Raw genomic sequence first — 117,264 nt, 5'->3', positions numbered from 1 at the left:
TTTGTGGGGCTTGGAGGTCTATAACTCTCATTTAACGCTAGAACAATCATCAGTTGAAATTATTATCACTGTTTTTTTAAACAAGGAGCGCAAATAGATGACCACTGAGGGGTAATTATAAAACAGTCGACTGAACGAGCACACAATGTAATGAATATGGAAAACGCGCATTTAAGTGACTTCATGTGGATGTTGGCCACTTTTTGCTGAGACATAGATCCTCTGAAGGACTAAAAACAAGACACTTTCTAAATCTTTGCAGGATCTTTTATTAAATATAAATGCGAAAACTGTGTAAGTCAGATACTGGCGAGCTTGTCTGTTCCGGAAATGGATTAACTAAACGAGCTTGCTCGCTTTGTTAATGTGAAGGGAGGGTGTTAGGACATGCATGGTGCGTATGCTTTATGACAAAGTATAACATTTAGGTGCTCACTGTCTGCAAAAAAAAGCGTTGAGAGTGAGCGCTTATTTAGTCTTTATATCGTCCCTTGCCTTTGATTGTCTTTATTTGACTAAATGTATTATGTTGAAACAACGAAGCAATTGTAGTCATAGCCATCTACCTATAACAAAAATATACTAAAACCGACATTTTCGTATGCCTTCCATGTTGCCTCTGTTTAGTACGAAAATCCGTGCGTCGTATTGACACTAGAGTATTTTTACCGTGAAGTACAAGTCTAGGACAGTCAAGTAGAATGGTTGATTTGCAAGGTTTGTAACTATTTAAGGCTTTTGTTGACATTTTCTGATTGAAATTAAAAGTAAATGCCATTTTATAGATAAGCTTTTGTAGGTTCAGAAGACAAAATTGTTATTTATTACATGCGAAAACGACTTTTATATTATTTTCACATAGAGACAACTTTCATGCACTTCAGCAAACTTCGAAAGCGCGTCACAGGAGGAAAAAATTTTTTTCAACAAAACAAGAATAATCAATATAGTAAATTACTATTTCATTTAACAAGAAAATCTGATATGGCTGAGAGACACATCGCGGTGACATCGCGTGAAATGAACCAGGGATTTTTCAACTCAGCTTTGTCGACTGCTCAGGTGCAGGCTAACATCAAGATGCCGCAGCCCACAAATCATGGAAATCATGCCTCAAAAGTAGATAGTCTTGTACAAGCTAAAGAAGGCCAACTTTGAACCAACCATCTTGCACCCATTCTGTGCCATTAGTTATCATGTATCTCAAGTCAGCCCCACCCGATAGTGGAGCATGACCATAGGTTTCGCGTTATGTATTCTCTTAGTTCTCTCTCAGGATTTATGACGCATTCGCATAGTAGCAAGCAGTGGAAAAGCGCGGAAATCGTCAGTACTGGGTCTTTCGGCAGCATAGCAGGACTCACTGCGTTTAGCAACTAAGTGCAAGATGGTACTCTGAAGTAGTAACCAATCAGAAATAATCAATTAACATCTTCCGTGGTATACAGAAGAGGCTACAGAAGACGCTTTCTCGGAGTAGTAAATAGCACCCCTGTGCAGCTGCAGACAGATGAGGAACAGCAGTAAAGGAAACGAGCTGGAAACAGGAACCTGTTGCAACATGCAAACAAAGAGACTTGCGCATTGTACATACACTGTAATAAATGTCTCTAAAATAGTTGATATTTTGGGGAAATTCTGTGTTCTCATACAGAAAATATCTGTTTTGCACCCTTAACAGAAACACGTTCGCAAAAAAAGCAGTAATTTTCTGTTTTTCGAGCCGCTACCTTCTCCCCCACAAACCACTAAACGGTTGGTCACGTGGGCATCGCTCGTACGAAAAAAAGATTTGGAAAACGCTTGCCAAATTTTATCAGTCGCTTCGCATATAATATGTGCCAAAATATTATTGTTCCCAATATTAGCGCACAAAATCAGAAGCAATATAGATTCCGCACTGCACACTTTTTCTGAGGGCCCGCATTCATGCATTGGTCGCATGAACGTGGTCAGCGGCAATAGGGTGACCTGCGTCTACGATGTTCACCGGCCAGGCCATTGGCACACAAGGTGAGTGGTGCGCATCCTTACCGGCATGAATGATACACTTTATGTTGTCTTTTGGAGGTCTTGTTTCGGGCTTGTACTGCTATTGAAAGGGCAGCGAACATGAATAGCTGAGGGACCTGGGAAAACTTTGATTGGATGGATAAAACTCAAAGCCAGGATAAAGAAATTGCGAATGAGAACGCCGGCCTCTCAAAATACCCGAAGGAAGTTAAGAATTGGTCGACTTGCAGCAGCCCAGTGGAAATAACAATTCGGAGATGAACGGCATTACTGTGGCTCCAGATGAAAACCTTGCCGAAACCTTAAAAACTTTTGCTGTCAACGTTGAATCGGTAATCCAGCATTCAGGCATAGAATTCATCGTGTTCCCAAAGAAGATAGTGCAAACCAAAATATTGCAGTAAAGTTTGTCTCCCTTAAAGTTACACGAAAAGGTCCTGAAGCTGCTAAAGAGCTAACAACAAACATGTTTTCCTGGCTTTAAGGATAACTCCACAATTTATTAATAAACATTTGTGTCCAGCGAACAAGGTATTGTTGGGCGAAGTGCTGATTGCAAAGAGAGAACTTAAGTCTAAATTCAGCTGGGTGTGTCTAACCAGCTAACTGTAATAACTCTTCCTTCACAAATTAATACTTTTTCATGTAAATAATGCGCTTATTCACTGTGCAAGTATGTACGTATTTTACCGGTATATGTTTTCTTTTGTATTGGACCAGCTACTAGCCACATAGGCTATTGGGCAAACTATTTTTCTACGCATTCCTTAAATTGCCTAATCAAGCAAATTTTTCATTGATTAATCAGTGGGATACGCTGTGGTCTCTGTGCATTGATAAATACACTGTGGCCAAACTGTGGTATTTGAACCGCACATACTTTGAACCAAGTGCTTACAGTCTGTGAGGAATGTTTTTGCCATGCGTAAAAAAGTGGTGATCTGCTACTATGTCGCATTGGCAGCCGCATAATCCGCCCTACGAGCTTGGTGTGCGAGGAGCTTACGTGATCAGCGCTCTCGCAGGTGGCTGCTAGGCAACGCGAGGCGGTGCAAAGCTCGGCTGAGTTTTTGGTAACTCAAACGTCGGAACGAAAGCTTAAACCGCTCCGCCGGTAAAAAGGAGCGAAGTTCAATTCCTTATTGAATCAACTTAGGTATTTCCGTGTATATGCTCCAGGTCTCCCTCCTTGTTATGCGGACCATTTACTTAAAGGCATTGTTTCATGTGACCTTTGCTGCTGTATTAAACATTCTGTAACGGTTCTCAAGTGGATATTTCTACAAGATCGAAATGAGCGCATAACTTGATTTCACTTTAAACACGGTGATTTGGCTGACCGACCGCGTGAAATTCACCTGAAATATAAACGTAGATGCAAAGAAAAAAAATATAGATGAAGTACAAAACTGGGAAATGTCGCACTTTGTTCCCTTCTTCCTGCTTGGTTCCATTCGGCCAACTGAAAATTAAATCTGGCAGATGTGGCGAGAGCAATAAATAGGATTTTAAGTAAACGGACCACATTTGCATGAAAATACTTGTAACAAAGGCACCGGTGTTATTATGGGAGGATAACGTTTATTCTCTCGGCTTCTTGTTGAGTTTAGTTTGACGCACAACGTACCATTTAATCTGAATGTCGTCACACTCTCCAGCGTTCCGACAGGTTTGACAAGCTCTAACCTAAAACGAGATAGGCACACGTTCAGGTCAGAGTCCAGCTGCAAAGCGAAAAAGGTCCTTAACCGTGTTCAACGAAGCCAAAAGACACCTGGTTCCGCCTTACTCCAGAGACGTTTATTTTCGTGGTAGAAGGCGCATGTGGCGCATCTAGGAAGCAGCAATTGTAGCTTCTTTCCTTATAGTAGTAGTTATGAAAAATACACGCACTTTATAACCACCTGGGCAGACGTGTTTATTTTAGCTTAGATAAACATGGTAATTTGCCCAAGAAGAAAAAAAAAGAACGCAGTGCAAGTGAAAAGGAAAGCATCGCAACGGATGCAGAGATATTTCAATTTGTTTTTTGCTATGTCTCATTATTATCTTTTAAATCTTCGTAGTACAGATAAGTAAGTAAGAGAAAAGAGCGCGCTATGTTATGTTTCCACTTCGAATTCTGGCCATTACCCCCTAAAGACAACAGCCGGGACGTATTGAAGTCTAGAGCTCGTCAAGAACAAAGATGGAGAGGGAGACGTTTCAAGTAAAGTCTCGAATGCAGAGATGCAGCACTAGGTTCGCAGCTAAAAGATAATTCATCTAAAACAAATAGTAAACAGTTAAAATGCAACGATGAATACACTAAAGCTTCGCGAATACAGCGCGAAAATTGCCCTTTCTCCCCTTATCACCCCATTCCCCTCCCCTTACTTCGAATCACAGAAATTTTTAGAAATTGGTTTAGAGAGAGAATAATAAGAGGCGATCGATGCTCTGTCTGTCCGCGAGTTCAGGTCGCCTGAAGATAAGTTTATCGGAAGGTTTTCGATATTTACAAGCATCGTCGGGTAAGCAGCATGTTTCTTTTCTTGCGCAAATAAAGGAGGTGCTCTTAGCACTGCGGTTCCGAAGATGTAATCATGGGTCAAATTTGTTTTATACGGTTGCTCATATACTGCACAACTACGTGAAACTAAATTGACCCTTGATTATAAGCATTAACAATACATAGCACCCTGGTGGGAAATGTGTTTAGAATATCCTCATTTAGTTGCTGCTCTGACGTTGAGAATGGATGAATATTTTTACATGCGCTAAAGATAATTACCGACAACGTGTCGTAAAAACGTTTTCATGTCTTAGTATTTACTAAAAAGTAGGAAAAGGTAGACACTAATATGTCGCCCGTCTCGTCGTTAATGTTTTAACGCTTTGCTTTATGACATTTAATCGGCAATTGCTTATTTTGACTTATGATCTGCTCTTATCCGTGACCACGTTGAAGCTTCATGAAATGGTGAATGGACTCGAGAATACGATGATTGTCTTTCTCGTGTAAGTCTTGGCTAATATATCCGGCGACGTGCTTGGAGCCACTTGGAGCCACTTGGAGCTTGGAGCAAATGGGGAGCAGAGCTGTTTCCTTTTTAATTTGGCTTTTTCTTCTGTCATTCTCATAGTCATACACCTGCGTCATGTTAGCGCCGGCCATTGTTGTCTACAAATGTAAAATGCTATGCCATAGCTCTACCGTACACACGGCTTTCTCCATGCCACCATCATGGCAGGCAGAGTCAAAAGCTTCATCGGAGCGGCTGCTCCCCTCTATCTAGAACCACTGCTGCTCTTCAACAATATGGTAAGCGCCCCAATTGACTGGTACACAGGGAGCAGAGCAAGCGTTCGGCGAACGAGCGATATGAATCTTGAGGAAAACATGCGAGAAAGTCATGTTGCTCGTTTATACGCTGATAATATACAAAGTTGAAACCATGTTACAAAAAGTTACAAAACGGCCTTGGTGTCTAGGAGTATTGACGCGATCTCAGACGTACGCATTCACGCAGAATATTTTCAATCTCTCAAGTATCATCTCGTCATTATACCATTGTGCTAAAGTGCTGGAGCTGAAACCTTAGCACAGACAGCAATCAAAGCCAGACTCACAGAACTTGAAACGTACTTGTGTATTCTTCTGACCGAGAACAGCAACTACTATCTAAAAAGAGGTTACAAGAATATGACACCAGTAAAACATCTGAATTATTTTACGGCATGGCTTAAACTTAGCTGTTCTATCGTAATCAGATAATTCAATGGCAGTTCGCGAAAGCTGTTTGAGTGACGAGATGTTTCACAAGGAGTACCTCATTGCGGACACTGTCGTGAAGCTTCAGCTGAAGCGCGGCGACTGTATTTCATTTGCGGTTCATCCACACTGGTCACTTGGTAGCACTCAAAAGCACCTTCCTATGGAAGCACATTTGTGAAAAAGAAGCGCGAAGTGTTTTCCTGATGAGACGAGGCACGCCTTTCCTTTCCGGATGTTGCGCAGGCGTTGCTGCACAGCGTACTCCTGGCGACGGTGTTTACGGTTCTCGAAACTCTCCCGCTGACCGTGGTGTCAGTGTGCCCATGGGTGTATGCCGCTCTCTGTTCAGTTTCCGGGTCAGACTACGAAGATCTCATACTCTACTGTTCTACAGTGAGTGGCCAATATTTTTGCACTCTAGGAAGAACCAATAACACAAAAGCCTAATTCGATCCAACTCTCGCATGTAAATATGAGCGTAAATACATAATTCACATTAAATCATGAGTTTCCTTTGTCAAATAATTGTGTGAAGCAACCATCCAGGGTATTGGACAAGTGAGAAGTGCAGATGGGAAGGCTCTGGCAATCTGAAGGGCTTAGTCAGATTGTCGTATCTACTTTGCCGACAAATATTGTTCAGTCAGTGATATATCGCTATTCTGAATTTCATGACTTTAGTTCACGCGCAAGAGAGCACGTGGAACAACAGAAGTGCTGGTGTCCTACGTGCTCTCTTGCACTTTACCTCAGCATATGCAGTACCAAATAGCTCAACAGTCTTCTCTCTTGCATTTTAAATTACGAATTTCTTTTTAATTCTGCGTGTTAGCAAATATAACTGCACTGGAACCTAGTTTCAAATATTAGGGCTTCCCATGTTTCTCGTATAGAACTAGTGGCGTTTTTCCACGCCGAAAAATGAGAGACATAAACAGAGATCCAATGCAGTAATTCAAATGATCTTCGACGAGTGGTGCACAATCTCCTGGCGCCAGAAGAGGAGCAGCAGGAGCATCACGGTCAGGTTGAGCAGCGTGATGAGCAGGATCGTCGGCGAGTACCGCGAGAGGGAGAAGATGTGCGAGATTTGCCTACGCCGGTTTTGTGGACGGCCCCTCGGAGATGCTCGGTCTCCTGAGTCTACGGTGAAGGAAGTAAAGCGCTTTTGTTTCATCCGGTGTTTTGTCTCTGTCGGCTATACATACAAGCCAAACTGTAATGCAGCTATGCTCTTCACTGCACACACTCATGAACAAACAAAAATTGCGACATAAGCGCGCCAATGGCCTCTAACGGCCAAACATTGTTCCTCATCATCGAAAATTAGAACCACTTGTTCACTCTAATCTGTCAATGAAGGCTGCGTTTCAACAAAACAATCAAATATGTATTTTGTAATCTAACTACTACAATAATTATTTATTCCGTGATTGCTTTGCCTGAAAAATTGATAGCTAATATACCACTCTCTAGAATGTCAAAATCACTACTGACTATTGCTATTGGCAATTGCTATTGCTAAGATTGCTGTTTTTAAATCAGAATTTTAAGACCACAAAAGACATAGCATGTATGATACGTTGGGCATTAAAGACTTAGCACAATTAACTATATAGATGACGGCTACAACAATCAGTTGAGCCGAGCGGCTGATATTTCTTTAGCTGAACAGACCAAAGGGTGTTCCGAGTTTCCATCTTCCGTGACGGCCGGGAGTGGCACTGGCTGAAAATTCTGGAGCTAGGATTAGTACGCATATACAAAAAACCAGAAATCTCCAAATGCAGAGGCAAGGAAGGGGGCTACACACTTCCGAAATTCGTGATTTTGGAAATGTTATATTTGTCACCGTCCCCAGAACCTCACAAAACAGACAGACAGACAGACAGACAGACAGACAGACAGACAGACAGACAGACAGACAGACAGACAGGCAGACAGACAGACAGACAGACAGACAGACAGACAGACAGACAGACAGACAGACAGACAGACGGACGGACGGACGGACGGACGGACGGACGGACGGACGGACGGACGGACGGACGGACAGACAGACAGAGACTACTGAAATTTCCCCCGCAATAGCTGTCAATCAAGCTTTTATGTGAAGAGTGTAACATTATGATGGAAATAAGCTTCTATAATAGAAATCACGGCAATGCACAAATCCTGGTTAGTATAATACGTGGGATGAATTACGGACAGGCATGCTCCGACAATAAAATGGCACAGAAACGAACTGTAACTTAACTAATGCAGTCAGTGCGATGAAACGATGCGATTAGCTAATTGCGATGAAACGTTTTCTAGCTTTATATTGGAAGCTGGAGAGCAACTTCCGGTTCGGATGCGAGCGAACGTCCTTTCCTGGCGCTCCGTTTCTTTTCGACAGTTATGCGCGATGTTCGCGTTTCACCTTCTTCTGCCGCACATCCTCTTCATCGGTGTCGCTTCGCTCACACGCCGAGACAAGCCTCGGAAAGGTGCATTGCTTTTTGGCCGTTTTACGGCCGCTTCTACGCGCCAGCGGGCTGCTTGCTAAGCCTAATGCATGGCCACGACTGCGTTGATGACTGAGACCGGGTCGTCGAAGCTACTTCCATCTGGCGGCCATGAACAACACCAGGGACAACAAGCTTTGATGACGCAAACCCAAGACTGGGGCCAGGAAGCAGCTACGCAACGTCCCGAAGGCGTTAAGGAAGCGTCTACCACAGAACGCTCTGCTGGGATGCATGAAGAACGCTGTGCGCATGCTACCGCTGACCAACAACATAGACGCGAACTCCAAGTACGAAAGAACAATCGGGAACCGAACGAATGCTGCCGCAGCCGCCACCATCGTGATAGAGACCGCTCTGCAAGTCTGTCACCGACGGCCAGCGCGGTATCGAAACCAACGCGGCACGACTTTTTCACGTCATCGACCTACGAAGACGTATCCGCCTCTTCCAGTGACGAAGACGACATGCAAACACAAGCACCACCGACATCCTCAAGCCTACAATCTGATGTGATAACGCCACGTCAGAGACTGCATTGCACGCATCTCAAGAACTGTTTTCTTACGCAAACTCAACTGAGAAGCTAGAGACAATTCGAGACGCCGGCGCCCTCTCCCAGGACGCGTTTGAACGTTAGGGTGACGAAGGAGCGTGGAAAGTGCACCACCGTAAGCACAACCAAGCGCGGCCCGAGAAGGAAACACTCTCAGAAACTTTCGTGCTAGGCGTGAAACCACGGGCAAACGTGGTGCTCACGACTGTCCAGTCCAGTCCCATGACGTCCAGAACTGTCCGGTCTCATGACGTCAAATCAACGTAGCAGCTACTTCAGCGTGAAAACGTCTTAACGCAGCCACGTACCATAAAGGAAGCAGTGAAGGAGATTGTTTCCAAGAACTTAGCACAAAAAACAGCGGGAGGAAACGGCTGCAACCTTAACTACGCAACAGCGCTCAAGCGAACTCACCCAAGTGGAGACAAATCGGCGAACTCTTCACCTCATACCACACCTGCGCTACCTTCGCCATCGCAGCTGGTCGATACATCGAAAGACAGTGTAGAAGCTGAGATTGCAGAACTCGCACGACAGAACGCCGATCTGCGGAGGAAACTAGAAGAGAACGAAAAAAGGCATGCAGCACTGCTCGAACGTGTCTGGGCCAAGCGACAGCAGCAGCCATGCAATCCGCAGGAGCTCACTGGAATGCAAGAAACAGCCTCTACTACCACACAGAAGACAGACCTGGCTCTGCTGGTACAACAACTTTTGCATCCTCTCCTCCAAGCGCAGGAGAAGCACTTCCAGCGGCAATATGGCTTGCTCCAACAGCTCGTCGCCTCGCGTCAATATCCACCCGGCTTCGCCTTCAGCTCTCGACAGTCACGTGCTACAGTGGAACTGCCGGGGGCTCGGCACCTGTGCGACAGAACTGAACCTCTTGTTTGACTGCGTCGGACGCCCCCTTACGCTTTTACTTCAAGATACTAATGGTACGGATCGGACACTACGACAGCTCAATGGTTATTACCAACCGTCAATAGAGCATAGAGACAGGAAACGACACCGAAACCCGCGGCACAATGGTATAGCCAGTGCAACCGACGAGTTTGTAATGCGGGGACAAGCGGCTGTCTTTGTCCGCACAGACATTCCGCAAACGCAGATTGACACTTCTCAGTACTCAACTGTCGTGCAGGTGGTGGCTGTCTGTTGCAAGATTTCAAAGCGCAGTGCGGTGCTGGTATCGGTATGTATGCGCCCTGAAGTTAGCTCCCGTACACGCGGTTCATTCACATGGATTAGCGCTTCGTGGAGACGTTGCCCAAACGACGACTTCCTGATAGGCGGCGATTTCAACGCCAAACATCCGCAGTGGGGCTATGTCTATCACACGCCCCATGGAAGGGCACTCGCAGATGCCATGCAGTCAGCTGACTTAGTGCTCGCAGATGACACAGACTACCCCACCCGCGCCGCTCTGTATAGTGGACAACGTAGCACGACCTCGGACCTGACGTTGTCCACACCAGCCTACGTGAAAGACTGGTGATGCGATCCGGACGCCTGGGGCAGTGACCACTATCGACGGTGGATTACATCGAACGTGGGACGAAGGCGTGCGGCCGGGCGCACTGCGCGCACGATCAGATGGGATGCCTACAGGAGAGCATTTGCGGAGCAACCCAAGACTGCATCCGTACGAGAGCGGGCGTCACGCCCCCTGCGAAAGGCCACTACTGAGACTGAGGTGAGAGCTGATGCTCCGGCGCCGGGCATACATATGCTAAACCTTTTGGGATGCGCGCTAGCGAGCACAGTTGACGTACTAAGCCAATGGCCGACAACATCGTGACAGTGTGCGACTTCGACGTCGCGCTGCCATCGCTAGAAGATATACCAAGCACCTGTATCGGGAACGTTGGAGCCAGCACTGCTCATCATTCAACGAAAGAACTGGGCTCCATAAGGTATGGCACACGTTCAATGCTATGACAGGTCAGCGTAAAACTCGTAGCGCTATTTCAAACGTCTTGCTCTAAACTAGCCAATCTGTCAGCCAACTCCAAGATGATGCCGCGAACACGTTTTCCCCCAACCGTCGACACCCCCGAAGGTCCACATTTACCGGAAAACGCCGGCTGTGACCGATGAGGGCATCCAGACCCCATTCTCACTCTTCGAGCTCGAACAGGCACTTTATTCCATCAACGCGCGCAACTCGCCAGACTATGACGGCGTGACGTGGGCGCCTCTGTGGAATCTGGAACAATACGGAAAAAAGCAACTTCTCGAGGAGAATAACGAAGTGTGGATCAACGGTGAAATCCCAGCAGGATGGAAGCATTGGATAGCCACACCCATACCGAAACCAAACAAACAGCCAGATGTAATGTCAGACATGCGTCCTATATCTCTCAAACTTACCACATGTAAGCTGGCGGAGCGAATGGCGCTGACACACATATCTTACTTTCTAGAAACCGATGGTCGCTTTCATCCAGCCGAGACAGGGTTTAGACCAAACCTTGGCACTGATGACAGCCTCCTACTTGTGAGTGAAGGTGTACTGCGTCAAAAGATGGTCGTGCAAAGCGACACCCGAACATCCTCGTGGCGGTGGACTTCCATAAAGCTTTTTACACGGTGACGCATGAGGCAATCATCGAGGCAGCTGAGAGGCACGGAATCACAGGCCGCCCCCTCAACTTTGTGCGTTCCTTCCTTCAAGATCGCACTTTTTCCATACTGGTAGACAGAGACGTCGGGAAGGTTTACCCAAACATAGTGGAAGTCCCACAAGGCTCCGCACTATCACCCCTCCTCTTTAATTTGACTGTGATAGGCCTGGCTGAGCGGCTGGAGACTATTACTACGACCAATTGGCGAGCAGCAGGAGACCCTGAAGGTGGCACTTGACGTTATTCACCACTACCTGCCACAATATGGCATGCGGCCATCTCCAGAGAAGAAAACCTATGTGGTGATCCGAGGTTCAACGCAGGACGAAGCAGCCCTATGCTCACTCTCGCAGGCAAAACGCTGCAGCGAGCGGGAAAATCAGTGCGCGTTCTCGGGATACCTATTAACCGCACAGGCGCAGCGGATGCGTGGCTCGCAGACCTTCGTCGGATATGGCACAACACTATGCACCTCATAAAACGAATCTGTTTCCACATGGGCGGTGCTGGTACCGACGTATGCCGAAAGCTTGTTGTTAGTGCTTTGGTGACATCCCGAGCGATATACGGAGCACGCTGTTATGACCTGCTTGCTCGGCACTGGACACAGCTAGAGGTACTCCTCAGATCGGCTCTCCGTGTTATCACAGGGCTCCCGAAACACACACGTGTCGAGGAACTACATCGCTATGCAAACTTGCCTACCTTCCGTGCAACCATCGAAGCATCGAAGGCAGGACACGAGGAACGCCTGAATCACACCAGACAAGGCAGGATTCTACTGGCCTACATGGGAAAGGATATATCAACTTTGCCACAACTGCCATCCGACATCTCACCGTGAGATGACATTGCTGTCGTCGACAGTACACCAACGCCCGAAACACGGGCGCCCGACATGCGCACCACCGGGCAGCATTCGCTGCGCGTCATACGCAGACATTGGCAGACGCACTGCCAAGCCATGAACAAGTGTACACTGACGCAGCTTTCGACCCACGCGCCAGCGAGGGAGCAGTCACCTACCGCGTAGTGCGATGTTGTGCGACACATTCTACCTTTGCAGCTACTGATGCCGATGTCCCAACGGAACTTGAACTCCGCACAGTAGTCTGGCCACTAGATAGAGTTTCTACCACCACGCAAGCAAAACACATAAATATATATACCGACTCTCAGTATGCGCTGCATGACTGCAAGTCGCGCCACACAGCATCATTGGAAGTACTCCTAGTCAAGCAGGCCCACGGGGTGACTGCAACAGTTCATTGGATCCCTGGTCACCAGCCCATCGAGGGAAATGAGAGAGCCCATGAGGCGGCACGTGCCCTTCTTTCCAACCGCGTAGTCTCCCGGGATCCTTCAGAAACCTTCACAACCAGCACAAACAGCACGACAAATGGAGCCCCGTATGACCCAGACAGAGCTCTGAGAGCAGCAGCCAACCGACGCAAGAGGGAACTCCGTGCGAGTGTGCCCTCAGAGCCAGACCCACTTGCCGCGGGTCTTCCCAGGTCGGGGCAGGTGCTGCTGCATAGGCTCCGTTCCGGCTTCGTCCTCACACCGGTTGCGCTGGAGCTGTGGCAGCAGTAGCTGCTCCGCTGGGAAAGACACCCTCCATCTCCGACTCCCAACTACCTTGCATCGCAGGAACCCGGCCCTCCCACAGCCTCCACGGACCAACAAGCACCCCAGGCGCCACACAGGTGCCCTGACTATGTCATGGCCATGCGGCCATCCGCGGCCCATATGATTTGGGAGTGCCAGCGACACGCTCAGCAGCGGTACTACCACCTGAGGGTGATGCGAATGTCGTCCTACGAGGAGTGGATTAGACCGGCAACTGGCTTGATGGATTCCGACAGGGTCATTCTGGACTCGCTCTTGGCTTTCGCCAAGAACGTGCAGCTCCTAGGACGGCTCTGAATACGCCTCCCCCCCCTTGTCTTCCTTCTCCTCATTATAGGCCTTCGAGCCATCCCTTAATAAATACATCTTGTCATCATCATCACATCGGAAGCTTGAGGTTGAGTGCACATCAAGCGGCACAGTGTTGTCACATCTATAAGCTTCGTCAAAGCACACTCCTTGTAAACCGCCCTGAGATCATGGCGCAAGCGATAGCGCTTTCACGAATGTGAGCGCTGGGACGATATTGCTGAGAGTAAACAGAAAGAGAAGTGTAGGTATAGTCTCTAGTATACCTACATGGTCTGGTTGGGGTTGGATACTTTGTTTCTTGATACACGAACCACTGATGATGAAGCGGATAAAAGACATGAGGTGAGCTCGCGTCCTCGTGTATATTTCCTCTGTCACCGTTAAGCGTTCGGCTTCACACAATATAAAAGGGCAGGGGCGATGCAAATGAAAAAAAATCAACAAAATTATACTCGCGTTTAGAAAGCCCTAACCACGAATGTGGCAAATCGCCTTGCACGGCATCATGGCCGCCAGCACTGGTTATACCACCAAAAAAGCCAACGCTTCAAAAAAAGAAAAAAACATATTTAAACGGGTACCGATCGAAATACGGCTTCAAATATAAATGAAAGTCTTGAAGGTAATCGAGGTTTAATGGTGTCGGCACAAAACACGCACTATACAATCCCGCAAAACAGAAATAGATCATGCGGCGCCCATCGCTCGCCGAGACATTTTCCACCATTTGAAAGAGAATTGAGCGTTCCTTCAAATCTCAACAGAAATGCGCGTATCTCACCTTCTGCTTCCATGAGAGGTGCCACAGACCGAGAAGAAGGGCTCGGAGCGTCCCGAAAACCGCCCCCTTCACTGTCGTGCGTGGATCCGGAATCAGCCACGCCATCTCCGACCTGGACGGCTGCAGCGTCTACACTCACACTGGCCACCGGAGCCGCCAGTTGTGCGGCAGGGGAAGAAGGCTGTTGGAGGCCCGCTTCAGTTCCGTCTCCATCGAACGGCACGACTTCGTCCAGAAGTGGAGCGCGGTCCGTGTGCATCGCCTAGGATTTGAGGCTGAGGGCCCTGCCTGGTTGGACGTCGTCGTCGAAAGTCTTTCTTGGGCTCGAATCACGCACGAGGCTTCAAAAGAGCTCCGGGAAGCACCTTTCCGGTTACTGAGGGCGTTTTACTCTCGGTGGTGCAGCCCCTTTGACTCTGGGGCACTCATTGGTTCCTACCCACGATATGGTATATCTTCATCTTCTTCCCAGCCTGACTTGCCATGGTACATACCCACGGGTGGAGATGGTTGTCGTTGTTGTTGCTGTTACTCGAGGAGCCAAACATATGTATAGCCTGATGACCTACCCTAATATAAGTTATTGCACTTTTGGGTGGTACTTTTTGGTCAACGGAAACCCATCATTTGCATCGTCTGGCGGGTTCGCCGTCTTCTTTTTCTGGTGAGAGGGTCGATATTTTATCAAAAAACCAGTCGCCAGGCGTTGGCACGAACCTTTGGAAAGTTTCTTTTCGTGTGCTCCTAAAAGTAAATATAATCATTTTGGCATTCTGCTTACTTGACGTACTTTTGTACACGTTAATATACTCAGGCGTGAATGACAAAGTCAACACTGGATCTTGAGGCAAAAAATACCTTGAAGAAAGCAAACTTGGAAATATAGCATAATTTGTAGTAAGGTCACCAATTTTCGCATGACGTAAGCCGACGCGGGGTCAGGGATTAAGTTTCGAGACGTTCAAAGGTAGTTGAGCACTCAGAACTACTCAATATTAGCAAGACCTCACGGCTAGGACACCGGTAATCATTGTGGATAAATCAAGCCTTGGCGTGTTGCGTGTTTTGCGTCCTAGCCTTGGGGTGGCGCCACCATCGAAACGATGACAGCGCACCGCCGGCAGCGGTAATCGAAACGCCTGCTAAGCTTTTATTATTTAAACTTTATTCGAAACGCATCAAAGCCGCACCCATAGAAAAAGTTTTATATCTGAAATTATAAATGTTTCGAAGCAAATTCAACTTAAACGCTGAAAATTTTTATAACGTGACTTCTCGAATGGTTAACTGCGAGACAGAGAGGGAGCCGGCATTATGGACCAGAAGACGAATAGTTGCGACAGAATTCGCCCTTGTGAAAGCTACGTGTTTCTGCTCAAACAGGAGGCACTGGCGTAAATCAACTTGCAGTTTGTGAATATTGTGAACGAAGTGGCGTGACATCTTCAGCTACAAAAGTGGAGGAACTTCAGCAACATACCAGCATGCAACGGCTTTATGTGGTCGGGTATATTTCTTCATTCAGCAGGCGGGCAGCTTGTGTTCACCAGAAATTTGTGGCGAGACCGTATGTAGTATCTTTTTGCACATAAACAACTATGCATGTTACGCACCAGTATATCTTCTGAAACGCTATTCACGCGCTCTTTATTTCGTGTAAACATCGATGATGTTACAATAAAGCTGTTTATCGGCAGCAAGTTAGCGTGATTAGCGTCATGATTTCATTCGGCCTATGCAGCATTGCCAACCTCTAAAGATAAATGTACAAGCCGATTCTGTATCCTCAACATATATATATATATATAGTGCAACAGCAGTAACAGAAGCAGACGACGCCGGAATCGGTCGTCTGCTGTGCGGTACTCCTCACAAGCGTCATTGCGCTTTCGATACACATTCAACTTTCTAGGCACCTAGAAATTATTCAGACGTCGCCTGTAATTTTGAAATTTAGATTGTAAGTGAATAACAGTGAAAACATTATCTATTATTAGTAACTAAACATTTTTCTGGTATCAGTGCAACTACCGTTAGAATCCAGGCGGCGCTATCGCCGGCTGCGAAAATCTGCGCCTTTGTCCGAATGGGAATGTTACGGGCTTGGCTAAGTATTCATTCCTACGTGAGTGGGCACGGCTCAGTCGTAAACGGACAATATTGACACGTGCAAATCTTTCTCGGGTGACGACGTTTCACCGCTTAACAAATGTTATCACGCAGCGCAGGACGCGCTTGCACGTATAGGAAGTTCATAGAATGTTATCGATGCTTCTATCCGCTGTCTGTTGTTGCCGAACTTTGTATTATCTGATTTTATCGCGTGACGCGAATACTGCAGAACTTTGTGGAAGACACGCGGTTCCCAGCGATTAGTCTGGAACATTCGACGATTGATGTATAAAAGCCGACGCGCTTGACCCTTTGATCAGATTTTCGACGACCGCCGACTGTATTCGCCGCTATCGTTGCGCTATAAGTGTAGCCTATTTTTGTGGACAAAGGTTCGCCCAATAAAAGTTAGTTTTGTCTTTCACAGTATTGATACTTTGTTCTTCAACGTCACCACTACGTGACATCTGGTGGAGGTGCTTTGCGTTCATGTACCAGACACCACCACAAAGCCGTGACCCAAGCCCACACGCGGAAGACAACACCAACATCGCCAAGAACCAGCGAGGTAGCCGCAGGCTGCAAGGAATGCCTCCGGAGCACGGACTTTTGCCTGAGACGACCAGGAAGACCGTCGCCCAGTCAACCCCAATGGCAGCCCCAGTGTCCCCCATGGTGCTGCAGCAGCCCAGGCAGCCTCCGACGTTCCGCGGTTCAACATTCGAGGATCCAAAAACCTGGCTTGATACATACGAGAGGGTCACTGCTTTTAACAGCTGGAACAGCGACGACAAACTTCGACATGTCTTTTTCGCTTTGGAAAATGTCGCCAGAACATGGCTCGAGAACCGAGCAGCCACCTTAACAACATGAGACCTGTTCTGAAGCGGCTTCCTGCAGACATTCACAAGCGTCATACGCCGAGAACGAGCCCAAGCACTACTAGAAACCCGAGTGCAGCTACCTAATGAGACCACCGCGATCTTTACAGAAGAGAAGAGCCGCCTATTCTGCCACGCCAACCCGGAAATGTCCGAGGAGAAGAAAGTCCGCCTACTGATGCGCGGTGTAAAGTAGGAACTTTTTCGCCGGAATGGTATGAAGCCCACCGAAGACTGTCGACAAGTTTGTTCGCGAGGCCACTAGCATCGAGAAGACACTGAAAATGCGGAACCGGCAATTCAACTGCCGCACGAATTCGACAAGCTACGCCGGAGTTCAGTCACTGGCCACCGACTACCTGCGCAAGACTATCCGAGCGGTCATGCGGCAGGAGCTAAAGAAGCAGTTCCCGTCATCATAGCCTCAAGTGGCTTCGACTGCCGACGCCGTACGTGAGGAGCACCAAGATCACCTCGGAGTAGCCCCTGAATCGCCGCAGCCTCAGCCGGAAGCGATGACATACGCCGCTGTAGCCCGCCGTCGCGTTCCCCCTCTGCGCCCACGGCAGGGCCCAGTGACGACACAGTTCCGTCGTCCACCCCCCCCCCCCCCCCGCCAGCACGCTAACCCGTCACCCCACGCGGCATTCCAAGGAAGACTGACGTTTGGCGCGCCCCTGACCACCGTCCGCTTTGCTATCACTGCGGAGAAGCCAGGCACATCTACCGCCGATTCCCATACCGGGAGATGGGACTCCGAGGGTTCGCCGTTAACGCGCCGCGACCACAGAATGGCAAACGGCTTCGCGATATCGCCGATTACCTCGCCGCGACTGAGTGGAGCCCTCGACGACCGTCCCGTTTGCCGACATCAGGCCGCTACCTATCGCCGCAGCACCGACCATACACTGGCACAGCCCGGGGCCGCTCTGCGAGACCATATTCGCAAAATTAAAAGCAGCGACCGATGGAGGTGCAAGTTGCTGTTCGCGGATCCTCCGCCGCCGACGAAGACGATGAAGAGACCATCTCGACGACCTAATCACGACACGCCGCCGTGCGGACGAAGTCGGGAAGCCCAGACTACGCCGATGAGAGACGACCTGACGACGCCACATGCCAGCCACAGGTCAATGCGACGCAGCCGCGATCCGACGCCAAGACCTAACTGTAACGCGAGACAAAGAACCACCGACCTCGACGTGCTTCTCGATGGTTACGTAGTTACCACCTTAGTGGACACTGAGGCCAATTACTCCGTAATGAGTCAACCCATCGCTGCTCAGTTGAAGGAAGTTAAACTGCATGGGAAGGCCCTCAAATTCGGACCGCTGGAGGAGGCCCTATTACGCCGACTGGAATCTGCACGGCAAGAATTACCGTTCATGACCGGGGTTTCCTTGCCACCTTCGTTATCCTCCAACAGTGTTCACGAGACGTCATTCTCGGCATGGACTTCCTGAACCAACGTGGCGCAGTATCGATTGTGACCTGAAGTCACAATCGATAACGCTATCGAGAGGTATACCGCCGGAGAGCTCTCGTAGTCAAAACGCATTGAGCTTGCTCGAAGATCAAGTGAGCATCCCACCGCGCTACAGCATTATTATTTCCGTCGGCACCGAAAGACCCGCTGACGTAGAAGGCGTCATCGATTGCGACCAACATCTAATGCTCGACCGTGAAATTTGTGTAGCAAAAGGGATCGCTCGACTCCACTGAGGGAAAGCGGAAGTGATGCTAGCCAACTTCACCCAAGAGTTCAAGCACATCAACAAGGGCATAGCAATTGCGTACATCGAGCAAATTGTGGAAACCAGCAATGCATTTGTCCTCTCGGATTCTACCGCATCCACCCCGATCACCATAGTCCCCGAGCCAGACTTGACGTAAATACAAGTCTTCCTATGAGTAAGCAGCAACAGATCAAAAGTCTTCTCCGACGATACAAAGACTGCTTTTCGACGTCATCGAGGATTCGAGAAACACCAGTTGCAAAGCATTGGATAATAAACGAAGAGTGCGCTCGACCACTCTGGCAGAGCCCTTACCAAGTTTCGACGCGACAACGTGAAGCTATAAGAGAACAAGTCGACGAAATGCTGCGCGACGACATCATCCAGCCATCGAAAAGCTCGTGGGCATCTCCAGTAGTCCTGGTGGAGAAAAAGAACGGAACCCTACGTTTCTGCTTCGATTATCGTCGACTTAACAAGATCACAAAGAAGGACATATACCCCCTTCCATGGATAGACGACGCATTAGATCGGCTCTGCAACGCAAAATACTTTTCGTCGATGGATCTCAAGTCTGGCTACTGGCAAAAAGAAGTCGACGAGAGAGATCGCGAAAAGACCGCCTTCATCACGCCAGACGGCCTCTACGAGTTCAAGGTTATGCTATTTGGACTGTGCTCGGCGCCTGCAACGTTTCAGTGCGTCATGGACACGGTGTTAGCAGGATTGAAGTGACATACGTGTCTTGTTTACTTGGATGACATTGTTGTCGTCGGCGGAAATTTTGACAATAACCTTAGGCGGCTTGCGACAGTATTGGAGGCCATCAAGTCGTCAGGGCTCACTGTGAAGCCGCAAAAGTGCCGCTTCGCTTACGATGAGCTTCTGTTTCTATGCCATGCCATCAGCAAATCTGGGGTACGCCCCGACCTGCAGAAGACGGCGGCCATCGTAAAGTTCCCGCAGCCAATCGACAAGAAGGCAGTGCGCAGATTCCTTGGTATGTGTGCCTACTATAGGCCTTTTGTCAAGGACTTTTCCCGCATCGCGGAGCCGCTAACACACCTAACCAAATGGGATGTCGAGTTCATGTAGCAAACGCAGCAGGCCGACGAATTTGAAGAACTCAAACGACGCATGCTGTCGCCGCCAGTCTTTGCGCACTTCGACGAGGACGCCGATACCGAAATCCGCACTGACGCCAGTAGCCTAGGCCTCGGTGCCGTCCTAGTCCAGAGAAAAGAGAGACTTGAACGTGTGATATCTTATGCTAGCCGGTTGCTGACAAAAGCGGAAGGCAATTATTTTACTACTGAAAAGGAAAGCCTGGCCATCATTTGGGCTACAGCAAAATTTCGCCCTTACCTCTATGGCAGGTCATTCAAAGTCGTCAGCGACCATCACGCGTTGTGTTGGCTAGCTAACTTGAAGGACCCTTCAGGACGGCTAGCGCGGTGGAGCCATAGACTGCAAGAATATGACGCCATGGTAATATACAAGTCCGGAAGAAAACACTCTGACGCAGACTGCCTATGACGCGCTCACATCGATGCCCTGCCGCAAGACGACGAGGACGAAGACGCCTTCCTTGCAATAATAATAAACAGCAACGAGCAGACCCGGAGCTAAAAGGCCTCGTCGAGTATTAGGAAGGGAACACCGACGTTGCCCCTAGGGCAACTAATTGCGGGTTGTTTTCATTCACGCTAGAAAACAACCTGCTCGTGAAGAAGAACTTCTCACCAGTCCGCGCCAGCTACCTTCTTGTTGTACCGTCAGCACTGCGTCCAGAAAAACTGCACGCCCTACACGACGATCCAACCGCTGGGCACCTCGGATTCTCCCGGACGCTCTCAAGGATACAAGAAAGGTATTACTGGCTGCGTCTGACCGCCGACGTCACCCGTTACGTCAAGACATGCCGAGACTGTCAGTGACGCAAGACACCACCGACAAGGCCAGCTAGATTACCATAGCCGATCGAACCTCCTCGCCGACCATTCCAACAGATTGGGATGGATTTGTTGGGGCCCTTCCAATGTAAACATCCGGGAATAAGTGGATCGTCGTGGCGACCAACTATCTCTCCCGCTTCGCTGAAACTAAAGCTCTACGAAAAGGCAGCGCTGCCAAAGTGGCGAAATTTTTTGTCGAGAACATCCTGCTGCGACATGGTGCCCCAGAAGTCCTCATCACCGACAGAGGAACGGCTTTTATAGCGGAGCTCACCAAAGCCATTCAACAATACAGCCAGACAAGCCGCAGGAGGACAACTGCCTACTATCCGCAAACGAATGGTCTCACGGAGCGCCTTCACGCCGTTCAAGTTGGTTTACGGCAGGAACCCGACGACGACTCTCGACGCCATGCTGCCGCACCTTACTGACGAAGAGGATGTTGACGTCGCTACCTATCTCCAGCGCGCCGAAGAAGCCCGAAGACGCCCGCCTACGGATCAAGAACCAGCGGCGTACCGACAGCCGACACTATAACCTCCGACAACGCTACGTCGAGTACCAGCCCGGTGACCGTGTTTGAGTTTGCCCCCCGATACGTCGACGAGGACTCAGTGACAAACTGTTGGGACGCTATTGCGGACCCTACAAGATCATCCAACGTATTGGCGCACTAGACTATGAGGTCGCGCCAGACGGCATTCCGCATTCACAGCGGCACCGCGCACGAACTGAAGTGATCCACGTGGTGCGTCTTAAGCCCTTTTACGCACGATGACGAACTTCCTTATTTTGTTGTTGCTTTTCTATGGGTGTTTGTGTTTATTACTTTCGTTTGTTTGCAGCATCGGGTCGATGCTTTTTAAGAGGGGGGTATTGACACGTGTACATCTTGCTCGGGTGACCACGTTTCTCCGCTTAACAAATGTTATCACGCAGCGCAGGACGCGCCTGCATGTATAGGAAGTTTCTTGAATGTTATCGATGCTTCTATCCGCTGTCTGTTGGTGCCGAACTTTGTGTTATCTGATTTTATCGCGTGATGCGAATAGTGCAGAAATTTGTGGAAGACACGCGTTTCCTAGCAAATAGTCTGGAACATTCGACGATTGATGTATAAGAGCCGACGCGCTTGACCCGCTGATCAAATTTTCGACGATCGCCGACTGTATTCGCCGTTATCGTTGCGTTATAAGTGTAGCCTGTTATTGCGGGCACAGGTTCGCCCAATAAAAGTTATTTTTGTCTTTCACAGTATTGCTACTGTGTTCTTAAACGTCACCACCACGTGACAACATTAACGCAAGAGGGCTAAGGAGCCCGTTTCGCAGAAAATCCGGTATTGGCGTTGGACATCGCTTCGGCGAAAAGTATTTCGAACCAAATTCCGACCCACGCATAGCCAACCCCTTCTCTACGACCAGAGTTGCTCACTCCTTGTACATCATTCTTTGAAAGTTATTCCTCGGAATTTTGAGAACGGCGCCCACAAACACATGTAAAGAAAAAAACAAGACACAGACCGCGCATGTCGTTTGTGTTAACTCTTCTAAGACTGAAATATTACAAATGCGAAACAATAACAGGAGATCGACCCACGCAAGAGGCCGCGTTTTTACCAGAAAGCTCCCCATAGTGCATAGCGTTTGCAGCCGGCGTTTCCCGGTAAACGTTGCCCTTACATAAGGTGCAGTTGCCGGGATCCATGAAAAGCAGTAAGGGGTCTTTGAACGCTATGGCGTTCTACTCTTAAAGGCGAAGCTTAAACGTCCTCCAAATTATTTGGCTTCTTACGCAGGTGCGTAATTCTTAAGGAAACTTGAAACGCAGATTTTCGGCCACTTTACCTCTTCAGTTAACTGCGGCAATTAGCGCAGACAGAAACAGTAGGAAGAAGCGTACTGATCCATACACCCTTCTTTACTGATGTCAGCTTTCGGACAAAGCAGCCGTGTAAGCTAATCTTGGATATCATGACATATGACAGGCACCGGCAGCTTTGAAATTGTTGAGGAGAAGGACTACGTTCCAAAAGAGCGTGCTTTACAAAAATGAAAGTTCACGGTCCGCTTGCGTACTACACTTGCCACACACGACTGCAAAACTTGGCTGAGATTTTGACAGTTGCGTATGCTATTCGCGAAATGTGTTTTCTCACAAAGCCCGAAAGGTGGTTTAAAGGCTTGTGTGAAGTTCTACACTTCGTCAACAATAATGTGTCGAATTGAGCAGTGTGGTATTCAGCCCTATGGCAGCAGCGTCTTTGACATGCACCGAGAGGAAACGAAGTGCTTGAAAAAAGAACGGATAGGCCAGAGTATAGACGCCGAGGCCTACACGTAATACCGATATGCCAATTACACGCACTGCGTCGGGAGTTGGTTGTGGTAACTCCAAGACCGGTAGTTAAACTAATGAACCATTCTTGGCGGCGAGCAATCAGCGCATAAAGTCACCCGAGGCTTTATGTTCTTGCAAGACAAACGCAAAACACTGCATAAGAAAGTGTACCTGGCTTAATCAGCGTTTCTGTTTTGAAAGGTGTGGAAGGATGCGTATTCGTTGTTACTTCCTCACTATTACGTAATATGCAACTCGCCAGCGACAAGAGTTACTTTAGGTCTGGGGAACCAGGCTATGCATCTGGACGTGTCGTCTAATTTCTTGTCGAAATGCTGCAAAAGGCATATTTTCTGTTATCATCAATAGTGCTATAGAGTTTGCAATGCTTATCCACTCCGTATTGTGGTTATTTTGTCGGTGAAACCATTCAACAATCATGTAACCTTTTTTTAAATCTTTTATGAGATTGATACTACTAAGCTACGGTCCAGCCTGACACTTCCCATCCCTTAGGACAAGGTTCCTCACAAGTTAGACTTGAAATACTGCAGCTTGCTTTGCATGCTCATTGTATTGCAGCAGCAACAATTATTCAGCATGCGGGACCGCACCAAGGAAAAACTAATCGAAGAGAATAGTTCATAAAATTCCGGTATGTGGAGAGAAAGAATAATGCAAAAATATCCATTCAGAAAAAAAAGCATTTATTCTGCTTATGAGTTGACCTTTTCGTGGTAGGATGCCCACCGCAAATGATTTTCTTTCTTTCTTTTTTTGTGGCAAATTCACATTCCTGCACGTGGAAGCATATTGCGCTACGGGCTAACGCATTTCATGTTCTGGCATATCTGTGAAAGAATACGCAAACAACGGAATTAATAATTTCCACGCTTTCAGATACCTTAATATGATCTTGAACGTTGTCAATTCTCGTATAGAGAATATTCGTATGCACGTCTAATTCAGTTGCGTTAAGACATATCCCTTGAGTATCAGCGCATGCCTATTTCCTCCCCCGGAATCTGCATTCGTCACTTATCTGTATCCGAACTATTGAAGTGGTTCTAGTGCAGCTTAAGATTTTAATGCATGATTTATTTTATTTGATTATGTGGGACTGTTGTGGTGCCGAGGCATTTTCCTTCGTTTCCGAAGACCTGTGCGTACAACAGGTTTTCGGACATTCAGATTTTGGTCATTTTTGTTTCACTGTAGAACACTCATATAGCAAAGACGCATACAGATCGATCTAGTGGCGTCCTCCTTTGCTTTGCTATTCAGTTCTACTTGGAGGCGCTTCTGTGCCATGTTCAGCTACCTGGTGCGTTTCGTTGTAAAATCCAAGAAATGCAGTGACCAAGCGAGTCTCGCAGAATGGGGCCAGATCACAAACTGCACACCTAGGGCGCTATAACGTAAAACTATTCCAAGCTTTTCTGTTCCGATACTGTAATCAGCCCTCCGCGATTGGTCACAAGCTTTTTGAGCCACTCCCACTTCACCTGTCTGTCACGCGACGTCACAAAAACCGCGATAGCTTCCCATCTGTTGTGTCGTGTACTGACTGATTATGCATGATTTGACAGAAAATGGAAATATGCTTATTTTTCATACGACGGCTTTTCGCCATTAGCCCCCGGCTATTGGTCGAAAGTTTTCGGGCTGCACCCACTTCACTTGCCTGTCACGCTACGTCATAAAACCGCAGAAACTCATCGCGTCAAAGTGACGTGTACGCAGTAAAGATGCATGAATTACAGAACTAAACTGGATGCTGAACAAAGATGGCTACCGCCGATTGCTCAGGCACTGGCTACTCGCACCTGCCGGAGAGTTTGGGTTTATTTGCACATAATAAAACTTTTTGCGTAGCCGTGTAACGTTTTTGAGCCCGTTCGGCCCGTTTACGAGCTCGCTGTGCCAACACTTCTTTGCTGAGGATTCGTTTCAGTGGCATTCCTAACCATCCGTTGCACGCTGCCGCGATTTTCGACCAGCCATCAAACTAGGAGAGCACAATTCAAGCAACGCTGCGGCTCACCGCCCTATGCTTACACAAATTTTACGTTGAGAGCTTGGAATAAAAACATGTTGGAATAGTTTTATGTTATAGGGCCCCTAGGGCCTCCTTTAACTTTTTCTGTCGCCCTCACCAGCCACAGCGTTTGCAGTAATATAAGCTGGTTCGCGAATCAAATAGCTGCAAATTTTCTTCAGTATCGCAGAACAACATTTTCCATCCTGAATTGCTTAGTCCAAAAAAAAAGGTCTACCTCTCAGCATTCTTCCGATAGTGTCACCCATGATTTAGCGAAATGGGTGGATGGTCACTACAGTCTGACAGAGTGGGCAAATGGATTGACACAGACAGATGGCATTCAAAGAACAGCTAAAATGAGAGCTGAAATTTTAATGACACGAACGGTCAAGATGCAGCCTGGAGGAGTATCATTATTTTTTCTGCTATTTCATAATGGAGCAAAGTGGAAGTGCACAAGCATAAAGGACGAACGAATGAATGATGATGAAATAATACTCTGAGCTTCAAATATTGGCGGTCGAATGCTGAACTTACGCAACATTTCCGACGAGCCCACTTGCAAAAAAAATATTCGGAAACACTACGCATGCATTTTGTGCGTCGAGAAGTGTGTATACAGAGAAAACAATGTGTATGGAGATTTTCTGCTGTAATCAAACTTTACCACAGATGAACATCACGAGCACTGCGAGAAGGTACAAGACAGGTTCAACTTCTCTAACCGGGGTAACGGTGATCTATTTTGCATTTCAGGCATGCAGTTTACCAAAGTCCAGAACAATTTATATTTAGTGACGTTGCTAACAAATCATGATAAAAAATTAGGAGTGAGGACAGTTACAGAAAAAATATACTCTGATAATAAGCTGGTGGGGTACGCGTGCCGAACTTATGTGGTAAGAAAATAATGCAGAAAAATTTACATATATAGTAACATAAATTAGGTCAGGGAGCAGCAACGTTTATAAAGAAAAAAACCTAATATGTGGTTGGTAGATGTTTACTACGTGTATTTACGCTATTTTTACGCTTAAAAAGAACCGACGAAGAACGCTCGAATGGTGTGAATGTCATTTTAGAATTTTTTAGCCTTTTTTGAGACTGCTATAAAAAAGAAAACCTTGTAAATAGCCCTCATCTATTATTATCTTATAGAGTTCATAGAAGGCGTGATAATGGCGAAATGAGTTCTCGTGCAAGTGTTGGATGGACAAAGATCCCTCTCCTTAAAACCAAACTGAAACAAAAATAAAAATGTCATCGCTATGAACTGAGAAACGAATTGTAATAATGGACTTCTCGTGATCGTGTTCTAGGCAGTGAATTTTCCAGTACGGTACATGAATTAGCCAGTGCGATACGAGAGCAACACACTAGAGTATACCAAAAATAAACTTTTTTCTTGGCCTTAGCGATCCAACTACTCAACAGTCTGGTCGTTCACTTCCCCTAAGGACGTCTGGGAACTTTTCACCTTCATGGGCTCAGATTCAGAGCAGTGCGTTCCATCCATTGCAAATGACGTGAGGTTCGCCATTTTCTCCTTATGTTTGGCGTACTCTACCAAGCAGCGGAATACGCACTGTTCGAGGTCGGAATCCAGCTGCAACAAAAAAAAAGAAAAGAAAATGAATGTTTTACCACCCCTACGTAACACAGCCTCGCATACATTTTGCTGGGTAATAAGAGTATAAGGTGAAATGGGTAGGACTTATGTTGGTGCGCACTAGAGTGCCTGTGTTTTGTTATAGTGACACAGGAACAGAATAAGTAACAGCGAAAGCGCAGTAGCCGAGGAAGATAGAACTTACGCTGCAATGTTGCAATTAGAGAGTTTTGAGGCGTAGAGTGAAGCCGGCTAACGTCGTGTAGGGGAAACACATAACTGAGACAGCGCTTCGCCTTTTAGTGAACTTGAATAGGCATATGGTGATGGCCACAGCGTAAAATGAATGCGTGAGTTTACCAGTTTCTATTGTACTGTGACTGTTTCTACATGTGTGGGAGAAATAGACACTGTGGGGAAGCGCGTGCGTACACCTGCGCCGTGATCGGACTAAAAGCGGAGACTAAAAGCATGGGGCGCTGAATGCGCACCATGCCCCCTCGATCTGCAGTCGCATCCACGCCGCTTGGCGCACACCTCAATCGCACTACACCGGGGAAGACCACCCCGCGAGCGCGTTTTCACGAGACGAGCGCGAAAGAGAGGAGGTATCAGCCTTTCTGCGAGCAGGACGGCTCTCTGTCCAGCTCATTTTGCAGGAACATGGGAACAAAGGTGAGCCGCTTGAAAGAGGGATGTCCTCTACGAAAGGACATCCCTCTTTCAAATGCCTTGCCGCTTTTATAGCCATATGTACTGTTTGAGTATAGATGTCTGTTTTTATTTTTTCCCTTATTCGTTCGGTCTTTCCGTAGTCGCCATTTCTTGTGCTACGGATTGGCGGCGCGTTACTGAGTGGCTAAGCGTGGCTTGAAACGTAGGTCGCCATCACCCTTACCCTCACCCACAGTGTATCCCATAGATTCGGAAATCTCTTAGCATTTTTTCAGAAAAGTTGGCATGCTATTTGACTAATAGCCCGAAATCTACTTTCTTATTTAGGCACCAATTTTATTATGTTTATTCTATTGGGAATCGCACGAACCGACACAATCTTAGTAGTCAAGTCTCACAGGAAGAAAATGATAACTGTAGTCATTGACTGCTGAGCTAGTTGGAGTGGAATAACGGAGAAGATGTAGCTCTGACAGGCGGCATACAAAAAAAGAAGAAACGAAGGCACATGCTTGCCTCGATGTGTATTTTGCGTAGTGCCCCGTGTTTCAGGCCCTGTTTTTCAGGCCATGTTTCAAACTTTGTATATATACATATGTGTGTATATGTGTGTATATACCACATTTATTGCGATAGAAATTATACGGACACTCCGGGCGCATTCTGCCATCTGCGTCGCCGTTGCTGTGAGGTTCCGTATAAATTCCAAGGGCGATAAAACCGTCGCCGCGCGCCGTACGCTGCATGTGTGAGTGAAAGCATAGGAGGGTGAGCCGGCGAATGCGGTTTAATCTCGCGAGCTAGGAAAGCGACAAGGATGCGTACCCGCTCCCGTCTCCGCGCTAGGCAGGGCAGTAGGGCAAGGGGCTGAGGCGAGGAAGGAGGGGCGTTCTTCTCCGGAGGCTGCTAGGTAGGGTTCCTCGATGTCGACCTCGCCCGCTGCTCCTTACAGACAACCGCGGCGTCTACGATGACGTTGGCCACGCGAATGGCGGACGTCGTAGTAGATGATTTTGCCAGAGGCCGTAGGGACGTGTTGCCGGTGCTCGTGTGCCTTGAAAGCAATGTGCGACGTGGCCAAAGTGCGTGCCCACGTGGCCCTAATCTCCAAAGCTATCTGCGATGTCTACAGAGTGCGCGTAATGCCGGTAGCTTCGTATGCGCTGTGCTTTCGACTTTACGTTTGCGTTGAAGTGAGAGGTGCATGAAGGCCGATTCCCTCACTGCTGCTACGATTCCTCCATCCAAAATATTGACAGACAGTTTCCGCTGTCATTGAGAAAGTTGTGGTCATGTTTACCTGTGCGCGCGTGATACTGCCCTGGTTAATTTAGTTAAAACACGTTGGCGGGCTAGTTCGTTTGAATCCATGATATAATGTGTAAGCGCGACTGAACAAGGACGTAGAAAGAAGCAGACACACAAAGACAGCGCTGTCTCTGTGTGTCTGTTTCTTCCTACGTCTTTGTTCAGTCGCGCGTGCACATTCTATCATTGTTAATTTACTTAGTAAGCGAATGTTTACAAGTTTATTCAGCCGCAATAGCTACTAACCTTGCTTCGTACAAGTATCCACTAATTTGCTATTGCAATCGGTGCTTCGCCTTTCGGGCGAAACTGCAAATTTTTATTTATCCAAGTTGAGAAAGGGATTTGAAGTGAAAATAGGCTATTTCAGAAAACGTTTGCCGCAAAAAGTACGTCAATGCGTTCAGAAGAAGCGGAGTTATTAACAGTCAAACAAGGCATCCGCTGTGCTCCCGTTCCTGCTTCAATGCCTTGTACTGCGAAGGCTACGGCCCAGTTGGGCGTATCCACAACGCTCTGCCTTCTAAATTTCACCTTCGACGCCACGACTTCCCCCTTCGGTGCGTATGACGAACTAAACTTATAAGCCAAGCGTGGTTGTCCTCAGCGAGACGCTGTGCGCTGCGCCAGTGGACTCCTGGCGGACCGCGTGGCGGCCGCTGTATGTACGCCATGTAGTCGACCGCAGCTTGCTGTCAGCTATCGACCAATAGCAGCCGTCTAAGGGAAGGACGAAACAAAGCGTCCGATGACAAGATAACGCGTCCAAAAGACAGTGAGGGTAGGACCTGCAGTTGAAAACAGATTGTTTGAAAGGAAGGTGACTTCGCGATCCGCTTGCGAGCTTCACGCACAGGGTACGACTTCAACACTTGGCTGAGATGTTCATCGCAGCGTATGCTACCCGCGGACTATGCTATTTCACCAAGACCGAGGAGTGGTTCAGGGCACCTTTAAAACTATATTAGGAAACTGAATTCCCGCACTTCTTCGGACTGCCGTCGATTTTAGCCGGGGCTCATCTTGTTGACGAGAGCATACAGGATGACCAACGCAATAAATTAGCGTAAACGGTACATCGTTTCGTAATAGTTGAATATTCACAAATGCGCTTAAACAATCGAAAAAGAGATGTAAGGCCCGTCAAAGCACAGCCTGTGGGGATTGAGCAATTCGCCGGCGCGATTTCACGGGCGTATTCATCTGTTATGCCTTGCCTACGCCTCACTATTTTCCCACACGAAACCGGTTGTCAGCGTTGGCGCGCCACTCGCGATGGTTTGCGGTGAGGGCGGGGCGCTGACGTCACGGCGCGGCTGCGTTCGGCTGTCGACGGCGGAGCGGATGGACTATTTCTTTCCTCCGGAACATGGCTGGGTGTGTACACGCTTCCTCTCGTTTGTGATTAGGACCTGAGCATCCGCAGGGTGCATTTGCCCGTGCGGGGAGCACGTACTTTGTGTTGGTCATTTCCGGACGCTAAGCCGAAGAACGGGTGGCTAGTGCTCGCGGGAGGTCGTACCCCGCCGAGCCACGCTTATCGTAGGCCCAAGCTGAAGGAGATCGGCCAAGCTCTCGCCATTTCGCGCATTGGTTACCGCGAGAGGAAGTAGCATAGCCGCCGCGACGTCTCCTAGCGGCGTGTCCTAACTTGAGCCTGTGCTCTCGCAGGGATGTGTTGTGAGAGCGCAGTCCCGCGCTTGGTGCGGGACCCCTTTGGTTACCGCGCCGCCATGGCGCCTGGCGTTTGTGCAGCCTTGGGTGTCGCCGGAGACAAAAATATGCAGATCCCACGCACTGTGGGAATCTATGTAAGCGAAGCTTTGTCTTCTGTTTCCCTTCATTGACGTTATTTGGCGGTGATATATTGACGGCATACGACAGTCGTGACATGATATGAAATGTTACCTAGCCTGACCCGCTTATGTTGGTTGTTCCTGCTCCGTTTGACGTTTTATGCGAGCCGTCGTTTCCTCGGCACTGCATCCGCCCTCCCCCCCCTCTCTCTCTGTCTATTTCCTAGCTAACATTCACCCCACCTCCTCCCTCTACTGTCGCTGCTGTTGCGGGTGAGCACGGAGACAAGTACGGCGGCTCCTGCACTGCGGTTGGGGTTAGGGAGGGGGGGGGGGAGGTCGCGGCTAGTTAAGGTGTCCAGAGGGCATTGTGAATATACGACGCGGCGTAAATTTTGACACGAGCTTCTTGGGTCGTATTTCCCTTGTGCCACACTCCTGTCATGTACGAACGCGATAGGGTTAAAGGCCCCGCGTCGCAGAAAATTCGTTGTCGACACCGCGGGCGTCGTTTGGCGAATAATTATTCTGAACCATAACGGCATAGGACGTCCATGTGGCGCTTACCTTGTCTTACTTTCTTTACAATGTAATTCCTTTGATTTCTCAGAGTGTCAGCTAATAAACAAGCGCCATGAAAGAAAACGCCGACAGCGCATGCATCTTATGTGTTTGTGACGTGCCCGCGTCTCAACCACGTCCCGACATGGCCGGCGTTAGAGGCGTGCAGGACCACATCAGCAGCAGCAGCAGCAGCAGCAGCGGAAAGTCAAAGAAAGAGGCAAAGAAAGCTTCGCTTAAACAAATGGTTTCCGTGTACTCAAGGCAATACTGTGTTCTTGCGTGCGTCGGTCGATAGCTCCTTGCGGTCTGAGCACTCGCACAGCGGCACGCTAGAGCCGACGACTGACGCGGCCCTGTGGTTTGCTAAGCTCGAATCGGCGGTGGTGGTGGTCGGTACTCCTGTGAGACCCGAAGACCCCATGAGCTTATAACCTGAACCCGAAGCACTGCAAATGTACGTTCCCCACGTCGGCTTTTGCTTCAGCAAGTATTTATGGTTCGTCGTTATAACTTGCAACTACGATTACTTTGTTGGTTTGCTAACCTCACGCGTTGCTGAAACCTAGGTGGCGGAGCAGCTTCTGTTGTTAACATTAACCATAAAATCTTATTTTGGTCGCACTTCCAACGTCCTTTGTTTTTTTTTTCCTTAAAGAGGCTCGAAATAAATGCTGCGTCGAGGGCTTCTATTCTCGCCTACAAGCAATAATAGTTGTTTATGAAAATATTGTTTAATCGCCTTTCCGTAATGTTCGCCGTGTCACTCCAGGCCTATTCAAAAAGTGAAATATGTAAGTTCTCTTTTAATTTACGTATATAGGCTACAACACAGTCCTGACATCCCACATATAAAACGCCTCCTTTATTGTATTAAATGTATTCGTAGAATAAAGGAAAATAGTAAGTATTTTCAGATATTGCGTACACAAACAGTTTTGGGCACCGAATGTTACCGGTGCGTACGCAAAGAGCCATGCCCGGCTTGCGTTCACCGTACCCTTTTGGAGTTCTTTTGCAAGCCCGGTGGTTTGCGTGGTCTAACTTTGGGTACACAAATGATAAAACTCCCATGTTCCACGTTATGCCACTTATATCAATCTCTCACTTGTACACAGTCGAAGGCGGCAAATTGGGCTAATTAGTTGCGACTCATATTTAAGAACATGTAAGAGGGCAACGTGCCGGTGGAAATAACAGGAAAAAGAAACGTATATAGGCAAATCACAAGTAGTCAACGAACAAAGAAATGAAGAACAGCATAGGGGAAATTATCTGTAGCTCTTAAATAATTCAAAAAATTATAAATAAATGTTAATGACAGTGGATGTAAAAGAACTGGCTTAGATGGCGTACGAACGAACGTCTTGGCATTACGGGTGCGAAGCTATTACAAAAAGAGGTACTGCTGCGTTTTGTTTGAACACACACACACACACACACACACACACACACACACACACACACACACACACACACACACACACACACACACACACACACACACACACACACATATATATATATATATATATATATATATATATATATATATATATATATATATATATATATATATATATATAGATGGCAGTGTTACGTAGAAAAATCATGATGCAAAAGGCCAGCGTTGCGAATTTACCTCTTTATTTATAGAAGTCGAAGCTCAATGATAATGGCGATCGCCATAGTGGTTACATGAATCATACTATATTCCAAAATTCTCACAGGAGCTAGATTATAGTTAACCCTCGTTATGGTTAGAGGGAGAGTTCTCAGTCGACGGAAAGTGATTGGGAGTACAAGTGAGATAATGAGGAGAGATACTTTTGAACCTTTAGAGAATGCGGAGCACCTGGCGGGAGTCCATCCCGGCTTGGCAGGCCTTAATGGCTGCCTTGGAATCGCAATATATTGCCTATCTACGACAATCAAGCACAGCCAGCGCGATTGCAACCTGTTCGGCTACCAGGGGCTTCGAAGTGCGGTGAATGCCACTTGTTAGACATATGCCTCGGCATCCACGAAGCTTGCCTCAATGTGGTTGTTACGGACATGCTCGAGTAGAGCTCTACCCTGGTTCGAAGTCTGCCGACGTTGTGTGCGGGTTGCATATTTCTAGGAATGGGTGCGACTTACAGTTCAGACCTCAAGACGCTGCGAATACGCACGGCGCCGGAGCATTGGTCCACAGAGTTGAGGTGCGTATAGAATCTTGCGGCCCGCCGGCCTGCCGGATAGCCTGAATAGCTGTGAGAGCTCTTGCGCCTCGATTATTTCTTCGGGCGTGTGGTGGACTCCGAGCTGGAACAGGTTTTCGGTGTGAGTGTGTACAGGTAAGCCGATGGCGAGCTCAAAGATCTTCCTGGTGTGAGAATTGAGCTTGTTCCTCTTTGCAACATGCCATTTATGCATCGCCGCCGAGTATGAAAGGCGGCAGAGCGCTAAAGCATGCATATATTCTTTCTTGATTTCCCGGTGCCTGTTGGCGATCCTCCGGATGAGACCAAGAGCACTCTCCATCTTGGCGGTGATCTTTCTGAGTGTGGTTCCATTGGCACCATTATACTCGACATACATCCCCAACATACGGAGCGAGTTCGCTGTGGGCACCGAGGACCCGTCACCAGTGACAAGCCGTATGTCGCTTGAGGACGCCGGTTTCAATCACGATGGCCGCCGCCTCAGGGTCTTTTCTTGTGGGGAAGTAGTTCAGATATGGATGGAGAACATCTGAGCCCAGTGGGGCGGAGGAAGCGTTCGGTTGCATCGACGGCACTCTGCAAAGCGTCTTCGATTCGGCCGTCGCTCCCGCCGACCCACCAGACGGTGATGTCATCCGTGTAGGTGGCATGGCTGATTCCTTGAATCTTCGTGAGCTCCTTGGAAAGCCCGATCATTGCGATGTTGAATAATGTTGACGAGATGACTGAGCCCTGAGGTGTGCCGCGGGAACCGAGGGTGACTTCTTGCGAGAGGTATCCTTCGATCTTGAGCTTGGCAGTTCTCTGGCTAAGGAATGAGCGGACGATGCCGTAGACCCTCTTCCTGATCCCGAGGTCGGCAATATACAGGAGAATGAATTTGTGTGAGATATTGTCGAAGGCTTCCTGGAGGTCTGATCCAAGGATGGCCCTCGTATCTCCCGTGCTCCGGTCGATGATCTGTTGCTTTATCAGCTCCATGGAGTCCTGCATAGAGAGGCCGGCACTAAAATCAATCATATTGCGGGTACACATCTCATTGGTTTAGGTGTGCACCGTGAGCCGGTTGAGCAGGGCATGTTCTACCTTACCGACACGAGACGTAAGGGAAATCAGTCGTAGATTGTCGATTCTTGGTGCTTTACCAGGTTAGGGGATGAGTACCGTGGAGGTCGTCTTCCACTGCGTGGGGACCTGTCGACTGTGCGAGACTTCATTAATCCATTCGGTGAGGAAGTCGATAGACCCATCATCGAGAGTCTTGATCTCGGCTGCTGTAAACTCCTGGTCCAACTACGGCACCTCACTCCCTTTATAGGGCCGGTACTGGGTAGGGGCAGAGCTATCCACGACTGGCAGGCAGTTGCCTGTGAGGCTGTTAATCAAGTCGTCCGGGGTAGAGTCGGTAAAGAGGTGGATGGCTCGCGAGAGAGATTGTCTCTGGCTGAACATGGTGCTGCCTGCATCGAGAAAATGTTTGAGCAAACCCACGCTCTTGCAGGATCTGAGCTGGCCCTCGACCGATTCGCAGAGCTCCTCCCATTGCTGTTTACACAGGCTCTTGCAGTGCTCTTCGATCTCCCTGTTAACCATGCAAACCATCGTGCGGAGCTTCCTGTTATGCTTCTGCCCCTTCCATCTCGTGAGGAGGGCTTGTTTGGCTTCCACCAGGTGGGCCAACCTGCTATCTATCCTGTTAACGTCGAGGTCAGTGACGACCTCCTTGCTTGCCGCTGCGGCATCAACCCTGACCACTTTAAGTCAGCGCCACTTACTTCTAAGTCTTTTACATTTCTTTTGTGCTGGAGAATCAATCAAGCAACCATGCCGTAACATTTAAATCAAGATAAATACATCACCTAGACATTCAACCAGGCTCCATTTCCGCATACAATTGCATCTTACACCCACAAAGGGGGAGACTGGTATGAAAAGCGGCTCTGTTGTCGCTTCACTTAGCTCAACTCACCCGTAAACTTACAAGCGAAGTACGGCTTGAGGGAACCCAAAAGTTGCGCCTGCTAACGCAAGCGTCTTTATGAGCAAAACAGGGCTATAGGTCAGGTCGGGCCGTTGGGACGTTCTTAAGTAAGACAAGAAAGTGCTATAATTCATCGTGCATGATCGTGAAAATCCGCGATGGCTTTTCCTTCTAACCCAAATGTCTATGTCCTTGCCAGCCCATGATTTAGGAAAAACCTTATGCGGGCAAGTTTATTAGAGAAGACCGCATTGGTATAGAATCGGCGAAAACGTTCAAGAAATTTTTATAAGGGGGCCTTGGCCAGAGCAATAGCTTAAAAATTAAACTCTGGTGTTTTACGTGCCAAAGCTATGAGCCGATTATGAGTGAAGCCGTACCGGGCGACTCCGGGCTATTTCTGACCATATAAATATTTAACGTACACTCAAAACACGTACGGTGCACCGACGTTCTGGCATTTCACCCTACCGAAACGCGACCACCGTCGACAGGAGTTGTTCCCGCAATTTGGTGCTTAGCGACGTAACAACATAACCGCTAAAATTCACGACGGTGCGTCGAGCGATAGCTTGGTAACATTGATAATGTGGTAAAGTCAGACCTCGTCTAACAACGCGCGTGATATCTAGTGACTGACACCACGCACACACCAACAGCGCGTGGGCCTCACGTAATGTTGCTGACGTCACGCGACGCGTGGTGATATTCACGATTGCACCATCCAGTCACGTTTCTACCTCCTCACCTGCTACACCGCTTTCTTCTCGGCTCTTGTACTCTTTTTCCTCCCTATTTGTGTTACCATATCGAGTGAATCGCGCGAAAGAGCGTCCATCCAAACATACAAAGTTAGCGAAGCAGACGAAAAAGGCTCTAATTATAAAGCCATTGTACCTTTAGGTAAGTAGAGTTTGCGAATGTTGGTTTTCGGTATGTTTCCTTGCAGAACGTGGGTCCATCCACAGTATCCCCAGGTAGATTTGCTGCCTTGTTTGGCAGAGAAATAACTTTGCATAATGTATCGTTCAATAGGCATTCTGCGGCAGGCGACCTGAAAAAGAATTGCACCCTTCTAAATAGCACAAGGGCAAATGTTCCAAACTACCAGAAATTTATTCCCCTTGAGCCTCTGGCCTATTCATAACATCGAAATTTCTTGTTGACACCGCACGATTAGTGTTGGCGCAGCAACACATCAGGCTTGCGATCTAACAGAAGTTAGAGCTCATACTGTTTGTGCTAACGAAAAATAAATACATAACCTTACAGAAATTAATGTAGTGAGGGCACTTTCCCATCAAAACTTAATATATCCTTTAAAAAAAGTATTTGTTACGCTTTCCGGCACAGTTCCTGCTTCGCTCTCAAGCAAGCTACCGATCTGAATAGAGAACTATACCCTACTGGTGCGCTCTAAATTCATATTGATCAACATTGATTGCGTGGGCTCCAAAGTAAGCAGAAAAAAATAAAGAACGTCAATTTAACTTTCGGCGGTTTACACGCAGAATTTTTTACCCACGCCGTAGGACTTAATACCTCAGCAAGAATTCAACGCTTTGGTTGCACATAGCAAATCCATGACGCAGATTATCGGGGCGCCTTATCAGCTCAATACTCTATGGCTAACATTTCAAATGAACAAGGACATCTAAAATGGACAAAGCAGCATCTGACGCAGTTCAGGCATTTATCTTTTTTTGGACTAATGAAGAAACACGATGGAGGGGCCGAGATTGATTGTGTGATGAAGAACGGAGGTAAAACCATGCTGCTTCCGGTCCCATATCGCATTGGCATGTGTCGTCCGCGTTTTCGTTGGGCAATTTTTTTCTTAAAAGGCTACGCCCCTTTTGTTACTTAACATCTATCGTAGTCACCGAAAGCGTATTCAATCGATCTCTGTGCGTGGAACAGGCTTTGCTTATGCGTTCAACTTACATTTGATGACATTAAAAGCGCGGCGCGTTAGCCGGTAGTCACGTGGTGTTTTTTTTTAATTTCGCGCACAATAAAGAAAAGCTGGAAAACAACTAAACAGGGCAGTTATCTTAGCATAGATAAAATAATCAGATTTTTCGTGAGCATGCTCTACAACTTTTGTATTGAGGATCTTTCGCTAGAAGTAATAATTAAAAAATTACCGACGATTACGTTACTTCCTAATGCGAAATTTGAGCGCAGCAAATAAGCTGTTTCACCTTTTCGATAGATTGAGGCAAAGAAATCGAGCAACAAATGTATGCGCTATCACAGAATTTTTTTTTTATTTTTCACACGTATTCCTTTAACAAAGACTCCACTAGGTAAGCTTCTGCTTCGGCGGCACGCACCTCTGGATTCTGACGGCGACGGCGCTGGGCCTCTGCTCTGGCAGCTCGTTTAGCAGCAGCAGCAGCAGCAGCAGACGGAGGACTTCCATCGGTCGTCTCGCTCATGGCTCAGAAAGAACTGGCAGATAATTTCGCAGTGGCGAACGGCAGCGGCAATTTCGGCTCGGGCGGTGCACATATACAGATCCGCCGCCACCGATCTGGCTCTCTGATTGCCACCGCACAGGGCGAACGGCAGCGGCAATTTCGGCTCGGGCGGTGCACATATACAGATCCGCCGCCACCGATCTGGCTCTCTGATTGCCACCACACAGGGGTTGCATTGGAGGAGGAGCGAAGAAAGGAATTAAGTTCGAGCCGGCGCTTTGACAACCGGAGACTCGCAGGAAGAGGGGGGAGGGGGGCGGCGTGTACACCCAGCGGCAAACGATGGGGGCAGAAGCGCGCGCAGCAAGCGGACAACACGATAAAGGGAAGAGGGAAGAGATAGCAGCGACTGACTGATGCCGCTGACGCCGATAGTGAGTCAACCCCAGCTGCGGAGTTGGTTTCAGGGACAACGCCGCCGATGCCGACACAAACAATATGATACCCTCGCTTCCGCAGCGCTAAGAACCAGGTCTAGCCGTGGGAAGGTGGTCACGTATTCGTCGACGTGCCGGGGCCTACGTGAAATAACCGGCGCGTCGGCAACTGAAGAGCACCCTATCCGCCACACAAGAACAGGGGGGGGGGACCCTTTCCTCCTCTTTCTGCATGGCGGCGACGGTGTTCTATGCAGTCACGTTATCTTGACTCTCTAGCGGCGTCAGCGGCATCCAGCGGTATCAGTCGGTCGCTGCTAGCGCTGGGGGGATGAAAGGGGGGCGGAGCTGGTTACGAGGCCGAGGACAACGCCGACGACGACGCGAAACCCAGGAACGGACGCCAAAGAGCTGCGCTCTAAAAGTTAGTTAAGCAATCCTTGTTAATCACCCAGCTTAGCGGATTGGAAAAAAATATCATGTCATGCTTCATATGACTCAGAACAATACTGCGGCAATTCGACACGCGTAGCGCTAATGTTATTTTTTCTTTAGTATCTAGCCCAAGTGAGCCGAAACACGCTGTATATTGTAACTAGGTATAATTGCAAGGCCCGGAGGGTAAACAAGCAGGTCTGTTAGTCGAGCGTCAGGCACCGAGCGCATGACGTCTATCCTCGATTGAGGCGCTGACCATGCGCCTGTTTTGTTCTCTACAACTTCGCCCCGGAGAACCAAGGGCCATCCTCGCGATTGAAGGGGAGGAGAGTGCGACCGGATTGTAGTACGGTTTGAGTCGCTGTACATGCAGCGTCTCGCGTCCGCGACTACTTAAGTCAGTGGATTGCGTTAGCGGCTCGACGAGGTAATTGACAGGGGACGTCTGTTGCGCGACGTGGTAGGTCCTGTGGCACTTGTCGAGGCTGAAACACCGGGAGTGGTCGAAGGTATCCAGAGGAAGACTAATCAGACCGGCTGATATGCGCTGGTGGGTCGCTGGTCATCGCGACAGAACTTTTGCTGCCTTTGGTTTTCGGTCGTAAAAGAGCGTGGGAGCTGGCGGCATTCCTCAGCGTATCTGGAAGCCTCCGAAAGCGGCATGCACTCCGATGGATTGGTTCGGAAGACGAAAATCCAGTCGACTGTACAGGAAGGTTAAAGGCCATATAATAGGAACAATGGAGAAAATTCCGTCGTGGCCAGGGATTCGGTGTTGCAGGCTTAAGTCACGTATGGTAAAACGAGATCCCAGTCGGTGTGGTCGGAACCAATGAAATAGGATAGCATGTCACCTAAAATGTGCCTAACTCGCTCCAGTCTTGCCGTTAGTCCGCGGGTGATCAAGAGTAGTGGTGCGATGGACAGCACGACATGCAGTATAAGGCGAGCGCGTTAACTACGTCGGAAAGGAAAGCGCCCTTTGTGACTAAGAAGTTCCCGGGGCGAACCATGGCGAAATATGAAGTGTTGCAAGAGGAAGGGTGCAACGTCGGGGCTGTGGCGGTTCATAGGGCAGCTGTTTCCACATAACGCCTCAGGTGATGTACGCCAACAAAGATCCAGCGATTCTCACTAGGTGTGCATAGTAGGTAGCCTCAGAGGTCAATGTCAACGGGGTCGAATGGTCGAGATGAGCACGGAATCGGCTTCAAGGGCCCACAAGGATGGTGAGTAGGAGGCCGACGGCGTTGGCATGTGAACATGCGAATGTTCGAACATGAGAAACACGTGAATGCACTGCTGGAGAGAAGTCTACTTCCTACGCCAATAGACAGTTTTAGTTACACGTACGTAGAGTATTCACGTACGCAAACGTGGAAAGCCTACGTACCTTACGTGCACGCCATCTGAAACGCTTTCAGCTGCACGTACGCGACGCACGCCAAGAGGGACCCCGTAGCTTCATCTATCGGGAAATGTGAACACGGCGGTAGGCAATTCAATCCTGTCGCCGTGTTTCGATGCGAGCCGTCTGCGCACGCGCGGCCCGCTATCGCTTGTTCGTGATCTTGCGGAACTCCCGCGCGAAGCTGTCTACGTGCGCAAGAAACGCACGCAAAGAATTGAATCTCACGTACGTCCGTGGGACGCGTGCGCGCCCTCTACGTTCTACGCATGCGCACTGCTCACACGTAGAAGCTCTACGTACGCAAAGCCTCTACGTACGTGTAACTAAAGCTGTCTAATAAAAGCGCAGACGTGGCCTGGAATAAGTTTTGAGGAGGCCAGCGTGGGTGCATTGCGGGTCCGCATGGAAAGCGCAGCTTACCTCTGCGCGGACGTGGCGCAGAGGTAAGCGCAGAGGTAAGCGCAAAGGAGCAGCAATCGACGTATCTTTGCACAGCTCCGCCGCCACATCGACGAGCGCTGGTGACGAAAATACCGAGTAGATGGCGGAAAGACTTGTCGTATTACTTGATATGGGTGAGCGTGAGTAAGCGCCTGCGTCGCTGTATTTACGGCCACAGTGATAGACAACGCGCATGTCGAAGTCCTTTAAAGGAGAGCCTAGGGGGCAAGATGGCCTGATGGGTTTTTCAGTGCAAACAGCCGAAACAGGATGTGAAGGTGAGTAAGAACATCGAAGGCACTGCCGTACAGGTATGATCCAAATTTTTCGAATTATCCCAATCAAAGCTGAGCATTCCTTTTTGGTGACGGAGTAATTCGATGCAGCCTTGGTTAACGTCCGGCTCGCGTTGGCTACTAGGTAGTCACCGTATCCACTTTTGCGCTGAGCGAGCACAGCATGAAGTCCTTTGCCGTTGGCGACTGTGTGGACTTCTGTGGGAGCTATTGGGTTGAAATGACCCAGTACTGGCAGCAATGTGCGCCGATGGCGCAATGTTGCAAGCGCGTCGTCGCAAGCTGAGGACGAGGAAAAAAGGCCTTTGTCGCTCGCAGCAGTTGGGTCAACGACCAATGATAGTAGCGAAATTTCAGATGAAACGACGAAAGTATGACGAGAGCCCGATGCAGCTTCGGAACTCTTTCAGGCACGTAGGTTTCGGGAAATTGATGATGGCAGAAGTTTTGAAGCATCGGACAAAATGCCGTCTTTAGAAACCACGTACCCGAGTATCGTGAACTCCTTCGCTCCAAAGTCACATTTATTCACATTAAGTTGGAGGACTGCGTTGGTTAAGCGCTCCAAGACCTGCTCGAGAGGCCACAAATGAATGGCGAAGTCAGGAGAAAAGACTCCCACGTCATCAAGATAAGGTAAGCAAGTCTTCTATTTAGACCGCGGAAGAGAGTGTCGACCGTTCAAAAGTAGCAGGGGCATGGCAAAGGCACAACGGCATAACGTTAAATTCATACAGGCCATTGAGTGTTACGAGAGCTGTTTTGGGGGAATCATCAGGAGCCATGCACACTTGCCAATAGCCAGAATGCACGATTGAGAAATAATACTCCGCTCCATGCAAAGAGTCAAAAGCATCGTCGATGCGCGGCAAAGGATACACGTCTATACGCGTTATCGTGTAAAGACGGCGGTTGTCCACGCAAAACCGGATGGATCCATCTTTTTTTCTTTACAAGGACTACAGGGTCTCCCAGGGACTGTTATAAGGCTGAAAAACTCCGCGCTGAAGCGTATCGCTGATTTGGTTTTCAATAACACGGAGCTCCATGGGTGATACGCGATAAGGTCGCTGGCGCAGCAGGGAGGGGGTGCCCGTATCGACCTCGTCATAGACCATTTATGTGCGGCTCATAGTCGCGTGTTGATAGTCGAATGTAGATGGGTACTTGCGAAACTGGTTGATGGGTCTGGAACGTTGAGAAGGCCTCAATAGGGCACCCATATAGTTGTCGAAGACGTCCCGCGTAGGCAGGGAGGAGTAGGGCAATAAGCTATAGGGTGTTGATGTCGGGAAAGGTGCCATCGAGAGGTGCGTAGAAGTTGGTCACCGAGTCGATGGACTCAAGACGTCTAAGGCACTCTACATGGCGCAAAATGAGGGGCAAGGCACAATTGTTGAAGACGATCATATGAGTGAAGCCTCCGTTGATAGGGATGAGAGCAAATGGAAGAAAACATCGGCGATGAACAAAAATAGACAACGGCATTAAAGGGGTAATGTCATCGGTAGCACACTTAGAGCAGGCCGGCGCAATCGCAGGAGTGTACGGAGGTATCGTAGTGTCATCTGCAATGAGCAGTTTTTCAACGGAATCAGCAGGATCATTTGATTGGGCGTCAGGAAATGGTGAAAATGGTGAACTTGAGAAACACGTGAATGCACTTCTGGAGAGAAGTCTACTTCCCACGCCAATAAAAGCGCAGACGTGGCCTGGAATAAGTTTTGAGGAGGCCAGCGTGGGTGCGAGAACAGCTAATAACAGACTTCGCATCGCAAAGGAAGTCCCACCTTAAGAATATGTCGTATGAACATGCAAACACAACAACAAATTCGAGTGTGTACGTGAGTCCTTAAATGGTGTTGCGGTTAGTGCATGTAGCAACAGGGGTTATGTGCTGTGCACTTGATGTACGGAACAACAGTGCAGACAAGGGTGTCATTACTTTCTTGAGCGAGCGACAAAGTTATTCTGTAATTACGGAAACGGCAGTTCCTGTGTCGACTAGTGCAAGTGCAACAATTCCGTCTATACCTATTTCGATAACGTTTGTCAAGAAAGAGCGAGGTCTTGTGCTGTCCGACACGGATGCAGTTCTTGCATCGGGAACTGCGACGCCTAGTTTTCCTTTTCAGTAGGAGTGAGGCGACGACACTTTGGGGCAGGCGAACGGCGTCATGGAGTTAGCGAGCGGCGGCGATCATTCTACATTCTTGCGGCGACAAATTCTACCGCAAGGTATTTGCCTTGCCGACGTTGATTGTCTCGGCGACCATCACGTGGCAGCGTTATCAACCGATGCTTCTTGCGAGCTTAGCAGGCCCATCGTTCCAGCCTCGGCCGCCGATCCCAAGATACAGAAAATGGTTCCGACGGACCTGTCTTCTGCGCAGCCTGACGACCTTTACGTAGTATTATCGTCCTACAGAGATATTTTCGACTTGGACGATCACCCTTTAGGCCAGACACTCACGGTCAAGCATCGGATTCTTAATGGCGATGCTACTCCTATTCACCGACGACCGCATCAAGTTTCTGCGTCGGAACACTGAGTAATTCAAAGCGAAGTCAACAAAATGCGGCGTGACGCCAAGGTGTCCAGCGGTGGGAACGTCGTGCAGTTGCTGCAGTGCAATCTGTAGCAGATGAAACGGAATGACGGTTAGGAGCTCGGGCCCGTCGGGGTGCATGTTGCGGCGATATAGGATGCAATTTTGTAGTAAGAACATGTGAAGGGATGGGTCAGACGGATCAGAGAGCAGGCGTACGATAATGGGACGTAATGGCTCATCACGTCGTTGTTCAGCGCCAATGTCTTGCAAGCCAGAGAGCGAAAGAACGGAGGTCGGTGCGACATCCACTAAACCATCCGGTACATCGACGGGATGACGAGACAGGCCGTCGGGGTCCTGATGTAGACGACCCGACCTGTAGACCACAGTGCATATGTATTCCTGCAGCCGTAGAGCCCAACGACCAAGGCGTCCGGCGGGAGCCTTGAGGGAAGAAAGCCAACAAAGGGTGTGGTGGTCGGTTGTAACTGTAAATGGCCGACCATATATGTAGGGTCGGAACTTGCCCGCTGCCCAAATGAGGACGAGACACTCGCGCTCAGTAATCGAGTAATTGCGCTCTGCGGGAGAGAGGAGGCGGCTGGCGTAGGCGATGACGCGGTCGTGCCCACATTGCCGTTCAGCTAAAACTGCATCGATGCCGTAGCCACTGGCGTCAGTGCGGATTTTTGTCGGAGCGGAGGCGTCGAAGTGGGGGAGAACAGGAGGTGTGGTGAGCAGCGTGATGAGCTGCGAGAAAGCAGACGCTTGTTCAGAGCCCCAACAGAAAGGAACGTCTTTCTTCAGGAGGTCAGTCACGGGACGGGCAACATGGGCGAAATTTTCGACAAACCTGCGGAAGTACGAGCAAAGGCCAATAAAGCTGCGAACATCTTTGGTACAAGTTGGTATAGGGAGATTCTGCACAGTATTAACTTTAGCGGGGTCGGGGCGAATGCCTGACGAATCGACGAGGTGTCTGAGCATGGTTATTTGGCGGTGACCGAAGTGGCAATTGGATGAGTTGAGATGCAAGCCAGCGGTGCGAAAAACAGAAAGAACAGATGAAAGTCTTTCAAGATGAGTCGCAATAGCTGAAGAGAATACGATGACGTCATCCAAGTAGCACAAACAGATGGACCATTTCAAACTACGCAAGAGCATGTCCATCATCCGTTCAAAGGCCGCCGGGGCATTGGCCAAGCCCGGAACTGATATAGACCGTCTTTTGTGAGGAATGCGGTCTTTTGACGGTCTATTTCATCCACGGCAATTTGCCAATATCCAGAGCGAAGGTCTATAGATGAAAAATAAGTGGCACCGTGGAGACAAGCCAGAGCATCGTCAATGCGGTGAAACGGATATACATCTTTCTCGGTGATCGTGTTTAGATGACGATAGTCAACGCAGAATCGCCAGCTGTTATCCTTCGTTTGGCGAGAACAACAGGGGACGCCCACGGGCTGGAAGAGTGTTCAATAGTCCCTTTTGCAAGCATCTCGTCAACCTCACTAGGGATAACTTGTCGCTCAGAGGGCGGCACCCGATATGGGCGTCGGCGAACAGGTGCTGCATCGCCGGCATTTATACGATGCTTCACGACCGTGGTTTGACACAAAGAGCGATCGTTCAGGTCGAAAATGTCGGAGTAGGGCTCTAGGAGGCCACGGAGCTCTGCGGCTTGTTGGATTGAGAGGGCCGGGGCAATCATCTTTGTAAAGTCGTCGGTCGGGGCTGATGCAGAAGGCCCAGCATGAGCATTGATCGAAGACGAAGCATTGGTCCGTGACAATGTGGCAACAGGCATGCCTCGAGGAAGTACTTGTGGGCACTGTCCGAAATTTAGGATGGGAAGACGTCTGATTGTCCGCAACAGAAACGATGGTGTGCGGGAAGGAGACATTGTGAGAAAGCAGAACTGAAGTCGCGGGAGTAAGGACATCGTCTCCGTCAGGTACAGGTGGGCAGGCTAAGACAGGGATGCAGGTTGCTGCAAGAGATGGCAGGCGTATAAAATCCGCGGAACAAAGCTGAGTTGGAGCTTGAGCAGGGAGGTCAACGGGAAGAGGCAGGGGTAGGTCAAGTTGTACAACACCGGCGGAACAATCAATCAAAGCAGAATGCGCGGCCAAAAAGTCGAGTCCGAGGATCACATTGTGAGGGCAACGTTCGAGAACGCTAAACAAAACGGACGTGTCGCGGCCGGCGACACCGACACGAGCAGTACACATTCCAAGAACAGCCGGAGTTCCACCGTCGGCGATCTGGAGCAGTCGAGTCGAAGCAGGAGTAAGTACTTTCTTCAAGTGCGTTCGAAGCTCCGCACTCATGATGGAAATTGGGGCTCCAGTGTCGATGAGTGCTGTAACGGGCAAACCATCCACGTCCACGTCCAGAAAGTTCCGATTAGTAGGCAGGGCCAGCAGAGGAATTTCAGGCCGGGGTTCTAAAGAAGCGTCACCTCCAGGAGCTGCCCCAATTAGTTTCCCGTCGGAGAGCGGCGACGGTAAGCTGGGGATGGAGAGCGACGCAGCTGGGGCGAACGGGAGCGGCGACTATGTGGTGATGACGAGCAGCTGGTCGCGGAGGCTTGTCAGGAGCGTCTTCAACCTCGGTGGAGAGTGATGGCGGGCGAGAATTCAGTGGAGAGCGGTGGTAGGCGGGAAAGCTTGGTCGAGAGTGGGCTGACCAGGAACTTCCACAGTGGCGAGAGATGTGGTCCAAACGTCCACAGTAAAAACAGATGGGTCTATCGTCATGTGTGCGCCATTCGGCCGGGTGGCGATAGCTCGAATATGGACCGTATTGGCTCCGTTGTACAGAGGCAGAGGCAGCAGACGAAGCAAAGTCAGGACGGCTGGCGGAGCAGATGGACTGAAGACCCACACTGGCAAGTTCTTGGCTAATTACCGACTGAATGACAGACACAAGCGGCCGGGAATCGTCAAAGCACTGCGTCACTGGCGTGGCAGGAGACGCTGCTTTGATTTCTCGCCGAACGATACGTACGACGTTCTCGCAGGAGGTGGGCTCACGCAGTGGACAAATGTCTTCGCACGTCGATGAAGCTGCGGTATTAGGTAGACGAGTAAACTGTTGAACTATGCGGCGACTCTTCGCGTCTTCAAAGCGGCGACATTCGTAAATGATCTTCTTGACCGTTTTTATGTTCTTGTAAACAAGCAGGTTAAAGGCGTCGTCGGCGACGCCTTTTAAAACGTTGCTGACCTTGTCTGCCTCTGCCATACTGTTATCCACTATGCAGCAAAGCGCGAGGACGTCCTTGTTATACCCAACGTAAGATTCAGTGGACGACTGTACACGGGTCCCAAGGTCCTTCCTCGCAGCACGTTGGCGGCGGACGGGCTTGCCGAACAAATCTCTAAGCTTCTGTTTGTACTGAGCCCAACTCGTAATCTCTTCTTCGTGTGTTTCGAACCAGACCCGTGCTGTTTTCTTAAGGTAGAATGTTATATTGGCCAGCATAAGCGCGTTATCCCAGCTCTTGTGTGTGCTGACCCGTTCGTAATTCTGCAACCAGTTATCGACGTCAACGTTGTCGATCCCGGAAAACACGCCAGGGTCGCGAGACTGGGCCAGGATGACCGTCGGTGGCGACGACGGGGCCGTGGTTGAACTCTCTCCTTCGGATGACATGGCGGCCAGGTTACGTACGCTGCGGAGCTCCGTCTTGCGCAAGTGCTTACCCTGCACCTCCACCAATGACGTTACGGGAAGGAAGAAGCGTGCGCCTATTTACAGATGGCTTTTAATGGCTGAGCCATCAAGCGTAGAGCAGCGATAATACTGCACTCTCCTTCGTCGTCTCTAAGGCCGCCATCATCGTCCTCTTCTTCCCACATTACCAATACATACAATACATACATACATACATACATACATACATACATACATACATACATACATACATACATACATACATAAATACATACATACATACATACATACATATATACATACACACACACATACATACATACATACATACATACATACATACATACATACATACATACATACATACATACATACATACATACATACATACATACAATACATACCTGTCAAGGTGCGGCATTATTCGAGTCGGCGGATTGCCTATCAAAGGGTGCCACAAGGTGGTGAGATGAGGAACTGGCGAGCAAGAAGGGCATTGCCAACCGTCCGGGCAAGCGGCGGAAAAAAAGTCAAAGGCAGGTTTAGAGCAAATTTTTTTCTTGTTGTTGTGGCGGCCGTGACGCCCCGACGGCTCTTTATAGGAGCCCCTGTGTATTCTCTACCCCACGCGTGCATTGAGAAGCTTGTTATGACGGCAGGGGTGCGAATACCCCGAAATATGTGGTGTCTCTATGCAATTCCGTGTTCACAGTTTACTGACAGAGTATGTGTGTCAGAGCGTTTGGCGCCGTATGGCTCCGTTTCTTCTGTGTTTTTCTACGGGAAATAGTGGTCCGACAAGGATTCAAGTGTGTGCGTGTGTGCCTGTGTGGTGCAATGCAAGTGCGCGACCTCTGACAGCAGGGGGGAATCACCCGGTCCCTCGCCCCTAATTAAAAGGCGCGCAGCCAAGGCCTTGGGAAGAGCAGGGATACAACTGGGTGTACTTGATTGGATCGTCACCAATATCTGCCGTTCCCTGAACCAGGTAACAGGGAGAGGAGAAGGTACTTAATTGCAGGTTTCAGACCAAGATAGGCAGTCTAGAAGCTGAACCTATGATCTGTTGAGAAGCGTCGTGGTGTCAGAGCCGTCCAGTATTGCCTGGGCCGCCTAGTCACTTCCAAACTCCGATTGACTAGTTCACGTGAGAGACACCAAAGCAACGTCTGCAGCGAAGCTCACAGTAGTTCCCCTCGAGTTAGCTCAACCTCCTCGAGGGAAGTCGTCAGATCAAGACTCCCGGGAAACCCAGCCCAGCAATCACATCCACCGCAACGAGATCGGCTCGCCAGCATTCTTCGGAAAAGCACTGGCGTCGACTCCACGCTTTGCTCCTGCTGCCCGGCCATGCGTAAGTGATCATTCGTTTTCTTTTGAACTCTGTTGAGTGAACCACCGTCGAGTGTATTCTTGTATAGTGTAAATTTTGTATCCACTGTTAATTGCTTGTTGTATTTCTTTTGCCGTCATCATTGATATATTAGGTGCATGCGTGTAGTGTTCTTATATTTTTGTGTTTCCTGTAATTTGCGTATTATTGTTAGTTGCTAAATATTTCTTTTCTCTTGTTTTTCTGACTCTGACTACTTCGCTGTGTTCGCTTGAGTACGGAACGACCAACCGGCTTGTGTACAAGCACGTGTACTTTATATATATATATATATATATATATATATATATATATAATGTCATGGCATGTATGAGTGCGAGTACTCTGTACTTGTCGCCGCCTGGTGATGCCCCTCCCCCTCCACTGAAGGGAGATTTAAACCCTGGCTAGGACACCCGCGATGTCACATGCGCGCCGTGTAGCGTCGATACGTGTACATATTGCATCGCAGTTACATATTATTACACCCAGTAGAATGCCATGAAGCACGTGCACAGGTAGCGGTACAAGGCTACTAAAGCATGTTTCAGGCAGAAAAAGGAGTTTAAATAGATCTATACGAGTATGCTAGAAAGAAATATGTGTTATTTCAATAACAACTATACGGACACTTCAGGCGCATTTTTGACGTTGGCGTCGCCATGATGTTCCTTACAAGTCAAAGGGCCATAACACCATCGCTGCGCGTCGTATACTGTATGTGCGAGTGAAAGCACGCGGGGAAGCCGACGATCTCTGTTCAATCCGCCGCACGAAGAGGAAAGTGGAGAGCCAACACGTCGTCTTCCATAGCGCGAAAGGCCATTGGGGGATGGGAAGGGTGGGGGCGGCGTTTTGCTGCGGCAGCAAATGGCGTATTTGGCGACGGGGAACAAGGGGAACTGACGATGACACCTCAATCTCGCGCGCCACACGATAGCGAGGTAAACGAGGAGGCAACGCGGGAGGGTCGGAGTGCGGCTTCGACTCCGCCAGCAAGTGCGTAGTTCACACGGTCGCTCGCGATCGCGCGCATTGTATGTTGAGAGGGATCTGCAGACCACTGACACCATCTCGCCGCTCTTGCGTTGAAGCGATAGACAGCACAAAGGGCTTATCGCTCGCTGCAGGTGCTGCTCTTGCTCACACCAGCGTTCTGACACAATGTTAGTTAAATCAGTTAGTAAGCGAATGTGTCCAAATTTATGCGGCGGATAAAACTATTAACCTTACATCGTATATCTCTGCACTAATTTGGTATCGCAATCGGCGTTTCGCCTCTGGGGCGAATCTATAATTTTTCTGTTTAACAGAATGAATTAACCTCGCTATGCGGCTATGTCACCGCCGCGTCTCAAAGGGGATCCCAATAAATGATCATAATCATTACCATCGCATCCTGCCAGTTGCCTTGAGATGTGAGATGCGCTGCGCGTTGCGCTTATACCTGTGCGTTTTGTATAGCAGTTGCTTATTATTGCACCAGGTGGCACGCCATGTACAAGTTGCATAAATAGTGGTAGAAAGTAGACAGCGAAGTCTTGGGGAAGAAAAAGAACGTTATGCAAATGTATAAATATTGATGTAATGAAAAACATCCCAATTGCAAGAACCAGCGTCTTCCAGTGTGAAACCAGCGCGTTTTCTGGCACTGGGACGCAATAGGTATGCTGGCGCTCACTGGGACTCACTAGGGCACCAGTGAGAACGCTGGTTAAGAAATGGGTCACACTGGAAGAGACGCTGGTTCCACTGCCATGAAGCTGGGGTGCACTAGTTTGTGCTGTACAGGCGCTGGTTCTCGCTGCAGTTCGCTGGTTCGCAGTGGGAACTGCGCTGGTTGTGTTTGTGCCGCACTGGTTCCAGTACGCAAGGATGAGCGCTGCTGAATATTAAATGCTTTATGTAATTTAATCGCTTGATACTAGTCTCGTGTCCTAAATAACGCTATATCTTGGGGTCATAAAACCCTATTTCGTATCGCAGATTGGAATAAACGTTCGTGAGCTGCACTGTTTATTCAAAGACATTTGACACTGAAGATCACTTCCTTTTTTTCATTTTCCCTTTGATAGGACGGATAGCTAAATTCTTGAACGAAACCACGCAAAGGCAGAGGACGCCGCGTTTTTTAGTAGTTCGCACGTAACATATGACTGGGAGTTGTCGCCGTCATCGCAATGTTGTGGAGTGGACATGAAATATAGAAGTTGTTCAGACGCACGCGAATGGATCCCGAGTTCGAAGCCTATTGCTGACTGATATTATCGCACCGATAACAAAGCACAGCTGATTCGTGCGCTTCCACTTTCCCTATTGTACTAAAAGAAAGTTATGAGGCTCAAATACACGCATTTTAGCTTTGAGCAGCTACCCGCGCCGAGATCGGTCCCCACCAAAGCTTAGACCTACCGTATCCGCCGAGTCTGTCTTCAAGCTATCGGCGCGTCTAGGCTCAGGAATGAAGAAGTCTAACAAGGATAACTTACTCTATATATCAGCTTTCGCATCGGTGTTCTTAAACAATTTTTTTCATGTCTACAGTGCCAGGTCAAGAAGCGATGACCGAAGATGTGACGCGTCATAAACACAGGTATATGTGCTATCGCCGAAGGCTCCCATCACTAGCCTGCGCTTTTCTGAGGAAGATATATGACTAGACAAGCGTTGACTGAAAGACATCACTGAACTAGAAAACGTTGCATATCCATCGCGTGAAGAACAAGAAACGGCTATCGAAATCGGCAGTAACCGCCCAAACAGCGTCGCGGCTCGGCGGTTCAATAGCACTTTTTCGAAGTTAAAATACCAATCGCAAGTAAAAAACGATGTTGTGGCACTTCCGAGCATGCTACTGAATACTCACAGCTAATTTTTCTTTGTAGTACAGGCGTGAGTTTTAGTTGCTGGGCGATAGCGCAGCTGCCATGTCTGTGCGAGACGTAGCTCTGCGAAACTAAAACTGCTTCTCGATTTTGAAATGACAAATTATCCCTTTATGTTCGTCTGTAGGCGTCGCGTAGCGGTTAAGTGCCGGGCGTGAGATCTGTGGACGATCGAATCCTGGTCAAAGCAGTTTTATTCTGACGTTCCTTTTTATTGCACTAAAACGCTATTTGTTGCTTTCTGTATTAAAAATATATATACGGTGTTCAGGCGCCGCATATTTAACGCGCTAGAGCTGTTTTTCGCACGAGTAGCCAGTGCCTCCCAGTACGCCGCGCCTGCCCAGCGCCCCAGCATCCAGCGCGCGGCACTGGGCCCATAATGCGGCGCACTGGGTTTTGCAGTAAGGAAGTACTACATACCTGAATAATTCAAGCAGTCTAGGTGACTGTCACCATCCCATTTCAAAGGGGATGCCATTAAATCATCGTCATCATCATTATCATCGTATCGTGCCGACTGGGGACCTATCCCCGATGATAGGTCCCCAGTCGCTACGCCAGCTTGGGGGCACTGAATGCTCTCTGCCAAGTGCTGTAGCCTACTAAGAAAGGTTTCTGGATGATTTGGCAGAAAGATTACCTTAGGAAGTCCGCAACAATCCTCTTGGTGCAGCTGGAAAACGCGCAGCTGTTATTTCCGTTTCTCCGAGGGCTACTCATCAAATATCCGTGTGTTGATGGGCAATCCTTCGCTTCTGCAACGCCGTCGTGAGGAGCGTTCAACCTGTAAACATTGGCATTCGCCAACTGTGAAATGATCATAGAATAGGTCGCATAGAAATGCTGCAAGCTATTTCTGTGGGCTGCGCTGTGCAAATAGCTATAAGGAAAGTGACAACGAATTGATAAGCAACGTATTTTTTTTAGTGCAACGGAAAGCTTACCGGTCAGAGTGTAAAATGCAGTGGTAACGCGGAAAGCACAGTGGAACATTTATATCAAAAATTTTCGATGTGCAGTGAGGATGTTCTCGTTCACTGGAAGCATGCTTGAAACAGTGATAAGGGAGTACGATAGCTATTACACGCTGGCATTCGTGAAGTGCGGCCGCACTTCTGAGCAAGTGTTGTTTTGTTTATCGAGCCGATATTCTTGCGATTCATGTCTTCCGAAGGTTAAATTATTTCTACAATCCAACAGCTTCGCGATTTGGTGATTTCCTCTCCTACGGTTTCGTCCATTATTAACGCCAGGCTGTTTTTTCTCGAGGCCAGCTTATGTTCCCAAAAGCGAAACGACGCTTTCACGAGCGATACGCATTGCAGCTTGTTGCTGTAGCCAGGCATGCGCTTTTGATTTCCGAAGCATGTGGTCTCTCGAAGCCCCCTGAGGGGATAAAAGAAGGATGAGCAGTGAAGCTGTATATGCGGGCCCCTTAATGGCGAAGTGCACCTCCACCACGGCTGGTCCCGGCATTTCACTATCGTCGGGATCGGCCCACGTACTGGTGGTGCTTAACGTGTGGGTTGTGCGTATGGGTGGTGCTGAACGCTTGCTTCACCTCCGCTGTGGGTCGACCCAGCATTGCACTATGTTTGGGATTGGCTCACGTATGGGGAGAGTTTGACGCCTGCTTCATCTCCGCCCCGGTTGGCCCCGGCATTGCACTATCATCGGCATTTTTTTCTACACGCGAACACGCTAGTAGAACACGCTAACAGCTCCGGAGTAAAAAAATGCAATGATGGGGTTTTTTGCGCTAAAACCATGATCTGATTATGAGGCACGCCATAGTGGGAACTCCGGAAATTTGAACGGCCAGGGGATCATTAACGTGCACCTAAATCTAAGCATACGGGCGTTCTCGCATTCTGCCCCCATCGAAATGCGTCCGCCATGTCCTGTATTCGATACCGCGACCTCATGCTTAGCCACCCAACACCATAGCCACTAAGCCACCACAGGCGGTTGGACCTGAGTGACCTGGAATAAATTATTTTAGCTTGCGTGCGTTCCCAGAATTTCGGGCGCGTCAACATCACTGATGGGCGCCGCCGTGCTGGATGGATGGATGAATGCTATGAGTGTCCCCTTTGAAACTGGGCGCTGAGTTGCGCAATTAAGCTATTTTTCTTATCTTGCCTAAAGTTTATCTATATTAATTTCTTTTGCACACGAAAAATTCCCAGAATCAAGTTTTGTAAATCATTATTGGGAACATTGTTCGTGGTCTCCCCAAGTTTCTGCCGCGAAACACGTCCCGCATTCATTGACGTTCGTGAGCGCTGCTTCTTAGCAAGGGCGTTTTTACTTCATAATTTTAAGCAATAAGCATAATCAGTAAGTATGCTGTCCATAATAACAGCCGACCTACGCATAGTCATTCCATGTACTACAACTGAAATATCATTCTTTCTTTCAGATCGAATAGAAGCCACAAACACCAGTCAGTCGCGAACCAAAGGAAACCAGGTAAACGAGTTGAACGTAATTCACTTCAACATGAGTTTTAAATAGCAATAATAAATTTAGAGATATGTATAATTAGAAATTTCCTCTGGAAGGAGTCAGGCATTAAATGAATATGGCGTCCGGGAGGCAATATTTTTTCAATGCATAGGTACAATTTTAACATCTTTCGTGTTTGATTTCCTTCATTCCGTTGGCCCTCAATAGAGACATGTTTGTGAACGGCTTATTTTTGATAAATCATGTTGTCTTTTCCTTGTGAAAGCTGTATTATTCACATAATTGTGATATACGTTTGACTGAATTATACTATATAGACACGAAAAGCACCCTAGGCCTGTAGGCTCTGTCGTCATGTAATTGTGCAGTCACTGTGGTACGAGAAGCTCTCGTTGCAATTTTAAATTACGCCCGGTAATGTGATCAAGCAGGCGCTAAGGAAGGCGCGTTGATGGCTGCTGGTTCCATGAGCGCTGTCTTCCCAGGCGTTTAGGGGTGGAGGTTGCGCATTCTAGAGCTTTAGATAGCAAGTGCTCGCTCCCCTCTGTCATTGCTTTTGATCACACCACCGAGCCCTTGTTCGTGGTCATCGAGTCAAATTGATTCATGCCTGCCTGAGCGCGAGCGGCATTGCCCTTGCCAACTTAGCAATCAAATGTCCACTGCAATTACACAGCCGATAAAAGTGCAAATCTTGCTTCGTACAGCTGTGCAGTTATTTGCTATCGAAATCAATGCTTCAACCTTTGGGGCCAAACTTCGGCTTCTTTTTATTCTGTGCTTTTATTTTTAAGTGAGCGACATTGGCATGTAGTCCATAATTTCATCATACACGGCACATGCACTTGCACCTATTTCCATTCATCTGAAAGCATTCTTGACAGAATCCGGCGTCAATGCCAGTGTTTGGCGTAAACGACGTCCGTGCACCGCTTCCAAAGGCCGGCCTACCCATGACAAGCTCTAGTTTCCTCTCCAGGCTGCTTTGCTTTAGGCAACTATTCTGTAGATTCTCTAATACATATTCAATTGGACTTTGCCTGTTAAAGTCCTCAATTATTAAGCTATTCAAACGGTTTCTCAGCAACAAGATAAAACCGAGAACCACTGGTCACCCTCATATACGTTCATACATAATTCTGGGCATTCTGGTATTTGGAATTATTTCTTCGTGTATGCTGTGCAGAGCATCGTAGAGACCACGTCCCATTGCCTGAAGGCCTTTTTAATTGGCTATTTGTTGTTTGCTTTCGTTGTGCTTAACTATGGTTGCAGCAGAACCTTTCTATTTCCTTCCTAAGATATTCATGATTCTGCTTGTAAGCCTTAGTTTCGCAGTGCCTTCCTGATGTTGGTTCCGCAATCTGTCAAGCTCATGGAGTTCAAGCAACATCGAGAGTTCACAGGATAATGGAGACTTGAAGGGAAAAGTGGGAATAGACGGCAATATGTTATTCAACGTAATATATAACAGCTTATATGATGGCATGAATATTACATTCACAGTTGTACTTCTTTTGCTGATTAAAATAAAGTGTTTCCCTAGTTCTTTTCAAAATTGCCTGAGTGAATGCCGCGCACAGCGCCAATATCAAGCAAAAGGACCTATAATTCAGGGATTGTTTTGCGCACTTCTGATGATGTATTATGTTAACATTGTTTCAAGGGGCCTAAGTTGGAGTCATGAGGCAATAAGTATAAAGCGCCGAAAGCTTGTCGAGCAAGCCAGTGTACTCACAAATGTGCTATTTCGTGAGCGGCTGTTTGCACACCTGAGAATGTACCAGGCCTGTCCACCCCTAAGCCACCTCTGCGATTGCTGCAGGCTGTCCCTCTGTATGCCACTCCTGGAAGTTGAAGCAATGTGACGCAACGTGAATAAAAAAATGACACAATCAAGATTTTTACGTGCAGTTAGAAAAGCAATTGTTTCTCATTGAAGACCTTCCTCAAGCATTTCGATGTGGCAGTTTCTGTATTACTGTGATGCAGAAATTGTGACTGCGTCTTGATTATCGGATCACATGGATGCAAAAACAGTACGAACGCTGGCTGTCGGTTCCTATGACGTGCTGGTTGAGTGGACTATGTAGTCGCGACTAATATACGCGATGATCATTCCTTAAGTTTTACGGAATTTTGAAAAGTCGCCTGCTACGGATAAAACAATACTATTCCTTCGTACAATCATCGTTGACAGCGTCTGATTTCCCGCATCTCGATTTTCCTTGGAACAAGAAAGGTGCTCCTCTAGGAAAACACAACTAACGACTACAAGACTATGGTGCCGAGTCCCCTACTGAACATTTACTTCCACAGGTCTTTGAGCCGCTTATGCAATGAAAGTGAATTTCTGCAACACTTCTCTTTGAGATGACGGCTTTTCATTATTCAACGGATGATCTTTAGAAGAACCCTTTCAAAACCTTGGCTTGAATTTGAGTCACTGTAATTCTTTCCTTTGGGGACACTGCACTACTTTAGAGCCACAGAAACATTTGTGAAGCCCTCTGCATCTTTCTGCGTGAGGCAAAAAGCATTGCATGCTAGACATCTTAATACTTATGATGGTCACAGAATTCATTATGTAATACTTATATAATTGGTTATTCATATCTGTAACAGTAGGCACTTTAAATGCTATCTGCAAAATACTTATTTCTTTTCCGCTAAATAATTTTAAAAATTGATAATATTTCCTTCATCGCCCTTATCAGGAGCGATCCCTCCGAGGGGGTTGCGCCATGTTACTGTGGAACAAGAACAAGGTGTCAGACCAGATCTCATTGATTCATTCAAAATAAATTTATAGTTCTTGCCAAATATCTAGTAAACATGACTGGTGAAATAACTGGGTAATGGGATTTAAGCACTGCGACCAACAGCAAACTCCCAAGAAGTATCACGACACCTTCGACGCTGACCTTCGGCACATCTGGCGACATCTAGGACTACAAACAGAACTGCACCCTCTCTGAGTCCAGTTGAGAAAGATCACAACCAATTCAACGGCTAGACAGACTGAAGAGACCACCACTCCGCGTCGTCAATGGATTTTGTACTCGCCGATAACCCCAATGCTGTTTCACGCTGACGTGTTCGAAAATAATGAGGACTGGCTGGACCACCGCAATGGAGTTGCCAGTGTCAACGAATGAGAAAACCACCGGCAGCTCCGGTATGTCTACTTCACCCTCGAGGACTCGGCGCGCACCTGGTTTAAAACCATGAAGCGAGCTTGGCGACCTGGCTTAAATTTTGTAGCCAGCTACGAAATACCTACGGATGATAGGACCGGAATGAGCAAGCAGAACGTGCCCTCAAAACAGGAACCAGAGACCAAATGAGAGTGTGGCCAGATTCGCTGAGGACATGTGACGATTGTTCCTCCTTGCTGGTCCCCGAATGACATGAGTAAAGAAAGTACGCTTGATGATGCGAGGCAGGAGGAATCAGAAGTTCGCAGGTCGATTGTCCAATCCACCGGGTACCATAGTACCTCCGGGTACCATCGTTGTAAACAACAAAGATGGAGCGCACACTGCGGCAGCGGTCATCGCAATACGGATGCCCAAGTAAATTTCCATGTCTCTTGTCGTCCATGGCAACTCATAATTTCACGACCTTCAGGGAAATAGTGTACGTGAGAAGCTGCAAAATGTGACTGCTCTGACTGACATATATGGAAAAGTCAAGCAGCTGGCACAACCGCTGGTCGTGGCACGACCTGCAGCCCCTCTCCTGTCGTACGATGAAGCCTTAAAAGCTCCTATGCCGGCAGTCAGCTATCCATTCCGTCCATTCACGCAACAGACGGCACAGTGCTTCTCGAGCCCTCTGCCATCGGCAAGCCCAAGTCTGAACGTGCGGAAATCCAGTGTGTGGCGCACTCCCGAAAATCGGCCACTGTGCTGCCATTGTAGGGAAGCAGATCGCATACAGTGTATCATGAGTGCACTTACCTGGTTTCGCCCACACGCATTCCATCACCGAGAGGGTGAGCGTCCTCGAGCTATTGCGAAATACTTGGCGAGCCACCAATCTCCGAATCTTCCGCGACGTCAGTCCCGCTCTCCATCTCCTCGACGTTTTGCGTCACTTCGCCAATGCTTGGCGTTCCCTCATGACGTTGGCAGCTGATCCACTAGGTCCCCAAGCCCACACCGGAGAAACTAGAAGCAGTGACGTCCGTGGGGCTGCTGTTCACCGAACTATAGAATGTCCTCTTCTCCCAATACGCTAGCCGACCACAGACGATTCCCTTTCACAGCCGCATGCTGCCGACAACGAAAGTATTTCCGCTGGCATCCCCATTTCGATCGACAATTGCCCGGTCACTGCCCTCATGGACACTGGTGCCGATTATACCGTTATGAGTGCCGAACTAGTCCCTCTGTTGAGAAAGGTCATGACAGCATGGCACGGACCAAACCTGCGGACAGCAGGTGGTTATCACCTGACGCCGATTGGGAGATGTACAGCCAGACTCCAAATACTTCCTTCTGGAAATAGCGCTTCCGCAAAGTCTTCCTTCGAATTGATTTTCTGCGCGAGAACGGAGCTGTTATCGACTTTCGCGAGCTGATTGTAACGCTTTCTGACAACTACACGCCCATACAGCAAGACAGTAGCACGCGAAAGACAGCACTGCGCGTTGTTGATGACACTGCAACACTCCCGCCACGAACTAGTACGGTCATAACTGTTGACAGTAGCGGAATGGCTGAAGGAATGCTGTCGGTGTTCTTTGCTCGGTAGGACAGTGTCACCCTTGGCATTATTCGACTGAATCGCAGGATGACTGAGTTTTTATTTAGGAACTTCAGCAGCGAGTACGAACACTTCGAAAAGCATACGGCCATTGCTTACTTTGAAGAGCTTCGGGATGGACAAAGTTCTAAGCTTGCTGAGCTTTCTACAGCCGTCAAGAGTGACACCGCAATTGTCAATACAGTCCACATAAATCTTTTGCTCTCAACCACACAGAAGAGCGTATGCAAAGTGTTTTATACCTGCTAGGTGAATGTTTTGCATCCACGTCAAAAGTAAAAGGGACCCTGTCACGAAGCATCGTGTTGTAACGGGCCCGAACGAATGATCCGTGTGCCAGCACGCCTACCGAGTGTACCAAAACGAGCAGGAGGCGATTCGTTGTCAAGTTAAGCATATGTAATTACTGTAATTAAGCATGTGTAATTACCACGATGTAATTCATCTGCGAACCAGCCCGTGCGTGTACACCACTATGCTTGTGAAATAGAAGGACGGCACTCTTCGGTTTTGAGCGCATTACCACAAACTGAAGAACCTGACGAAGAAAATATGTTTACCCTCTTCCCCACATAGATGACTATGTAGATCACCCCCTACATGCCCGATACTTCTCGTCAATTTGCGACACGCTTATATGATTTGCGAAGTGGATACTGGCAGATCCAAGTTGATGAACGTGATCGCAGAAAGATTTCGTTCGCAACTCCTGACGGTCCTTACGAATTTAAGGATCTGCTCTTCGTATTATGCTCTGATCCCGCGACCTTTTAGAGGATGATTGACACTGTGCTGTCAGGCCTCAAGTGGGAATCATGTATCATCTATTTAGACGACGCCATTGTTTTTTCGGGATTTTGAAGAACACTGGCAGTGACTTCATTCCGTGTTTCTTGGATTTCAATTAGCAGACCTATCGGTAAAGCTTGAGAAATCTTATTTCGGCTATGGGGAGCTGAATTTCCTCGGCCACATTGTCAGTAACGATGGTGTTCGGACAGACCCCGACAAGAGTATGGCTTTTGCCGCACTTCCATCACCTTCCAACAAATTTGACATGCTCCGCTTCTTAAACCTCTGTGCATAATACAGACGCTTTGTGGAGAATTCTCGAAAAATCTCAGAATCCCTCACTAATTTAACGAAGGAGGATATTCCGTTTGTTTGGGGTCCGGAGCAGACAGACGCTATTTCACAACTTCAGCGGCGCGCCCGGACATAGCCTTTACTTGGACACTTTAATGAAGACACCGGTACTGAACTGCACGCTGATTCTAGCGACATCGGCCATGGAGCAGTCCTGGTGCAGTGGGAAGATGGCGTTGAACCTGCTATTGCTTGCGCTAGCGGCACTTTGTCTTCTGCAGAAACTACTCTGCCACTGAAAAGGAGTGTTCAGCTGTCGTCTGGGCGGTAGCTAACTTCCGACCATACTTATAGGTTATCGACCCATGCCCTTTCTTGGCTTGTCAATATCAAATATCCTTCAGGGCACTTGGCCAGGTGCAGCCTTCGTCTTCGAGAATCTCACCGAACAAACGTCTATAAGTCTGGCCGGTGGCACATTGATGCTGACTACCATATATTGTGAAATATACTATGTAGTGGGAGGAGGATGAAGTGCTTCTCTTGTGGAGCACATCTCGCCTATCTCTGCGCTTTTCTGGACTTCTCACTATACTTGTGGGGTCTACTGCCCCCTAAATCGCGGTGATGGATATGCAGCACCCCGAAGACCCTCACGGTGCCCGTTCACCCGCGGAAATCAGTTCGAGGAAGCGAGGAAGTACATCTAGTGATCTAGACACAGAGCTGTACTTCACATTAGGTGACGAGTGCTCGGAAGACAGCTTTCGATTTGTCCAGTACCGCAAGACCAAACGCAGAATTCGCAACGCATCTTCGAGAATCCAGCTCGAACACCGTGAAAGCTGCGCATCAACGATGGCCTCACTCCATCCTGTTTGTGCCACTGAACGCCACTGACAACCTACGCGTCCTCAACAGGCAAGCACTCTCCATATATCTAGAGAACACCGTGCCGAACAAAATCAAGGATGTCAGGATAAACGCTAGGCGAAACATCCTGGCAATCGATGTGATGAATCCGAGCGCGCTGAACATACTGCAACATATAACGCAGCTGGGTAACATCAAGGTCCGCTCCATCGTGCCAGCGAATGGTGTCACAATAACAGGAGTCATCTATGACATTGACAACGAAATGCCTCACGCAGACCACCCAGTTCTCATAAAACCAGCAAGTGAACACAACGTCATTGTGCATGTTGGTCACCTCGGTTACACACGTTGCGTGAGGATAACGTTGAAAGGTGACTGCCTTCCATCCTACGTGAAGGTTAGTCACTTTCGCCACCAGGTTCGACCATTTATTCCAATACCAATGCAATGCTTCAATTGTCAGGAGATTGGCCATGTGAAGGGTGTTTGCAGAAATTCCGCCATGTGCCTTCGATGCGCCAAACCCCACTCGGAAGACTACTGCAGCGCCACGTTGAAATGTCCTAACTGTCAGAGTGATCACTGCGCCTCTTCCATAGGCTGTCCCCAGATCAAGAAAGAGATCACCATTCTTAAACAAATGGTGAGAGACAACTCTAACCACAAAGAGGCCGCGGTGGAAGTGCGGCGAAGACGACGTCACCATCGAAGGAATTCACGACGGAGAATATCAACTTTTCCAGAAAAGTCAACTCGCCAAGCAGCACAATCAGCGGAAGTTTCCAGCACCCCAAACACCGATGTTAGAAGGGAGAAAGCTGCCAGATCTCTCTCTACAATGGAATGGCCGCCACCTCTGCGTTCCCGACCGGCAGAAGAGCCGCAGAAGAAGCCGCCCCCAGTACAGCAAGGTGCTGTATCCGAGGAGTCTCGGAAAACAGATGAGCAAGTGATAGCACTTATTAGGCCTTTAATGAATGCCATTCGAGTGTTGCTAAGCAACATACAAACACCATCTGCCAGAAGTGCGCTTCAAGTACTGGACGCTCTGAGTCCGGTGCTGGCGACGCTTTAGTAGATCATGTCTCCCCAGCCACAGTCTTTCAGGGATGAGGTCCGACAAGCAGCTATTTTTCAGTGGGATGCCCGCGGACTCAGAGCGCGCATTTCGGATTTCCGCCGCTTCCTCTATGCCAATATGTTTCCCATTATCGTCATTTGCGAGCCGAAATTGTTCCACCTGATCGGGCTTTCTGGCTATGAATCGTTTATGTCAACTGTTGGCGAAAACAGTAAGGTTTCGGTGTTTATTCGCCGTGACCTCACATTCATCAATCTGTGCCACCTAACGACGATAATCAATATATATGCCTAACAGTAAGGAAAAAGAATTTTACGTTTACTTTTGTGGGCGCCTACCTATCTCCGTCATATAAGTGATGCCGGCCATAAAATAACTTTCCAATGGCTTCCAAGTCACTGCGGGATTATCGGCAATGAACGGGCCGATAAAGCTGCCCGTTCAGCCCATGCTGAGGAGCACCACGTACCAATTCCACTTTCCAGAACTGACGCAGCACGGAAGCTCCGCCTACTTGCTCGGCAGTACACCGTGTCACAATGGAACGACCCCTTTTTAAGAAATACGTGACTGTACCCACTTGATCCAACATTAAGTATTCGAGCGCCATCACAGCTTCGCCGTGGAGACGCCAGGCTTTTGCATCGACTGTGGTTGGGCGTTGCCTTTACGAAAGCCTATGCGTTCCGAATAGAGATGACCGACACCCCAACCTGTGACCACTGCGGCCATGAAAATCAATTGGCCATATTTTGTGCGCCTGTCCGCAGTAAGGTCCACAGAGGGAATGCCTGCGCCAGGAACTTGACCAAATGGACGACCAACCACTATCCGAAAAAAGAATTCTAGAACAGCCAAAGGAGCTAACGTCACAGAAGAAGGCCGTGCAAGCGCTATTGCGCTTTTTGCAATATACCGGCCTTTGCGAACGCCTTTAACTGGAACGCCTTTTGTGTGTGTTTGTCTCAATGTGTGCGTGTTTCTTTTTCTTCTTCTTTCTTTAGCGTTTTCCTCTCTGTCATCTTTCTAACCCCTCTCCCCCATCTCCAGTGTAGGGTAGCAAACCGGATACTCATATCTAGTCAACCTCCCTGCGTTTCCTCTTCTTTTTCTCTCTCTCTCTACTATGTAGTAATAGCTACTATATCCAATTACCACACGATATCTCTGCACCATAGCCGGCCGATTTCGGTGTATCGCGTATGCACACTGCTGGCTTCTGAAAGGCTGCAGATGAGCTCGCTTCTCCAGTGACCGCGGTGCAGAAGACACCACCTGATTGGCCAGCGAATATAGTTCGAAAACCGTTGCATTGTTTTGAATCATCGTTATAGAGTTGCTGCCTCTCATAGAAAAAGAATGCTTACAGGGAACATCTGCATTATGGCAATATTGGAATTAGAGCCAGACGCGTCTCCTTCGTGCTGACCACCACACTAATAAAAACCACCGTCCTCACTGGCATTAACACTGTCGGATCGCGCTATAAGTTGTTCTGCGTGATGCCAGTCGTGGAGAGCACATCTACGTTGATATATGTCAAGTATGCTCACTAACGATCATGCTCCCTGTGATAAGTTTGCTTTGAAAGCGCTGTCAGACGGCACCACCGTAATTTGTTGTGGTGTCGAAACATCAGAGCACAAAGTTTTTTCCCGCTGAGAATTCCGAAACAATTTCCATGAAGTTTCATCAGGTGGCTTAACCAAGGTGCAGCATATACACCCACTACAAAAATGCCACCAAGTTGCTTCTGGAGCCAATTAAGAGCTAACAAAATGCAGAAGCATACAGAAATCATTAACCTGGTATAAATGCAACACAATGCTGCAGCGTTGGCAAAGCAGTCTGTGATGTGCTTCTGTGGAATTTCTTGAATATCACCCCTCAATCTTTTCTGTGATCACGTGTCCCAGGTTTAAAAGATACGGAAGTTAGAAAAATAGTTCGGTCAATGATAAGACAAAACAGATATTGTGCTCTTGTCGTTTGCTAACGAGACCGCGGAGACTCCGTAACTAGTTTTGTGCAGCCAATTTTTACGGCGTATCCAAATTTATCTTCCGGATACGTAACACTACAAGAGGTGTTGCAATGTTGGCTTGGCAGTAGCGGCAGCGGCCAGATTGTAGTGCGCTAACAAGACGTATTCTTCGCACACGGAGGTTTCCCTGCACGCCGGTTGCCTTCGGTGTGCGAGCATTCCGCTGTCTGCGCAATTCACCGTGGCTCTTTTCATTGCAAAGATCATCTGAAAGGGATCGTGCCGGTGACTTAACGTAACGTGAGCCCTGCACTCCCGTTGGCGCCTCATCAGCTGCTGCGGATATAAATCGAGGAACCGACTGACCACCGATCGCTTGGCAGCAGCAGCAGAGGCCAGATTGCAGCGCGCTAACAAAACGTATTCTTCGCACACGCAGGTGTTTTTTTTTATTCTTGGTACTTCTTTTCATTGCTGCTGCTGCTACCGCCACCGCTGCTGCCACCGCCGCTGCTGCCGCTGCTGCTGCTGCTGCGGCAGTGGCAGCGCGCCACAGTGTCCTATCTTTGTTTTTCACTGAACTGCTTTGACCATGTCTAAGGAACTGAGTGCTCTCTTTGAAGAAATTAAGCATGAAATGGGGGGGGGGGCGGAACTGAAGGATTTCTGGGATGGCTTTGGCCGTGATTTCCAAAAAGGAATGCGAGAAATTAAAGCTAGCATGGCAAGTGTCAATGAGGCGCTTGAGGAGGTGATTACCGAAAATGGGCTCTTGAAAGAGACTAACACCAGGCCTGAAACCACCTGCTGGGACCTCTCTCCGCAGGTCAAAGAGCAGAAAAAGAGGCCTGTTATCACTACAATCACTAAAATTGGCGAAGTCATTCAAGGAACCATAACACCTGCCTCTATCGAAGTCGTCCATCGAGTTCCTATAGCTAAGAGTTCCACTACAAATAATATTGTCGTACAGTTCGCCAGTCGCGAGAAACGAGACCTGTTCCTTGAAAAGGCCCGCCCTATTAGACTCACGAGCGGCGATCTTGGTTTTGATTCACCGGCTCCGGTCTTCATCAATGAGCCTTTGTGTGCATCTTTGAAACGCCTGTTAGGCCAAGCAACTGCTTGTAAGCACGAACTCGAAATATGTTTGGGTGCGCAAAGGAAAGATCTTTGCCCTGCACTCTGATAATGCGCCTTGTATTCAGGTTCTACGAGGCAAGGATATAGAATGTCAATGCATATGCTTGATATAATGTACCGTGAGGGCTGTTTTGTGCCGTTATCAATCTGTGACGTGAAGCCAACTGCGGCCTTAACAGTTAGCTTCAGTAGCTTCAATGCTACAATGCAACACCTTAAAACTTTTTCTGAACTATTCAATATTTTTCTTAATTACTGTTCACAAAATAATTATACCCTATTGTACGGCGGCGACTTTAATATTAATATGAATGAAGTGGACGCTGATTCAGTAGAATTTTTTACGGCTATTGAATCGAATGGGTTCACCAACACCATCACATCTCCAACGAGAATCACGGTCTCTTCGTCAAACATTAATGACTTGTTTATTATTCACATAAATGTCATGGTCAAATCTTTGGGTACACTGTCGTGTGAACTAAGCGGTCATTGTCCTATCTTTATTACAATAGAGCAGCGTCAACCTGCACCAGTTCGAAGCGCTGCAGACCGGCAACTTTTCGGGCAATTACTGATACCAAACTACATTCGTTCAGACGACTGATTAGTGAGGTACTATGGACACAACGTCCCAACTATCGTTGAGTGGATGAGGCTTGTAATGCGTTCATTCATAAACTTAAAGTACTTTATGACTTAAGTATTCCATCAAAAACGAGACAATCATCCAAAAATTAAGAAACCATGGTTTTCACCATGCCTTTTCACAATGATTTAAAAAAAAACCGCCTTTACCACAGTTTTCTGGTAACCAGGAGTCCTAATTATTACGTTGTTTTTAAGCAGTTTAGGAATGAAGTAAATAATGACTTGCGCATAGACAACTGCTACTATTACTCGATAATTGTCGATAGAAACAAGCATAATCCAAAGCTAATTTTGTGGGCAATAAATGAGGTAATTAGCAATAGAAACGTATCGAATGACATTGGCGAATTGATTATTGACGGGTCGCCTATATCAGGCGTACTATTAGCCAATTGCTTTACCAACTTCTTCATCCAGCAAGCAGCAGCAAAATATAACGAAGATGCGTGTTCTGTTATTTCAAGTAAAAAAACCAGCTCAGATTTTCTTAGCCCAACAGATCCATCAGAAATTTTTACCGCTATTATGTCCGTAAGAAATAATTCCAGATCTGATGTAGAAGGCCTCACAATTATACCAGAAAAGGTTGTTGCTGACTTGCTCGCGCTACGTCTGTGTCGAATTTCACTAGAAGCATGTGTTTTCCCTGAAAGAATGAAACTGGCTAAGGCTACAGACATTTTCAAGTCAGGCTCGAAAAACATCATGAGTAATTATCGCCCCATCTCTATTGTACGCCTTTTTTAATAGTGCTAGAAAGGATTCTGCTCGAACGTTTGCATAACTTCTTTGATGCGAACCAGTCAATATCACAATCTCAATTCGGCTTCCGTAAAGGTTTTTCTAGATAATAAGTTTTATTAGACCAAAAACGAATTATTTTACAGAATAGGGAAAACAAACTCTTAACACTAGGAATCTTTGTGAATTTTAATACAGCGTTCGATTGTCTAGACCATAACATTATCTGGGATAAGTTAAATAATTACGGAGTCAGGGGAAGGACACTTCAAATCTTTAGTTCATACTATAAAGACCGTGAACAAATAGTGAACAAAGACGGTTTTGGTTCATCCGAACTTTATCTGAAATGCGGCGTCCCTCAGGGCTGCATATTAGGACCTTTTCTTTTCAACACCTACATAAACGATCTGGTAAAAAATTTGACAGAAGCTGATCTTGTAAATATGCCGACGGAAGATGATCTTGTAATTTATGCCGACGACGCTTCCCTATTTATCTCTGGCCTTACCGCTACAGAAATAAATCCAAAAGCAAACAATATCCTAAACAGCCTTTGAAATCGGTCTAAACTAAACAATATCAAAATAAAACAACTAAGTGAAAAGCTGTTATTTTCCGCGCTATAAATCGTCGCATAGGGACTAATTTCACCAATAACCTAGGCAATAATATTATTGAGGTTGTCAGCCACCTTAAAACACTGGGTGTTATATTTGATGAGCACCTTCTATCGACTGAGTACACCAATTACGTAGCCTTAAGTTTATCAAAAGCTGTTGGAGCACTTTCCCGATGTCGTGGCATTCTTCCGGTACGCATTAGAAAACAAATATATGTTTCATTATTTCAATCACACACTGCATATTGTCATCTTGTTTGGGGCACGGCATCACCGACTAACATGAATAGAATTGTGAGCCTGCAGAGGAAAGAGATTCGTATTGTTGCTGACGAAGAGTACTCAGCCCACGCCAAGCCGATTTTATTCGGTTAAAAACTGTGCCCGTCAATGTGATGCTACCGCACATATTGTTTTTTTATTCACCACTGAAGCCACGCTTTGTACTAACTTTCTTATCAAAATATCAGCGCTCAAAGAACGCGTACCGGCAGCCAATACTCGACAACTAGAAAAATGGTATCTTCCCAAAACTCGCACGAATTACGGTCAACAACTGTTCATGTATGTAGTATGTTACACCCTGAACGCTAATACAACCTTATTTAATGGCGCGCAGTAAAGAAACGTGCTTTAATGCAACACTTTTTAAACAAAATTGCTTAATCGGTAGCAGATTTATATGATGTAGTTTACATGCGGCGTTGTGCTTTGTTTTGTGTGGGAGACTTTGGAATGATTTTGCCGGCATTGTCTAATTTCACTTTTTGTCCCTCTCGCCCTCCGTTTTTGTAGCAGTTCATTATTCATAAAATATTTAACTTGAAGCTATACATGTGTGCACTTGAGCGGTGTGTGTATATCTGCCGTGCACGTGTGTATAAGTGAATGTATATGTATGTATGTATGTATGTATACATATGTGCGTATATACGGGCGTATGCGCGCCGCTTCAACGGGTGTTTGCGCGTGTACGTGTGAATATTACGTGTCAGTGTACAATATAGAATTGTATTGGTGCATGTATATGTAATTTTTTTCTCGTTCTTCGCAGCTTGGTGCGAGCGGTTTTTTTTTCTTTTCGTTCTCTGTTTCTCATGTCGATATTTTTTCGCGTACGGGTGTACGACATGCACTGCTATTTTGCCGCTCTTGCCGCTGCCTGTAGGACCCCAGGCCTCGTCAAGTTGCTCAATATACAGCGTTTTGTCTGGGGTCCATTTTTCCTTGATGAAAATAGAACTGTTTCTGATTCTGATTCTTACCTAAAGTAGAGCCAATGTACTTCCCTCCTCTAATTTTCACCAGCTTTAGGCTGAAAAAGGCAACAAAAAATTCTCCATTGTTGCATGGCACCGAATACTTTCCTGCCCCTCAACGTACCCCATAACCAAAGCATCTATTGTAAAGATATACCTCTACATATGAAATATGAGTGAACCTCAATAATTTTGAGAATAGGTCCACGTCACCACAAAGTATCACAGATATCGCCGTCATCATGACCATTGTTCAATGTACATAAGCATGGAGGCCTGCCCCAGATGTCTGAACTTTCGTCTGTCACGTACATCAGCAAGGTTCATCCTAAGCCTCCAAATTCAATAATCTGAATTCTGCTCCTCATCCTCTGCCTCAATCGACGGCGTTGTTTGACGGAAAAGCAAATTACACGCACTGTATAACGCACTTTAATGAGCGCCACTTAAACGACTACTTCAGGTGAATAAACCTATAAGGCATATGCAATAGGGACGCAAGTGTAATTACTGTAAGTAAATTGATTTGTAAACCTGACCCGAAATTTCAGTTGCCAAAATGTTTCTACAACTAAAACGCTCGACTACTGCGACTAGTTCGCGCTGCTTCCTGAAGGCTATTTGCGAGCATTATTACGTTTTTCTCTACTGCGCCCATTGGGCATCGTTAGACCGTTAACGATGGTTTGAAACACCGCTTTGGAGACCTTCGGCGCCCTCACGCACACACTGCGCTATTGGAGGAGTACGATATTTTTGTTTTCTAAGCAGTTCGATTTTTTTTCGCCAGGAAGTAATTTGCTAGCGCGCTCGGAAGTCTCGCGATCGTCAAAGTAGACAACAAAAATGGCCGCCTCCTGAAGCAGAGGGCGTGCTTGGAAAGATCGTAGATATCTTGAGTATGCTGCGTCTGCTGCTGATTTTATCGATGGATCGAGCAGCGGCGTGTCTGAGGATACTGCTTTTTCGTCAGAGTTTGACTCTGAGAGCGACAACAACGGAAACCAGCCCAGAAAATCGGCGGCCGCAGCCCGACACGCGCAAGTGTAGCGCTTGCAGTAAAGTTTTTGTAGCGGGATAACTCCTCAAAAAAAATTTTCAATTTTTTTCGGAGATAGTACCTATTAGACGGCCGTACATTGTGCATATCTGATAATTTTAGTAGGGATCTTGCTTAGTAGATACAAGCTGTCTCTACAAGCTTTGTTCAGTTTTTTTCAAACAATCTTAATTATGCGTGCCCACCATTATGATGCATTCTATGCATGAAAAAAATATACGTTTTCTAGACACAGCTGTGGTGATATTACTGATGGTGAAGGTTTCGCAGTATATGAAATTGGTACAAGGAAGACAGGCGGCAAGCTTGTTTAATATATGGACGAAATACAGGAGGCCCAGTGCAAATCGTTGCAAACAACTTTTCTAAGTAAATGGAACACAGAAAGAAGACTGTTCTTTTGCGCAACCTTGAGCCTGTTGGTGAGGTAATGTTGAATTAAACGTTGGACCGCAATATCCTAATGCAGGACCGGAAATGTCGCCTATCTCTAAAGCGTACCTAATATTTTCGGCAAAAGTTAATTGTGTCTTCTTTTGAAGACCTGAATAGTCATTAGATTCGTATTATGACATAACAGTAAACTTGGAAAGGTCTTCCAACAAACCAATCAAACAGTTTTTCGAGCTTTTGCTATAAAAAGATAATATAAAAATAATTCCGTAATTTAACAAAATTTGCGGATCACCTTTTTCAATCAGAGGGGCTAATGCAACACATTTTATTTCATTTGCGAAAACGCCTGTTTTAGCACGCTGATTACAGTAATTCAGTGATTAAAGTAGTTGCAGTTTGGCAAGTTAGTTAACCCACAACTTCGATGTCTGTCCGTCCGTCCGTCTGCCTGTAATAATGTAATTATGGGGTTTTACATGCCAAAACCACTTCCTGATTATGAAGCACGCCGTAGTGGAGGACTCCGGAAATTTTGACCACCTGGGGTTCTTTAACGTGCAGCTAAATCTAAGCACACGGGTGTTTTCGCATTTCGCCCCCATCGAAATGAGGCCGCCGTGGCCGGGATTCGATCCCGTGACCTCGTGCTCAGCAGCCCAACACCATAGCCACTGAGCAACCACGGCGGGTTAAGTCTGTCTGTCTGTCTGTCTGTCTGTCTGTCTGTCTGTCTGTCTGTCTGTCTGTCTGTCTGTCTGTCTGTCTGTCTGTCTGTCTGTCTGTCTGTCTGTCTGTCTGTCTGTCTGTCTGTCTGTCTGTCTGTCTGTCTGTCTGTCTGTCTGTCTGTCTGTCTGTCTGTCTGTCTGTCTGTCTGTCTGTCGGTCTGTCTGTCGGTCTGTCTGTCTGTCTGTCTGTCTGTCTGTCTGTCCCACTCTCTGTCCGTCTGTGGTGCGATGACGCGGAAGAACCAAAAAATCAAACAGTTCATCGATCTATGAGTTGAGAATAACACTCTAAACCAACGAGAATAACCAATGCTAATCGCAAGGGTAGCGACATACGGCTGACGAGGCAGTGAAGCCATTTTGTGCTGTCTGACAACATCTGGCTTTAACAAGCGCCTTTTAATTTGTAGCTTTGTCTATGCACGTTTCTCTACCCTCTCTCGCTCCGGTCGTTCTTTCTATTCCCTTTCTCCCTTTTCCGCAACGTAGGGTCGCCTAGTGGATGGACTCTTGGCTGGCTAATATCTCTACCTTCCTTATCTCTTTCTATCCCTCCAATTGCAAGGACAGCTGCGACCACCGCAGTCAGCCATCGAATCTAAACTTGAGGGTCAAATTAGTTTGCTAATAGGGTCAATAGTTTGCTAATGTTTGATACAAGTAGAACTGTCTGTATTCCAGAGAAGTCGCTTGGGCTCACCTCTATACGGAAATCTACGCTGTTAGTTATGAACTCTTAATGTGATGAAAGAAGATGCTTGCGTTGTCCGATCACCTACAATAAAAAATCGGCTACAGTAAGCGCTTCTCGGGCTGACTCACAAATTGGTAACTGCAATAATTCTGTGAAAAAACGGTCACCTTCAAAAAGTAAAGCTATATAGGCGCCCACAATATCTACCTATCTCTCTGTCTATCTTTCTACCTACCAGAGTATATGTATATACATAAAACGGGGGTTAACCGAGGGGCCTTATTTTTATTAGTAATACAAAAGCCAACAAACACTTACACCAAGGACAACATAGGGGAAACTACTTGCGCTGAATAAATGAAATAGAAGAACGATAAATGAATTGAAATAAAAGTGCCTGAAACATAACTTCCTGCAGGTGGTGAACGATCACACAATCTTCATACGATATATATATATATATATATATATATTGTGATGCTCTTACGTGCATAGTGGGTTCACGCCTCAACAAACAGTATGCGCGGGGCGCTCAGCTGCTCAAGGCCATCGCATCTATCTCTAACCGGCTTCAAAGTTAGGCCGTTCGTGGGCGTAACAACATACACACACACACATATATATATATATATATATATATATATATATATATATATATATATGCGTGTTTGTGTGTGTATAGTTTTGCTCGGTTAGACAGAATAAATAATTCACATTAAGGAATGCTTTCGCTTTGCATGCATTACTAAATATAAATTATCACCTTGTTGCCATATAGATGATATCAGACCTGTTGGATATTGGGCTGTTGTGTGCGTACTGGCCCAATTTATCCAAGGTTTGGTATGCCAGGACATTTCCATCCCCATTTAGCTGAAAATAAGGTTGTACGATCTGCAAAGAGTATTCTGTTAATGACAAAATAAGAACTCCAACGTCACTTTCTTACCTGCAGTCCTTCGACTACTGTTAAGCCTATCCGAGCGGGAGGTTCGAGCTGCTGCAGCCGAAGGCTCACCTACAAATGGCGAAGAAAACTACACCGTGCATACGTTTATAGCGGCGCGACATTGCGTCATGAGTGTATTACCTTATATTTGCCGGAGTAGTAGTTTGAAGTTTTCACATACACGAAAGCGCAGACAGTTCACCTATTCCGGTGGTACCAAAAAGGCACTTATACGCTTTAATTTGATTTTGAAATGAGCAACGTACGCCAAAACAATTGTTTGCAAAACTTATTTTTAATTTTTGGTTAACTCTATTATACTGGGCTAGATGTACATTGTACGAACGTTCAAGAACCAGAACATGCAGGAATGCTAATTCGACTTCGTATTCGGATCATTTTCCAACTTTCAAACATATTGATTTAGCGGAAGCTTTTTTCACTACGAAGCAATATACGCATTGCAGTAGTCAGAGTATTCTTTCCTGATCAATATGACCTAAATGACATCAAATGTCGCAGCTTCTCTGATGCCTTGCAACCTCCGCTTTATGATGGCACAAATACCGCACTGGGTGCCGAAAACGAGATAACCAGAATATATTGTCTTCTATTAGCAATTCGATAACAAGCCCACCTTTCCTTATATTGTTGCGTAACAAGGCGCTGATCAAGGTTTTAAACAGTTATATATAAATCTAGCGTGAGGTAATTTTCGTTTCTTATTGACCATCGATCAAAACTCAGAGCATCCAAAGCGTAATAGGAAGGAGCAGACGACAAATGACGTAGACGCCGAAGCTTTCTGCATGCCGCTTACCGAGTGCATGAATACCATTGCATAGGCCACACGCTCTTCCGTTTCATTCCCAAAGAAGGCGCTGTGATTGATACCCATGATGAAGTGCATCTCTACAGTATAGTATGGCGGAAGTTCCCGACTTTCTGTAAACAAGCGATCAGAAGAGCCTGCCATGTTGCACTCTGCATGACAAGCTCATAATCATGCAGAGACATACCAATTTTTGCATACTGGGGATCATTTCCGAGCTCGCTTTCTGAAAAAGAAACAGAAAGAAATGAAACATTAGCAGGAACTTTTATGGAACAAGAGAGACAACAAACACGAGCGCTCGTGCGTGCCCTCTCCCTTGTCCCGTTCTTAAGCGCTGTTCCCTCGCAAAAGCTGGTACCAACCAGCCCGATTTGATCGACATGCACGAGAAACAATCGACGATAGTCCTTTTGCCTCAATAAAACAGCTCAGGGAGTTGACTGAGACATTAGCATGCGGAAACTCTCTGAAAGCTTTAAGATATTCTTTAATGAAGAATCTTTTGTGTGTGATTGTTGACCTCCTTTTTTTTGTTATCGCTTGTGGGGGGAGGCGCTGCGGTATCCGAGGAGAGCGGACGTGTTCACATCAGCTCTGTCTTCTACAAATGCTTTCGCTGCGATTTCAACAGTATTTCCCCGCCAATCTTTCTCTTCCTCGCCAAGTAGGGAGGCGTCGACGGATACCCAATTTTGAGGCAGGTCACCATTCTTCCCCAAGATCTTTTTGAACATTTTGTGCTCCGACCAGGCCTTGGCGTCGCTAGGTCGTGGCGTGTGCGCCAAACGCTAGGCCTAGCCAGCGCAACAACAACGCGCCGCCGACGGACGCGGTGCCACGTATATGGACTCTTACCAACGAAGCGCTACAATCCGATGAACGTGACTCAAGAATGAACGTGTAAGTGATGGGGGAAGATATTTTCGCCAACAAAATTACAGAAGAAGCCGGATTGAATAACACCGGAGCACGGCGTTCGAGACCCCGAGACCGCGGTGGGAACTCGACGCGCAACATCAATGCAAGAACGAACGCGCCTGGCACCGGCGAGCAAGGTACGAAACCCAAGCATGTCGAAGGAGAGGTTACCGAAGCGGGACACATGTCCAGACTACCGAAGGAGGAAATCAAAATGGTGGTTCGTCCACAAGGCGGCCTCGCCATTGTTAAGGTGGGTGCCCCGAGGGTCCCCGCCGCAATCTTCGCGGCCGCGGCCTAACGGGAGAAGAAAGGGCGGGAGACACGGTCTGTCCGAACTTACACCAGAACATCGTCGTCGTCAGCACTCCGAAGCGAACAAACGCGGACAGCTGCGCCAAAAAGCGGCAAATTCAAGGGAAACGCACGAAGTCAACGCGTACGAAACGGCACCCGATGACACAACCAAGGGAGTGATTTCACGCATCGCTATTGAGGACGGACCCAGAGCACTGGACGAGAACATAGTAAAACCGAGAAATCCACTGGCACTGGCGACCAAACGCATATGCACTACGACCACGGTTGTCATTGCTTTCGAAGGACTCAAGGTGCCTAGCCTCGTCAGGTACGACGCAAGAAAATTGACATCTGTTACCAGTGCGGACGCCTCAGCCACCGCATGGACGTTTGCGCAAATCCTGCCAACCGCATTTGTAGGGGTTGCGATTACACTTGGTTGAGCACTGCTGTCACTGTACCAGGGACAGCAGCGCCCTACTGCTGTACCAGGGACAGCAATGTTCACCCAAGTGTAATCTGTGCGGCGGCGCTCGCATGACGGCCGACGACACCTGCAAAGCAAGTACAAAACTCCGCACGTGATTCGCAGACGACGATGATGCGCCAAAATGCACGTGACAAGTGACACAGGAAAACTTCCCGCCCATCCAGCAGCCCTGACTCATATCCGCGCCACCATCGCGCGGCCGGTCCCAGTCCCGCAGCCGGCAAAGGCACAGCCGAGCTGCGACAATATCCAGATCCAGGACACCAGCTCCCGGAGACAAGGTGAACTAAGCAGACAGTGTACGGGGCATCGCGCGGGAGGAGGTCGCAAAAGCACCTGAAGTCCCAGAGCAAAATCAAAAGGCCCATAATGGGATTTTAGAGTTGCTAAGGGAAGAGAACGCGGCTATGAACGAACTAGTCAAAAACTAATGCAAGAGATGCGAGAACTAAGACGCGAGCGTGCCCTAGCTGAACAAAACAAACAGAACGCACAACAGCCGGTGCAGGCAAGGGTTGCTCACGCGGACGCGCCGACCCTGAAGAAATGGGCGATACACCAGCAACAGCACGAGGGTGGTTTCGAGAGCCAGGAGCGAGTTCAAATTAGAGACATCAAGAAAATGCTGTGCACCATGCAAAGTACCATTGAGACCCTACACGCAACAGCCCTTGGGCTCGGAAACAGGACCAGTAATCTCGAAGGAATGATGCAGATAATAAAGAATCGCTCCGAATTCACGCGACATGGATACGTACCGGCGAGCAGTGATGCGGTACCAACCCACTATCAAGGGCAGCCGGGTAACTCTCATCAGCATCAACATGGCCAGCGATAATCAAGACATAGTAATATAGCAGTGGAACTGCCGCGGCTTCGCCGGCAAAAAGGCGGTTGTACAAGAAAACACCCGGCACGCAACACGTAAAGCGGACATTATATTACTCCAAGAAACAATCGCCAACGCGGCTACATTAACAGGCTACAAAACGCACGGCAGCAAAATCGAGGGGAGGGGTGTGCGCACGCGCGTTCGGTGAGTGTCTCACATTCGTTAACCACGAACTAAGCGGCTTCCAGATGGAACACGTGCTCATCGCACTGATACCCACTAAGCGGAGCATACAAAGCATATTCATACTGAACGTATACAGCAGCCCGTCGAAACACCGACAACGCTTCCGGCCGCTGTTTTAGAAGGCGCTCAAGATTGCCGAGTCCTGGACGCTGATTGCAGAGGGCGATTTCAACGCGGCAGACGCGGCGTGGGATTACGGATACAGCCTGGCCAAGGGAAGACAACTCGGGCACGACGCGGAGGAACTCGACTTCACGTTACTTACGGATGCTGCGCACCTGATCAGAATCACCAACACCCTCACCGAGGACACGATCCCGGTCCGGATGTTCGTCCGAAATGCTGGGGCCACGACCACCACGTGGAAGAAAATTGGAGGACGCTTAAGCTGCGCCTTCAGGAATGGAATGCGACAGCATTCCCGTCGAGCCGCCGAGGTGTGTAAGACAATGCGCTACGGCGCCGCCATCACTTATGAGGCGCCCCGCATCGGACTTTGCACCCACCAATCACGCGGTGAGCGCCGAGCAACGGAACCTTCGGCGCGGTAACGAAACGTGCGCCTGACCAAACGGAACAAACGAAAGAACTCGTTGCCTCGGCGGGGGAAACGATCTATGCGAACCAAACGTGATCGGCACGGCCAGCCGGGCCGCGACACGCCCCGCCCCGGTCTCCGCACAGCCCCAATGCGCTCAAGCGAGACGAAAGCGAGAAGTGGGCGAATGGCGCGCCACCTGTCGGGGCAGCGCCGTACATTACGAGGAGGGGATCTTCTGTGTTTGCCGCAAGATGGCTCTGCGTGTGCGGCAAGCGCAGAAGAAATGTAGCGGAAATGTATTTCGCGACGCGTTTAACTGCGACTTCTGTAATTTACAAGGTCATAATCACCGACATACACCGCAGTATAACTTTCTACGGCACGCTTCTAAGGCAACACCGCATTCACTAGAGGCGTTTTTGTCCCGCCTTTAATCATCCAATTCATGGCTGAATGGTAGCGTCTCCGTCTCTCACTTTGGAGACGCTGGTTCGATTCCAACCCAACCCTTCTTGCAGGTTGTTTTATTTATGAATTGCCTTCCGGAAGTTTTGGCTCATGGCCAACGCCGACGACGACGCCGGCTTTTGTGCGACGCGAGCTCCTTAGCGCTGTCGCATTAAAACACCGACATGGAGGGCGACCACATGATCTTCAAAACACACGTCCGGACGGTGGTAAAGGCGCAGGGCAAGTAAGCAAAAATTCATATTGACTGACAGGGAAGATATTAAAAAGAAACGAGACCAACAACAGTCTTCAGGACATACGATCGTGGACATCGAAGCCTGGACCCGCTCGCTGGTCGCGCACGCCAAAGCGTCAACCAGTACCGACGAAACCGAGGTTGGCAGCCGACAGTCCCACGGACCAGGTGGACAGCCGCCCGGTACACCTCATCGAGGCGAAAAACTCGTTCCTTGCCAGGTGGAAGTGACAGAGACTCAATCAGAGATTCAGGAAGAAAACAGCGGAGATCAGCCGCAATATCGAGGAACACTGCCGAACGCTCAACCACCGGCAATGGCGCGAGTTGTGATATGCAGTCGACGGCCAACTACACAACGGGAAACCATGGAATCTAATTATGGGGTTTTACGTGCCAGAACCACTTTCTGATTATGAGGCACGCCGTAGTAAAGGACTCCGGAAATTTCGACCACCCGCGGATCTTTAACGTGCACCTAAATCTAAGCACACGGGTGTTCGCATTTTGCCTCCATCGGAATGCGGCCGCCGTGGCGGGGATTCGATCCCTTGACCTCGTGCTCAGCAGCCCCACACCATAGTCACTGATCAACCACGGCGGGTCTATTCAGGTATCTGTTCGTCAAAACGAAGACCCACTAGAGCAAACTGCCTCGTACGTCTGTTACACAGGGAGCTCGAGAAGCACGGTGAAGATGCAGTGACCGTCCGGTTACGATCGAAGTAACTGCCACAGACTTCGACCTCACAGCACGGCCCATATGAGGGGGATCCGAACGCATAATTGGATGAAGACTTCAGCGCAAAAGAGATCAGGACGGCGCTGCACAACCGCCGCAGCATATCGGCGCCAGGCCGCGACGGAGTGTCGAATCGCGCGCTGAATAATCTCGACGACAGATCTGTGGAACAGTTGAGGGCATTCATTAATGACTGCAGGCAGCGCAGCAGTTTCCCGCAACAGCGGAAAACTGCGAGAACGACACTATTCCCGCAGCCCGGCAAAGCGCCGAGCCTCGAGAACATTCGCCCCCTATCGCTAATGTCGTGCATCGGCAAGACCATGGAGCACGCACTGCTTTACCGGTGGCAGCCTCACTTAGAAAAGAAAGTGGCATACCCACCATCCATCATTGGATTCCGCCCCTACCTGTCCACGCAAGACGCAATGCTACAACTGAAGCACCAGGTGCTCGGCCGCAAGACAAGAGGCCCCAGCGCAAGTTTCGGCCTCCACCTCTAGAGCGCGTTCGATAGAATCGCGCGCGCGGCTATCTTACACCAGATATCGCAGCAAAACCTAGGTGCACGCACGTACAAGTACGTAAAAGATTTCTTGACAGACAGGGGAGCTGTTTTAGTGGCAGGGCACCTCCAGCTAGAAGAGCGAACGCTGGGAAGCACCGGTACCCCGCAGAGCTCGCTCATCTCGGCCACGCTCTTCCACCTGGTCATGATCGCGCTAGCAGAAAAGCTACAATAACTCAAAGATATTCGTCACACCATATACGCCGATGACATTACCATCTGTGTGCACGAAGGCAGCGATGGTGGCATCGATACGGCGCTGCAATGAGCACTCCACCCAATAGAGAAATACCTCGTGGGTACGGCGTTACGATGTTCCCCGAAAACGTAGGAACTCCTACTCTGCCGCCCCACGTAGAGGCGCAGACCACCCTCGTTTGGCCGGAATGCGGCGGCGACCGGGCGAGAATACCAAAAGATCACACTACGGACGACAAACGGAGCAAGCATCCCGATAGTGAAGATAACTAGGGTCCTCGCCATGACAATGGAAGCCAATGGCGTCAACGGCGAAACGATTACAAGACGGCTAACGCCATGAGTGTACTCAAGAGGGTAACTCGCAGAAGAAACGGAATGAGGGAGGCGAGTCTCACACGACTCATACGCTCTTTCGTCATGTATCATATTGAGTATGTAGCGGTATTCCACAAGTTGCACAAGGGAGATGAAGCCAAGATCAACGTCCTCAACTGCTGGATGTACAAGATACCGCTGGGTGTACACGAGTCCACAAGCACTCACCGCCTGCTTCTGTTCGGACTTCACAACACATTTAGCGAAATCGCCGAGGCGCAGGGCACATGACAACTAGAAAGATTAGTGGGCACGAAATCGGGACGCCAGATTATGGAAAGTCTCGGCATCCGTTATCGCGCAAAAACAGGCCAGAAAGTCGTCGTTCGGTACGAGATCAGACAAACACTAAGAGTCGACCCGATTCCATGTAACGCCCACCCGGAACATAACCGGCGAAAAAGAGTGGCGAGGGCCAGAGCTCTCCTACACACCCACGGAGACGAAACGGGGACACGGCTCGTTGACGCCGCGGAATACGCAGAACGCTCGCGATTCGTGGTTCCGGTCGTCGATTCGAGAGGCAAAAGCACATATCGGCATGTGTAGCGTGCGAGCGCGCAGAAGAAGCGGAGGAAGCGGCGATGGAACTCGCCATCACGGATACGACGTGCCCGATGGTTCTCTGCGACTCGCGACAAGCGTCAGAAACTTCGCCAAAAGATGGATCTCACGGAGGGCGGCCCGACTACTGAGCGATCGGCAAGTCCGTGGGAGGTAGATTTTCAAACTAGAATCCAGTGGTTCCCGACGCACATGGGAGAAGTATCGGAGACACATCGCAACCGAAACGAGACGGCACACGCCATGGTGCGCGAGCTCGTGAACCGCGCCAGCGACCGTCGTGCATGGGACAGCACCAAAGACTGCTTGACGAGCTACAACAAAATTACCAAGGCCTCGCCTCTGCCTGGACCACCGAACCTTCCCTCCGCCCAGCGGCAAGCTGGACAGGGCGCAGGCGGCGGCCCTCAGACAACTGCAGCTGCTCGCGTACCCTAACCCGGCACAATACCACAGGCTCTACCCTGGTACATACCCGACAAATATATGCAAGGTCTGCCACACTGGTATAGCCACTTTAACTCGTATGCTCTAGGTCTGTAACAAATACCCGCATGGCGCTAACTCCGAAACCCTTACGCCGAGGTGGGCCACTGCCTTGAGCAGCCCCAGGCTCGGCCACCAAATCTGGACTCTCCAGCAGGCCCGCGAGGAGGTGGTGAGGCAACACCTCGACGTCCCCACGTGGGAGACCTAAGGCCGCGTTGGCGATAGCTCTGCATGGCTATAAATAAAGTTGTTACCAACTAAAATCGCTTGTGGCGGAGAGTACTGCTCTATCTTGCTCCCACACTAGAATGAGGGTGATCGCGAACAAAAATTGCAAGAGAGTTGTGGATGTGCAGAAACCAAGTTCACATATTTCATGTCGGCCATACACATTCCAAAAAAGATTGCACAATGACGAATGCCCATCAAATAGGGTGACTACAGAGTATATATTAGTAAAATATTTCACCTGGTGCAGATACCTTAAAGGGACAATAAAGGAAATTATTAAGTAGAGGTAGATTGAAATAGTAGGCTTACGTAATAATGAGTTCGTCAGTTCTAGCAACACTAATCGCGAACGAAGACGGGACCACAAGAAACACAGAGAAGTGCTTGTTCTCTCGAAGTCATTCAGTTCTCTAAATGTTGCAGACAGTGCCAACTCAAATTCTTCTAGAGATTTATATGACTCGCTTCCCCAGAAGGAATTGCTTCAGTGTGTAAATGAACTCATTGATCGCGTGAATGAACCTAAATCCAGCAGAATGCTTGCGGTAATGCAGGGGGTTTCCTCGACCTGTCGTACTTATACTTGACATCCACATTTGTTGAGTGGAACGAAGATGTTTATCTGCACAAAGAAAGGGTGTCAATCGGGACTTGTATCTCGTCTCCATTAAGCGACTTTTATTTGACCAAGGCAGACACTGTTTTGAATTACCTGCGTCAAAATAATTTTTAGATACGCCGTTGATTTTCTGGTCATGCTTGAGTGCGATATAGTTGACTTTGTCACTGTTGCCGTTAAAACGCGTGCCGTGTTCAACACGTGCCATTTACCGCTGACTCGGACCCATGAAATGCGAGAAGGAAATCTCATTAGACTTTTAGATATTCGATTGCAGCTCGAAGCGGACGATGTTTGTTGGCACAGTGATCTTTGAGCCCAGAAACCATGGCTACCTTACACATCATGTCATAGTAAGCTGGTTTAGAGGGCAATAATTCGCAAATTTTTCTTGAACGTCCTTGACAGATAGTGCCACCATGCCAAAGAGGCCAGATTCAAAGCTATGTACCAGGCACCACTCATGTGTCGTCAGAACTGGCTGATTCCCAAAGAGCTGCATAGAGGCAGGACATGCGTAGAGTACGTCAGCTCATCCGTTTTGGCATGGGCTGCACAAATTCAGCAGCAGCAACTGGACCTTCGTCGGCCACTATTTGCGCACTGCAGCGATACGTTAGTACGCAAAGAACCATGATAAATTTCTAGGCGAATAATCCATCTATTTAACTATTTTCCTTCAGCGTCACTTTAATAAAAATGGTAAGCAGCAGTTGAGTCGCACCTCTTTTAATAGTACATAAATTGCGACTAAGAAGGTTCAAGACTTACCAACTTTATCCACGAAATCATAGCTGCCAGTTGGGGTCTCAATTCTTGATATTCGGTGGGCTAGTTGTTCTTGAGAAGATCGTTCCCAAATTCGGCAAGGCTCAATTCTATGAGTGAAATTTACCATCCCTGTCTGAACGAATGAGATGGGTTTGAGTACCCGAAGCAGATAAGGTTTTTTATATTTGCAGTTTGTATACCACACTGTTTCACAGTCATAAGGGCTATCTTTGATCAATTTAAAAAAAGCGAGAACTGCGAAATTCATTCAGAGTACAGAACAAAATATGAATGTCCCATGCGAATTAAAGGGCGTATAAAGAGAACCTGCGTTGTACTAATATTGTTTTAGTTTGAGATAAATGTTTACTCACAATGTGATAATCGCCTCTCCCTACGGGCTTCAGGATCAGGGATGCTTGTTTGTTCACATCTTCGAACAAGTGTCTTTCGTAGTGTGCTCCTTGAACCTGCGCATATTATTGGTGAGCTTTTAGTTATCTATTTTTCTCGAATACCTAAAATGCTCCTAATAATGGGGTATTAGGTAAGGGGTGGACTGTGGGTCAGTCGAAAGATTTCACATAACTTACTTATTTCACTTAAAGCTATATGGGTAAGAGGAGCCAAGTCACTGCAGTTGCTTGATGTATTGGCAAAATATGAGAATAAGCGCCATGGTATCAGAGTGGCAGGAGTACAGACTGGACATCAATGGCTGATACATGCTGACGGGAGCATTCTGTGTCCCCTCTTGTTCAATTTGTACAACAACCTCGTTAATGTTGAAAAATTAGCTAAATTTGTCATATATGCTGATGACAGCAGCATACTATATCCTGGGCCAAACATAAATGATCTAGTATTTCGATGTAATTACACGCTTTCAAAGCTATCCACGTGGTCAAGCCTTAATGAAATAAAGATTAATCCTCCAAAAACTAAAATTATTATATTTCGTGCAAGGAGTAAAGCAGTGTTATGGTTTAGCCCTATTGTGTATGAAAGTCAGAACATAGCTGTAGTAAACGAAAGCAAGATACTCGGCGTTACGTTTCCTGCTCGCCTTAGTTGGAACTCGCATGTGGAAGAGCTATGTAGGAAACTGTCATCAACATCTGGAGTATTAGCACGATATCAACGCTTAATCCCCTTGAAGGTAAAACTTCGAGTGTATTACGCACTATTCGCATCCTACAGTAATACTTTAGTCAAGTCTGGGCTACAACAACAAAACAGAACCTTAATGACATCTTGCTTTTGCAAAAATAAAAAAGATTCTTCACCATGTTGCAAACATTTCCTACCTGGCTTCAACTGAAACTGTGTTTTAGGAATACGGTCTCAGGCGGGTACAGCACTTATGGAAACTTGGGATTTTGCTATCCTTCTTTTGTTCCAACACTTATAAATAATTCCTTGCAACTATATAAAACCAAACATCTAATTACCCTAATAGGCGCACGCGACTTACTTTAACATGGTATGTTCCTCGTTACTGGACCACCTACAACTCACAGGCACTCCACTTCAATTTACCATCCGCTCTAAACGAATTTCCTGAACTAACTACTGCTAGACAACGGCAGCTATGTCAGGTCTTCGCATAAATGTTGTAAATACCTGTCGCATAGTTATCTTTGGAATGGCGTGCATGTGTCTTACTTGCGTGGTTTTTGCCTATCGTGTACTTATTGCATTCTCTTTCGGTCTTGTCATCGTTGCGCGATATCTGTTATCAGTGCTAGTTTTACTCTTTAATGTTTGTGAAACCTGTTAAATTAACATAATGTTATTTTTATTTACTTTTATTTAATTTTTTGTACTCAAAAGTCTTTATACGATAATGTTTATGCTGTATTAAACATTTGATGCGAATCCTACTGTAACTCTGTATGTCAACTTCAAGCGATCCTTACGTAAACTTTGCTACAGTATTACTCACTTATGTTATAATTATGATCCGATATGCATATACTTGCTGTGAACGTCGTATGCTGCTGATGTAAGGGTCTTCAGGGACTCAGTCAAGCTGCCTTGGGCAGCTTTTAGCCCTGAAGACCATCCAGAATGTTCTGGTGAAATGAATTTTGATTGATTGATTGATTGATTGATTGATTGATTGATTGATTGATTGATTGATTGATGTACAATGGCCCAGTGTTATAACAGGTTGCATAGACGAGAGTAGTAAAATTTGTGAGAGATATGAACTCGTGCTATTTTACGGCGAGATAACGTAGAAACGGCAGCGTCATCAGATTTCAGCTGAGTCACACTGTAGTGTGAGGAGTACGTGTCAAACATGTATCTCATGGCAAAGTCTTGGACAGATTACAGCGCATTAGAAAGTCGGATATGAACACGATCCAAAACGGTACATGCATGTTCTAGTTTGTGATAAACAATCGCCATGTAATGCAGCAGTTCAGCAGGAGGAGAGGCTAAGGGTCAGTTGCGCCTGTGAAAGACATGGACGCGGTTAGTTTAATCGGCAATTTTCGTTATACGAGGATACAGTTACGATCGTCGGTGAAAATAATGTCTCAATATTAAAAAAAGAGAGTTTAAGATAACACTATCATTCGTGTAAGGTTCTGGTTTGCAACAATTATGGGAATGAAAGAAATTAAAAGTTGTCACAGTGTCGAGCGACATTAACCAATCCTTGCACCAAGAGTAAAAAATTACCAATGTCGGATGGAAGGTTGTAAAAGCCGTTAGTGGTTTTAGTGTGAAGATATAGTACATAGCCATCGGCTAAACCGCGCATTACCAAACACGCGTTCTTGGGAGAGTCATTCACACCGATCAAAACGATGGCCAAAGATAGTGCCTTGAGAGCCACAGAAGTAACCAGCGACGAAGAACGAGCATGAAATATCAATTTTTGGAAAAGCAGACAGCGGTTCTTTAACGTGCATTTATGGATTCAGCCATTTCTTGTTTATTTGGACACGTGAGGATAAGTGGTACCTAGTGATTGCCGCCATAGAGCGTGCTTGGGTGTGACAGAATGAATGTTAGGGCAAAGGAACGAAGAGCGGGCAACGATTAGTGAATGTGGAAGAATTAAAAGCTGGTGTTGGGTTTTGAGCTATAATAATTTGTGATGCTGATGAATTGGTACGTTTCGTTGTCTGTATTTAATTTATCACGACGATGTGTAGTTAGCGTTCACTGTTACTTGCCGTACGAAAAAAGCTGTTTGCGAATGACGCTTCAGTTTTTAGAGTTCTCCTCAGTGGCTGGCGCAACCACAACACATGTGCTTGCTGCCATGTGAAAGAGCATGGTGTCCAACTTTGAAATGAGAGAATTTTTTAAATTTTAGTTCAGTTTTTGTTAGAATAACGCGTCTTTACAGTAGGTGTGTCTTGGAAATTTATCGGCTGTAATTTTAAGCCAGGGCTCTAACTCTAATTCTCAAGTCCAATGCGGTATAATTTGTCCCATGATGCGCAGACATTCTCTTTTTGACCGTAGAACACAAGGTTATCTATCAGGTATTTATATTCAATCACCCCCTCCAGACACAGCACCAGCACAAATGTTACAGTTTCAATCAGCAGCGCGATCTTGATCAGATCAAGATGCACTTTAATTCATGCGATAAAGGAGCATGCATTCCTGTAGGCATGTACAAATGAGGGACATTCGCCTGTTAGACTAATGCAAACGTGCGCGTATTATGTACATTAGAAATAGGTCCATGCTCAAGACGAACGCTTTAACTGTTTTATACATGTAGCTTTCCAATAGAACTCACAAATGAAAGCAGGTTCTCTGATCACATGATTCAGTTTTACGGGAAACCGCTCATTAGAAATTAGCGGTGCATAAAGAACACATTTATACAACCTTGGTAATACGAAAGTGGCTCATGTGAAGTGTTGGAGAAGCATCCATTGATAAAATGTTAGTTCACAGGTATTCGTGTGAAATCAGATATTTCGTCCCCACTGAAGCATTAGAAAGGTGTTTATTTTAGGAAATAGCTGTTCTGCATGGAATCAAACAGTGCACAGAATGACGTACAGCAAAAGATATTACGGAAGGTTTTCATAAGAACTTTGCAGTACTTTGTGCTGTTTGTAGCCGAATCTTTTTTCGCGCTAGTCTTCACGTAGGCATTGCAGTAAAATAAATAACTGTCAGCCGTTACTGAACGCAGAACACTTCAAAATGCAGCGCATACTCACATATCGCTCAACGGTACCGTCTGCTGTTACATCCCGGAGTAGGACTGTGTCAGCAAAGACGGAAGCTTTCTTCAGGCCAAGAGAGTATCCTTCGATGACAAGGACTTTCTCGGAGTCCTCCTGCCGACTTTCATAAACTCGAGGATAAACCTTGACGCCCTCTCCGGGTAAATAATCCTGATTGCTTGCAAATGGATAAGCCAGCGACAAAGTGGCGAATAAGGGTTTTCTTGCCATCCCTGGTAGTAAATCTGTTAACAAATACGATTCAATGTTTTGTAAAATTCCCAGCAGCAGCTTATCGTTCACGCTACTGGTGCGCGTCACACAATCTGAAATAAAAACAAGAATCACCGTACAGATGGTTGACCTGCGAAGCTGAAACGTTTACCCCCGGTGTTTATTACTGGGCTAATCCCGATGGTTCACTATACGACGGCTAAGCAGGCTGCCGGATCCTCGGTATAGATTTGCTGCTTGTGCTCGGCTCCACGAGCCCGTTCCAGACAATGCCGTGCCAATGCTGCAGCACCGGCACGGCGTAGACGAGCTCGTTCCTGGTTCTCGCGTCGTTGCTGATCGAAACCTGCCTGCTCCTCAGGAGTGTGTATGACGCGTGGCCTACCCTGTTCGGAGCCACAAAGAAAGTGCGCTCAGGAGCAATGAAGAGCAACGACGTCACTACTGGTGCAGCTAATCCAAGACCACCTAGAAGTACAAGACCTTTCCACTCTGATTCATGACTTCATGTTACCTGGCCCGACTGCCATAGAAGCTAATGAGCATACTCCTGAGTAGGCAACAATAATTTTGACATCGCGGCGTTCGTCACGCGCCCCATGTCAAAGAGAATTTTGAGTCAGGTAGCGTGACGTCATTTATCGGAGTAAACAGGCCTGGTACTGTATAGGTGGTGTTTGGTAATTCCCGCATCTCTCTTTCTCTTTCTTTTGTTTTCGTGCAAACGCATAGGGATGCGCCGGAAGAGTTTTCGGTGTACAGGTGAACCACAGAGGGACGGGCGCACGAATAGGTTAGCCATATACACCTTCGCTGTAGTAGTAGTAGTAGTATTAGTAATAATAATAATAATAATAATAATAATAATAATAATAATAATAATAATAATAATAATAATAATAATAATGATAATAATAATAAGGAAGACAAGGCTGTGGCAAGAACCATACCAAGCCGTATGCAAAATGCAGTGTAGGAGTGTGGCAAGTCCTTCATAGGGCAGACAGGACGGTTCTTGAATGATCGAGCCAGGGAACACCAGCAGAAGTTAAGGAACGATGAATAGGCGCACTTGCCTGCGCACTGCGATGCCTGCCCCTGTACACCACTTTTTATGGAGATAAAGATTCAGGGGGGAAGCCATGACCAAACTGCACGCCAACTGATGGAGGTATATCACATAAAAAAGAAAGGCCAGGACTGTGTTAGTGACACTCCCATGAGGTTGTTTCAATCGGAGATATATATTCTTTATAATTGCTTGCCCCGCTAGGCTGATGAATGTTCTTGGTTGCTGCGTTCTCCGCATCTTCTATTTGTCTACATATGCCCACGGGTTGCTGTGAATAAACCAGTTGAAAGTTGCCACCCATGTCGTTTCTGTGTTCTCTTCCGCTGTCACCGTCCTTATTTGCTGTCAATGTGATATGCACTCACAGTCCTACAACACAATACAGAAATCGAAGGCATAGACAACATCCTAATAGAAATAATACCCACTGGAAAAACGGCAGATAGCTTGTTTGTTCTCAACGTGTACAGCAACCCAAAGTGCAAAAAACACAAATCCCGAACATATTGTTTCGAAAAACCGTTGCACTAGCTGGAAATCGGGCGATGTTAATAGGAGAATCTTTCAGTGCCCAACACACGGTGTGGGGATACAAAGATGAAAACCCAAAGGTCGAAACCTCTGGCTAGATGCAAAACAGGAAGGTGTAACTCTAGTAACAGATTCAATAACCCCAACAAGAAGAGGTATTCTCGTGTGCGCGGACACCACGCCGGACATAAAATTTACCAAGAATACGAGAGAAGTACAATAGAAAAACACGCTACGCGACCGGGGTAGCGAACACAATATAATAAATATAGCATTCACAGTAGGCCCGCGCAAAAAAATTAAGAAAGAAAGCTCAAAATTATTGATGGGGACTAATTCGGAAATATCAGCTGGAATGCCACACGAGAAAGCAAGACTTATTAAAGATTCGACCGAACAGCTAAAGAAAGACGTAACTTAGAAAACGTAATAGTTTCGCCTGAACCACAACTGGAAGGTATCGACTGAAGGCTTCTCCGTATGTGGGAAGCGAAATAGCGGCTACAAAGCAGATGGCAAAAGCAGACATAAGAGACCACTCAGAAAAAAGTGTCAGAGCTAAATAGAGAGATATAACAACATGCACAATATTTATGTACACAGAACTGGGAAGAAACATGTAATGACACGGACAGTCAATAAGCATTAGCAAAAACATGGAATTTACTCAGATGCCTGCTCAACCAGCAAAAAGCCATGACAGCATACATGCAAAATAATAATAAACTATTCCATGCCTATAAAGAAGCGGAACGGGACATACTAAAAGAAATCGAAGAAAAATATATTTCCCAAGCCAAGCCGATTGCACATCGAAATTACACCGCAATAACCGACGAAGAAGTAGACGAAGATTGGTGAACCAGAAATACGAGCAACACTGCATAAACGTAACATCAAATCGGCAACGGGCCAAGCGGCATAACCAACAAAACTTTAAGGAACCAAGACAATGATTCTACAATCGTCGTCGCCAATATAATTGGAGAATAAAAGACCTGTATTGCTCACATTTTGAGCAGGAAAACTAATGTAACATGCAATCTTAACGAGAACTTCTGATACACATGGAAGACAGAGATCTATTTCGCGCCACAGTGCTGGGATTTAGAAGCAACCTCTCTACTCAAGACTAAATGCTACAGTTTAAGCGCCAAATGCCTTAAGCACCGTTGTGAAATGCCTTTTTTTAAAGGCATGTGACAACGTGACGCACGCTACAATACTTAAGAGACTGAATGACCTAGACCTAGCAGAAAGAACATAAAACTATATTAGACACTTTCTAAGCCGTATAATAGCAAAAATCAATATAGGAGGTTTGAAATCGAAAAAAAAAATAATATAGGGAGTGCAGGCACGCCGCAACTGCAGGTGATATCGCCAATACTCTTTGAGCTACCACTAATCGCATCGTCAACCAAAGTAAACGCAATAAAAGACCTAAATCACACCGTGCACGCCGATGACATCACCATATGGCTGATTAGTGGCAGTGATGGGCAAATAGCGCAAACACTGCAGAACGCGATAGAAATAGTAGAACGCTATATAAAAGCGACTGGGCTAGCCTCCTTGGCTGAAAGTCAGAGTTATTTGTATACAGGCCCAGGCGAAGAGGACGCAAACCAATTAATAACATACGGGATTGAGTCCGAAGAAGCAGAAATACAACAAGAAGACTGCGTATGGAGCACTCATACTTAAAGTGGATCAAGTCGAAATCCTTGGACTTTATATATAAGAGGCCGAAGGCAACAACGGGGAAACAATCACGGAACTACAGGCAATGGCCTCTCAAATAATATGAATAGCCAAAAAGAAATCTCTTAAATACAACGGAACGAGAGAAAAAGAGAATAAGTCTGGTATAGGCATTTGTCCTAGGCAAAATAGTATACGTGGCACCAGATTTCAGATGGTATGCTGCTGAAAAGAACAAACTAGAATCCCTAATAAGGGAAGTATACAAGCAGGCATTAGGACTTCTAATAAGCACTCGTACAGAAAGACTACTAGCACTACGACTCCGCAACATATTGAATGAACTCATAGAAGCTCAGCACATATCACAGTGTGAATGAGTCTCTAATAAAAAAAACAGCAATAGGTATATTAGAAAGATTGGGCATTAACTACCACATACAACACGAAAAAGGAAAGGCCAAGAGAGATCAGAAATATGATAAAGATTCCCCCCCCCCCCCCCCCCGCTGCCAAAGAACATGCATCCCACAGAAATGAAGGATGAAGACAAAGCAGGCCCAAGGAGATATAGAAAACATTTGGGCGAGATAAAGCAGCAGTCTTTGTAGACTCGGCAAGACTCAACCGCAGGAAAGGATCCACTGCAGCCGTAGTCAATTAGAAAAAAAAATAATCTGTAAGAAGCGCCACAATATAGACAACATATACGGAAGCAGCAGAAGAAACGGCGACAGCACAAGAAATAACACAAACTGAAGCATTTATTATAATGCGTGAGTCACAGACAGCAATTTCCGACTATGCAAATGCAGACGATGCAGACTTTCAGCGTGCAGTTGTGCCTTCGCCTTGTTCTCAGCAGAGTGTGGCGTGCTTCTGACATGTGCAAGAGGCGCGGGTTCACTACCGGGTTGTCCGTGGTGAATGCAATCTCCTTGGAGTGTTTGGCCACCGATTCCTGCAGTTCTTTAACCCAGTCCTCCAGATCACTTATCGCTTGGGCTTCTTGCGTTTCTCTTTCTCTCCGGAACGTTTCCCAGTCCGGGATTTTGGTGGCGCGTATATTCCTTCTTGGGAAATTTCCCGCGTTTACCGCGGCGCTGAGTATGAAGTGGTCCCTTTCTAGCATCTCCTTTGTGTTTCCCCACTCGACGTTCCGAAGTCTGGACGTGAATACAAGATCGGAACATGTGTCGCGGTCCGTGCTGTAACCTACTCTTGTCGCATACGTCGGGTCCGTCACTACCGTAAAATGGTGATATTGTATCACTTTGTACAAGGTTGTTCCCTTTTTGGTGTGTCTGACATACCCCCATGCCTTTTGGAGGCCGTTTTGTTCAACTAACTGCTTCACTTGATTCACCAAGTTGTTTAGAGGTCCCAGCGTTTCCTTCTGCACCCTGTATTTGCAGATCGATGGCTGTTGGATGGCTTGCCTGTTTTCCTGAATGCATCTTTGACAAGCCGTTACTCTCCCTTTGAAGTCTGGAGAAACTGTTGAATCCGGCTCAGGCAGCGTTTCCGTGTTCATTTCCTCGACCACTACCCCACTACCGAGAGAGTGGACGCGCGCTGCGGCGGCGACGGTGCCAGTGTTCGAGGTTGGGGGAAACTTTCTTGATCTGGTGGCTTGCTTCAGCCTCATTCCTCCTTTAGTTGTGCTCGCATTACGGCTATCACTAAAAGCAGTTCCTGCATTAGGGCTGCAACGGCCTCTGTTGTGTTGTTCATGTTTGTGTCTGCGTTTCGTGCTGGCCGTACGTGTTGTTTAGTTTTGTCGTTTCGTCTTTGTGGCTGGGGCAGGGAGCGTTTTGACCAGCTCACGTTTTTCCTTAGAGCCGACATGCCTCAGGGTTTTCAACCTACTGCTGGTCCTGGATCTGCTGCGGCATCGTTGTTGCGACGACGCCCCGAGATCGGGATCGCCATCTGCGGCCCTTGCTTGGTTATTACATCGTGGTGTTTTCTTTGTATACCTGTTCCCTTCGAGGCCTGTGCTACCAGCGTAGCGCATGTAGCCTCCTTGGGGCCTCCTTTCGACGCCGTCGCATGATCGCCGTCGCACAACGAACATTTCAGTTCGTACTCGTGTCTTTCACTAGGTTCTGCTGTACCGCATCTTTCGCAGGTTGGTTTGTTAGGGTGCGGGCAAACATCGGTTCAATGCCCCCTTTTGATGACATGCGTTGTATACGTTAACCGTGGGTCTATAGGGTAGGCAGCGTGGATCGCCTCCGCCTAAGGTGATGTCCTTCGGCACCGTTCTTCCCTCGAAAGTGATTAATGCAGTCGCGCATGGTTTTAATGGTTTTAGCATCAGCGCTTGTAGGATTTGTCTTCTGTGTACATACATTCCGCGCATGAGCTCCGCGTTCATTTTCCTTGAAGGATGCCATGGGCCACTCCACGCTCTGAATTCGCCGGTGGCGTGATATACGTTGCCACTGAAGACTCTTTGGCGCCGAGATGCACAGTATGGATGTCTCGTAGTCTAGCTGGCATGTCGTCGCTAGAGGTTCTCATTATCGCGATTATCTGCTTTCTTTCTATCCGCACGATAAGCTTCTGGGTCAAAGTGGGGCGTCGGTACCGGCCCGCCGTGAGTACTGCCCGGGCGATGGCCGGGGTTGGCCACTTCGAAAACACGAGGCCTCCCTGGCCTCAGTATCACTTTCAGGTGCTGCCTTGGGAGCGGTGGTGGTTTTGTGCGGCGTGCGCTGTTGTGCCTCGGGAACCGGGTCGACGTTCTTGGGTGCGTTCTTACGGCATTGTTTGCGCCGTTTAACTGCCAACGAGTCTCTTGGGCATTCGGTGCATTTTTCGTGCGCTTGCGAAGGAGAAGCATCAACATCCATGGTGGTTTTTGTAACCTTCGAGTGGAGGTAGTGGGACTAAACCATTACTCCTGGCTATGCCTGGTGAAGCGGTTTCCGTTTGTGAACTCTTCAGGTTCCAAAATGAGGATATAGGTGACTCATGGCCTGCATCTTATATTTACGGACGTAATCCAACTTGCTGCGTCGAATGGCACTATTTTCAAAGGTCTCGAATGATTTGACCAGGAGATAGCGTTTCTTCAACTGCGAGCCCATGCAAGCACGGCCACTCCTTAATGAGTTCCTCTTCCAGCGGGCCCGCGACGACGCCGGAGCCCGAGGTCTCGTCGCCAAGGCAGGTTGCAGCCTTGCCTATTACCTTGCGGGGCAAAAAAAAGTTTTGCCACCACCACCAAGATTGAAAAAATGACAGATATATAGAAGGCATCCTTTGAAGTTGCAAGTGTCTGCTCAAAGAGGTGGAAACGCGGAAGGACCATTGTACCTGATCGTCTTCTTCTGTAGTCGTAGTGAAAGCGAAGCTAGTAGATCCTTGCATGTAATAATTCATCCCATTTCTTGGGTTTGTTTCGAGTACGCATTTTCTAAATGCGTAGTCGAAACAAACTCAAGAAATGTAATGACTTCATCAAACATGGCAAGAGTGTAGTTAGGTGGCATGCAAGAAACTCCGTTTAATAATTTTTGACAACGCGGAAGACTCTTTACACCCATATAAATTCCCGTAATTTCCTCGTCCAGGCGTCTAACACGTTTAAGAGAAGTCTGGAAAGCAAGAAGGATACGAAGACATTTGTGTTTAGGTTGAGATAAGGCTCTCACCATAAAATGAATAATAGTTAAGCGAGAACAGGTCAGAAGAGAGAGTGTCAAAGTGCAACCAGGTTTCATTTAGCAGAATAATAGGAAACAAGAAGAACCGTTGTTATCAAGAAAGTTCTGGCGTATTGGTAAGAAGACCTCGAGCGTTTTCTCAGAAGGGTTTGGGTGCGAGCTAGTTGGTACGGATCATTGATATTTAAAACAGCGCCAAAAAACACGGACAAGGGAAGACACAGGACGAGCGCTGACTGCCAACAACACCTTTATTGGAGCCTGCGCAAATATATACAATTTGCACCAGGCATAAAGAGCTAAAGAAGGGGAGCGAAAGGCGAGTCATCGTCGGTCAACTACTGCTGCGCATGCGTCAAAAAGACTAAACAATATAAAAGTGATCTAATAAATACTAATATAAAAGTGATCTATGAATGAGTGATCTATTGTTGGCACACTATGATAGTCTCCTCCAGGAGCAACTCAGCACAATTCCTGTTAAGAAGGCGTTTCGCTACGTCGACGATTTTCTGGTGATTCTTTCTGCACACCATAATGAGCCACAACACTGGTCGACCAAGTGTTTGAAAAATTCAATTGCATCTATCGAGGTTTGACGTTCACAAGAGAATTGCCGGAAAAAGGCCAAATCCGCTTCCTAGACCTTGCACTACACCTCCAGGAAGGGCACACGTGTTGGATGTGTGCCCCGCGTTCAAAAAACACCTCCTCCGCTACACATCCAACCATTCTAAAGTGGTGAAGCGCTCCATCGCCCTAGGGGCCCTTAGAAATGCGGTCGTTCGCTCTTGCCACCACTGGATGTCTAGCAGCCTCTCCAATGAAGTACAGCGGCTTAAATCAAGTGGCTATACTGAAAAACTGCTGTCATCCTTGGCGGAAGTTTTATTGAAAGAGACTCGTTCCCCCAAGAAACAGCGCGAAGCGGGTGATGTCTGAACCAAGACTGTTGCGATCCCGTATATACATGGTGTGTCCCATCGCATCAAGAAAGCCGCAGGCCGGGCTGGTATAAAGGTCGTGTTCACTGCGCCTGACAAGTTGGGAAGGATGTGCAAAAAAATAAACGAAAGCCGGAGAACACCTGGACCGTGCAATAAGCAACATGTCGCCAAGCCTGTATATTGCAGTACCAATGTGGTGTATTCCATTCCCACTTCTTGCGGCTGCACTTACATGGGGCAAACAGGACGCTGTATCAATGAACACTTGCGTGAGCATGAGCACTGTGTCAAGATTAAGACTGGCAGCAATCTGGCTGTTCATTGTGCCAAGTGTGGCTGTTCTCCACTCCTTGACGACACACGTGTGTTGAGAAGGTACAGCAATCAGATGGCCAGAGAAATCTTTGAGGCATTTTCAACGTGTCAGTTAGGAGCCACCTGTGTTAGTTCCCCTTGTGATAAAGAACTTAAGTTCCTTAGAAGTTAAGCAGTTTGGCGGTGTCCGCCATGGTATGGTTTCTTTTATATTGTTTAATGTTTTTGACGCATGCGCAGCAGTAGTTGACCGACGATGACTCGCCTTCCCCTCCCCTTCTTCTTTCGCTCTTTATGCCTGGTGAAAATTGCATATATTTGCGCAGGCTCCAATAAAGGTGTTGGCAGTCAGCGCTCGTCCTGTGTCCTCCCTTGTCCGTGTTTTCTGGCGCTATTTTAAATATGAATCGAGCGTTTTAATGTACATGCCCAAATTACACACATTGTTCAACTTTTGTCACCTGAGTAACAGGGGCGTATCACGCAGCTAACACGAAATAACTTGAAAAGGCAAGCGTTCGACCACACGAACAGGTCATCACAATATGTGAAGGCCCCGTCGTCAACGATGGCATCGCAAGAAGTATAGGACTCATGTTTTGCTTTAACGCACCGGTAGGAGACGTAGTTAGCAATGCCAGATTTCAGGAGTTCAGAAATGTGTGCCGGGGTGGTAGAAGGAAGATCTTCGGCACAAAAAGCTTTAGGAAGTTTGGGTCTTTGGACAACAGTTTATCTCGATTCCCTACAAGTGGCTTATCAGGCAGGACTTCTGGCCTTATTTGTTGTCCAGCACACCCTACTGGGAGAGCTTTGGGGTAGTCGAGCTAGCCTAAACTTCAAATCTCTTTAGGGAAGTGCTATTTGCAGACAGTGTCACGTTGCCACCAGTGTGGGCAATCGAGGTAGGGCTAAGAGTGCACCGTGCCACCTCGGCGCCTACTGATTGAACTTCCACTCGAAGGGTGACGACGATGTCTGAATGGCGAGAAAGGCTTTGAGCGTTCTCACGACTTAAACGCTTATTTCTCGTGCGCAGGTGGGTAATGTCGTCGCGCTAGAAAGATATGCCTTCGAATGCGTCATAGAACTGGTTACACAAACTTTCCTGGGCGGAGGACACGTGCCGGTGCGGGATCCAGGTTCAAAGCTGGAAGCCAGTGTGGACAATGCCGCCAAAATTCGGGTGCTTGGCCTAACATCCGCCCGCTATAACTGACACCAATTGCAAGAAAAGAGCCTAGAACCAGCGTTCATTAGGTACAGCTTGTCATAATACAGCCATCTCACACATTAAGCATTTACACCTTGGTCACAACTAGTACACCGAAAGTATCTCTGCTTCCCGAACACAAAAGTTTACAGACTTCAGATTTCAATAAATAGCGTGACAAGCACATCGGACGACAGTAAGAAGCACACAGTCCACCAGTCGCCCGATGTATTTGTTGTACTAGGGCGCTATAACGTAAAACTATTCCAAACTTTTCCATTCCAATTCTGCAATCAGCCTCCCGCGATTGGTCAAAAACATTTTTTAGACCACCCCCACTTCACCTGTCTGTCACGCGACGTCACGAAAATAGCGATAGCTCCCCATCTGATATGACGTGTACACAATGATTATGCATAATTTGACCGAACAAAACAAACATAGTTATTCCTGATTCGACGCCTTTTCGCCATTAGCTGTTGCCTTTGGGTCAGAAATTCGGGCTCCACTCACTTCACCTGCCTCTCACCCGACGTCACAAAACCACAAAAACTTACCGCGTCAAAGTGACATGTACGCGTTAAAGATGCATTTATATTACGAAAAACAGTGAATTTGCTTCTGAATAGCCGCAGGCTGCCCCGTTCCGAAAGGAATAAAAGATGGCTGCCGCCGATCACTCCGGCACTGGCTACTGGCACCTGCCGGAGAGCATAGGTTTATTTACGTGTAATAAAATTTTTGCGTGGCCGTGTAACGTTTTCGAGCACTTTCGGCACGTTTACAACCTTGTTCTGCCAACATTTCATTGCTAAGGATCCGTTTTAGCATTATGCTTAACCTTCCGTTGCATGCCGCCGCGATTGTCGACCAGCCACCGCAAGCTAAGTAAGCGAAAGCGGACCAATCGGAGACGCCGGAGCCACCTTCTTCATCCGCTTATCGACTTTCAGTGCAGTGGCGTGGCCCTATCGAATCCCTCTCCACTTGAGTTTGCTCCTCGCCTCTTGTCAGCCAATTAGATAAGACAAGCCGCGCAGTGTAGGCAATGTTATTCGTTTTTCAAGCAAACAAAAGTGACCTCCTGTGAACTAGGAGAACGTTTCATTGGTCTGTTGAGACAACCCTGCGGGTGACCGCCTGGAGATAGCGTCGGCAGTTACGTAAATTTGACGTCAAGAGATTGGAATAAAAACATATTGGAATAGCTTTACGTTATACGGCCCCTGGTTAATGATGTCTCAAGTCTGTAATAGGCACCAACTAGCCCAACTGTCTTCTCTAATTGAACAGCACTTTCTTACGACGAAACGCGGAGCAGAAGGCAATTATTTTAAATGAGATGACGAGCGCGTCTAATCTTTCTTTCTGGATGGTACAAGCAAGCACTGCATTCACACATGATTTTAAGCAAAATGGCGCGGGAGGTATTTATATTTGTCTCTTTTGGTCGCTCAAGATATCTTTCAACATAACCTGATTTATGCATTCTTAACAATATCTCAGAATGTTAAAAGAACGCACCGGCCGTAGTCGGTGCCACAAATCAGATATCTAGAAAAACTTTACATTTGGTTGCTGGCTAATGTTGACTTCGGGGTGTTAAAGGGACACTAAAGTGAAAAATGATTGCTTCTGCATCAGTAAATTACCGTTCTAGAACACCAAAAACACCACTCTTACAACGATCAGACGTTTCGTAAGCCAGGAAAAGCGCAAGAGCGAAATACGGGTGGCGACGCCTACTTATCTTCCTGCACCTGGGGGCTGTGAAGTCTTGGACTTTGATGGCATCTTCTAAGGCCTACTAATTGTATATTGTGTTCTAAAGGCACCAAATATTAAACATGGCAAGTTTCTGGAACCTTTATTCTCCCAACGCGGCCCAAATGCGAAAACATACTTTGGAATCCCTGACGTCACGCTGACGTACCGGCGCTGGGGTTTCGGCGCGAAATTCAAATACTGATACTTGGACCTTCATTTTCTCATCTAATAATCTAACTATTTTTTATTGAAATGATTGCCTGCAGGGTTCTCAAACAACGCTTCATAAGTCTAAACTGATTTATTGTTTCGCTTTAGTATCCTTTAATGAGGAATAGCTTTTGAATCTCCACCAATGAGACGTGCGCTCATTGGCTCCCATATCACGCGTGTAAAGAATTAAATGACATATATCTATATCCCTTTAACACAATAGCAATCAAGGGTATTCTTAGGTGCACGGACGCTGAGAATCGATTGCTTGAATCGGTCGCCAGTCTGAAGAAAGTACCAAAGGTGGAAGTTCTACTTGCACGCTTAGCTTGGTCAGGGTGTTTAGAGCGCTGCTGAACGAGGAAAGCAATTCCTGCCATGCGAGATGAAACCAAGCGCAAGGCAACTGTTGTTGAACAGTAATCAAGTAACTGTAGTGAAGTTATCTACCCTGGAATTATGCAACCGATGCTGGCGGAAGCTTTCAGTCGTCCTGGCGTGCGCAAGCTTCGCGTTGAAGAACGCCTACGAAGCCAATCCCATCAAATTAGTGAAATGTCAACAAGCTATATACATCACATCGCCGACCTATGTTGGGGTGTCAACCAGATAATGGCGGAGGTGGGCAAGGTGCGTCACATCATGAAGGGCATTTCCGAAGATGCCTGTCGTATGCTGCTGCCTAAAAGCCCTGGCACTCAATGACTTGTTCCCAAGTCATTGAGTTTTGCCAGAGTTACGACGAGCTCTGCAGACGTCTTCTAGCACGGCGCACACCTGTGTCCGATGACACACACGCGAGGATGGCCACCACTCCTGAGATGGACTCCCTGCTATGTCAGATAAAGGAGTTCATCCGTGCTGTCCTCAGCCGCGCAACCAACTTTGTCATTGCTCACCAACACGTGTGGCCAGAGGTTGGTAGGCAAACCCATTCTGGCAAAGTGGCCAGGTTGAATACACGGTCTACCTGGCCACATTGAATAACTTTGCCGTCGCCGCGCAACATCCTACCGCTGTAGCTTCGACTCGGATCCACATGTTTCACTGTACCCGTAGTCCTCCGCATCTCGGAACCCCGGCCAGATATCGTCATATGCGGGTCACCACCCTCTTGTTGACCCTCGTTCGCCATCGCCTCGACACTATTCGTTTTCGCCGATGCGTCGTCGTCCTTCTACGCCCAACGGGAAAACTAATCGCTGCAGTTCTAAAGGAAATAACTGCGTCACCGACGAAAACACTAATGCCTCTCCATTCTCGGACTAATCTGTTTGATGTGCACACGGATGACATCGCTGCACTCGCCCTCGTCGACACTGGTGCCAGGGTTGCAGTTCTTAGTGTCAGACTTTGCCGTTTGCTCAGAAATGTTTCCCAGTGTAGAGTAACAGGCTAGAGCAAGTTATAGCTCAGGCTGACCTCTTCGCGTTTCTGTAAACAAACATATTTCTCTCTCTCTCTCTTTTTCAGAAATGTTACGACGCCAGTGCCCAACGTGTCACTTCGTACTGCCATCGCTGAATGCATCATGCCTGCGGCCACATGTACTGCTCGCGTTGTGATTAACCGCTTCCTCTTCATCCTCGAATTTTTGGTGCTGAATTCTTGTTCCCACGATCTTAGTTGGGGCTGGGACTTCATTTCCGCTAATAAGGGCGATGTCGACTCTTCTCGTGCAGAAGCAGAATTTCAAACGTTTTGCGAAGCCCCGTTTCTTGACGCTCACGGAGCTGATGATAAATTATTTCTTGCAGAACACGCTGCAATACCACAGCACTTATTGGGCCTTGCCACGGTGTCCTGTAATACGGTCACTGATGCAAGCGCATTTTTTACGCCATTTTCTATCTTCGTTCGTCACAAATGTTTTCCGCTGCCTTTTGCTCTTTTAGAAGTCTGTGGCGGCCTTAGAAGACTGCGCGTATCCAACTAATTGTCAGATAACCTCACTTTGCTACGTGGGGAATGTGCTGGCCGCGTTGAATCGGTCGACCTTGCTGCCATCATTGATTTTCCAACTGGTTCCATCACCACTCATGAGGTCGCCGGAGGGACCTGTGCGGCTGCGTAAGAGTCAACTTCGACCGAATAGCCCCATCCTCGACACGTTGACAATTTCCCAACGCGCGCAGCCTTCTCGACAAGTTCCATTATTCTTTTGACTGCCAGCGTATTTCCTTGGGCCACGCGTCATCTGTTTGTTACCCCATCGACACGGGTGCCAATGCGCTACTGCGACAAAAACCATACTGCCAGTCCGCGATGGAGCGCCATGTTATCGGCGGCCAAGTAGCCGATATGCTCATAACCGATAACCCTATTCATCCCCAGATGTTCTTGTTAAAAAGAAAGGTGGATCGATTCGTTTCTTTGGCGATTACCGTCGACGTAACAAAATCACGTGGAAAGATGTTCACTCTTTACAGAAAATTGGTGATGCCCGTGACTGCCTTCAATGCGCGGAGTTGTACTCCTCTATCGACTTACGCAGCGGCTATTGGCAAGTACCCGTGGAACAAGGCGAGCAACCTTAAACGGCATTTGTCACGCCAGTTGGCCTATGTGAATTTCGTGTTATGCCTTTCGGGCTTTGCAACGCCCCACAACGTTTGAGTGTCTGATTGACAACTTTTCGCGTGACCTTAAATGGAAACCGTGCCTGTGCTACTTAGTTGATGTGGAAATTAGTGGCACGAGCATGCAGTGACACTCTCGTTTCTTACGCTGCACATCCGGTTCACCTTTTGGGACGACCGAGAATGAAATTTAAAATAAATCAGAAAAAAATGAAATTATAGTGCAGTGCGAAATTCATTGGTTTCATTATATATAAGATATCATAGCATAAGTTTAGCTACAAGTTGAGTTGCGTGGAACAATTTGAATTAAAAATGACTGAGACGACCGAAGACAAAATTCCAAAGAAATCAGACAAAGATAGTGCCGTGCAAAATTCGCGGGCTTCATCAGAGATGTAATAGGATAGCATACGTTTAGTTACCGCATGTGTTACTAAAATGTCTAGAATAATTAAAATTAATTAGAATCACTGAGATGCCCGCGGACGGAATTCCAAATAATCGTAAAAGTTGAAAAATACATGAGAGTACAAAATTCATGGGTGTCATTACAGATACGATAACAGACCATATGTTTGGGTACAAGTTGAGTAACTGAAGTGTCCCTATTAATTATAAATAATTGGAAATCATTGAGACAACCTCGGAAGAAATTCAAAATAAGAAAAATAGACACGCACAAGAAATGGGCATGACACTTAACCGGCTAACTAATGAAAAACAGTGGCCTCTGATTTCGGTTCATGCGTTGCATTCACCTAAACGTAAACAAAAGAACACCAACGCCGAGGTGCGAGTGCCACTAAGAAACAGCTAAGCGAAAGGTAGGGTAGCCTACGATTTTTTACATGATTTTCCCACCCATATCTGTAGGCAGAGGAAGTGTTCCATTGCCTAACTGATCCGGCCTTCAGCTAAACCTGAAGAAACGCCGGTTTAAAGTAAGTCAACTCACCATCCTTGGCCAAGTGGTATGTGAAGCCGGTATCCTTCATGACGTCGCAAAGCTCCGTGCGGTTGTTGATTTTCGAAAAGTTTTCTCCATAAAAGAACTTCGCAGCTTCCTTGGCCTCTGTTCCTATATTCGCCACTTCATACGGAATTTCACGTCCATCACCGCTCCCTTGAATCAGCTTCTACACAGGCACTCGAAGAATTACACCTGCTTGACCGCATGTGGCGATACTTTCCAAGAGATCCGTGGTCTACTTCCCTCGCCACCGATAATGCGTCACTTCGACCCTACAGCTCCGGCTGAAGTGCACACCGACGCCAGCGGGTCTGAGCTTGGCGCGTTAATCGCGCAGCGCAAATCTGGCTTCCACAAGTACGTCGTTGCATACGCAAAACATACCTTCAGCAAAGCACAGATGAATTATTCCGTTATGGTAAACGAATGTCTGGCTATATTCTGTGCACTTGGGAAATGTAAACCTTACCTCTATGGCCGTAACTTCGACGTAGTTACAGAACACCATGCGTTTCGTTAGCTGTCCACGTTAAAGGACCCCCATGGCTAACTAGCTCAATGGGATTTCCGGTTGCATGATTTCGACATGCGCGCTGTCTACAGGCCTGGCCGCCGCCACACTGATGCCGACGTGCTTTCACGTTCACCCGTGTCAACTGAACACGCTGCCCGCTTGTCTGCCGTTGAAGTACTTTCGCTCCCAGCAGGCTGGGACAGGGGTTTGGAGCAACGCAAGGACGCGTGGATTAGTGCTCTTTTCCGCTTCCTCTCAAACCCATCGACTCTTTCTCGACTTTCTCAAGCATTGCGCTGTCAAGCTCCTCACTTCGAGATGCGTGCCGGCCTTCTCTATCGCAGGAACTAGCTGTCTCATGGCCGCAAGTGGCTGCTGGTCGTACCTCAACATCTTCGTAGTGAAATATGTTCTGCTTTTCACGCTGACCCCGGGTGTTCGCATACGGCTGTCTCCAAAACGTACGCCTAACTTTGGTCCACGGTTTGTTGTCGTGGCATAGACACCCTTGTGTGCAAATACATTGAATCGTGACCTTAGTGCCAGCGCCACAAGGTTCCTGCGCAACTTCTCTCTGGTCGACTACAGCCAATTACGTGCCCTGGCAGGCCCTTCGATCACATAAGCATTAATCTGTACGGACCACGCCTGAGCACTGTTTCCGGAAGCCGCTGAATAGCTGTCGCCGCCGATCATGTGACACGATACCCAGAAACAGCCGGTCTGACTGGTTCGAAAGCCTGTTATATAACACCATTCGTGGTGCGAAACTTCATTGTCTGTCACGGCGCACATTACGTTCTTTTGAGCGAGAGAGGACGTGTGTTCCTCTCCGAAGTAGTAAACGCATTCCTTGCTGAATGTCACATCGTTCACTGAACCACCACCGCCTACTATACCCAAACTAATGGTTTGACGGAAACGTTCAACCGCACTCTTGGCGATGCGCTCTTAAAAAATGTCGCCTCTGATCACACTTATTGGAAGCTCATATTGCACTTCAGGGCGTACGCCTATAGCACTACACCACAGGGGACCACGGGATTCTACCCATCCTTCCGTAGCAACCCGGCTCATCCGAATGTGCGCCAATCTCTGAAGCTGCCCTACGCGCCGAGGAATGCCGTCAGCTCGCCCGCTCCGCCATAACTGTCGACTAATGGCAAAAAAAGTTGATGTGATGAACTTCGATGACTTCGATGGAGTTCGATGACCACATGCCTTGCCGCTTTCTTCCAGGCTACCTTTAGTGGCTTTCTGTTCCAGCTGCTCTTCCTGGCCTCTCATCCAAGCTTGTCTCTAAATATCAAGGACCCTACCGTATTGTAGCGCAGACATCGCCATTTAACGCAGCACAAGCAGCAGCGGGTGTCACCCAGCCATATGAACGAGCAGGAGGACTTACATGCGCAGCTCAAAAATCAGAACTGCTTGTAGTAAAAAAAAACTCCATAGTGTACATCGCCTACCCCCTAACATCACCGTGACTGTCGAGGGTGCACTTCACCTTTCCTATATGCATCTCAGCAGTCACACAATTAGAACTTGGTTTGCAGTACCCCTTGGCCGAATTAATCGAAGATGAGAAAGTCAATCAGGTCGAACGGCTGAAGCGTACCTTGACCTGAAGGCACGTACTCAGAAAATTACGATACCCAAATCAGAGTTTCCCCGGCGAGCACCAGTCAAGCGCACCAAACATCACAAAAAACAATACATTGGCCCCCATACCTTGGAATATGCACCCCTAACACCATAACGAAAGGCGTACAGCACCTGCAACGGCAATGCACCGAGCACACGGCAATGATCGCAACACCTTCTATGCAGACGCCGCGTGCTACCCCGACATTGCAGCTTAAGTAGTAGCGGTGCCCGACTTGAGAGGAGAAACAGTATTATCAGCCACAATACGGCTTCACAACCGCACAGAAGCGGAAGAATGTACCATAGCTCTCGCCATCAGCGCCCATCTCCGAGAAAAGATAATACATATTCTTACAGATTCCCAGTGAGCATGTCGAAACTACGCACAAGGCCATATTCCCCCGTGCCTCGTAAATTGCTACAGAAAAACCAGCATATCCCACTAGTTCACCAAGTTTGGTCACCTGGGAATGCGTCTCTCCCTGGCAATGAGCGCGTTCATGCGACAGCCCGAAGCTTCACTCTACGGACGCCGGTAGAAGGCCAGTCCAAGCCAGACAAAGTGAAAAAGATACCTTTTTATGTATGCATATACTACAGCACTACAAACTTTGCCGTAGGACGTTACCTCCACCACACGTGAAACCCAACCATGCAGATGCAGCCGTTTCGCGCCAGTTGCAAAATAATACGTTCCCCAGCCTTGCTCTCTCCCACACTTCTTACCCTAGCCAGTATCCCGACAAATGTCCTTTCTGTGGAGGACACCCCGACCTCTACCATTCTACGTGGGAATGCTGCAAACCACCCGGCCTTGCTACAATAGCCAACGCCTCCCGATCCCAGTGGGACGCCGCTTCTTCCAGCACAGCTTTGGACGACCAGCGATACCTGATTGACCGGACCACTCGGATAGCCGTAGCAAATGGGTCGCTAGACTGCAGGCTCCACCCTCTGGGACTCCATTACCAAATAACAAAGTTTTCTACTACTACTACTACTACTACTACTACTACTACTACTACTACTACTACTACTACAACTAGTACTGCTACTACAACTACTACTACTACTACCTTTGAACCATATCGTGAAACCTGTCCTGCCATCTAAAGGCCAACGCAGTTGCGGTTGCAAAAACGTCCACGTAAAGCATGTTAGGTCTTACTACGACTACTCATACTGTATTCAGCATGAGTCACTATAGGATGACTCCTTTTGTGAGGGGGGCTGACTGTAGTGAAGAGGAATGCCGGCGCTGCAGCCACATCACCAGTCGTCCGGGAGTAGCCAGCTAGATATTGCCTGGCCTGCTTTTTTTTAGACCCTGCCAAAGCTGCCTGCTACTTTCTTGTCTTGTCCTTCGTTAGCATTAGATAACAAATAAAAGAAGACACGCTTACAACGGCAATGCGATGGACGGGCGCCACGAAGGTTAGGTACGCCATGCAGGCATAAAAAATACTGGTTTTCCTTGTACCGGTCAGTAATGCTCGGGATTTATAATGCAAAGGCATCCTTGTTTCAGAGGTACTCCACAAAAACAAATTATATTACAATTGTTCTTCCATACTTCTGCTTTTTTATCTGACAATAAAAAGAGGTTTAGCCGCCCTGCAATGGTTACGGGAACACCTTCTCCCGCAATAGTAATATTACTAATAATAGTCGCTGTCAGAGACTAAGAAACATCACATTATTTAAAGTTAGATTAGTTAGTTTGCTGAATGAAGTCAAAGTAAATGAAGTCTAGTATTCGTTTCTAGCTGGGTGTATAGAGCATAAAAGCTTTTAATGCTGTTATGCAACTGCGGCCGAATTGACCAAGCTTTTAATTCGTAAGTGGTGTTAGCCATTGCTCGGCCACCTGACGTTCTGCATCAAGATTGGATAAACTATTGTCTAGCGAACGCTTCTGGCGTTAGAGCGTTTTTGAGTATCGGTCCTGGTTTAATACTTCCAACACCTGAGTCAAAACAAGAAATATACATGGTGAAACACACAAAACGACAAATAAAAAGTGTTCTCAGTGAAGGTACAATTACCAATAGCCGTCATGAAGAGGTGGGAGCAAAAGATGTTCCTCAAAACGACCATTTCTGATCCCAATTGGGGCGTCGAGAGCACTTCTACGCGTTCGCAGAAATTTTCGCGCACATCAATTTCTCGACTAAAGTACTGCGGAAGTAATTTTTTTTATTCAGTAGTTCGAAGCCCTTTATAGCAATGACAAGACTTCCACGTCGCACTGACATGCGTGAGCCGGCGGTGCGTTTTCACGAGCTCAGCTGTGAGCATTTCTGAGAGTGCGCAAATGCACTAAGCTTTAGTGTCATTGGTTCGACATTTTGAAAAGGAAAGTGGGTGAAGGGGCATGAAATGTCGTACGCCGAACTCCGCTTTTCTACACTTTACTTATGTGCCTTCATATATGTTAAAACACTACTGATATATTTTTTTCTCTATAGTTCTTTTCCTTCCTTCACGCTAAATAAATGGATGGGGCAACTAAACCCTCTAAAGGATAGTGACAAACCCCAGAGCGCTCTCTGGTGTTTGCTGCTTTATGACAAAGGATGCCATTTACGTGGTCAGTGTTCGCCAAAATAGAGAGATGAAAGTAAGCGCTCATCAAGTCTTTATGTCATCCGTTGTCTTTGATTGCCTTTATATCACAAAATCAATTATTGTTGAAACCACGAACCAAGGTACTAGTCTTGCGTCTCGTGGAAGATGTCAGTGACATTGGATTCGTAGCCATCCACCCATACCAAAAATATACCAAAACCGATATTTTCGTATGTCTTCTATGTTGCTTCTTTTTAGTGAGAAAATGCGCACATCGTATTCAGACACGAGCATTTCTACCGTGAAGTACAACCCTGGGACAGTCAAGTAGAATACCTATAATAAATAAATAATTTTGCTATAATAGTCGTCAATTTGCAAGGTTTGTAACAATTTAAGATTTTTATTGACATTTTCTGATTGTAATTGAGAGTAACCACTATTTTATAGACAAACTTATATAGGTTTCGAAGACTATGTATTGCTTCATTACAAGCGAAAACGACATCTATATTATTTTCCCATACAATCATCATTCACGTACTTCTGCAAAATTTCAAAGCACGTCGCAGGCGAAAAAATGTTTTTCAGCAACATAAGAATGAGCAATATAAGAAATAAGTGTGACATCCTACAAGAAAATCTGATATGGCTGAGCGACACGACAGAGTCACATCGCGTGGAATGACCGATGTATTTTTCAGCTTACCTCTGTTGGACTGCTGAGGTGCAGACCGGCGTCAAGATGCCGTAATCCGACAAATCATAGAAATCGTGCCTGAAAAGAAGATAGTCGTGTTCAGGCCAAAGAAGACCTGGTTTCAACCAACCATCTTGCCTCCATTGTGTGCTCCTAGTTCTCGTCTATGTCAAATCAGCCCCGGCCTAGCTTGGAGCTTCACTAGAGGTTTCGCGCTACGTATGCTCTTAGTTCTCTCACGTGATTTATGAAACGTTCGCATAGTAGCAAGCAGTATTAAAGCGCGGAAATCGTCAGCACTGGGTCTTTCGACAGCATAGCAAGATCCACTGCGTTTTGCAACTAAGTGGAAGACGGTACTATGAACTACAAACTAATCAGATAGAATCAATTGACATCATCAGGAATATAAAAAAGAGGCTACAGTTCTCCGAGTACTAGATGTCACCCTCTGCAGGATGCAGAGAGTTGAGGAGCAACAATAAACAAGCTGAAAACACGAACCTGTCGTAACCTGCAAACAAAGATACTTGCACGTTGTGCATAAACTGTAATAAATGTGTGTGAAATGATATTTTAGGGAAGTTTTCTGTTCTCATACAGAAAATATCTTTCTTACGCCCTTAACAGAAACATGTTCGCGAAAGAAAGCAGTAATTTTTTTGTTTCTGGAGACGCTACCCCCCTCCTCTACACACCACCGAATCGTTGGTCACGTGGGCATCCCCCGTACGAAAAAATAATTTCGAAAACACTTCCCACATCTTATCAGCCACTTCGCGTATTTTATGCGCCAAAAAGCTAATTGTTCCCAATATTAGCGCACAGAATGAGACGCAATGTACATTCCGCAGTCCCTGCTTTTTCTGAGGCCCTGTATTCATGCATTGTGGGCATGAACGTGGTCAGCGGCAATATCGGCGACCGGCGTCTGTGATTTTCTCTGGCCAGGCTATTGGCAGACAAGGTGAGTAGTGCACATCATTACCGGCATGAATGATACATTTATGTTGTCTTTGGGCGATCTTGTTGCCGGCTTGTACTGCTAGTGAAAGGGCAGCGAACATGAATCGCTGAGGAACCTTGCAAAATCTTGAATGGACGGATCTTACTCTAAGCCAGGATAAGGAAATTGCGGATGATAACACCCGCCTTTCAAAAGACCTGAAGGAAGTTAAGAAAGAACTGGTCGACATGCAGCAGCACATTCGCAAAAACAATTCGGTGGTTAACGGAATTCATGTGGCTCCAGATGAAAACCTTGCCTCAACCATGAAAAGTATTCCCGTCAATGTCGAATCTGTAATCCAGGATTGAAGCATAGAATGCATCGTGTTCCCACAGAAGATAAGGCAAACGAAAATATTATAGTTAGGTTGGTGTTCTTTAAGGTTAGACACAGGGTCCTGAAAGCAGCTAAAGACCACGGAATAAACAGATGTCTGCTTAGCTAAAAGCATAACTCTGTAATTTATTAATAAGCATTTGTGTCCAGCGAACAAGGTATTGTTCGCTGAGTGCAAAGGGAGGGTGTCTAACTAGTGAATTGTAATAACTCTTCCTTCACAAATTACTACTTGCGCATGTAAATAATGTTCTTACTCATGGAGCAAATATGTACGTGTTTGACCTGTACATGTTTTTTCTGTATTGGTCCAGCTACTAGACACATAGGCGATTGCGCCAACTATTTTTGTACGCATACCTTAAATTGTTCAGAAAGAAGATAATTTTTCATTGAGTCAATCAGTAGGACACGCCGTGGTCTCTCTGCCCTGAAAAATACACTGTGGCCATACTGTGGAATTTCGACCACAGATGCTTTGAAGCCAGTGCTTAGAGTTTGTGAGGAATTTTTTTTCTATACGTAGAGAAGTGGTAATTCATAACATATCATTTAGGAGCCATATATAAATGCATGAAAATTAAGTCTAAGGAGGCTGATCAGAAGTTCTAAAGATACAATGGCTATGAAAAAGCTGCCACACTTCTGGCTTGGAAATTCCAGCTGATCATTATTCGCTGGAAAGGGATATTTACATGGTTTTACATGCTTTATCTGAAGAGCTACCTGTATTAAACCTTGCACTTGTTCGATTCCGCGGTAGAATTTTCGCTACCCAGTAGTTAAAAACACGTTCGGCATGGTGAAATGGTTGTAGTATCAATGCCATGCGTACCGTAAAAATTATTCCTCTTAACTGGACGTTGCGCAGTGTGATTACTCCTCAATAATGTTTCGTTTGAGTAATGCTGTTCATTGCGGTTGTAATTTTTTCAGATGTACCCTAGCTGTATATGTTGGCTCAGTCTACCGTCACATTTTGTCACGCACACACACAAGTTATACACGCTGACCAAGAAAGCTTTGTTGCCATCAGTGTGCAGCCTTGTGACTTGGTCTGCACTGTGGACGCCTGCATACGTTTCTATTGATGAGAGGTTTATTCGTGGTGTCCTGTGAGGGCGCTACGAGTTCAAGCAATGGCGATACGGCGTGAGGCAACCTGTCGAAGTGCACCGGCGACCAACACCGCAAGCAGAGCGAGCCCAGCTTTTGCGATGCAGCTGGACGGAGGCGTGCCTTCTTCACATTTGCCCCCAGAGAAAAGGCGATCTTGGCGACCGAACAGGTTGGAGTCAGATGGTCATGGTAGGGCTTAAGATGCGCCACGTACACAACGTCACGTCCATGCTGGCGCGTGTCGCCAAACAAAAATTCACCGGGGAGGTTCGCTCAAAGACGCGGTGAGCGTACTTTGGGACAAGTCTTGAGGAAGGCGCTGGGAGTTTTGCAAGGAACAGCCAGCCGTACAGGAGGCCCTGGGGCATATGTGCGATTTGGAAGTGAGTCGGTGCGGCCTTTCTGGTGGCGCTGCTGTTCTTGGGAAGGTACGCGCGAGCTGGCGGCACTCTTCGAATGGTCGGGCAGCTTCGTACGCAGCTGGACACACGGAAGCGGCAGTACGTTAAGGAAGGAAAGTGTCGTCCTTCTACGGCCTTTAAAAATCTAGTTGCGTCAGTGCAGCAGTCGACCAGGGATGGAGAAAACAGCTTAGTGTCGCAGGGATCAAGATACAGGGAATGTCGATGATCCAGAAAGAGAAGCGAAAAGAGAAGCAATCCACGGGTCACGGCGTTGCTCGGTGCCAATTGAGTCAAGGTTAAAAGATGACGTGGGATTTGGAAGTGAGTCGACGCGGCCTTCTTTTTGGCGCTGTTGTTCTTGTGAGTTAAAGGTGCGTGCGAGCTGGTGGCACTCTTCGAATGGTCGGGCACCTTCGTACGCAGATGTGCACACGCGCATCGAAGCGGCACGTTCTGATGTCTAGTTGCAGGCCAGCGTCGGTTAGACACACCACAACATTTCTATGGCAAAGTAAGTGGGCCAGAAAATCAGAAGAGAAAACCTGGACATTGTCGAGGCCACACAGACACTTCGACCATTTTTAGGCCACGCAGCGTATTCTTCATGAGTCGTTCAAGCCGCCCCGAAAAACATGAGCGACCAGCAGCACGAGTAGAGCGATGCAAGCGATGGCGATGCTGCAGGACGGAGGCGCGTCTTCTTCACAGATTATAAAAATATTATAAATGTGTAATGGCCCACATGAAACTTCCCATTGTTCAACGTAGAAAAGTCGCATGACCTTTACGTAAGAAAGCATGCGATAACAAGGCACGTCCTAATACCTATCTTTCACTTTACCATGGGAAGTGCCTTTGAACACTACCAGATGTGCAAATTCAAGAGGTTTGGCCTGTCTGAGCCACTGTTACAATCCCTCCACATGATGCTGAACAAAACGGGAGCAATGTATATAATGAATAAGAGCCACCTACTACACTGGCACTGCATCAAGGTAGCGTGCAAGGAACTTGTAAGCACCACATTAGCACTGCTTTTGCCCATTTGTACCTGCGACAATAATCTGAGTGCCATGTGCCATCATTCAAAGTTCAAGTTATTTCCGGGACTACATATCGCATATAGAATGCAAATGCTTCAGAAATGTCTTCCTGTTTCAAAGAGAAACACGGAGCATATGCTGTTGGCCGTGTTGACGTAGGTGATCTGATAGATGAAACATTTTACACTGATTATGTTTTGGCACTGCATCGAGCGCCAAATCGTGTGTTCAAGACAGAACATAGTGGTTCTCGTTTCTCCAAGAAATACTTCCTGATTGCATGACCTGCCGAAATACTATTTGGGATGTACAAAATAATACGAATGCTACATCCCATTTCGTACCACTTATAAGTACACTCTAAGCTATCCTAGAGAATAAAGATATCATAACACAGTGCTCTAAAATGCTGCCTGAAACGGTAATACTTGTAACAATTGCACCGGCGCTATGATGAGAGGACGGCGATTTATCTCTCGCCTTCGTGCTGAGTTTAGATCGACGTACGATGCACCATCATATAATGTTAATGTCGTCACATTCTCGAGCGCGCGGATATATTTCACAAGCTCTAACCTAAAACGAGATAGGCACACGTTGAGATCAGAGTGCAGCTGCAAAGCGAGAAAAGGTCTTTATTCCTGTTAAACAAAGCCAAAGACATCTGGTACCGCCTTACGCGAGAGACGCTTATTTTCGTGGTAGAATGTGCGTGCGGTGCTTTTAGGAAGCAGCAGTTGCAGTTTCTTTCCTTATAGCAGTAGTAGTGAAAAATGCACCCACTGGATTACCACCTGTGCAGACACGTTTATTTTAGTTTCGATAAACAAGGTACGTTGTCCATGAAGAATAAAAGAAGCAGCAGTGTAAAGGAATGCATCGCTACGGACGCAGATATACTTATGTTTGTTTTTTTGCTATGTATAATTATCATCTTTTAAACCTGGGTAATACAGATAAATACGTAAGAGAAAAGAAGGCATTAGGTAATGTTGTCATTGTTAATTGCGGCCAATACCGCCCTAAAGACAACAGCTGAGACGCATTGAAGTCTGTAGTACGTCAACAACAAAGATAGAGAAAGAAAGACGTTTCAATTGAAGCCTCGCACGCCGACATGCAGCACTAAGTTTGCAGCCTAAGAATGACTCATCTAAAGCAAGATGTAAACAGTTAAAATGCAACAATGAATGCACGCTTCGCGAATGCAGCGTGAAAATTGCCCTTTCTCCCCTTATCAACCCCTTTTCCGTCCCTTACTTCGAATCATCGCCTTTATTAGAGATGCGTTGAAAGGAAGGAGAAGAAGAGACTTTCGTGCTCTTCGTGCTCTGCTTGCCTGTGAGCACAGGTCACCCGAAAATAAGTTTGTCGGAAGGTTTTCCATCTTTACAAGCCATGACGGATATGCAGCATGTTACGTTTTTTTTTTTGGCCGATAAACAGCGTGCTCTTAGCACTGCGGTTCCCAAGCTGTAATCATGCGTCAAATTGGTTTCATCTGGTTGCTGCTATATTGCCCACCCACGCGAAGTTAAATTCAGCCTCGATTATAAGCATTAGTAACACATAGCACCCTGGCTGGAAATGTGTTTATATCTTCATTTGGTAGCTGCTCTGACGTCGAGAATCGATGAACAGTTTTACTTGCGGTGTAGATAATTGCCGATAAGGTATCAAAAGAACGTTTTTGTGGCTAAGTTTCTATTTACTAAAAAGTAGAAAAGGGTAGGCACTAATATGTCGCTTGTCTCGTCGTTAATGTTTGTGGGGATTTGGGGAATTCGACGCTCCATTGCGCGGGCGCATTTCACCCATGTCTGCAATCCGTAGCCACCTCGTGCTTGCTCCGAACCAGTTTTAGCGGTGGCGCTCCACTCGCGATGGTTCGCGGTGAAGGCGGGGCTAGTGACGTCACGGAGCGGCCCCTGGTGGCTACTGCCCTGACGGTACCGGCTCTCTTTCTCCTTGGGACGGCGCCCGGTACGTACATGCTTTCTCTCGTCCGCCGACACCTTTGTGACTAGGACTGAGCTCATGCAGGGTGCCTTTGCCCGTGCGGGGAGCGCGTACCTCGTGTTGTTCCTATCCCGACGCTAAGCCGAAGAACGGGTGCCTAGTGCTCGCGCGAGGTCGTACCACGCCGAGCCGCACTCATCGGAGGCCCAAGCCGAAAGAGATTGCCCGAGCTCTCGCGAGTTGGCCCATCGGTTATCGCGAGAGCAAGTAGCATAGCCGCCGGGACTTTTCCTAGCGGCGCGTCCCAGCTTGAGCCTGTGCTCTCGCAGCGACGTGCTACAGGCGCCCCTAACTGTATTTTTCGCCCTTGGTGCGGGATCCCTTTGGTTCCCCGCCGTCCCGGGACCGGGCGTTCGTGCAGTGTTGGGTGCCGTTGGAGACAATAAACGGTTTCCGTCATCTTAGGGCAATACTGTGTTTTTGCGTGCGTCGCTCGGTAGCCCCTTGTGGCCTGAGCTCGCGCGCAGCGGCGCTAGAGGCGACGGCTGACGCGGCCCTGTGGCTCGCTAAGCTCGAACCCGCGGTGGTTGGTACCCCTGTGAGACCTTAAGACCCCACATGTTTCAACGATTTTCTTTATGACTATTAATATGCAATTGCGTATTTTGACTTATGATATGCTGGTATCGGTGACGACGTTGGAGCTTCATGAAATGGTAAATGAACTCGAGAGTATGATGATTGTCTTTCTTGTGAAAGCCTTCGATAAATATCCGGCGACGTATTTGGAGCCACTCGTAAAGCTCAATACCTTAACGAAATGTATCACTTACTGGTGAAGTATTAGACAAGAAAATGGGGAGCAGAGCTGTTTACTTTTTAATTTGGCTCTCTTCGCCATTCTCAGCGCCGTACACCTTTGTCGTCTTAGCATTGGCCATTGTGGTCCACATATGTGAAGTTCTGTGCCATAGCTCTACCGTACACACGGCTTTCTCCTGCCACCATAATGGCAGGCAGAGTCGAAAGCATCATCGGAGCGGCTACTGCCATCTACCTAGCGCCACTGCTACTCTTCAACAGTACGGTAAGCGCCTCAGCAGACTAGTCCACAGGGAGAAAAGCAAGCGTTTGCCGAACGATCTAGAGGAAGACATACCAGAAAGTCATGTTGCTCGTTGACACGCTGATAATTTACAAAGGTGAAATCATGTTACCACAATTTACAAAGCAGCCTTGGTGTCCAGAAGTAGTGCCGCCATCTCATACGTACGCATTCACACAGAATATTATGTATCAAGTACAATCTCGCCAGTACACCATTGGGATAAGGTGCTGGAGCTGAAACCTTAGCATGGACAGCCATTAAAGCCAGACTCACGGAACTTCAAAAGTATTTGTGCCTTCTCTTAGAACTGCACCTTCTATCGAAAGAAAGGCTCACAGGCTATGACACCAGTAAACCATCTTAATTTTCTTATGGCATGGCTTAAAATTAGCTGCAATTTCGTAATGAGACACTTCAGTGGGAGTTTGCGAAAGCTACTTGAGGGAAGAGATATCTTAAGAAGCCAACAAACATTGACACCAAGGACAACCTAGGGGAAATTACTTGTGCTTCATAAATAAAATAAAGAAACGATAAATTAATGGAAATCAAACTGCTTGAACAACCAACTTGTCACAGGTGGGGAACAATCCCACAACCTTCGCATTTCGCCTAAGATGCTCTACCAATTGAGCTACCGCAGCGCCGTTTGCTCATCCACTTTCTTGCGTATTTATGTTTCCTAGTAGAACCCTGGGAGTGTATGCCAGCGCCATCACTCACAGACCTTGGCGGCGGATGTGGAGTATCCTTTCTGCCTCAGGCGTCTCGAGAACGTGGTCTTTTTCGGGTGAAGGGAACTGGTCAGTAGACGTCCGCACGCCAAGTTTCATCCTAAACGCCAGTGCTCGTTTCTCCCCTGGCGGAACAATTTCACCTCCGACAGGTGTAGTTTCCGCCGCCGCTTCTCTTCGCTATCGCGCCCTCGTTCGGTTCGCGCTGCGCGCGAAACATCTCTTGTTTGCGACTGCGCCTCTTAGGATGACCGGAAATTATTATTGCGCTGGTGACTGTCACGACAGCAATGTAAACACGAAAGGGCTGATGCCGCCAGTGAAATTCTGCCGATTCACAAGAAAATGGTACGAAAAAAAGCACACCACAGACATCGATTACTGCGGCGCTCGAATGAAGTAAACAACTGACTGACGAAGCGAGCTCCTTCCCTGATCCCTTCTGAGTGTATGACGGTTCTTATATGTAACCCACATGAATTTAATAATTACTTGGTATATAGTCCTTTTATTCATATAAAAACTTTCAGTTGTTCGACCAGCGCTTGTCCTGTCTTCTTTCTCGTGTTTCGTTTGTATGTGCGCTGCCCAAGAATGGAAACCACTTCTGTTGTATGCGCTAGCAGTGGCCGAAGTTCACGCGCGCTGAGAAATTGAATATGTGCGCGATGCATTCAACATGACCGGAGTTCATTCCTGCATCACCATTGCACCGATCGATCGAGTTACTGGACTATACGCGCCCGCGTGTTGGTCGCGCCGGCATTGCTGAAGCAGAAATGAATACTAATGCTTTCAACTTCCGTCTCTTGAGCACTGTTAAAAGTCGCCAAGCTATTTACATTGCTGCCTCTATTCTATGTATTAGGGGACGTACTAGTTAAAGATGTCTGCGCATCTCGTACTTCTGCTATGCAGCGATATATTTTCTTTAATTCCGCACAGTCTTGATGGAAGTCCGTTGTGGCCATCAGCGACAAGACGGATTTGTAGCAATCATTTTTTTAGAAACTGCACGCAAAATTGACTTTAGCTCGTGCGAGCCACATGTATGTGTCGCATCGTATGTGCCGACGATTTTTCCGACGGCACATACGATGTCGCTTCCACTTACCTGCTCAGCGTCACTTACATGGCTAAGCAGACGTTGCCCTTTCGCCGCATTGCCGACATAAAAATAATCGTCAAACGTACCGATCTTCTTAAACGCGAATAGAAGCGTGTACAGTCTGTTTCACACTTAGGGGCAAACTCGGAAGCTATTGCATCGCGATGCAGCAAACAATGCGGTCGTGCGGCGGCAGCAGCTCGAGCAGGCGCATAGGCTCGAGGGGCGGAACCGTTCTCTGCGTCGTCTGCTACGGCGGCGCGCGCTCGCTCCATTGTCGGGAAGCGTGCTACTGTCAGGGGCAGTGCAACGATTTCATAGGTACTACGGGAGTTGAGCTGATATTCATTACTGAACGTTGTGCGACGCCAAGTTCTCAGCCTCCATTGGCGGTAATGGAGCTCCGCAAACTTCTTTTGACAGCATGCTTCGTTTGTTCTTTCGAAAAGCCTGGGCGCTGAGCGCGTGCACGTATATTTCTTCACTGTGTGTGCTACGGTAATAAGCAGCGACAAGACGCACCAAGATGTGCGCGCAATGTGCTCAGTTTTTATTTGACTCAAAAAGAAAAAGCACTCAACAATGATAACTATGGGGGTCGAACACGATGGAACAAACGGATACGATCAAAGACATGTTTTAGGTTAAAACAATGAGCTGCAAGTCATTTTTTTCCACAATCATTCACTACACCAGACAGACCCTGCCTGCCGCCGGGGAATTGGACACGTCACGCTCCGAACTTCAGTTAGTATCTGGTCATGTCCCCAACGGCAGCGATGACAGCGCTCATCCTGGAAGGCAGTGTAGTGTAGAGCGACTTGATCAGGGATGTGTTCATTCACAGCACGCCTCAATTGCTGACGATGGTGGATCAGGGCTTATCCTCGGGCGACTGATAGAGGGAATGGTGCGCCAGCGATATTTTCGACGAACCCCAGACATGTTAAATGATGTTGGCGCCCAGGGATTGAGGCGGTCACTCCAAGAGAGTGACGGCGCGCTCTTCCAACAGTTCTTGCACAACCCGAGCAGTGTGAATCGGCGGCCTATTGTGTTAGAATATATAGTCGCCTTGCAGGAACGAGCCGTCAAGAACCTATGGAATCAGTACGTCGTCTATGACTGCCCTGCACCTTTCAGCGTGAACTCACCTTCGAGGCATATCAGTGGGCGTCGAATAATGCTTAGTAATGAATACCGGCTCATTTCACGCAGTAATGCTGAGATGGGCGCACTGCAACTGACAGCAGAACACTTCCCGCCTGCGACTGCGCGAGCTGCTACTGCCCCCTTACTCAAGCGCTCGCCGCATCGCGATGCAATGCGCTCCGAGTTTTTCCCTAAGTGTGAAAGAGACTGTACATCGTCCGTCGAATAAAACGTCCACGCACACACACGTAGGCACACACCGCGCGCGGTACGAAACGTGCCCAAGCACGCGCACTGCAAGAGGCAATCAAGGCGGTGCGAACGAGAGATGGGAGAGGCGCACCGCCCGCTAGTTGAATTTTGCCCCGCATGCGGCGCTCTCAACGCCGGCGCAGGAGCGCCGCTCGCGGTGCCGTTCTAGTCTATAAATCGACGCAGGCTACCTGAAGGGTTCAATGTTGCCGGATTCGAGACCCTCGTTATGTAATAAAATAGAAGAAAGGGGGTGAACCGAGGGGCTAGATTTTTATAAGTCCTATCATAAGAAGCCAACAAACACTGACACCAAGGACAACATAGCCAAAATTACTTGTGCTTAATAAATAAATAAAAAAGAACGGTAAATTAATGGAAATCAAAGTGGATGAAAAAACAACTTGGCCCGGATGGGGAACCATCCCCAACAGTTCTATTGACCCGTTGTCTTCACCTAAAAAAGATCACGTTCTGGTGACGCCCGTTGTAGAAAGGATGTTCCATCCGCCGCCAACGTTTGTGAGTGATTGAGCTGGCTAAAACTCCCAGAGTTCTACTAAGAAACATACCTACCCAAGAAAGTGGATGGGGAAACGCTGCCGCGGTAGCTCATTCGGTAGAGCATCGCACGCACGCGTAATGCGAAGGTTGTGGAATCGTTCAACTGCGGGAAGTTGTTTTTTCACCCACTTTTATTTCATTAATGTATTGCTTCTTTATTTCATTCATTAAGCGCAATTAGTTTCCCGTATGTTGTCCTTGGTGTCAGTACTTATTGCCTTCTTGTGACATGACTAATAAAAAACCAAGCCCTTCGGTGAGCCCCCTTTCTTCGCGCTGAGTGCAGAGATGTTTCACAAGGAGTTCCTCATTGCGGAAACTATCGTGAAGGTTCATTTGAACCGCTGCGACTGCATTTCATTTAAG

The 117,264-nt window shown here is 47.4% G+C and overlaps 1 protein-coding gene across 1 annotated transcript; it reads right to left on the bottom strand.

Annotated features, from left to right (window-relative positions):
• Positions 1-23,898: 23,898 nt before the first annotated feature.
• Positions 23,899-105,012, bottom strand: LOC142576176 (venom metalloproteinase antarease TserMP_A-like). Its single transcript, XM_075686170.1, has 14 exons — positions 104,888-105,012; positions 85,454-85,704; positions 81,626-81,721; positions 81,252-81,384; positions 72,843-72,881; positions 72,644-72,768; positions 71,824-71,892; positions 71,638-71,768; positions 68,006-68,055; positions 55,525-55,633; positions 51,958-52,101; positions 36,279-36,435; positions 26,725-26,853; positions 23,899-24,057 (listed from the first exon to the last, which is right to left on the bottom strand). Exons 1-14 carry the CDS (start codon positions 104,937-104,939, stop codon positions 24,025-24,027), a joined length of 1,518 nt encoding a protein of 505 aa, XP_075542285.1. The 5' UTR covers positions 104,940-105,012; the 3' UTR covers positions 23,899-24,024.
• Between the last annotated feature and the right edge of the window lie 12,252 nt (positions 105,013-117,264).

Source organism: Dermacentor variabilis, chromosome 3 (assembly GCF_050947875.1).
Source record: "Dermacentor variabilis isolate Ectoservices chromosome 3, ASM5094787v1, whole genome shotgun sequence".
Classification (NCBI taxonomy): Eukaryota; Metazoa; Arthropoda; class Arachnida; order Ixodida; family Ixodidae; genus Dermacentor; species Dermacentor variabilis.
This window is presented reverse-complemented; position numbering and strand designations above follow the sequence as displayed.

What these genes read in the sequence shown, in the direction of transcription:
- LOC142576176 (XM_075686170.1), bottom strand. Translation starts at nt 104,939, where the DNA reads ATGGTCGTTTTGAGGAACATCTTTTGCTCCCACCTCTTCATGACGGCT. An exon ending in ATCATCTATATGGCAACAAG is followed by an intron (nt 68,056 to 71,637) that starts GTGATAATTTAT and finishes TGCCTTTTTCAG; the next exon opens with CCTAAAGCTGGTGAAAATTA. An exon ending in CAAACTCTACTTACCTAAAG is followed by an intron (nt 26,854 to 36,278) that starts GTACAATGGCTT and finishes TTTTTGTTGCAG; the next exon opens with CTGGATTCCGACCTCGAACA.